The sequence below is a fragment of the Malus domestica genome, chromosome 16 (assembly GCF_042453785.1).
Source record: "Malus domestica chromosome 16, GDT2T_hap1".
NCBI lineage: Eukaryota > Viridiplantae > Streptophyta > Magnoliopsida > Rosales > Rosaceae > Malus > Malus domestica.
The window spans coordinates 32,687,959-32,832,137 of NC_091676.1; the positions used below are offsets into that span (position 1 = coordinate 32,687,959).

At 36.8% G+C, this 144,179-nt stretch overlaps 6 protein-coding genes, 2 long non-coding RNA genes and 1 pseudogene across 10 annotated transcripts; 5 read left to right on the plus strand and 4 right to left on the minus strand.

Moving 5' to 3' along the window:
- Positions 1–29,083: 29,083 nt before the first annotated feature.
- Positions 29,084–36,239, plus strand: LOC114821936 (calmodulin-binding protein 60 B-like). Of its 2 annotated transcripts, XM_029095441.2 has the most exons (10): positions 29,084–29,285; positions 29,436–29,565; positions 30,194–30,269; positions 31,211–31,269; positions 32,200–32,693; positions 32,783–32,943; positions 33,027–33,230; positions 33,753–33,987; positions 35,181–35,760; positions 35,932–36,239. In XM_029095441.2, exons 2-9 carry the CDS (start codon positions 29,462–29,464, stop codon positions 35,744–35,746), a joined length of 1,899 nt encoding a protein of 632 aa, XP_028951274.1. In that variant the 5' UTR covers positions 29,084–29,285; positions 29,436–29,461; the 3' UTR covers positions 35,747–35,760; positions 35,932–36,239. The 2 variants fall into 2 exon arrangements, with proteins under 2 accessions (XP_028951274.1, XP_028951273.1); XM_029095440.2 differs by having other exon boundaries at positions 35,181–36,239.
- A 2,322-nt stretch (positions 36,240–38,561) lies between these two features.
- Positions 38,562–40,631, minus strand: LOC139193193 (uncharacterized). 2 transcript variants are annotated; one of them, XR_011577603.1, is made up of 5 exons: positions 40,452–40,631; positions 39,817–39,893; positions 39,661–39,733; positions 39,444–39,558; positions 38,562–38,707 (listed from the first exon to the last, which is right to left on the minus strand). It is a non-coding gene; the product is annotated as an uncharacterized lncRNA (long non-coding RNA). The 2 variants fall into 2 exon arrangements; XR_011577602.1 differs by having other exon boundaries at positions 39,661–39,722; positions 39,807–39,893.
- A 20,281-nt stretch (positions 40,632–60,912) lies between these two features.
- LOC139192693 (uncharacterized) lies at positions 60,913–63,389 on the plus strand. Its single transcript, XR_011576973.1, has 2 exons — positions 60,913–61,421; positions 63,005–63,389. It is a non-coding gene; the product is annotated as an uncharacterized lncRNA (long non-coding RNA).
- A 4,590-nt stretch (positions 63,390–67,979) lies between these two features.
- On the minus strand, positions 67,980–69,407 carry LOC114822104 (probable xyloglucan endotransglucosylase/hydrolase protein 23). The gene is made up of 2 exons (XM_029096186.2): positions 68,871–69,407; positions 67,980–68,696 (listed from the first exon to the last, which is right to left on the minus strand). Exons 1-2 carry the CDS (start codon positions 69,144–69,146, stop codon positions 68,103–68,105), a joined length of 870 nt encoding a protein of 289 aa, XP_028952019.1. The 5' UTR covers positions 69,147–69,407; the 3' UTR covers positions 67,980–68,102.
- A 6,978-nt stretch (positions 69,408–76,385) lies between these two features.
- On the plus strand, positions 76,386–78,439 carry LOC114822103 (xyloglucan endotransglucosylase/hydrolase protein 22-like; annotated as a pseudogene).
- Positions 78,440–81,468: 3,029 nt separating this feature from the next.
- Positions 81,469–82,593, plus strand: LOC114822311 (uncharacterized). Its single transcript, XM_029096647.1, has 2 exons — positions 81,469–82,225; positions 82,535–82,593. Exons 1-2 carry the CDS (start codon positions 81,469–81,471, stop codon positions 82,591–82,593), a joined length of 816 nt encoding a protein of 271 aa, XP_028952480.1.
- An 8,359-nt stretch (positions 82,594–90,952) lies between these two features.
- Positions 90,953–91,762, plus strand: LOC103429933 (uncharacterized). The gene has a single exon (XM_008368064.2). It carries the CDS (start codon positions 90,953–90,955, stop codon positions 91,760–91,762), a length of 810 nt encoding a protein of 269 aa, XP_008366286.2.
- Positions 91,763–99,245: 7,483 nt separating this feature from the next.
- LOC139193121 (uncharacterized) lies at positions 99,246–100,718 on the minus strand. Its single transcript, XM_070816090.1, has 3 exons — positions 100,164–100,718; positions 99,945–100,076; positions 99,246–99,602 (listed from the first exon to the last, which is right to left on the minus strand). Exons 1-3 carry the CDS (start codon positions 100,716–100,718, stop codon positions 99,363–99,365), a joined length of 927 nt encoding a protein of 308 aa, XP_070672191.1. The 3' UTR covers positions 99,246–99,362.
- A 29,486-nt stretch (positions 100,719–130,204) lies between these two features.
- On the minus strand, positions 130,205–130,825 carry LOC114822312 (uncharacterized). The gene has a single exon (XM_029096648.1). It carries the CDS (start codon positions 130,823–130,825, stop codon positions 130,205–130,207), a length of 621 nt encoding a protein of 206 aa, XP_028952481.1.
- Between the last annotated feature and the right edge of the window lie 13,354 nt (positions 130,826–144,179).

The following is a 144,179-nucleotide window of genomic DNA, read 5'->3' on the forward strand; positions in this document are numbered from 1 at the left end:
TTTTGATGAAAAGAAAATTCCTACCAAGGCTCGACCCATGTAGTTACTAAATTTGAAAGTGATCTTCTAAACAATCGGTTCCTGATAAGGGTAGACTGTAAGGCTCCTAATGATATATTGTTGAAAGATGTTAAAAATTTAGCGTCAAAACAAATATTTTCTAGATGGCAAAGGACACTGTCAGCATTTGATTTTGATATTGACCATGTTAATGGTGAATTTAATTCGTTGCCTGATTTCTTAACTCGTGAATTTTTGCAGGGCACCTCAAAGGAAGGAGCAGGATCTAGCCCTTACTAGAAGGGGCTCTACCTCGATCCAAAATGGTTCTCCTTCGTCCTCCCAAAAATCCAAACCCAATCTCATATGCTCTCCCTTATAACAAATGCATGAAGAAGGCTATAGCTGACAACCCATTTAGATGCACCATGGCAATTCCTCTAATGAACATAGAGGATTTTGATTTGCTATTATCTCCAAGACAGGTTGGTTAAAATACCACCGAGATCACATACGTCCATTTCTCAAGCCAAGATATTGGTACGAAAGATTTCTGATAGAAACAGAATCAGTCGATGTTGTGCACAGATACAAAAGCAAAACGAACAACATGATTGCATTTTAAAAATTACAATACTGAAAGTCATTTCTCTAGAAGAATGGGGAAATAGCCCTTATCATCTATGTTTTCACTCTAGCCCTGATATGAGTCCTTGAAGGTATAATTTCTAGGATTACTAGAAAGCTTGGGATGTAGTGTTATGTTTCTAGAACATCCGCTATTCCCACACCTGGTTTATTCAGTTTCATTTGAGATCTCTGATAGAGGTTCCTAACTGGTTTAGAACATGGTTCATTGTTTAGGGTCCAAATTTGAACTATCTGCCCCAAGTGATTGTTGATTCTTTTCTGGATAATTTTAGAAAAAAAAATTCTAATTATCCTGATAAAAGGAAGTTGTTTCTCTGGTTCATGATGATTTATGAACTCCCTTAGATCCTGAAATGGGACTATGATTTTATTGATGATGATGGTGCATGGGATTTTGTTCCCCAACTTGAAAGATAGCTCTTTATCTATTGGTGGGACAAGTTTCACTTGGATCATCTTAAGCCAGATATTTTCAAGGCCAGAAGAATCCTACCTAATAGGCAGTGCACATTTGAATCTTCCCGTTCCAACCCTGAATCATCAACATCATCAAAGACTGAAAAACTTAAATCTTTAATCGAGTCTAACCCATCTTGTTCGAAGAAAGATCTAAAAGAAAAAGTTCTCAAAATCCTTGAGCTGGAAGGCCTAGATGATGAAGAGATGAGATCTGAAGACATGTCATCTCAGCAAAACATGAATGAAGACAAAGGTGATGATAATGAGGACGACTACTTTGGAGTATGTCCTCCTATCCTACAAAAGAAATAAAGCATGAAATGCTTTTCTCTGAATAAAGAGAAGATAAGATGCTTACAATTTGAAATCAAGACGTTAGGCTTTATTCTTTTTCTGAATAATTACCCTTTGGTTCCTGTAGCTACTTGTTGGTTTATGCTTTGTTCAAGATTCCTTCTGATGCTCCGCGTGAAGCCATGTTAGTGTCATTGCAAAAAGTGAAGATGTCGCTCATTATTATAGGCTATTTTTTGATGCTCCGCTAGATGTGCTACACCTGGCATTTGAGTTTGCTTTTAGTTTTCTATTTATAGAGCCTCCGAGCTCAATTGGTAGTACGTAAAAAAACTTTCACTTTGTAAAAATATATTAAATGTTTTGAGTGTCTGAGTGTTTAAGTGTTGTCTCTCTTATCAACTTTGGTACTATTCTGTAACATTGAAGTTGAAGATTAATAAATTAATGTGAGTTTACTTCCCTGTTTTATGCCTATATTATCATTTTTTATTGACGTCTTTAATTACCCTTTATGTTATCTTTGTTTATTTCAGTTTATAATTATTGTCTTGTTCTCTCTATATATTTATTCACTTCTTGTTTATAAACCTAATAATAAATTAAAACAAGATTAAACATTTTTAATTACTTTGATGTCTCTGGGCCATTTTGGTATCATATATATATATATATATATATATATATATATATATATATATATATATTGGTACGACGGTATATTTTACACTAAAAGGAAGGTGAGTTCGGCTAAGCCCCAAATAGCAATCGAATTTGCTATCTATGAGATTCGTGATAAGAGCATATTTATGCGACTTAGTTAACATGTTTTCTTGCATTTACTTAGTTAGTTATTGCTTATAAGAGTGTTTTAAGCTATTTTCGTGTGTTTGTAGGTCCTAATAACAAAGTTAGAAAGAAAGTGCATTTTAGTGCAATTTGGAGCAATTTTGGGCCAAAATGGATTGCATGCATATGGAGCAAGTGGGATGGACGTTTTTGGTGTTTTAAAAAGGGTTTCAACACATGCAAAAATCTGAATAATGAAGTTGAAGTGTGGAAGTGTGCAGATACATACACTTAAGGAATAATTTGAAAGGAAAAGAAGTGAAAGATGCCATTTGTTGGATTGCTTTACAAGATGTATTCACATTTTCAGCAACTACAAACATAATTGCAAGCTGAAATGATGCATAGCATGTGTGTAGAGGTGTAAAGTGGCCGAAAGTTGATGTTTGCAAGATGAAATGATGCAAAACATGTGTGTGAAAGTTGTCTAACAGCTAGTACATGTGGAAAAGGGATGGAATACAAGGCAAATGCATCAGAAATTGAAGAATGAAGGCACATGGACAGCTACAAAGGAGTTGAATTAGCAAAAGAGGAATGATTGCCTTTTGTTAAAGGCAAGACACAATGATAAAAGAGCATGTAAACTAGCTGTTTTTGCATCATTTTGGTCTTTGTTTGTATTGTTTATTGAAGCCACTTAAGTGACTCTTTGCTTTGGAGCTTCTATAAATAGGGAGTGAAGGGAAGAACACTACACATTACACTACATTAAAAACACATCAACCACCCCTCCATATTCAGAATTTTCGCCAGAAATCATTCCTTCTCTTTGCCGCAGCCTTCCACCACCATTCTCCCAAATTTCTGCCAAAATTCACCCCTTGCCGCACCCCCCATCAATCCTAAACCCTTCCATACCATTCCCTACCCATTCTCCCATACAAATACCACCCAAAAACCTGTCCAAAGTCTCTGTGCCGTAGCAAGGAGGAAGGAGAATTCGTGGATGCACCTGCTGTCCAAATTGGAGTATCTAGGTGTTTTCTTTCTTTGGATTTTAATGTCTAAATTTATGTATCTTTGCTTTGCGAGTATGAGGAACTAAACCCCCCCTTGGCTAGGGGGGAATTTGAAACCATGTTTATGCTTGCTATATGATTTGATTACTTCTAATTGCGTTTCATAAGTTGTGAATTCAATTTACTTATCTACATGAATTAAAACTGATTTGTGTATGTTGGTTGAGAGTGCACGCTTAATTTTCATGCATAAGTTTGATGCTAGGATATAAGGGAGTTTCACCTAATCGTTATGAACTTATATTCACAAGTAGTAAAGGTTGTTGATCACAATCGTGTTAAGTAAATTCTTGGCATAAGTTTCATGCAATTCATAGTAATGAGTGCTTTGCCAATGCTTATGATTTTCATAGAACTTAATGATTCTTGCTTGTATCTCTATTATGCAATTCATGTAGGGAACTTGTGGGGAATGCTTTGGGTTGTCGTATGCAATTCATCCAATTCAATAACTTAAGGAAAATCTGAGGGTTAATTAGTGCAATTCACGGTTAATATGGGGTGTTGGGAATTCATGGTTTATTGAGAAGCAATTGGAAATCGTTTTGTATGCAAGTGTGACATGTGTGGAGAATAACCCCTTAGCTAGCTTTCCTTCCATTCACTTTTATCAAATTCATTTTAGAATCTGTTCAATTTACAAAGTTTGTTCTTGTTTTCAATTTTCGTCAAAACTCAATCCCCATTTATTTTGAAGTGTTAGATTAGTTAGAAATCAATTTAGTTTGTGTTTTTAAGTGTCTTGAGTCAAGTTGTAACCCAATTTCGTCCAATTTAGTGTTAGGTGTTCAAAACTGCCCAGAAAGTGTTTTTAAGGCAGTTTTGAGTGTTTATTTGCTGTTTTGAGTCTTTTGGTTTGTTTTGGTGTTTTATAGTTTAGTTTTGCATTCTTTGAGTCTAGTTTAGTGTTTTAAACTTTGTTTTTACGTTTTGAGTTAGTTTCAAGTGATTTGGCAATCCCTCCTAATCCCCAGCCTAGAACAATCCCTACTTACATACTTTGCTACAATTGATAAAAAGAGGGTTTAATTTGTGTGCTTATATATTTCGCATCAATTCGAACTCAAGACCTTTCACTTACAAGTGAAGAGGAATACCACCATACCGTAATACTGAGTGGCGAGTCATGAAAATACTTTAATTGTCGTAATTAATATTTTTTTAATAAGCGATATTATTTAAGGGTGAGAAAGTGGGCTAAGCTTCACAACGGGCTAGCAATAATGTGGCTCAAATTCACCTTTGGTGAGAATTAAATCTAAGACCTCTCACTTACAAGTGAAGATGAATACCACTAGACCATATTACTAAATGGCGTAATTAATATTTCACATACTATTATTGCCTAAAATTAAGTAGATGTAAGATAGGAATCTTTCAGAATTTAGAAGATATTTTCTATTAGACTTTGTATTACTTGGAGAGTAAGTTATTCTCTCTCTTATTACTATAAATAAAAGCACTAGGCATAAGGAATCACGGCACAGATGTGACAACCCGTCCCTAATTTTCCTATGTAATTTCTCCCCGAGTATGTGTATTAACGGTTATGCCCTTATTGGCAAGTGACGTGGACGTATTCTTATCGCTTTCATTTTATTTCTCGCTATCACATTTAAATTGTACACATTGTTACAAGTGTACGTAAATTTTATCAGTGTGAAAGCACTATTCCGGATAGATATTCGCTACTCTTTTCTGTGCAAAATCTAAACCCTATCCCTAGCTTTTATTTAGCCATCTCGTGCACCCTCCTCCATTATTTCACTTTCCCACCAATCCTATCCATTCCCTCATTTCTGTCACCCAATCAGAAAAAGGAACTCTCTCTTTCGCTTCCTTCTCTCTCTCCAGTATGCTTTCTTTATTATAATGCTGTTGATTTATTGTTTACGTACCTATATAGTATGTTTTAAGGAAACTATACTTGTTATACGGCGAGTGGTTAGTACTCTTTGTGACAACCCGTCCCTAATTTCTGGATGAATTGAATGAGATTGCTGCATGGTATTTATAGGGAGAGGATGGACTTGTTTAAGCACAAATTTCTGGTGGAATGGGTAGGTAAACTCACGGCAATGGTGGAGAATTGTTGTTGGGGTAGGTTTTGAGTCATCCACTCACATGTCATGGTGAGCTAAGCATTGCATCATCCACTCACATGTCATGGTGAGTTAAGCATTGCATCATCCACTCAAATTTCTGGTTGCTTTGAAGTAAAAGCCACGGCATTGAGGTTTTTGAGTGAAGTTTTGGCCAATCCTTCTAGAAACCTATCCCTTCTTGCACTTTGTATTTGTTTCACCACATTTTTAGCATGTTCCTAGCCTCATTTGACTTCAAATTCGTCCATCCTCATGTCTCCATGTTTGCACCATCCAATCTTGGCCCAAAAATGCTCCAAAATGCTCCAAAATGCATCTTCTTGCATCCTTGGCCCATAGAACCTACAAACACCCAAAAATGGCTTAAACTACTAACATAACTAAGAACTAAGAACATAAATGCACGAAAACAAACATACTAAGTCGCATAAATATGCTCCTATCAGTAATCCTAAATTGAATAGGTTCTCCACCTCTTCTGATTAGCTTGGGTAACCATGACATACTGCTAGGTGTCACTCATGGTTTGTGGACCCCTAAACGTGTATAATCACTAAAGGGAGAATTGAAAGTAAATTTCAATTCACAATCGATTTGAAAGAGTTCTAATCGCCCACTGCCTTGCTAAAAGGAGCCTAATGGATCGTACACCGTGTAAGGTAGAGATTGAAGAAACAACGGAGATGAGTAAGGACAATTAAATGGTTTAATTGTTTATGGCAAGAATTAATTAATATGTTAATTAATCAAACAAATAAGTTCATTTTAAACCTTGAGTTAGTTTTGGGCCTTAAAGCCCAAATTGGGCTTCGAATCGTCAAGCCCATTAGCTTAAGTTGTATGACAACTTAACAAACAAAATTCAAGAAGCCCAAAACAGCCCAAAGGCTTTGGAAAACTGGCCATATAGAGAGGGGTAGTGAACTTGGCTTAATTGCAAGTTTGCCACTCCATTGTGAGGTGGTATAAAGGCAACTTTATAGCCATTTCATCCTTAGGGTTTCTTTTAGAGAAAAGATGAGAACACAAGCTCCATTTTTCTCTCTTAGAGGCCAGTCACCCTAGAGGATTTTAGCTAGCAATCTTACTTCCTCTAGGTCACTCATCTCTTCTTCAAGTCTTACCTTGGTGTAGAGACTTAGAGGTTCTCAACTTTGGGAACTTGGAGAATCCTTTTAACCATCCTCATCCAAGAAATCCATAGAGCTAAGAAGCAAGAATGAAAGCCCTCTCCTTGGGTGATTAGCCTTTGCTTATGCAAAGAGGAATCAACAAAGGTATAAAGTTTCTCAACTCACTTTGTTTTGAGTTGAGTCTTGGTTCACCATTCTACTAGGTTTTGAATTTCATGGGTAATGTTTTGTTTTTGAGTGCATACAAGAATGATTCCGTCTTTAATTGTTAATTGCATGCCATAGATGTTGCTCAATGAACATGTTTTTCACAAAATTTCCTTTAAGTGGTATCAGAGCCTAAGTCTAGTAGTTGGTGAATCCTTTTGGGTTTCGTATTTTCATAGTTTATGATTTGAATGTTGTAATTGTTACAAGCTTTATTCTTGCTTCTTTGAATGTAAATTTTATTAGAAAATTTGCCATCTCAAATGTTGTAGATGTAGTTCATATGAGCATGAATTTTGGAGCTAAAATTTGGTGCCATCTTTTTGGGGAAATTCGGCCAAATCCAAGGGGTGGATTTTTGGGTTCATGTTTGTCTTGTTAAAAGTGTTTTAAAGTGACATTAGGAACCCCTAAGTACCCTAGTATGGTAATATGTTTTTTCCCTTAAGTTTGAGAGTTTTTTTAGTGTCTTTGGGTGAAAAATGTTCATGGAGCTCTTATGGGTTTTCATGGATGTTCTTCATTGTTCTTGTTATGTTCTATCCAAGAACAAAAAGGTTTGGTGTTTTGATTCAAAGTGTTTGATGTTTTTCATAAAGTTTTGTTTATGGTGGTTAGTGTGACTTTATTGTAATAAATGGTATGACATGATTTGTCCTTTTTCAATCAACACCATGCCAATCACTTACACATTTTCCTTGTTTCAAGGAACCATGTTTTATGGAAATCACTTTTTCAAACCTACCCATCACCTTTCACTTTTGTTGAAAATTCAAAAGTTTTATGACACCATCTCTCATCCAAAATAGGCCACCCTATTAAATAGGGTACTTTTGGGGCTTTTATGCAATTACATAAAATTTTGATACTTTTGTGTATTTGTACTTTGACCCGAAAGTTTATGTTTTTACGTAAAGGCCCAAAATCACTAAAGGACAAATTGTTTTGCTCCTTTAATGAAGTTTTTGCATGTGTTGAAATTTTTGGGTTCTAGTTGTAGTTACATGAAGTAGTGGACTTTTGTGTTTTTACAAACGGACCTCAAAAGTTTGTGTTTTGCAAAATAGCCCAATGGTTGAGGTTATTGCTTTTCAGCCCAAATTAGTTGAGAACAAAATAGTTTTGTATCTTTAAATGAGAATTGGATTTTCATTTCATTTAGCTCCGTTTAAATCAATTATATGGAAACAAAAACCAAATGAAAATGTTGCACTCAAGTTTAATTAGTTAAAGCGTTAATTAATTAAAGAAAGGGTGATTATGAACCTAAGCCTACGATAATTGAGCTATGTGAAAGGCCCGTCTCAAATTTGTTTGAACCATGGGAATGTGTAGATTAGATTTTGGTTGTAATTTGATATGATCAAATGTTGTAAAAGAGCATAAGCTCTTCTTTACTTTGAAGTACTCCATTCTTGTTTTATTTGATATGCATGAAATTAGAGTAGTTGGGTCCAACGCCCAATAGGAAAAACACGTCTTAATGTGATTAAACGCGTAACTAAAATCAATCACCATCCCTAGACCGAGATTCAACACTAGGCTCCTGTTGGATCGAATCAAAGGTTCATAGTCATCCTAAGGCCCTACGGCAACTATATAGTCCATCAATGAATGCAAACCTTATGTTAGTAGTACTATATACTCTTGCTTTAAAAACCATTTTACAAGCATAGTGGGAGTATCATGTACAACTAAATCAATCACATGGACCAATAGTTGTAATAGGACCAAATTGTTTTAATAAGATTAAAATGATGCTTATATGAGATGAGACCTAAAACCCTCCACCAAACCATTATTAAGTTGATAAGTGTGAGAGTGCTTTGAACACTCTTTCGTGGTCTTCCACCGTGGTAGGCTCTGATTGTTTGTGACTCGTACACCAATTTCACCCTATAATGGGGGAGTACAAAGTGCGTGCTTACACTCAGGAGGAGTTCTATATGCATACATGATGTTGTGAAGGTAGGCAACGAGAATGATCAACATCATATCATTGTAAGGTTGTTCTTGAACCCCTACTCGAACTTGCATGGTGGGAATGACTTAACTAAGTGCAATGGAGCCAACATCATATCATTGTGAGGCTTCATTCTCTAGAGGCCAAATAAGATGGGTACTTGCAAGAGATTCAAATGAGTAAGTGTACTCTCTCATTATTATTGATGCTAGCCAACATCATATCATTATGAGGTGGGCTTGGTAATGATGAGTCTCCCATACCCTACTAAGAGTTTCCTCCAAAACTCTTGAATTCCGATGAGGGATATGGAATTTGTCAAAAATAGTGGGTGGTGCTATTTGATTTAAAGACTCGGATCAAATGGCTTAAAATCAATCAATTTATATCCGTTATGTATTTATTTACCAATATATTTGCAAACGCTATCCAAAACTTGACAAAGAAAAAGCCGAAAGCTTTAGTTTCCGGACTTGGTACCATAATCTCATAGATTGTCTTAAATGGATTGTAGAAGTACCTAAGTAGTCTCATCCTCACAATCTTCCTATTGATAATGTATCATTGGAAGAACATGTTAGATAAAGTCTATCATAAAGAGGACAACACTTTTAATGTCATAATTCTTCAATTACAAATTGTTGTATGAAGAAGTAAGAGTTGCTTTGAACAACTCTTAGTTAACTCAAACATTAGTACTTGTTTCTTTGTTACATGAACAAGGAACTTGAGAAGTAAGCACAAGGGCATGTACACTTTATGTGCCATGATTCTTCACTTACAAATTGTTGTATGAAGAAATGAGAGTTGCCTTGAACAACTCTTGAAAGTTTGTAATTATGTTTAGAACATAATGGTTGGTTGACAAAAATAGTCCATCAACATGGACTTATGATGATTTTGAATCATTGAGTGTTGAAGTGTTAAAACCACTTCACGAGACGAAAACTAGGCAAGGACTTCACTTTTGTGTCCCTATCCAAATGGTTCACTAAGTTTATTGTAAACTATATAGTGAACAATAACCACACGATATCCAAATTGTTTGATGTGTATAACGCAATTGAAATAAGTTTCAAGAGAGATAGTGGGAGTTTAGGGACCATGACTATTGTAGTCAAAGGAGAAGTCAAATGAAGAAGGCGAAATAACTCCAAGGGAACAAACTTTCTTTATGAAATGATGGACATTGGAAGGGGTATTTGCAAGAAATGTCTTGCAAGTGTCAAGAACACACCTTTCGAAGGTGTTGTAAATTGTTCTTGAATAGTTCAAAACAGTTGGTTCTTCTACTTGAATGCTTGATTCCGTATTAGTAACTATGTTTTACAATCGTTGTAAAAGTGTGGCTAATAAGAAGTAGAAGATTAATGACAGAAGAGAAAGTACTTCACATTCGGAATGTGAATCAAATGTAGATCTCTGCGAAAGCAGGTAGTACTTGCTTCCTCATATGAACTACCAAAGAAAATGAAAAACAAAGATTGTCTTTACATTCCAATTGAATAAAGGAACTTAATTCCGTATGAGAAATGGATAAATGTTTTGTTTGACAAAACATTGTTCTTTATTAATGAATGATTAGATTATTGTAATCTAATTGATTATCTCTATAGTAGAGATGATATTGTAGTGTTAACTGTTTAGAATATAACGATGCTTAAAACCCAAAAGGTTGCAAGGTAGTGACTAATCCCAACTGAGTTGTGATACCTCTAAAACATAAATTACGAGTTGGTCATAGATGGATGCTTTGGATCGTTAAATCCGAATCCAATACCTTCTTGTTAAAATTGTATAGAGGCAAAATTGTTGAGGTTAATTCACTTAGATGTTAGTGGCACTTGTCCATAACATAATACTACTCACGTTGTATGACATTCACCGAAGATCACTCTCGGTTGGACTATCATTTATTTTGAATAAACACAAGTTCGAATACTTTGCAAAAGGTTTCAAAGAATTCAAGAAATGTAAGTTGATGAATAAGATGTTTAAAGTATTTACCTCCGTAGATTTAATCCAAGGAAAGGTAACACTTTAGAACAGTTTCCTTGAAAGATATCAAGGAAAGAAGCATCATAAGATAATGGATTTCTCCATTAAGAGAAGAACGAACTCGAATAAGATTTAGTTCGTTGGATGTTATCAATTACCCATATATAGGATATATACTTCTAATACAATATGATTGTCAATTAGAAGATCTTCCAAAATTTTCATGACTCCATAGGATGTAGTTAGAAAGAAAGACAAATCTTAATCATGTTAAGATTTGGGGTTGTGTGCTAATAAGCAATATTTGTTTAAAGAATTATCTTGTGGGTATCCTTAAATTAACATTTGGATATCATTTCTATAAACCAACTAACAAATGTTGTTTGTTGGGTAGTTCATTGTAATCCTACACTAGGATTTGCCTAAGATAGAGCAAATGAACGAGGGATAGAACTCAAAGAATGGGTTCTTTGAGAGACAAGATAGTGATCAACAAATAAAACAACCTAGTTCCTATACCACAAGCTCCAAGGTAGTCGAGAAGGATTTATAAGCTATCTCAGTTGAATGGTTTGAACTTTATGATTATGTCATAGAGTTACACCTCTTAATTCGAAAGAAATAAGAATGAAAATCCTTATGACTACATTGAGTGTATATACGACATATACTCAAGGAAATGGTAGAGTACCATTTGACCTGAAATAATGAAACCTTTATAGCTAACTGGTAGCTTAAGGTGACTACAATCAAAGAGAATGGTTGACTTGGAAGAAACCATCTTTGACATAGTCTTGGTTTCAATTAATTCAAAGATTGCTAGCTACAACTAAATGGTGATTCAATGTTTGGACATAATATGGGTTTCCGAAACCATTATTAAGATAGTCTTGATAATATATGTCTGAAACTATGATTCACAAGACATGTAAGTTGTAGAGATCCATCCATCATGAATCTTAGCAAGCTAGTGGGAGCTATAAGCGTCTTATGAGAGAAAGATCAAATCGTTTGATTTCTCATAAAGATGTAAATGAATCTTTTGTTTACTAGGTTTACAAAAGATTAGTGGGAGTTAATCATGTTCCTAAATTTGAATATATATATATATATATATATGTACATATATGATATATTAATTTTGGAAATGAAAAGAATACTTCTTCGTTAAAGTTATGACTTTAAACATTCTATAACGATAGAATGTATATGGGAGACATAGTCTATAAACATGGGATGGAAATCTATAATGATAGATTTCAAGATATAATTGGATTATATCAAGCCCTAATGATAGACAAAAGATGCTAGGAAGCTTCTCATATGATGATAAACTTCAATCAGAATGACAACTCTAGTAAGACTAGGAAGTTGCTCTTCTCAAAGGGAACGTACCCTTTTGACTCCTAAAGAAACATAATGAATACGCAGAAAGGTGATTTACGTATTTCATATTGTATGAAAAACATTGATATGAGTTGTACCAAGATCGGTACAAGACGATATCAATGCAAGCCCAGGATCAGAACCATGGCAACTGACCATGGCAACTGTCAAGTGAGTCCTTAAGTATTTAAGAAATACTAAAGGATATATTCCTCAAAGAATGAGGAAGAATCAGAGTAACGTAATGGAAGCATAAATGTATTAGATTAAGAATCTAATCCATCATTGGATATTTCTTCATTATGAATGAAGAGATAATCAGATATCTTTTTATTATGACTAAAGAGATATTTGGATGGAAACATTAAAAGTATTGACTTTAGTGTGTTCCATTGTGAATGCAAAATATATTGCCATATAGAAGCTTACAACAATGTTGTTTGGATGGGAAAGTTCATTTATGAACTCTCTATTCGGTTCCAACCAGAAAGTGTCTCCAGTGTACCGACACTATGAGACTAATGGGGCAATAGCTCAAGCCAGGGAATTAAGGTCTCATCAAGATCCGAACTCAAATGAGAGACTAAACCACATGATTAAGAATCATGTATAATGGTGACGTCGTTATTCTCAAGGTTGCTTCTATGGATAACATATAGATATCCATTGTCTAGGCCTACTACTTAGCCATTTTTGAAATGACTACAGAAGAGGTATCATCATTGATGACCAAGCTGATTGGCTCTAGTGCAAATGGGAGATTGTTGGAAATGTGCCCTAAAACCAATCATATGATGATACTTTACAGACATTTCACATGTTAAACTAATATAGTTTAATTTAAAGGGCAAAGATTATTGTTTGAAGCCATCTCATATAAATGTTATATGCTTAAACGATAAGTCCAAGAATATGTAATTGGGAGAATGTGATCTAAAGAAGTTAGATTCATGAGACCATTCTCTTCCGTATACATATCCTAAACGTTCCTGATCATAGGATTGCCAATTGGGCATTGACAGTCCGTTAAGATCAGTACGTGTTATGTCTTCTCTTAGGGAGAGTGACTGATCTCGAGTTATTGGTGTGACTGACACCAAGACAAGCATGTAGGTGCTCAATAGAGAATGAGTCCACTGAACACGATCAACAAGGAGTTCTCATACTCAAGTCACATGAGAACTCATGGTTGGGATAATGCAAAGTAGTCCTTTGACCTGAGGCATCATAGTTGTCTTGTGGTTAGGTCATTGATCTTTGACTATGTCAAAGTCACTCCGTCAGAGGGTGTCCACGGCATAGTTGAGGTTAAGCCACTTAGCCATGGAGGCAAGTGAATGCGTAACAAGGGATCTCTAACTTTCAAACTGTTTGAGGGAGAATACTCTATGATATGATTAAGAATCTCTGGCCAGAGTATGAATAAGATTTAGGAAGTCGTTCCAAATCACATTCAAGGTAATCATATAAGTAAGAGAATCACATTGGATAGTAAACATGAATAAACTATCAAACCAAACAATGTGATCAAGAGTATTGTATTAGAGAAAGACCGTATTGCATTGTAATCCTAAATTGAATAGGTTCTCCACCTCTTCTGATTAGCTTGGGTAACCATGACATACTGCTAGGTGTCACTCATGGTTTGTGGAGCCCTAAACGTGTATAATCACTAAAGGGAGAATTGAAAGTAAGTTTCAATTCACAATCGACTTGAAAGAATTCTAATCGCCCATTGCCTCGCAAAAAGGACCTAATGGATCGTACACCGTGTAAGGTAGAGATTGAAGAAACAATGGAGATGAGTAAGGACAATTAAATGGTTTAATTGTTTATGGCAAGAATTAATTAATATGTTAATTAATCAAACGAATAAGTTCGTTTTAAACCTTGAGTTAGTTTTGGGCCTTAAAGCCCAAATTGGGCTTTGAATCGTCAAGCCCATTAGCTTAAGTTGTATGACAACTTAACAAACAAAATTCAAGAAGCCCAAAATAGCCCAAAGGCTTTGGAAAACCGGCCATATCGAGAGGGGTAGTGAACTTGGCTTAATTGCAAGTTTGCCACTCCATTGTGTGGTGGTATAAATGCAACTTTATAGCCATTTCATCCTTATGGTTTTTTTTAGAGAAAAGATGAGAACACAAGCTCCATTTTTCTCTCTAAGAGGCCGGTCACCCTAGAGGATTTTAGCTAGCAATCTTACTTCCTCTAGGTCACTCATCTCTTCTTCAAGTCCTACCTTGGTGTGGAGACTTAGAGGTTCTCAACTTTGGGAACTTGGAGAATCCTTTCAAATCCAAGAAATCCATGGAGCTAAGAAGCAAGAATGACGGCCCTCTCCTTGGGTGATTAGCCTTTGCTTATGCAAAAAGGAATCAACAAAGGTATAAAGTTTATTAACTCACTTTGTTTTGAGTTGAGTCTTGGTTCACCCTTCTACTAGGCTTTTAATTTCATGGGTAATGTTTTGTTTTTGAGTGCATACAAGCATGATTCCGCCTTTAATTGTTAATTGCATTCCATAGATGTTGCTTAAATGAACATGTTTTTCACAAAATTTCCTTCAGTTGGTGGACTCAATGGACCTGATGCTACTTTACGGGTCATCTTTGGAAATATATTTTTGTTAAATGTTTTCACTGGGACTCAATTTCAATCTAGATGATTGGTGGCCAAACTTTGACATAACTCACAATCGTCATGCAAATTTATAATTTCCAAATCATTGGTTGTGTCATTCTTGGAATGGATGCCTATTATATTATGTATCTTACATGTTTATTGATGTTGCCCATTTGCATCGTTGTTGATTCATTCACTCTCTTTATGCTTAGACTATTCATAATATTGTCCATTCGCACTTTTTGATCTTTTCAACTGCTATGGTACCCTCTCATTGAGAGCAAAGACATTATGTTATTAGTTTTTGCCTTCCATATGGTAGGTGACAAAGAATGTTCACCCAGTGTTCACGTTATTCAATCTTTCTTGGGTTCTTTGTTTCTTTGTTTTTTAGTTTTTGAAGGTATATCTCATCAACACTGATTGTGCCTTCCAGTTTTTTCAACAAATGCTTTTATAAATAAAAAGTATTAAAGAATATATGGAACGCCTGAAGTTTTATAAAGTAGTTTTTGTTTAGGTGGTTTCAAACTGAGCTTGCAAGGGATATGGGTTATGCAGCTGCAAGATTTGGGCATGTGATGTTTCCTTAGAATGTATATGAGCCAGCCTTAGAATGTGCTGAACTTTTGCTTGAATGTGTTGGAAAAGGTCGTTAGGGTTTAACTTTTATTCCTTTAATTTTTTTTTTTTAGAGAGATTTATTGCTTTTCTTGTATGCTATTTTTTGTAGTATTAAAACATACTTATACTTGTCATATCTTTTCAGTGCTTTATCAATCAATAATGAATCTTTTATTTGAGCATTATCTAGGGTACATGTGGAATCGAAGTTTGTTTTAAAACTTAAATTTGTCACCTATATCCTAACTCTTGTCCTTGTTTTTTCTATATTCACTTATATACAGCTGATGTTCATTTATGCAGGTTAGGCTTCTCAAACATATTTTTCGGATGACATATCGACAACAATTGAGATTGCATTGAAGATGGCGTTCTGTAAATTCTCTTATGATCATGGAATTCTTTTGGATCATCTAGAGGACAACTTAGCTGAGAGACATCCATAGCTTGTGGTGGGTCACATTAAGTCTTCTCTTCATCGCCATTCATTTGGTATCATAACAAGAATTCTTTTGTACGTAACCACTTAGACAAGTATTTTTAATGTGTGAATTCTAAGTCTCTGACTTTATAAAAGCTTTGCTTCCTGAAACCGGTAAAAGAAACAATTGTGTTAGTTAAAAAAATCCTAAGCTTCTCCACCTGGCACCCAATGTTCTCCAACCTTTGTATATGTACTGAAAAATTAATAGTCTGTTAACCAGTTGTAAATTACATACTCCAATTCCAGCTTGACATACTACTTGGATAGTGAAGTATACTCAATAAGTACCAGGTCTTTTTTAATAGATAACATTGGATATCTCTATCCACAAAATATTTTACATAAACTAATGAACTAAGAAATTGTGCACATTCAGAAATTTTCTGATTGAGGTTTGATGTGAACCTCTAAGCTAGCATTAACTAAGCAGTTTTCTAGGTATGGGATGTTCTGTTACAAGCAACATATATTAGAAATATTCCACATCCGTCTTAAGTTTTGGAGTTAGTCAGTGTACAAAGAGAATATCATAACTCATACCTAATTATAATTTTTCATATACATATACATACATACATAGAAGATGCTAGATCATTTGCTTCAAAGTGAGCTGTAGTTGTTCCCTTCCCCCCTGGCTATCAAGTATCAATAACTTTTCACTTGTGAAAGCTCCTTCTTAATCAAATTTTTGTGATAATGTTGTTTTTTTTTCTTTCAAATACTTGCACAGTAAACATATAATTTTCAATACGTATGATTCTTTTTTACTTATCAAATATACGCATGCACGTGCACACACACAAACACACTAAATCAATAAATTTGGTGTTCTTGACTCTCTCATTCATTCTCTTGCAAGACGTGTAAATATGAGGTGTATATTCATATGTAAGAATCAGACATTTATGCCATAAGGAGTGCATGCCATTTTGTTACCTTGATCATTTACTTCTTGATTCTAGAGTCTTGTATAGGAATATAGCCAGATATTAGCATTATAGAAGAACCTGTTTTATCAAAAAAACCTTCTCAAGATTTATATATTTTACTTGCAGGTATAATGGAAGAGGTTTTTTTCTTGATCCTCATACAATCTTTCTGTACAACAATATGTGGAGCCTTTCGCTATTTGAAGGGTTGGATTCTCATATTTGAATCTTAAAATTTTGAGTAAGAAACCTTTCTTGTGACAGTTAACCTATTATTTTTAGAATTGTTAATTAGGTTCCATTTTCTTACATTTGTTGGCACTTCTACAACATTTTGTTCTCGTGATAATGTTTTTGACAAGAGCAAGGACAAGTCAGATATTGCTACTTTTTATTCAACAACATATCAAAACAGTTATCATAGTTTACTGAATCAAAAGGTTTCATTGAAGCATTGATTATTGAACAAGGCAAGATCACTCATCTTAGTAACTTTATTCATACATCTGATTGGAATTTTTTTTTCTTTCTTTGGCAATCAGGTAATATATTTAATGATGTTTCTATAGTTGGATGCACATGAAATTTTACTTGACTTGTAAGATGGAACATAGTCAGTTATGAATTTCCATGCTTGAGCTTCATTTACTAAATCTGCACTTGTTTTGTGAGGTATGAAGCATTGTGAGCTTCTTACCCTTTTGAGCTACCACTTGTTTTTCATCTTTGAGATGTCTTGCATTTGAGTTGTTGGGCTTTCTTATAATCTATCATGTGCGCACTGGTGTGTTTGGCATATATGTTCTATGAGGCTGAGATGTATGACATGAGTTAACTTTTAATAAGATTAATGACCTCAGTTGCTTTATGTCTTTCCCTCTTATATGTATTTAGCAAATTTTTCATTATTCATTTGGAATTGTTCTATAGTTATACAAGCTACTGGAGGAATGCACATGGTTGATCCACCTTTTTAGTGGGTTCTTGTTAATGAGGTCCTCACTTGTTTTTGGCGTCTAGGAACAGAGGTTCGACACCCTTTGTTACATTTAATGCTCTCCTCAAAAAGTCTCTATATGTTTTATTTAATTGATTTGGAAAGTTACTTTTGTTTGACAGTCTGCGCACATAATTACCATGTTGTTTTCTAGATATTGCCTGCTTCGGGAAGCTAATGACTGGTGGGACTATGCCCTTAGTTGCCACATTGGCTACAAATGCCGTATTTGACTCATTTATTGGAGACTCAAAGTTAATTTCTTGCTGTGCGTTGACTTGTATGGCATTCACTTGATTTTACCTTGCAACTTGGTTCAATTCCATATCTTATTACGCATTTATGGACATTTATTTAGCATTATCACTCTAAAGTCAATGAAGAAGAGAGTTGAGGTAATATGAGGAGTAGCCCAAATCATGAATAAATAGATTAATATTGGCCGGTATAACTGTTGTAAGCATAATTTACTGAACAATTATGGAGGCCAGAAAGAGAGAGGGGTGTGGCATAGATAGAGAGAAAGAGAGAGATGTGTAATTGTGGGTGTGTTCTATTTCACCCCATTATGTGTTTATTTATAGTAGTAGGAAGGGTAAAACCTTTCCCTTTAAGGTTACAACATTTAATAGGTAATCTACTCCTAATAGGAATATAACATACATTCCCATATCTACTATGATTTACACAATCACATTCCTATTCCAATAGGACTGCAACACTCCCCCTTAAGTGTGTAAATACTCAAGTAAATGGCGCATCAAGTCTTCAGTGATGAAGCAAGTATAGTTGATGAAGTCGTCGGCATAATGAGTGAATGCGAGTCTCAGATCAACGGAAGAATGCATAAAAAGTAAAACTCACAAAACCTCGCTATGGTTAAACCCAAGGTAGGGAAAACCCATAGTCTAAGGAGAAACATGAGAAGTTGCATTAAGTCAAAACTATACATCTTTTGGACGCAAGAAGAATAGCTCACAAGGGTATGATCAGCCCCGGATGGGTGTCTCATTAAAACCTAGTTAGGTAGCAAAAACCCAGTGGGAAAAATGCTCCTAATCGTAGGGAAAAAGAGTACATTAAGATCAAGTGAGTATACTTCTGGATACTCCCCCTAAGTTTGACATAACTTCCAAATGAGAACTACAAGCATTGCATATGAATAGTTAGGCATACCAATTCCTCGGACAAGCTTCTAGAAGGTTGACTTCGGCAGTGGCGTAGTGTAGAGGTCGGCAAGGTTGTTTGGGATCGGCTTGCATGACTTCAACCTCATGATGCTTTGCTGATGTAGATGTAGATGCAATATGTCTTGGTGTTGACTTCGTTAATGTATCATGGCTTGGTCGGGTGGATACATACGGCATAATCTTCATGGATCGTTGTTGGGACTTAACGATGGATGAAAACACAGCAAGTACTTCGAATATGCTCAACAAGAACTCCTAACCATGTCTCACCTGTGGCGTAGTGAAGTGAGGTGAGTCTTGGAACGATTCGAAGATTTCACAACTAAGGTCATATCGTGGACCTCCAAGATATTGCGACATCCATAATGGTAAAGACATAACCATTTGGGGATTTTGCCTTGTGCGGGTTTGATAAGTAACCTGCGCCAGCATAACAAACAAGGCAAGCATCATCGAGGATCAGGGGGGTTGGATCCGCTTGGATGCGTTGGGATTTGCCCATGTAGTACCTTCAAGGTACGTCTTTAAGACCAATTCAGTGGTTGCGTATAGGTGTGGTGCTACATCTTTACCAAGATCAACAGCGAATGAGATGTCCTGTCTAAATACAATGAGCTAAGTACAATGAAGCGCAAAGTTGAACTTTAGATATGGAATTTCAGATTCCATAACCTCTTCAAGGGTCTTATTTGCATATAACGTATGGACGATCAAGGGTATACTCAAAGATGACACATTCAGGGTGTAGTTCAACTGGTAGACCAAAATACTGTCAAAACAATGTTTCAACTTCGGGTTAAGGCATAAATGAGTTTTCCCAAGATCCTTCATCTCAAATTCCATCTTCAGGTGCGAGGCAGTTTTGCTCAAGCTTTTCCGGAGTCTTAGTGAGATTCGTGTTAACGACATAAACTGTAACTCTAGCAATTTGGAATAAGACTTCATAGTTTAACACACAAGGGTATAATTCATATCCCTGACTGATCAAATAATCAAGTAAATAGGTATACCACATTCGTAGGATTTTTCAATCAATAAGTGAACGCCTCAAAACAAGTTAAGAAGGTGTTCCGTGGTTTTGGAACTATTTGAACCAGTCCATGTAATTCTTCGGGAACTTACATGTAAATCTTCATATCTATATCCCCATGAAGAAAACACTAACCACATTTCATAATACTACTATCAATCACAGGACGTTTGAGAGAAACCTTGCGCCGTAAAGCGTGCATCATATTGCACTATTTCATTCATCTCATAGCGCTTCCTTTCTCACTTGTAACACAACAGAGTTATCTTGGGTAGTGTAGGAACGACAGGTCCAATACACACTTTGGTAAGGAATTTGACCTGGATTGTAATTTCGGTTGTCCAATCAGTTCTACGTTGTCACTTAGTCAACGGAACACGGTTTGATATCATCGCTTTTCATTTATGTCGGTAGCTACCATATAAGTGAAAACATTATCGATGATAATCTCATTTCAATTCCATTTAGCTCATCCAAACAAGTATACTGGACCAAGAACTTTAAGTCATGGGAGAAATCTGGATTAATCTCATGAGATGTAAATGATTTGAGACAGCGATCGAGGTTAGATTCATTGTTGTGTCGTATCTTCCTCTTCTAGGGAAGTGAATCCTACGAACCGAATGATCTGTCATGCTCCAGGCTAAGACAGATTGATTAGCTATCTGTTGGTGTACCAGACCGTCCAACGAGGGCTTCCAAACCATCCAACAGGGGCGGCACACCCTTCAGGGATGTTGACTCGACATCCGTTAAGTATGTCTATCCTTGCAGGCATGTGTACAACTAGTATATGATCTTGTCACTTTAGCTAGATCAGAAGAATGCGTCTGGGGCAACATTCTGAAAGCTAGAATTCAGTGCACTTGCTTATCACACTTGTGCGGTATAAGGATCGAGATGAGACATAGTGGGCAACGTCCACGCAAATTCAGGCTGTTTTACAGGAACATTGACGTTCTTATCTCCCCCTAACGGCGGGAAGACTGTCTCATTAAAATGACAACCAGTAAATAAGTGGTAAAGAGATCGCATGCAAGGGCTCAAAGAGAGCTAGTGTGAAGGAGAATCATGATCTTCCCTTGGTGGTTCGTTGCGGCTGCGCAACTTGGCACATGGAATGCACACCCAAATGCGTAAATATGAAAATCGTCAGGTTCGTACCCAGTAACCCACTGTAACGTCATATAGGCTGGGTGACAATGGGCCTCAAGGCAGACCAACATAACTACGTACAAGGATTGCATAGCCTTAGGCAAAAATCGAAAACTTGGTACGTTTACCAAAATTTGGGTGATCATGTAAATTGCGTTTTATGATCACTAGGCTAGGCTATTTTGGGTGAACATGGGAATTCGATGTTCAATTATAAACCCAAAACGACATGCAATACTTTATCGAAAACCATCGATATAAACTCTCCGACATTATCCAGTCTCCCGAACCTTAAGGGATAAGTAGGGTGGTGAACCATTAATCGGCCATGAGGTTTAGCAGTAATGTTTGTGGACAAACATGTGACCAGTTTGTTGATTCATCAACCAAAATTTATATGGTCCACATTTTGGTTGGATAGTCCACATATATTTCCTTGAATCCACTGTGAAAAGAGAGTCGTGTCGTATCTTTGCGAGGAATGATGTAGAAAATCAATTTCCCTAATGAGCATGCTTGGCAAAGTGTGCTTTGATAGGAGCATATTTATGCGACTTAGTTAGCGTGTTTTCTTGCATTTTCATAGTTAGTTTCTACGTATTATAGTGTTTTAAGCTATTTTCGTGTGTTTATAGGTCCAAATGACAAAGTTGGCAAGAAAGTGCAATTTGGAGCATTTTGAAGCAGTTTTGGGCACCAAATGGATAGCTTATGAGTGGAGCAAGATGGATGGATGAATTTAAAGTTCAAGAGGCTAGGAATGTGTTGAAAAGATGAAGAAAATAAATCCAAGACAAAAAAGATAAGGAATCAGCTCAAAAGGAGGAATATTATCCAACCTTATCTTATCCAAACTAACCTTATCTTATTTTATCCTATCCTAATCTTATCTTACCTTAAATCCATCTGTAAGGGGACCTAAATATCTGATTTCTAGAAGGCCTGTCCTTTCCCCTACATTTATGCCGCACCCTTGTCCTTCTAGAATGCCTAAATTGGTGCTGAAACATCCTTTCTAGAAGTCCCTACAAATATGGCGCCTCCCCCTCTTCTAGAAGCTCTAGAACCTGCAACCCTAATCCTTTTCCCTCTTGAATTATGCCAAATTTATCCCTTTCCTTGCAGGAATTTGTGCCGCACCTTTCTAACCAAATTCCCATTGGTTTCTAATTGTTTTAAACCCATTCCACTTGGGTTTTGGTTACACAATCCTTTTCCTTTCAGAAATTGTGACAAATCCTTCTCCTATGCTACCTTGTGCCATGGGTTTTTGCACTATAAATACATCATTTCTGCCACAATTCAAACCACCACCCTCTACCATATTTTCCTACACCACACACCCACATATTCAAATACAATTGAGAGAATTCTTTGGAGCCCTTTGTCGTGCCTTGCCATTCAACATTGGATTGCTAGAGCGCTCTTAGGTGTTTTCTATCTTTTATTTTCAATCTCTAATTTAAGTTATCTTTGTTTAAATGCGAACATGAGGAACTAATTTCCTTTTTAGTTAGAGGTGAATTCGAAGCCATGATTATATGCTTTATATGATTTGATTACATCCAGTTATTGTTTCTTGAGTCTTGAATGTGATTTGCTTATCTGAGTTATTAAAACTTGTTTATGTATTTTGATTGAGGATGCATACTTAGTTTGCGTGCATAAACTTGATGCTAGAGTATAAGGGAGTTTCACCTAATCGTTATGAACTTATATTCACAAGTAGTGGAAGTCACTAGTCATGATTATGGTAAGTAAATCCTTGGCAGGAGTATCATGTTTTTCATAGTTACGAATGCCTCGTCAATGCTTATGGTTTTCAAAGAACTTAATGGCCTTTGATATGTTTTTCTATCATGCCTTTCATAGTTAGGGAACTTGAGAAGGATAATTTGGTTGTGATGCGTATCCCATCCAATTCAATGAGTTAAGGAAAATCTGATGGTTAATTTGTGCTGTCACGGTTAACTTGGGGTGTTGTCATTCATAGTCTAAGGGAACAATACTGGAAATTGGTTTGTATGCATATGTCATGTGTGGAGAATGACCCTCTAACTAGCCTTTCACCTTTATCAATTCATCAAATTCGTTTTCTTAAAGTGTTTTATGCAAAGTTTCTGTTTTAAGTTTTAAATTCGTCAAAAACAATCCCCCATTCATTAAGTCTTGTTAGTTGAGTCATATTTTGTTTTCTTTTAGTCTTTTGAGTCAAGTTAAGTCTTATTTTCATTAAAATCACATGTTAGGTCTAGAATTGAGTCTTTTTTATTGTTTGTTGCTATTTTGAGTGTTTTGAGTCAGTTTTGAGTCATAAGAGTCTAGTATTCTGTTTTAGAGTCTAGTTTAGTGTTTTTGAGTCTTATTTGTGTTTATTAGCATCCTTAGTTAATCCCCAGTCTAGAACGATCCCTACTTACATCTTTGCTACAATTTTCATCAATAGGGTTTAATTTGTGTGTCAAGTTAATTTTCACATCATGCTTATAGGCACAAGATCCTTACTTCGCGTAAGGAGATGCATCGTAGCATCATTGTTCGACCTAAGTGTCCCAAATGGTCATGCCAAAACAAGTAAACTACTCAATCACCCAGCTCCAGGCCGGCCACATGTTGCATGTTTCCAGTTGGGAGACAACCCATTGGCCCCAAATCAAAGCTTCAGGCTCATTTTTGAAGATGGTGCAAAGATATTCCACTTTATTTTCTTTAGTGGTTTCATTTATGATCATTGTCATCTTGAATATCCTTAAAAACTCAACATCAGGGAGAATTTAAGGTCCCTTAAATGGTGATTCAGTACCATTCATACAACGAGGAGCGTGCCAATGCTCTTAATCAGGTGGGATAGACCTGAAGTCGTTGTTAGATATGTGATTTAGGTGTAAAGTTAGTGTGCGTAGTATGCATTCATCCAGACAACTAACTTTCCCACATTCCAACCTAATCACGTGTTTAATTGAATCGGTCACATGTATTAAGAAACATGATTCAATTAACTCATATTTGAGGACAATATCAATAAGATTATCCATAAGTAAAACATATACCAAACTTGAATCCAAGAACATAGAAAAATGTTCACAAAGTAAATGGTTTACTAAGGGGATTCAGCCAACAAGGCCATCCATGTCAAAATTATGCTCTTCCAACGATGTTCGATTGAGCAAAATTAGTCTCACATATTAACTACTAGAATGGTACACCTCAACAATATTGGTAGGGGCACGAACGGGTGCATAACCAATGATCTATTCCATCAAGACAAAAGTAGATTTTGTAGGGTTAAGGTTTGGGAATATTATCCCTTTATTCTTGAAGTTTTAGGTCTTAGATACCAAGGATCATGCTTCGGGCATGATGCCACACCTTGGCAGGCCCTGATTCTACCATATGTTGTAAAAACAAAATTGAAATTGGATTGTGAGAGGATATGTCATTCGGTGCATCCCTACCAAAGCAGTGCATCACCATTCAGTAGGCTTTAACCGAACTGGGTCAAGCTATTCAATAGACTCCAACCGAACTGGGTCTATATCTTTCTTTCACGTTTGTGGTAGTAATCAGATCCGAGAATTTGGTAAAATTCCGCTTTCTACGCTTGTTGCTTCATGAGCGAGTTAGAAACAAGGAAGAACGAGAAAAGTATTCTCAAGCCAAAATTCGATCGGATTTATAAACTTCAGAATTGTACTCATTCATGGACGTAATCATGGTGTGCTTCAAGCAATGTCTTTCATGATTAGACAGTCCGTAGGAGCGAGCCAAAGAGCCATGGAATCCTCGATCGGGAGGTATTTCCATTTGTAATGCTTTAAGCATAAGTCTTCAAATGAAGATCATGGCAGAAGCTTATTCAACTCTTCCATACCATTGTTGGCTTCAATGGTTTCTCAGCTTCTTGATAGTCAAGTGGAGATTCACGTCTTATACCCCACATAAAGTGGTTTTTATTAGAAAACGTCCAAATCAGGAAAATCAAACTTGTGACGGTTTGACAATCTACTGAATTTGAGGGAACAAGATTGTGATTGGTGCTATGGGAATGAATCATCTATAAGCATCAAAGTTAGAACATTTGAGTTCTAAGAAATGGTTTGCATGAAAAACGTTGGGTTTTCATGGGTGTATTGTTTCATGAAATCTTCGGGTTTCAAAGGCACTAAATTTGAAACTACAGGTTCAATTTAGTTTATGAACGATTAGTTCATAAAAGAGAGGTTCCTGCAAGAAACATAGAATGCAATATACTAACTTAGTGTAGTGGATTTGAGTTTCTTCGGGAACTCAAGTGTGAGAGCTTCGTTACTACGAAAGTATGTGACGCTTCAAAGAAGAGAAATAAATTATTGAATCGTTAATGTCCAAAAGTGATCTTCAGGTCAATAATTTTGGATTCATTATCAGATTAATGGACTGCATATCACTTTTAATTAATTCAATAGATTGAGACCAAACGGGATCAATTGTAGAAGCAAAAATAATAATAACATTCGGGTTAAAATTATTTAGAATGCTAAAATAATAGCACTTGGGTTGAAAAAAAAAATGCCCCAAAAAAATATTTGGGCTTGGGTTAGGTGACTAGAGTAAGAGGCACGGCCCAAAAGGGCCTTGGGTGTAAGCTTCAGGCCACGAGGGGGGTGAGAGAAACCCCAGCCGCAACTGGGTTTCATATCTGGGCAGATGGGGGGTCACGGGTCAGGTCCAGTAAAGCTGGCATGTTGGTTTCTGCTTTGGAAAGGAAAAGCCCAGTCAACTGGGCTGGATTGGACGCAGACCGAGGTTAAGGCTACATGCCCTGTGGTATTGGACCCAAGCTAAAGCTTGGTTCAATCCTAGAAATAGCAGCAGGCCACAGGTTTAGGGTACAAACGGGTTTAAGGCTTCAGGCCCCCCAAATTGATCCCATGTCGAGGCCTAATGATGGCATGCACAGTGGTGGTGCTATGGAATGCCGCACCACATCCCATTCCCCTATTTTTTTTTTTTTTTTTCAAAATCCCTTAGAGTTTAGGAAAAACCCTAAATATGCTTCTAATTTATTTTAATTCTTTGACTTACAAATTCCACATAGCATAATTGCGTAATGCATGAAACAAATATATGAACATATACAATATATTTATCGGAAGGTAAATATAAATGTAGGGGTTCATGCATCATGGGGAATGTTTTCATGCTTCACGGTTGTTTCAAATATCTTACTTTATTTTAAGCATACCTGATTGGCAGAAAACAACAAAAGCCTTTGAATTTGTAGAAGTTCCTTTTTGAAAAGTCGGAATTGCATCTCTAATGTGTTATATCACGTTCAACACAAAAAAAATTAAATTGAATCAATAGCATGTAGATCAATTTAATAAAATAAATTAATCATAAAAAGAATGATTAAAACGTAATACTCCCCTGATTGAAGAATAAATTCTCTTTAACGCAGCGTCAAGAGCGTGCTGATAACGTGTTGTAGGCATAATTTACTGAACAATTATTGAGGCCAGAGAGAGAGAGGGGTGCGGCAAAGATAGAGAGAAAGAGAGAGATGTGTAATTGTGGGTGTGTTCCATTCCACCCCATTGTGCCTTTATTTATAGTAGTAGGAAGGGTAAAACATTTCCCTTATTACAACATTTAATAGGTAATAAGAATATAAGATACATTCTCATATCTACTAGGATTTACACAGTCACATTCTTATTCCAATAGGACTGCAACGATAACAACCTTTTAAAGAGAATTATTTTTTTATTGGGTACATTGGAGGGAATCAAACCCTTGACCTATAACCCATTACCCCACTTTCTCCCTCACAACTTGGGTTAACCCCAAGTTTTTGCTGGAATTTGTTTGCCTCTATTTTAATATTTCAGACATACATTTGGTATTATGCATAGGCTAAGAAGCAATTGCTGTTGATTTTATATCTAAAGACCCTTCTGCATGGACACTCATATTTTGCACATGCCGTTGGGTGCACAGCACCTGCTAAATCCATAAGATGGTTTAACAATTCGCACAGAAATTCTAATATAACGTCCAAAGGAAGGCTGCTTGGCGACGTATGTGTTATATCATATACTTGTGTTTCTCATTTGTATGATACAAAATACAAAAAGGGCAACTTAATGTGTTTTCATTCCTAGGATTTAGTTAATTACGAGACTAAAAAAAGGGCTTTACATGAATACAGTCATTAACTGACTCCATATTTTAACATGGTGGTACTGGATCCTAAATAGTTAACTTCTGAAACCTTTTATATTAAATTTTACCAAAATATCAAAGACTCGAGCTGACGAAACCATTCGACCAGCCCGCTCTTTGCTGTCTTATTGTGCAGTCTCTTTTTAGATTTGCTTCATTTTATTTTCTTTGACCACATGGCATCATGTTCAAATGCTTGCTATTGTGGGATGAAAAACTAGTGTACCAGATCTCTTCAGATCTCGCAATTCCAAGAGTGGTTGTGTTGGGGGGGACACTGTGTGCCTTAGAGCTTCGAGCAAAAGGCTCCAATGCTGGTATGATCTTATTACTCCATCTGACTTTATTTCCCTCCACATGCATCTTGGTTTCATTAGGTTTGATTGTGCATGTTGTACCGAGTTGAAATATCATGTGCGTGTATCGAATCTTTTTGTTTATACTCCGTTATCATCACCGGTACTTTTTTGACTAAACATTGTGATAGCTGACAATTAGCACAACGGGTGTAATGCTTTTTTTAACGCTTGTTTGAAATGTTTTGTTCGATGGATTTTGAATAGGAAGACAAAATAGAGTACTTTTTTTAGATGCTTTTTTTAACTTGCGGGATTTCATGTTAAAAATTATTTTGTAAAGATCATCTCTAAAAAAATAATTAACTATGAGATCATTTAGTCATCGAATTTTATGAAAACAAATAGACGAATTCGGTAAATGAATTATGAACATTCTATTTATTTGCTACAATTGATTTACCACGCAATCTTAGTTTTAATTGATTACAAACCATTTTTACAAAAAGATTTATATTATAAATTTTTCGATTTGCTATACAAAGTTTTGTGAATTAGGCACTAAGTAAATTTAGGAAGAACTAGGAGCCAAGTATTTCTGAAATAAAATTATATAATTCTTTGGGAGACTTTGGATGCAGTCCCTAGCTATTAATATTCTTTGACTGAAACTTTGTTAGTTTTCAATTTTTTATCTAAGTCTTGACATTAATGTTTATTATACTATCCAATATATTTTTATGTAAGTTATTATATTTTTTTATATTAATTAATGAAATTATAAATAAAACTCATAATTTGTAGAATTAAAAATATAAAGAATAAATTATACTATCGAATATATTGTATTTATATATAAACTTGGTACAATTTTTGTGAATTAGATCCTCTCGGGATCCCCTCACTGGGGATCCCGAGTATCAATTAATAACAACCGTTCATCAAAGATCGTGCGGTCATAATTTTTTCTTTTTTATATTTTTCACGTAAAACGAAATTGTTTTATTTTTGAAAATATAAAAAGTATTCAATTATGGCTAAACAATCTTCGATGAGCGGTTAATATTAATTGATCCAATAAAGAGATCCGAAGAGGACCTAATTCCTAATTTTTGGGCAATAAAAGAAAAACTATATCGAAATAAGGAGACAAAAAAAGCACGTAAGCCAAACTACATCCAGTGACGTCATTTTAATGGATATCTTTTTCGGCCGGTAATTTAACTAATTCTATATTCCTTTTTCGTCTTCCATCGTACGGTCACGATTCAGTATGTATTTGCCTTCCGACAATCCTAGGGCATAAAACCGAGACCGAAAAGTGTAACACAATTTCCGGACCTTCTTCTAACCAATAGGGAATAGCCACGTGTCAGAAACCTCTGAACATAGCGTCCCCATTGGCGAAACGACACGACTCGAAAAAGCAGTTACCGTGGTCCAAAAGACACTGGATAACTGACACTCTCGTGCCACAGAGTCGCCAGAGTAGACTTAATAGAGACTGCCCCTGCCATTATTTCGGGTTCCTGATTTTCTCGCTCTCTCTCCAAACAGAAACCTACTTTCTCTCACTTTCTTGCGCGTTTTCTCGGACAATTTTGAGAATCCCAATTGAAATTCTACAGCCTCTCGAGAGTAGCTCAGCTCTCTCTGTCACTTCAAATTTCAGCTGAAAACCGAGGTATTAGGGTTTGCATTTGGTGATTTTTGGGATTTGAATTCAGAGTTTGTGAGTTTTGTGGATTATTATGTGTTTGTAGCTGTTATGGATTTGTGATTGTGATTATTTGTTGTGAATTTTGAGTTTTTTTTTTTTTTTTGTGTGCTGCAGATCCAAAAATTAGGGTTTGGGATAAAATGCACACTAGACTTATGGAAAGGACCAACTCTATGAGAGGGAAGAGGCCAATGGAAGCGGGAGAGGAGGAGCAGGCTGAGCGAAAGCGTCCTGCTCTCGCTAGGTAATGGATTTCATCTGCTTTAATTTCAATTGATTATGTTAATTACTTTGGTTGATTTTTTGTTTGCTAGTTTGAATAATTAGACGTGTAATTTGAGAATTGCGAAAAATCCCTTTTGTTTGAGCTGATGTGGCTATACTTGTACTGATGCTCAATTTGAGCAGAGCAATGTGTTTCTTTGACTAGTAAGTCTGGAAAGGCATTTGAAATGACTGAAAGTGCTTTTTGTGAAACTCTTTTTGTGTTCCAAAAGAACTTTCATCAAAAGCGCTTTGAGTAATTTTAAATCACTTTCTAACACTAGTTGCTGATTAGAAGTGGTTTAAATGCTAAGTTTACCTCACCGGCTTCAAAGCAGATAAAGAGTAACATTTGCTTATGACTTAAGCTTACTTAATGACTATAACACAGCACCACCACCAACCATGTTGTTCTTATCTGATGAGATATTTGAATTCTGGTGCATTGTTTGTATGTCTTTGAGTATGTTGTTACCCTTTTGTGATTGGGGAATAAAAACTTCTGAGTTTCTGTATGGATCGACTCTACACTTGAATGAGCTGTTGTGTCCAAAGCTTCAATATGTTTTCTATTTGTGCTTAATGTTCCATTGAATATGTTTTTGCAGTGTAATTATAGAAGCTCTCAAGGTGGACAGTTTGCAGAAGCTATGCTCGTCATTGGAACCCATTCTTCGCAGAGTTGTAAGTTGTTCGAATAACTTTCATATGTGACGTGTTTACCCCTCCTTTTTTATAGAATTAGTAGTTACCGTTACTGGTAATCCAATGTCTATATTTGGGCTAATAAAGTTGAACAAATCAAAAGATAGTTTAAACTGTACTCTTGTTCCACACAGGTGAGCTTGAAACAGTGATTAACATACTCAATGAAGAGTTTATTATATCTTGATGCTTGTTGAAGAGTTGATACTTTTTTGTGCTTTTGTGTTTTGATGTCTGGACTATTTTATCCATTAACTGAGTTGGATAAACATCTAGTTTCTTGTTTGTTGAAGGAAATGATAGCCTGGATATTGTTATTTGTTTATGTGGATACTACTGATTATTGGTGCTGAAGTTCTTCCCTGAATTCACTTTCTGTGGGTAACTCCGCTAATACCACCCAAATTTTAAAACTAGATTTAAATGCAAGCGAGAATTTTTCAGGGTATGTAACTTAATTTTTTTATATTGATATATAGTGGTGGAAGTTAAATTTGTTTAGTGGTTGGTTAAGTGTTCTTGACACTTGATGTAGTGATTAATCATCTGAGCTGAAATTATTTTTAGGCAGACGTTGTATGTCATTAAAGTCATTTCATTAAAAAACCTTTAGTTCAAATGACAGCACCTAATTCAAATCAAATATTAAGCTTTATGTTGTGTACTTCAAGTTTGTCTTCGTTTAATGTTGGCACCATGTATAAAACGAAGAAAATTTTGGAATATTTGAACTCCTATAGTTTGGGATGATTCTTGTGCTATCTATATGAAGGATAGATTCTTTCTTATGACTGAACTATTTGTCTACCACATGACACGATATACTGAAGTTATGGTAAAAAAACATATCTATTGTGATTTTCTGTCTATGATCTTTATCTGTAGCCCTTATTCTTGTTTTTCTCTTTACTCATTAATAGGTAAGCGAAGAAGTGGAGCGTGCTTTGGCTAAGTTAGGCCCTGCGAGAGTTAATGGAAGGTGGAAAGAATTATTTATGATATTTTTTAATGAACGGAATAATTTTTTTTATTGTATATGTTGTGGGTGTATGTCCAGTGATTCTATCTCTCTCTCTCTCTCTCCCTCCCTCTTCCAATTAGAAACCAAATCTTTTAAACAGTCCGAAATAATGGGAAGACCTGTAGTCCATCTGATGCCAACACCACCATATTTAAGAAGCAATGTAACACATCAAGAAAAGAAAAGAGCAGTCATAAACAGAACTTTTCTTCTAATCACTAAGAAAAATAGGTTTACAGGATTGATTATCCCTAATTCTTTAAGCATTTATCTATATTTCTAGAGTAGTTCAGTTGTCTACTTAATTGATTGGTTCTTATTTGTATGAATCATGTGTGGAGATTTGAATGACAATCTAATGCCTTCCTTTCGTAGACCCGTAAGAGGTATTCTCTGAAGTGTGACCTTGTTCTGTCGAGTTTTGCTTACAGTGGTTGACCAATGTGTATAAGTCTTAAAATTAGTTTACTTGCTACATATTTGTGGTCATATTTTACGTTTGGGAATTGTTCTGGATAAGATATTTGTTGGGTAGGAATTTGTGTGCTTCTATATGATACACAAAACTGTCACAGAGGCTGAAAGCTATTAGATTTACCAAAGATTTCTCATTTTCCATTCCATAAGTATGATGTTCAGAGAACGAGGTTGCTTTTGTTATATGGACTTTTCTAAATTTGTAATCATATATAATTCCTGAACAAATATTTATTGGGGAAAAAAATAACAGAAATGACAGGTGTTTTTTGTGTAAGATCTTTCATTTTGATGTTCTCTGATATTAGAAATATAACCACCATGAACTTTCTTAGCAAAATAAAAATGTTCAAACCATGACCGATAGTCAACACGTAGTGGTAAAATGGTTTCTGCTATTTGACATTTCAGGTCTTCCCCAAAACGAATTGAAGGTCCAAATGGCCAAAACTTGCAACTAGAGTTTAAGTCCAATTTGGCTCTTCCGATATTCACAGGAGGGAAAGTTGAAGGCGAGCAGGGTGCTGCAATTCATGTTGTTTTGGTTGATACAAACACTGGCCGAGTTGTAACATCTGGACCTGAATCCTCTGTAAAACTAGATATTGTTGTGCTTGAAGGTGATTTCAACAATGAAGATGATGAAGGCTGGACTCAAGAAGAATTTGATACCCATGTGGTGAAAGAGCGTGAAGGAAAGAGACCTCTATTGACTGGGGACCTGCAAGTGACCCTCAAAGAAGGGGTGGGAACTCTAGGGGATCTAACCTTCACAGATAACTCAAGTTGGATACGAAGCAGGAAGTTCAGACTTGGATTGAAAGTAGCTTCGGGATTTTGTGAGGGCATGCGCATACGCGAAGCTAAAACAGAAGCTTTTACTGTTAAAGATCACAGAGGGGAATGTAGGTTCACGCTCCAGACTATATTAGTTTTTTGTCCTAACTGTGCTAGTGCACTGTTGGTGATTTGCTTTTTCCTTTGATCTTGCCAGTGTACAAGAAACACTACCCACCGGCATTAAATGATGAAGTATGGAGATTGGAGAAGATTGGCAAGGATGGGGCATTCCATAAGAGGTTAAACAAAGCAGGAATATTCACAGTTGAAGAGTTTCTTCAGCTTGTCGTCCAAGATTCTCAAAAACTACGGAATGTAAGTGCAGGACTTGGTTTGAGTTGTAAAAACACAAATATTTTTGTACCTTATAGATGTTTATGTTTTGCTCTTGTTTATAGATCCTTGGAAGTGGAATGTCAAACAAGATGTGGGAGGCTCTTTTAGAACATGCAAAGACGTGTGTCTTGAGTGGGAAGCTTTATGTTTATTATACTGAAGATACAAGAAATGTTGGTGTTGTTTTTAACAACATCTATGAGCTGAGTGGCCTCATCGCTGGGGAGCAGTTTCACTCTGCTGATGCTCTTTCTGACAGCCAGAAGGTGAATATTACCTTATTTTTCCTTGGAAATATGGTCTCACTATATTATTACTAGGTGGTCAATCGTTTTGTTCTTTTGGATTACATATTTCAAAATCAAGTTTCCCTGTCTGACAAGGATTTTATATTTGACACGTATTTAATACATTTTTTTTTTTCTCAAAGAGTTGAAAATGATATCATCACCAAGGAGCATTAGCATGAGGGAGATGAATTTTTCTGATAATTCAAGTTTAAAGGATGTGCTTTTTTAAGTGCTATGGTTCTTTGTTCTTCTTGTGATCTTTTGTTATAGTCGTAAAAGTATGGAAGTTATGAAGAGGTCCCTGTAACTACAATGTTTTCGAACTAGTTATGTACTTTCTGTTGCTGACTGAAAAATGGTGTTACTTCTAAAGTCATGGGCAGTTGAAAGTCCTAGAGTTCTAGATGCTATATTCATTTTTAATCTTTTATGGTCAATAATTGACAATGGAAAGGTCAAATACAAAAAAAAATTTGTATAATGCTTATGTTTGTGCAGGTCTACGTAGATGCGCTGGTGAAGAAAGCATATGACAACTGGGATCAAGTTATTCAGTATGATGGCAAGTCACTTCTAAACTTCAAGCAGAGTAAGAGGCCAGCTGCACCCCGAACTGAATTTCAAATGGGCCCAATCAATTACCCTGAAGCTTCTGATCAACTGCAACTACATCGAACGTCAAATTCAGTTCACTCAGAGCAGCCTCCATTGGATCCAGCCCTACCAATTGGAGGTAAGCATTGCGCCTGCATGAGCATTGAACCTTTGTTTTTTGGTGGGGAGAGGGAGTAATCCCATCCACTCATGGTTGGCCTCATAAAATTTATTTGTGGAAGTAATTATTCAGTCAGAAAAAGAATAAGTAATCAATAAAGATAAGATAAGCTAAAACAGTATAGGTGTCAAGTGTCCTTTGCTTGTGTGGAATATAACTTCAGGCGAAATATGGAAGTGTAGGATTTATAAATAGTGCTACAGAACAGAACCTGGAAAATCCTGAAGATATGGGATGTCAAATCCTCCAATAATGAGGACAAAATTCATTACACTTGCCTGACTACTCATCAGCAACTTGAATAGTTCACTTTGGTCACTAAAATATGATTGAGTGATTTATAGGACAACCTTTATTATTTCTCAACTATGACATAGGATCTACAGCTACTTTTAAAATTTGTTAACTTTATACATAGTATTCTTACAAACACCTTAGCGGTCAAAGCCGTAGAGTTTTAGAAGTGCCAGTCTATATAACTATGTAAAACTTGTATGTCTAAGACCCATATCAGTGGAGTTATAATTTACATTACAAAACTGAGCCTAAGCTCGTAATAAAAAATGCCATTGGAATGTAAGTGAACTTTTTGGTCGCACACTTACACCATATATTCTTTACACTAGTCGAGTTTTTATGGAAATGCCTTGCACTTAATTTTTCCCTAAAGTAGAGCATCTGTTGTTTTCTGTCTGAAACCTTTCTTTCCCTCCTTTGCTATTCAAATTGTCCATACATATTACACCCACCCACACACCCACACACCCACACACCCACACCCACACCCATACCCCCCCATATGCGCTATTCAAATTGACCATAAGTAATAGATGCTAAGGCTGACACACACGCTTTCCTTCTGTTGCTATTCAAATTGTCCATACGTAATAGCTGCTAAGGCTGACACACCCGCCTGCGCACACGTGCCCACAACACACACCACACCACCCTACCCCCCACACAACGCACGTGTATGCACACAATGCATGTATTGGCATATCCCACCATCACATGAAGACGATAGCCAGAGTCACGTGTATGCCCACAATGCATGTATTGACATATGCCGCCGTCGCATGAAGACGATAGCTGGACTGGATCCTTATTATGATTATATTTTGGCTTATTTTTTTTATTATGGTCCTCCTCAGGGTATAATGACAGTCTATCAACAAGATACTTGACCCAGCCACTTGTAAATTCCAATTCTCATACCCAGTTTGATGGCGCCGGATTTGCACTGGATGACCAATTGGTCAGCAATTCTCATCAGGTACAAAGCACAAGAAATGACCACAATGCTGTTGGTTTGGCTCGTGGTCCTCCACAATCATCTACATCAGGATTTCAGACTATCAATCCTGCTCAGACATCCACTCTTAATCCTATAGATGACTGGACAACCAACCGAGATTTCTTTTCAGAGGACGAGATTCGCATTAGGAGTCATGAGATGCTTGAAAATGAGGATATGCAGCACTTGCTTAGAATCTTAAGTATGGGAGGAGGCCATGGCTCCATTGATGTGCCCGATGATGGGTTTTCGATCCCCTCATATATGCCCTCACCGATGCCCAACTTTGAGGAAGATCGCACCCGTCCTGGAAAAGCTGTTGTGGGGTGGCTGAAAATTAAGGCAGCAATGAGATGGGGTTTCTTTGTGAGGAAGAAAGCTGCTGAGAGACGGGCACAGATTGTGGAGATAGAGGATGAATAGAAGCCCATTCAAAGGTAATACAAGGTTCTTGCTGTGATGTTGTTCCAAGGATTTTGGGCATTATTCCGCAAGTTAAACTTTTAATCAGTGCCAGCAACAACTTGAGGTTTTAGGACTGATTGAAGATGTCGGTTTTAGAAGTCTTGATAAATGACTGACATTTGTGGATATCTATTCTTGTACAGTTGCTGTACAGTAAGTCCTCTGTTTATTCGTCTTACTCGTGAAGATTTCTCCCATCACCCTGCGAATGACAGAGGGCCCTGGTTTCTAATGGGTAAATTTCGTATTAGCTCTTGTTGTTGACATACTAGGCGGAGCCGGCCACATATTTTTAGGATGACTATAATCAGTTGTTTTGGTTAAACATTGCAGGCGGGTGCCGGTGGCTAGTGTTTTATATTATTGTGTTAGTTGCTTTTGTAATTTGAATTGACTGGAATTCTTGTACTTTAGACCGTCATTACTTGTTTTCACCTAGCCTTGAATTTGAGTTTACGTGTTTTTAGTACCCAAATCAGCATAACATAGCGAGATCGGGTAACACCATGTTGAGTTTCGATTGTGTAAATTGGATGAGGTGGTTTCTACCAGAATCTAAAGGTTGACATATGGAGGCCAAATGGGATTTGTGAGGACGATTGGATGCAGTTTCTATCAGGGGATCGTACCGCAGTTAGGCCTCATATATGTCCCACAATTTAAGAACGTATTTGGAAGGCTGAAATGCTAGTTGCCTGCCTGCCACTTGGGAGTAGGAAGTAGGAAGGATCATCTTTTGACTGCATGGGGCTTAAATCCCGATTGTTACGAACCGACCGATTTTGCGTTTAGGAGTACTTGTGACAATCGTTCACGCGCACAGACGACTCAGTAATTGATGCAATGACAAATCAATTATCGTATACGTATTACGATACACATATGGTAAAGTCAGCATACACGTTACACACCAAATGGGAAGGATTAGATCAAATTGATTACCTATCCTAATTTTAACAGTCGTATGTTTTGTCTCATCCTCACTGCATCAGCGTAAAGTGCGAGACCAAATCAATTATCTATCTTAATTGCAACTGTTTCTCCAATATTGGCTACTTAAACATGCGTGATGAAATCAAATTCGTCACGTATCGACACTCTAATCCTTTTATTCACTCCTCATCATTTGAGCTTATCAAATTCCTGATTGCAAGTTAACTAGTAGTAGCATTCAAAGAAGCATTGGATAATCAAATTCATACGAGACTCCGAGTATAATGGGACGATGTCCAAGCTAAAGATCAACATCACCTTTTCTATTATTATTTGTGGCCCAATGCATAGTTAAGCGCAACCTGCACAAAATAGCCATTATTTCGGCATGTTTTGGGGAAGTGGCAGTGCGAAGGAAAAGGACCATTCCCACCCACCATAACTTCCCCTTTGTCATTTACACTTCTATTAAAATTAGAAAGATTTGAGATGTAGAGTGTTTTTGTTTCAATATATTTTATTTATAAATTGCATTAAGCATGAAGGAATTAATTATCAACCAAACTTTCTTTTATCTTGTTACTTTGATCACATTACCTGCATCAGCAGTGTAAATAACTATATTGTTATACACTATCAATCAACGCGTTCTAAAACGTATCACCAAATACATACATCAACTTCGTTTACATCTCATGTCTCGTGATTATATAGTTGGTGCGACTGAGGTTGAAGAGATCTGACGATACCCTGAAGCTTGAATTGTGATTACATCTCACGTCTAGTGATTATAATTCGATTTAATTTGCGGTGCCAATTTAAAAGATTCACCGAACAAAAATTCTATAATGCTTCATAGTATATTCTTGGGTTAAAATCTCTTCACCGAGTCCACCAATTAATATTGATAGGCCTGACATGTCAAACAGGCCGCAGGGATCCAGCCCAATTTTTGCCTCAAGTTTTCCATTTTGCCAAACACTAATGAAATGAACAGAAATGGGGAATCTTGGTTTGCAAAAGTTTATTGTCCGAGAAGCATGAAGCATAGTGCAACACTGCATAAAATGTGCTGACACATCCCGACCCGAAACGCCTATCTGAACTCCGAATCGAGCTGTACTGACCGACATCAAGAGGGTGACGAAGTCATAAAGTATAGTGATATGTGAATAAATTTAAATCTAAAAGTGCCTAAATATAAGAGTGTGCTAGTAAGCAGGAATGAACCAATTTCACACGTGATGTCAGAGCATAAGTAAAGTACAGTAGAGTAGATTGAGAATTATACCATCAAAGGTAATCTTCAACGCCTAGATTGCCAAGAATCCTCGTCGATACGAAAGCTCAGCTACTAAAACCTAGAGGGGGAAAAAAATAAGGGTGAGTGAGCCTAAAAATAAAGTTTTATAAAAAAATTTTTTGAAAACATTATAACACCTTGCCATAAAACAAGTATAGTTTCCAAAATATACATACACTAATACAAATTTTGACTTTACCTACAAAACTAGTTTGTCGGCAAAAGCCAAAATTTGTCGGAAAAGAGTCTTTTCCAAAGAAAAAATTTGTTGGCCATTTTGTCTCGCAAAGCATGTCGTCTAAAAGGCATTTCCATGTGTCCCGACAAATATTTTTGTTGGTAAAAGGCATTTTAGCCGACAAATAGTACTTTTTAGCCAACAAAATATGTTTGTCACCATGGATATTTCGTCGGCATAGTCTTCTCTATATCGACAAAACTAGTTTCGTCGGGAAGGACATTTAATTTATAAAAAAATAATAATAATTACTTTAATGCTCAACAACTACATAAACATATCAAAGTACAATACACAAATTTGTTAAGAAATAATAATTTATTGATTGATAAAATTTTAATGTACATCTAGAGTGTTTATACAAAAGCATATGTTACACAAAAAAATTATCCTACTGTCATTCCTCAAAATTGGCTGCCATGTAGCATCACAAAACATCCTGCACCTGCAAAACAAATGTTACAAAATAGAAACATAACCAAATAGGTACAAATTGACAATACAATTAGCCATAGACTCGCAATCAATTTTAACAATGAATCTAAATCCTTTCTATGTCGTCCTACATTAGTCTTAATACCAAAATATATGAAAATTATTACACTACGTGCCAAATTGAGCAGTTTAAATAAGTTGTTGGACCAAAAGGGAGGTGGCTTATAATCAAACCATTTGGTACACCACGATGTTTCAATAATTTCATAAATAACCTACAGGATTTGAAAAAAAATAGAAATCAGTAGATGTTCAACTATGGAAAAGGACCAAAGCATCAGAACATTCATGGTAGGCACATTCTTAAATGTCATCATGTTCTCAAGTGAAGAGGTCAATCTAGACATAATTGTAAACAAAAAATGATGACCAATATAAAAACATAAAAATTCACTCAAAATACTAAATAAATTAAACACACAAACTAAACATAAAAATTAAACACACAAATTAAACATAAAAATTCACTCAAAAATCATGTACCAGATGACTGGTGGTTGTCAAAACAACGAGAAAAATATACCCGAGAACAATAAAGGATTGCAACAGAAGAATTGGACCACATATCAAATTTTTCATCAAATATACAGCCCAGTTGTAGAGATATCTACTAATAGAATATTAATTTGATTAAATATTGGAACTTTAAAAGCAATAAAAACCAGGGAGAATAATGGGAAAATGACCGATTTCTCATAGCGGTCACCCTCAGAGGCGGTGTAGATCTCAGAGGTGCAGGGCGATATGTGCTCACTGTTCCAGTATGCTTCTTGCTCATGTGTAGCATTATACATAATCAAACTGCTCCGACATGCAAGAAAATGCAAAGGATGTCACCAATGTATTTAGGATAAACACAAGGCAGAGGAAAACAAAATATATTATTATCACAATCAAACCTACCTGCAGAAAGCTCCTTGCTCATAGTGTTCTGCACAATAGAAGGACAATTCAGATTTTTTTACCTGGCAAGTGCCTTCGCCCATGAGCGGTAGGTCTCGGGTTCGAGACTTAGAAGCAGCCTCTCCGTAAATGGAGATAAGGCTAGCCGACATTCACCTATCCCAGACCCTGCGTAAAGCGGGAGCCTTGTGCACTGGGTACGATCTTTTTTTTTTATTTGAGCTCCTAGCCTCCTACATGGTTGATTTGATCAATAATCTAAATAACACGCATAAATCAGAAGCAAACTATATAAAATGAAGATTGAAGATAACTTAATGCCGCAGAAGCATTCCCAAATTGGTGTTCTCGTTTAGGAATTAATAACAGATAGAAAATGAAAAAGATTAGAAAACAAAAACACAAATCCTATAAGCAAATATCATATAACCTTAACCTGACAATTTCATTAGTAACATGACCCTAATTTCAATTGATTAAACATAGGAATTGATTGATGTGGTGCAAAGACTCACAATCGATTATGACTATAAAACCATAACTGCATTTTCATTGCAGTTTTTTAGAAATAAAAGTTAAAAGTAATTAAAATTCAAAAAGTGAATTAATCATCCTCAAACCGGGGCAGCCCAGAAAGAAATTACAAACCTAACTTAGATTCTCAACCAAATTCATTACCTAAAATCCCTCAAAATTACAGTGGTAGAACAAATCTAAGAAAAGCACCATAAAATTGAAACTAAACAAAAAGCTACGGGAAAAGAATAGGTAGATAGAGAATGAGAACTTACCTAAAGTTTTAGAGAACGAAATGCAGAGAAGCAGACGAATCGACGGCGATGTCGAGCACACGGAGCGACGGCGATGTCGAGCATACGGAGTGACGACGAGCAGGTGGAGAGAGATCGGAGAGCAGAGAGTTACGATTTCAAAGAGAAGCGGAGGGGTGGGCTATCTACAGTTAAGATTAGGGTTCAATGAAAATACAATGATTTTTAAAGGGGGAATTTTTTGATAAAAAAAGAAGCGGGTGAATCAAAAAGACCAAAAAACAAAAGGCGTGAGAATAAATTAGTCCGCGCCCATCTTCTGATTGGCAGAGACGACAGACTTGCATGCTTTCTCGAGTGTCATTTTATTTGTCAGTATAAATATTTTTCACCAACGAAAATATTGTCGGCATAACTTCAACAGCTATGAGCCTACAAATTAAAATTTTCGTCGGGATAGGTGTTTTGTGGCGACACAATTTTATTTTGTCAGCTTAGAATTTGTCGGCAAAATGATACTTTCTAGTAGTGATACTACGTATAGTATGAAAATACTTACCGTAGCTTGCAATATCTCAAGACTTCAATACGTCACAAATTCGTAAATAAGAATATTACTTCTAGTAATCACAATGTCTCGCAGAAATAAATAAATCACATCAAATGCTCATCGACATATGCTGACACATGAGTTCATGCAGAGGTATTATGACATAAACATGACTAGGTGTAATAATGATTTACGCTCTAGTACTACAATCACGTGAAGATTGGCGCTATGTGCAGCACATACGAGTCTTAATTGCCTATAGCAATCTAGGACCGAACTGCACCTACCATGGATCTAAAGTGAGCGTACGGTGCAATGTGCACATGCACGTGAAAGACTGGCCCTGGCCCAAGTGAGTACTAACACTGGTGCAACAACGATGAGCAGATAACGTAAATAAAATTATACAGTGGTAAATTGATAATTCATGTCACCATAATACTAGTCACGACCATAAATATAATTAAGGCATCAATAATAATACGCATACTTGTGTATCCCGTAGGACGTAGCATAACCTCATAATTTCTATCAATGTGCTAAATCTTATAAATGTCACACTAATCTAGGCGTATTGTAGAAAACTCTTTATGAAATGTATAAATAGAAACTAACAGTTATATATATACTATATAAAAGAAATACACACTCACAGTTACTTGCGATGTCACATCTATTTGAGCCCGTTAGTAAAACTCAAATAAAAAGACTAGATTTGGGAAAACAGAGTTCGAATTTGGAATATGTGCGTCGAATTATGCCAAAGGGGGTTCCAGGCAAATTTTGTAAAAAGTCAACGAAAAAGTCAACAGTCAACCCTAAAAAGTCAACCGAGACGCCCCGGTAGTCAACTATGTTAAAACTTCGGAATTTCACTAAATGGATGTCAAAAACATACTCGAGGCATCGAAATTAGTCTAGGAGGGTTTTTGAAAAATTTCCAAAAAAGTCAACATAAGGAATATTCTAGAGAATATTCTAAGAATATATTCCTGATCCACATTGGAATTGGCCAGGGTCGGATCCCGGGTTCAAATCTGGATTCGAGTAGCAGATCTGGGCTTTGGATTTTTCTTTCTTTTTTTTTCCTCGAGTTAGGTTGACCCGCTGGGCTCGTGGGTTGAACCTGCCAGACCAAGTGAAAAAGAAGGCCGGAATTCCCCGACTCCGATCAACCACAAACTTTACTAAACCTAGTCATGTAATATACCAAAACAAAGATCAAGAAACAAGGATTCGAATGGTACCATTGGTTTCCTCGGCAGTGGCCTGACTTTGCCAGAAAACGGCTCAAAAACCCTCAGGTTCTCACTGGAAAAACTAGGTTAATTTCCAGGGGTGTTTTATGCGTCCAAAACATCACCAAAACATGTATACAACTAAAAAATTGAATCAAAACGTCAAAGAGGAAGATATCGAAGGTATTTCGAATTTTACCTCATGGGAAGAATTTGAGAACTCGCCGGAATTCTCCAACCTTAGTTTCTTCAGTTTGAGTGCGAACTCGAGGGTTAGTTCAAATTCTAGGCTCGGGGAGAGAGATAGAACGAGGTGATAGTTGGGGTTATGGTGGCAGTGCTTGCCGGAGTGGTAGTGTGTTGGTGATCGGATGTATCTGCACTTACAGAGAGAAAGACAAGCAAGAGAGCTGAGGGAGAAACAGGGAGAGCTAGAGAAAGAGTGTGATAAGATGGTGACAAATGAGAAGAGGTATAGGAGAGTGGAAAGGAGATGACACAGGAACAAAGAGGAGAGGAGACCCACATGGGTGGGTCCCATGGACATAGATATCCTATAAGAAAATAATAAAATTATCACGCCCTGATCCCGACATACGTTCAGGATCGACAAGAGACGTTACCAATTACCCGTTTAACTAACATACCCCGTCTTTGGGATATGGACAAAGCACAACTTAAGATTTGGATTGCATAGAGATTTTTGTATACTTTATGGTTGCATCTAATCTCCTTGTTAGACTGCCTACGTACCCTAAATAAGGATCAAGTCATTAGTAGTTCACCATTCACTACACTCTGACGTTTATCGCAGTACGTTCAAGCAGAAAAGCATAGCATTCCTTAATCATTTATTAGAACTTGACAAGGATGAAATTACTAGGTCCAGAGCTACATAACAAACCCACATGACATTCAAGATTTCCATTCCATCCATCATATAAATCACTATGTTTTCATCATGATACCTCAATCCACAACATGTAAAATATCAAAGAACCAACGAAGCATAGTATTATTCTCAAGCCACATTGATCTACTAATCTAACCATAATAATAACAATCATATCCAATGACACTCCACAATCTCGTCAATTAATCAATCCATGAATCAAAGATGCACGATATTAACGTCTAACTACATTAATCAATCAATGAAATAACATATCATTTCATGAATTTAATTAAAGAACTCTACATAAATCCCCACTTGGATTATAAGTAATAACATGGTGAATTTCATTTATATTCACAAGGTTTACTGTGGTTACTCCCCATTCACTCAAATCTAGGGTCAGACTAACCTTATGAAAATGACCAAGAGCAAGGATTCTGAACCACTCAACGGAATCCAACTAAAATATGGCACCTACTGAAATGTTCCAAGTACAACAAATCCTCATCACCCCTAGTATGTGTATGATCCCCCATCACGGATATACCAAGCAGAACCATATGCATAATCTAAGCGTGCAGGCAGTGATCACCCATCGTGGATATACCAAGCATGATCCCCTCTGAAATACGTATGGTCCCCCATCGCGGATATACCAAGCAGGATCACATCCTAACTCTAGGTAGTGATCACCCATCGCGGATATACCAAGCATGATCACTCCTAGAATGTGTATTGTCCCCCATCGCGGATATACCAAGCAGAACCATATGCATAGTCTAATAATGTAGGCAGTGATCACCTATCGAGGATATACCAAGCATGATCACCCCTAGCAGTCCCCCATCGCAGATATACCAAGCAGGACTGTATCCTATAGCTCTAGGTAGTGATCACCCATCGCGGATATACCAAGAATGATCACTCCTAGAATGTGTATGGTCCCCCATCGTGGATATACTAAGCATGATCACTCATGTAATACTTATGGTCCCCCATCACGGATATACCAAGCAGGACCATCCATGTTTTACAACGTAAGCACAAGCACTATCAATTTATGCATTTCCCATAAGTAGGTACCAAAGCATTGTTTCGAGTTATTAAAACAAGAAATCACCACCTCGATCAACTTCTATTCACAAGTGTACGCAATTACTAAATGCATCACTTTTGACCCTAGTCTTAATTAGATTACTTGGGATTACTAATTGACACCATCAGATCCAAGTATTATTTTGATTGAGTTGAAATAGCATGATCAAAATAAATGAAACATTTGAATGAAAACACTTCTAGACAATAAATGAAGATGTTGTTTACAAATATAGATGTACCTGTATATACAAGCTATGGTGGTACGTACGTATTTCTAGAGATATAAGTAAGTTCATTGGAATATACATACATAGATATATGTACACGGTTACTAAACAAGAAGACAATTCCATTCCTTCCAAATTTTATATGTATATATAAGTATTCGTTCAACTTTAAACATATGCAAAAGTTCTGATAATGTTAAACCAATGAGACCTTAATTAGATATTCAATACATATAACAATTACCATATCTGTTTACAACATTTATATCAATAAGCAACAAGGCCATTGCCAACAAAAATGTCTAAATCCAACAGCAACAAAAAAAAACCATACATGCATACAAAAACCGTACATACATGTCACACCATCATAGAAAATGCACACCAGATCAAGGAAGGCAACAGACTCTTAGCACATGGTATGATTTTGTAAAAATACAACCATAATATTATGAGAGAGACAGTTAAAAGAAAGTCATGCATCCCATATAAATGTTGAGTGCAACCGAATATATCTCTGTCTCTATTTCTCTCATTGCATGCCTAATTACACAGTATAGTCTCTTTAGCAGGAACATTCGCAAAATCAATACTATTAGAGGCTATATTACCAGGTACAACAAAAGAATACACAAAAGGAGAGAAAATACATACCATTACATATTGGAATTCTATTGGTATATGATGGCTTTGTGGTATTTTTCTCAAACCCTCTATAACATCAGAAATTATAAATTTTTGGAAGGTGCTTTTAGCTTATCAAATAAGCCTATTAGAATCATAATTCAGCTCCACTTTTCATCATAATTACCAAATTTATGATTAAGAAAAACTCATTAAAAGCATAATCATATATTTCATATTTGTACTAAAACTTGAACTTGGGGTATAAATGGCACGGTCAGGCCACCCATTGGCCCATTCTAGCAGCTTGAGGTTGAAGAATCACATTTAGAGACCCCATACAACTCCCTGGATTCCCATTGCTCTGATCATGCTTTGAGATTTTTCGATTCCCTTCCCTCCCTGAGATCTGGAGTTAATGAGATAATGTTGAAGTAGAAACAGAGAGAGTTCCAAAAAGTTTGTGCAGAAGAGAGTGAGGGTTTTTCTTTCCCATTTCCCCCCAAGCAAAGAGAGAACCCGGAACCAAAAGAGGGGCATGGACCCCAATGAACCCAAATAACCAATAGATTCATCTAGAAATGGAGGGATTTTACCAAAAATGCCCTTGACTTTAAAGTCCCGTAAAAACTTTGTTCTAAAACCAAATCTCGTTCCGTTTGTGCCTACGTGTTCCTAGTGATGAGTACTAAACTATTATACTTAGTGTGACTTCTTAAGGTCTATAAATTTTTTTAACGATCAATGACCAAAATTCAAACTTCGAATTAGTTTAAGTAAAATCTAAAATTAATAAAATTAGAATATATTCTAGAAAATAATATATATTCCTGCTAATACATAATACGTCAATTACAATAGTGAAATTTAGGAACGGGGTTTCACAAAAATAGTAAGGGTGAATATCTGAAATAATGAATTTACTAAAATGCCCTTCTACTTTGTAGTTTCATAAAATCTTCATCGTAGCTCCAAATTCAGTTCCGCTTGCACCAATACGTTTGTACCATCAAGTACTTCGAGAATACGGTAAAATAATAGCTCTTATGCGTCATGAAGAGACGGTCAAAGAAAGTCAACAATCTCTATTCTAAAGGCATTTTGGTAACTCACACTTTTAAATTTTATAAAATCGTAAAATTAGGGACGGGTGGTTACAATCTACCCACCTTAAAAAATTTCATCCTTGAAATTTGAAATAACTTGCTTTACATAAAATACTCAGAATAGAAAGAAAATATATAAAGAAGAAATCAAGTTAGAGCGGTTGCATAAAATAGAATGTCATTCCGTCGCGATCGGATTGCAATGATTCCTCTTTCATGCCTCCAAACTCATACTTTCCTTCTCCTTCAGTACAATACTATAATATAATACTTTTTATAAAAACATAAAGTCGAAAATATTTATGTATGTATAATAACATCACGTCAAAGTACATATATATAATAACGTACAGTTAAAATAATTGTACTGAAATTAAAATTGAACATAGAATATTTTTCACCTATGCAGTCATTGTGTCACGTACTCCGAAGATAAGCATGTAGTATCTTTGGGTCAAGCCCAAACAATAAATAACTAATTAAATAAACAAATACAAATGCTAACATAGACCACCTATTTGTCCACTTGCTTAAAGAATCCAACAAATAAGTTATCAATATTACAGTCTGCCACCCTTAATACTAAAAATGCATTGTTGTCTCGATAAACAAGTAATGAATTCCCGAGGGTGCAATATTACCATCATGCCCCCTATTGGGAAATATACATACATCATCTAATCAAAGCCTTGATCGTGTTCACACACTACCCTCTCGGGCAACATCGTTAATAGCACACAGTTTCCTAAATTGTAATCTCGATTATTCAAATACCTATTCCTAATACTCCTCTATCAATCATGTGCTGTGCATAAAATCTCCATACACATCTCAAATGGTGTCATACTCAAAATCAAAACTGTAACCGCAGTTACACATAACTTATTACACCCACCCCCACATTTTAAATTTTATTTCTTTTTCCTCCCTGAAACATATTTAAATCTATCAATTTGATCCCTTATCTCATTTAATCCAAGCCATTGATCTAGATTCCCTATTTCTCCTAAACTGCCAAGTGGCAAGTTCTCAGCCTTCTTCTCTTCCCTCTCTTCCCTAGTATTCCCTCTCAGACCTCTCTCTCTCTTTCTCATTGGAACTTTCCTCTCTCTCTTTCTCTCCTTGCACCGTGACCAACCAAACAACCTGCATGCAACTCTAGTGAAGATCATCATCATCTTCCTTTCACCATCTCTCTCTCTCTCTCTCTCTCTTTCTCCATCGCAGCGAGGTCAAGGAACCCAAAGAAAGGACCTTAGACGGATTTTTCCATTTCTTCCATCTAGGTAAGTTTGAATACCTTTTTAAATTACCATTGTTGTTGTGGGACGTTGTGTGTTGAAAGTTACGTTGTTCTTCCAAGGTTTTGAGGACGGGAACGGTGTGGGGGAAACTCACCCACACTTTCTGGCGAACCCGTGACCTTCAAGGGTTTTTTAGAGCACTCATGACCATTCAAAGTGAAGCTAGGATATGAAAATACTTTACTCTCTTCCCTATTCATTTTTGTACTTGGTTTGGGTGTTGGATTACTAGTTCACCGTTGACCGGAGCTGTAGCAGCTTTTTCCTGGACACCCCACAAGCCACCAGGCCATCTCAAAACACTCAAGGGCCTTAGCCCGTACTTGGACCAGCCCAGTTTCCCTTTTGGTTATTTGGCCTGCGGGCCGTGTCATGCATAGGCTCAGTGAGTATGTGTGTGTGTGTTGGGCTGTGTGTGTGTGTGTGGTGTGTGTGTTAGGCCTTGCGTGTGTGTGTTGTGTGTGTCTATCCGTGCGTGTGTGTGTGTGTTTTGTGTGTGTGTGTGTCCGTGCACATGTGTATGTGTGTGTATGTGTGTGTGGTGCGGTGCATATGTGTTATGCATGCATGTGTGTGTGCTAGAGTGTGTTGTGTGTGTTGTATGGGTTTGGGCTCAAGCCCAAACCACCCTTTCTTGTTCCTAAACCTATCCAAACCCAAAACCCAATAGGTCCTAACCTTATTTAACCTACACCTAAACCCTGCTCCGAATCCAAACCCAAGACCCATTTCCATTTCTTGAAATTCTATAGTTGGGTAGTTTGATAAATTGTACATTTTTGTGCTTAGGTGAAGTTGCTAGTGGGGATTTCCTTAGTCCTTTTCCGCACGATTCTGCTGCTACGGAGTATATGTGAGTGGACCCCTTCTAAAATTTTGCATAATTTTATAGTTTATTTGCATAAATGAAATGCATGCCTTACGAGTTTATGAACTAATTTTATGTTAAGCATGTTTATGGAGTATATTGTTTATCGTCTCATTTTTTGTGAGGAATTAATTGTTAGCCTATATTGAGCTATATTTTAAAATATCGTATTTTCTATCAAAGCCATGAACTGGTAGACTATATGATGGATGACGATAGAATGCTAGAACATGTTTTAGAAACCCCTTTTTATAGTATAGACGATAGATGACTTTATACTATGAAGTGGTTATTTATGAAAAGCGTAACTATTTGTGCGTACCTAGTGGACACTATGTCACCTGGGGCGAGGATCTGATGTTGGCAGATAGGCCAGGAGAAATAATCCCTAGCTACGGGCTGAGGGACACGGAGGAGGCATTGAGCCGGGAGTTGGTAATCTCTGGCTACAAGCGCAGAGACCACGGTGCTGGCATAGGGCCGGGAGTTATATTTATTCAGTGATCTTACTAGCAGTACATCGCGCTACGAGATGATCTATGAGGCGTTTGATATTTTGTGTTCCACGATATGTCTTTTGAGATATTTTTGGCATGCTAGGGTTTTCAGTAAATCTATCACTTATTATGCTAGTAGTTTTCTTTATATAAAATTTGGGGGTTAGTATCTTGATAACTGTTTTATTATTATTGTATATATATGAACTTGGTCCACTCACCTTTGTTTTGCGCCCCCATTCAGGTCTTAGTAATAAGGACTATGACACGACGTACGAGGCATTCCCTTACCAGTAGCAATCTATCACTCATTTGTGTGATATTTTGTAATGATCTTCCTTCTGTGATCTTGATTTAGAACGAATTCTGTGCACTCTAAAGAGTTCCTTAAACTTTGTTTATTAGCTTTTGATTCTAATGATTATTCATGCTTATTTCCTCCTAATCATTACTCTTGTATTCAATAAATGGCTTTTGTCACCCTCAGGTGTCGGCCAGCATGTGCCTATCCGGGTATTCAGGGAATATCGGGGTCGGGACGTGTCAGATTGGTATCAGAGCATGGTTAGGCTTTCTTTCCACCAATTTAGTAAATTTCAGCCTTTCTAAATCTTGTTGTCTTTGTCAGAATCATGGCTAATCCTGGCGGGAATGTGCCTCGACGACCTCGTTATTCTATAATGGGGGGAATCCAACAATTTACCTCTGCATTAATGAATTCTCTTCCGGGTCATAGGCCGAATCAGACGTATTTAGAAATCGCTAGAAGTCATGGAGTTACTGAGTTGAAATCTGTGGGAAATTGTGAGGAGGCTAAGCAGTGGTTAGAGAAAATGTAGGATACTTTAGAGGTTATGAAGTGTCCACTAAATAAGTGAGCAAACACTGCAGGTTTCTTCATTCAGGGTGATGCTAGGAGTTGGTGGAAATCAACGAAGGAATCTCATCCACCTGGTTCTTAGATGACATGGGCTGCCATCAGGAAACATTTTATTTCTTACTTTCTAAGCCCCAGTTACAGATTAAGGAAGAGGCATGAGTATTTAGAGTTCCAACAAGGTGACCTCAGCATCACAAAATTTGACAGTACCTTCAGGCGCTTAACTAGGCATCATGATGGGACTTATGATAATCCAAAAGCACAAATGGATTAGGCAATGCTTGCACTGAACCAAGAGTACCATACACTGGTAGCTACTCAGAGACTCAGAACTTATGAAGAAGTAATCAAGATAAGTTTGAGTATAAAACAGTCTAAGTAGGATACAGAGATACAGGATCAACCTCAAACTTGGATCTAGCCTAAAGACAGAATAGACAGCGAAATCAGAATCAGAGGAGTCAGAATTTCCGGTCATAGAGTACCAGAGAATCAGTGGGCCTCTCCAGTTCTGTAGGTCCTAACCATTCTTTTTCCTTTAAACGACCAAGTCGGGGTTTAGGGTCGTCTAGTGAAAGCTCAGGCAACGAGTCGGCGAGACAATCTTTCGGTCATTTCACTCCGAGTTATCCGGTCTGTAATCAATGTAGGTTACGTCATCGAGGGAGTTGTGGGATAACTGTTGTAGGTGCGGTGGCCCCGGGCATTATATTCGTGATTGTCCTTCAACACCACCTGGTGATTTTACCTCTGGCTCAAGCTATAGTGGATATCAACCAGTTCAGAATTTTGGCACCCGACAGAGCTATGATGGCAGTGGCAGTAGTAGTCGGAGTTATGGTAGCAGTACTAATCAGAACTACGGAGGTAACAGAGGTAGCCAAAGTTTTCGAGGAAATGACAGTCGGAGTGCTCAGTTTTCAACCTAGCAGCAGGTTGGAACATCTTCTGGTAACAGTAATCAGGGGAACAGATCAGGACGTGGTTCCAAAGGTCGTGGCAGTCAGAACAATAATGGGGGGTATCAGGTTCATGGACGTATGAATACCATGACTCAACAGGAGGCTGATCAGGATCCTCGAGTTATCACCGGTACGTTACCTATCTGTAATACTTGGGCTAGAGTTTTAATTGATCCGGGTGCTACACAATCTTTTGTTTCTTCATATTTTGCTCTGGTTATACCTTTTTAACCTCAGCCACTAGGTTTTGATATGCTGATTCAAATGTCAAGTGGTGAATTGTTTTGTGCTCAATGGCAATATCAGAATTGTCCAGTTATTGTTGAAAGGGAAAACTTAGAGATTGATTTAATTCCTTTCAAACTGGCAGAGTTTGATGTCATTATGGGAATGGATTGGCTATCTAAGCATCAAGCAAACGTAAGCACCGAGCGAACGTCGCATGTTGGGAGAAAATTGTGATGTTCAATCGGCCAAGACTTCCATCAGTTACATTTATGGGTAAGCGACGTGTCCTCCCCAATAGTATTATTTTTGCCATTCGAGCAACTAAGTTGTTGAATAAGGGTTGTGTGGGGTTTTTAGCCCACGTAGTTGTGAAGGATGAACCTTCTTTACGTCCAGAAGAGGTACCAGTTGTAAGGAACTTCATCGATGTGTTTCCTGATGATTTACCGAGGTTGCCACCTATGAGGGAAATTGAATTTACTATCGATTTACTCCCAGGTACAAATCCTATTTCCTTGGCACCTTATCGAATGGCACCAGCGGAGTTAAGAGAATTGAAGATCCAACTCCAAGAATTGGTAGACAAAGGTTACATCCAGCCGAGTACATCCCCGTGGGGAGCTCCTGCTCTTTTTGTTAGAAAGAATGATGGATCAATGAGACTCTATATCGATTATAGGCAATTGAATCAGGTGACGGTAAAGAATCGTTACCCTCTGCCTCAGATCGATGATTTGTTTGATCAATTGAAAGGTGCTCAGGTATTTTCCAAAATTAATCTTCGAATGGGTTACCATCAATTGAGGATTCGCGAGGATGATGTCCCGAAAGCTACTTTCCGTACGAGGTATGGGCATTATGAATTTTGTGTCGTGCCTTTCGGATTGACAAATGCACCTGCAACATTCATGGATTTGATGAACAGAGTTTTTAGACCGTATCTGGATCTGTTTGTGATTGTGTTCATTGATGACATTCTAGTTTATTCTAGAAGTGTGAATGAGCACAATAAGCATTTGAGACTAGTGCTAGAACGACTGAGGGACAACCAGTTTTATGCCAAGTTCAGTAAGTGCTAGTTTTGATTAACTCAGGTTGGTTTTCTTGGGCACATAGTTTCTACTGAAGGAATTAGCGTGGATACCCAAAAGGTGTCAGCAGTATCTAACTCGGAACAACCGAAGAATGTCACCGAAGTAAGAAGTTTTCTGGGTTTGGCAGGGTATTATCGAAGATTTATTCAGAATTTTTCTGCAATTGCTCTACCTCTTACTAAATTGACTCGTAAAGGTGTCCAGTTTGTGTGGGATGAAAATTGTGAACAAAGTTTTCAGAAGCTTAAGTGACGTCTCACTTAAGCCCTTGTTCTCACTCTTCCAAATCATAGGAGTCTTAAGTATGTGTTCACCAAGAAATAGCTGAATTTGAGACAGATAAGGTGGATGAAGCTTATCAGTGATTATGATTGTTCGATCGAGTATCATCCTCGGCATGCTAATGCCGTGGCTGACGCTCTTAGTCAGAAACATCACGAGTAGCTTGCATCACTTCAAGTTGTACACGTTCCATTACTATTTTCTCTTCGGGAAACTGGTATTAATTTGGAACCAGGTGAGCACGGAGCTTAGCTAACACCTTTTCAGGTTAGACCTATCCTTGTAGACATGGTCATAGAAGCTCAAGAACTTGATCCGAAATGCATCGAATTAAAGGAACAAGTGTTGAAGGGGGATAATGAGAAATTCGTCATCCGTAGGGACGAAGCTTTATTGAAAGGTAACCGTTTGTTTGTGCCTAAAGATAACGAAGCGGTTAAAAAGGAAATTCTGGATGAGGCTCATACTTCAGCTTATGCTATGCATCCGGGAAGTACTAAATTGTATCACACCATTTATCCTTTCTATTACTGGGAAGGGATGAAACAGGATGTAGCAGAGTATGTGAATAAAAGTTTAATCTGCCAACAGGTTAAATCAGACAGACAAAGACCTGGGGGACTGATGCAAAATCTTTCGATACCAGTTTGGAAGTGGGAGGATATCACTATGGACTTTGTGTACGGACTGCCTAGAATATCGTTAAGGTATGATGGTATCTGGGTAATTGTCGATCGGCTTACCAAGACCGCTCATTTCTTACCAGTTCGATAGACCTATTCATTGGAGAAATTGGCGAAATTATTCGTCGATAATATTGTTCGTCTTCATGGTGTACCCATCTCCATTGTGTCAGTCAGAGATCCCAGATTTACTTCCAGGTTTTGGAAAGCCTTTAATGCCGCTATGGGTACTCAGTTACTGTTTAGCACTGTTTATCATCCACAAATTGATGGTCAGTCTAAGCAGACGATTCAGCCTTTAGAGGACATGTTGAGAGTGTCAGTGTTATAGTGGAAAGGTAGCTAGGATAACTATTTGTCGTTGGTGGAGTTTGCTTTCAATAATAGTTATCACTCGAGTATTGGTATGACACATTTTGAAGCACTTTACAAGAAGGCGTGTAGGACGCCATTATGTTGGACAGAGGTAGAAGAAAGGTCGTTGGTAGGACTAGAGATTGTGGATACCACCAGCGCTAATATCCAACTAATTAAGGTGAATTTAAAAGCAGCACAAGACCGACAAAAAAAACATTGCAGACAAACACTCCAAGGATCGTGAGTTTACAGTGGGCGACTTTGTATTCTTGAAGTTGTCTCCCTGGAAGGATGTTGTTCGTTTTGGTAAGCAAGGAAAGCTAAGTCCTCGATATGTCGGTCCCTATCAGATTATTGAGAGAATTAGTGTAGTTGTTTATAGGTTGCAGCTACCACCGGAGTTGTCAATTTGATCCCTTATCTCATTTAATCCTAGCCATTGATCTAGATTCCCTATTTCTCCTAAACTGCCAAGTGGCAGGTTCTCAGCCATTTTCTCTTCCCTCTCTTCCCGAGTATTCCCTCTCTCACGGGAACTTTCCTTTATCCCTTTCTCTCCCTCCACCGTGACCAACCAAACAACCTGCATGCAACTCCAGTGTAGACCATCATCATCATCTTCCTTGCGCCATCTCTCTTTCTCTCTTTCTCTCTCTCTCTCCCTCTCCGTCGCAGCGAGGTCGGGGAACCCAGAGAAAGGACCTCCGACAGATTTCTCTATTTCTTCATCTAGGTAAGTTTGAATACCTTTTTAAATTACCATTGTTGTTGTGGGAAGTTGTGTGTTGAAAGTTACGTTGTTCTTCCAAGGTTTTGAGGACATGAACGGTGCGGGGGAAACTCACCAACACTTTCCGGCGAACCCGTGACCTTCAAGGGTTTTTAAGAGCACTCATGGCCGTTCACGGCGAAGCTAGGGTATGAAAATACTCCACTCTCTTCCCTCTTCATTTTTGTACTTGGTTTGGGTGTTGGATTACGAGTTCGCCATCGACCAGAGCTGTAGCAGCTTCAGTGTTCATCCTTGACACCCCAAAGGCCACATGGCCTTCTCAAAACACTTAAGGGCCTTAGCCCGTACTTGGACCAGCCCAGTTTCCCTTTTGGTTATTTGGCCTGCGGGCCGTGTCATGCATGGGCTCAGTGAGTATGTGTGTGTGTGTTGGGTCGTGCATGTGTGTGGTGTGTGTTAGGCCTTACGTGTGTGTGTTGTGTGTGTCTATCTGTGCGTGTGTGTGTGTTGTGTGTGTGTGTCCGTGCACGTGTGTGTGTGTATGTGTGTGTGGTGCGGTGCATGTGTGCATGTGTGTTATGCTGCATGTGTGTGTGCTAGAGTGTGTTGTGTGTGTTGTGTGGGTTTGGGCTCAAGCCCAAACCACCCTTTTTTGTTCCTAAACCTATCCAAACCCAAAACCCAATAGGTCCTAACCTTATTTAAGCTAAACCTAAACCCTACTACGGATCCAAACCCAAGACCCATTTCCATTTCTTGAAATTCTATAGTTGGGTAGTTTGATAAATTGTACATTTTGGTGCTTAGGTGAAGTTGCTAGTGGGCATTTCCTTAATCATTTTCCACACAATTCTGCTGTTACGGAGTATCTGTGAGTGGACCCCTTCTAAAATTTTGCATAATTTTATAGTTTATTTGACTAAATTAAATGCATGCCTTACGAGGATTTTATGTTAAGCATGTTTATGGAATATGTTGTTTATCGTCTCATTTTTTGTGAGGAGTTAATTGTTGGCCTATATTAAGCTATATTTTAAAATATTGTATTTTCTATAAAAACCATGAACTGGTAGACTACTTGATGGATGACGATAGAATGCTAGAACATGTTTTAGAAACCCCTTTTATAGTATAGACGATGGATGACTTTGTACTATGAAGTGGTTATTTATGAGAGGCGTAACTATTTATGCATACCTAGTGGACACTATGCCGCCTGGGGCGAGAATCTGGTGTTGGCAGATAGGCCGAGAGAAATAATCCCTAGCTACGGGCTGAGGGACACGGAGCAGGCATTGGGCCAGGAGTTGGTAATCTTTTGCTACGGGCGCAGAGACCACGATGCTGGCATATGGCCGGGAGTTATATTTATTCAATGATCTTACTAGCAGTACATCGTGCTATGAGATGATCTATGAGATGTTTGATATTTTGTGTTCCATGATATGTCTTTTGAGATACTTTTGGCATGCTAGGGTTTTCAATAAATCTATCACTTATTATGCTAGTAGTTTTCTTTATACAAACTGTGGGGGTTAGTATCTTGATAACTGTTTTATTATTATTGTATATATATGAACTTAGTCCACTCACCTTTGTTTTGCGCCCCCATTCAGGTCTTAGTAACAAGGACTACGACATGATGTATGAGGCATTCCCCTACCAGTAGTAATCTATCACTCATTTGTGTGATATCTTGTAATGATCTTCCTTTTGTGATCTTGATTTAGAACGTATTCCGTGCACTCTTGACATTTCCTTAAACTTTGTTTATTAGCTTTAGATTCTAATGATTATTCATGCTTATTTCCTCCTAATCATTACTCTTGTATTCAATAAATGGCTTTCGTCACCCCTCAGGTGTCGGCCAGCACGTGCCTATCTGGGTATTCGGGGAATATTGGGGTCAGGACGTGTCACAACTCTAACAAAGATAAGTGTAAATCATAACCATGCTAAAACTACGGAATGAACAAACGCAACATGTACATTAAGGTCTGGATACTTTGTTCAAACTAGCTGTTAGTTTGAGGGTGAAATGTGGTACTGGACAAAAACTTAGTATTCATAGCCCTCAAGAAGACTTCCCAAAACTTGGAAGTGAAATGCGCATCACATTGAGAGATGGTAGTGACATGCACACCATGTATTCGAATAATGTAGTTCACAACGCCTATGCGAGTAGATTCATAGTTAATTTCTCTCGAATTTAGTGGAAAATTACGCCGAAAAAATTAAATGAACACTTAAGAATTTGAGGATCAAAACAAGTTCATAAAATCTTGGGTACAAAATAGCTAGAATGAATGTATGACATCTCGCTACCACGGTAGCTTCCCGGAATATTCAATCACCAACGGTAAAGATTCGTTCAACAAAGTATATGTTGGGTTATTGAGGAATTAATCATGACACTAAAATTTCAATGTCTGAGCAATTCTTCTAAACAGTCTACCTGCCTCATAAATACTACAAAGTGTAGTAGGGTTGACACGTACTCAAGGTTGACTGGATGTCCTCCGGTACCAAGAGGTGAATAAGGGATCACGGTCAAAGGTAGATGTTGATCGAAATGGCAGAAAATCTGATAAATGGAAGGATGAAATTTTTTACTAAGTGGTCTGAAATGTAGTCCCTCTGGACCAACAGAAAGTGAGTTAACTTGTCAAGTTAGTCGATAAATCATCGAACATCATCATAATCTCCATATGTACAAGATACCTCATACCAGGAGCTTATGGTGATATTTCCTCATCTCCATTCGGATACAAGAAGTGATTATAGCCACTCCAAACGATTTCTTAATGATTTGTAAATAACGTCATATTAATACTCATGAATTCTAGTTGAAATGGGATAGGACTTAACTTGTCAAGTTAGTCGATAAATCATCGAACATCATCATAATCTCCATATGTACAAGATACCTCATACCAGGAGCTTATGGTGATATTTCCTCATCTCCATTCGGATACAAGAAGTGATTATAGCCACTCCAAACGATTTCTTAATGATTTGTAAATAACGTCATATTAATACTCATGAATTCTAATTGAAATGGGATAGGACAGGCTAAAGGTGTTCAAGGGTATATATGTCTTTTGCTGCGGTAACCGTAATTACGTTTGCACAACTGGGGTGACACACGATAGTGCAATCGTAGATGTTGATTTGGTTCTTCCATTGCCATTGTCAGAAATGTAATTCTTTTCAAATGAAGATGTATTTGAGAGGTCTTAAGGTTGGTAAAGATTTTGGACACATTTCTCCATAGAGAAATGTCATCCAGTTTTCAAGTAAAGATGGTAACCGTTGACTCTAAGTCATGAGTAAGGTGGTTCATTTCATATGGTTCCAACTGTTAGGAAACATAAGAGATACTCCGTCATGCTGCATCTACACAGCCAAAACATCCAAATTAAATGTCATTGTGGGTTTCCAAATTATCGACGTTGTCGAAAAATGTAAGAATAATGCTCGGGAAGAGACAACACTTAAGTTGTCAGAAATTTTATTCATATCCAACATCCCAAACTAGACTAACTTTCCTCGATCGATAAGTGAGGAAAAAAAACTATAGTAAAAAAATCGCTAACAAATTGTCGATGAATTCGACAAGACTAAAGATATCTCGCATTTCACAACACTTTGTGAGAATTTCAATTTTCTTCCGCTACAACGTTTTGGGAAAAAGAAAAGAAAATTGTTTACTGAGATCATGTCTCCCAAGAAGAGTACCAATCTAAACAAAACTAACATTTGAGTAGTTTGGTATAAAGCTGGCTGTCAGTGTTTAGGAAATTTGACCATGTTGCTGAAGTAGGTGGGAAAGTCGTCTGTAAGACTACAACAAATTCGTTAGGCTATAAAAGAAAAATTGGGTTCCAAAAGTTGGCCAGAGAGACCATCAACTTGAAGTAAGGGTTAATGGTTTTTAATTGTCACTCAATTATGTTGCTAATATCTAGGTATGATCCTAAGGTATATGCCTTTCGCCTTCGCGGATAGGTTTGAGGTTCCCTAGATAAGGTGTTTTGTTGGATAAAATCCTAATCGGTACGCTTTCACAACTAAGTTCCCTTAATGTCAAATGAGTCATTTTTAAAAGGCGCAAGGAAAGTAATAGAAAGTAGATCAATGGTGTATTCAACTTCCCGCTTCAGTGGTATCTCAGTAAAATTTTGAGAAATGACGCCAGAGATATAAGTCCTCGAAATGTGCCATATTACTTCCTTTCATTACGCCAAGTGCTAATAGGTCTTCACAGCTTTCTTGCTACTCATTTCGCTCTTACAGCAGGAAAATAACTCGTGCCTTAATTCTAATATTTGTCTGTGAAAGTGATCAGAAAAGTGATTGGTCGAAGAAGTTTTGGTTACCTATGTGGAAAATATGGTTGAAAGAACTACAAGTTTATTGTTCTCCGACAAGACTTGCTCCCAAGTTTCCATCATTTAGTTTCTTTAGCTCAAGTAGCCACTGTTAATCAGTCTATTATTCGCGTCGCTAATTAATGCATTTATGATACTTTTGATGTTGTTCGTTACCTTGAAACTGTGAATCGGCGTTCTGGCATAAAGGTATCATTCCCAGACACTAGTACTTGTGTCTGGTATCAGAAATCATACCGCTTGAATACTGGTTGACAGTTCGTGGATTTTGGACAGTATTGTCAATTAATAGCACCACCGTAGGCTGATTAGAGGTTAGAGCCTGCTCAGGTGGTTAGTTTCAGATGACTGGTAAGGAACTAGTCCTATGAGTTGGTTTGTTGATTCTACATAAAATTGATTACAGTTTTTTGGGATTTCTACTACCCGAAGGTATAACAACTCATACTCTCATGCCTATACTCATTGAAATGATGGGTACAGCATCGAAAGAAATTTTGGGATCTAGTGTTGGTTGACATGTCCTAAGGCCAAAAAAGGAATTTACTAATAATCTACTTTAGAATGGACTTAAACGAAAGTCGATCTTCCTTCTGAAGATCCGGAATGATCACTAGTGTGTTTGGAAAGATTAGTGTTATTGAGGACCAAAAGTGATTGTCCCCCGAACGTCATTCCGTCTAGTGCTACCACTTTAGCACCACATTGTCACACATGACATTTCTGGAAAATTCGACGAAAAGAAAACTTCATAGGAATTCCAATAAGTGATATACTAATAGGTACTGCCAAAGAATCGAAACTAATTGGGGTTTCCTATTTCAAAAGGTTTGGTAATGATGGCTGGATAATAGTGATGGATTAATTGGTAATTCTCTGGTGATACACAAATATCGATATATTAGCCCTACGTCACCATCAACTCAATCCAAATCGGGATTTTCCTTGGCAGGGATGTTCTTTGTTTAAAGTTTAGAGGGGTCGCCAAAGTGTTCTTCTTACATGTCAATAAGTCGTCTAACTAACCCATAACTTGGGAAAAACTAACACGTTTTTTTGTATTCGACGAAGAGGCAAGATTCGACAATTAGGTTCAAAAACAAAGAATGCTTACATCACACGTGTGATGAACGCAATACTGCCCAAACTTATGCTCTAATACCAAACTGACACACCTCCAACCTAAAACGTCTACTTGGACTCCAAATCGAGCTGTGGTGGCCGACATTAGGAGGGTGACGAAGCCATAAAGTGTAGTGATGTGAAAAATGTGAATAATTTTAAACCTAAAAGTGCCTAAATATAAGAGTGCGCTAGTGAGCGGGAATGAACCCATTTCACACGTGATGTCAGAGCATAAGTAAAGTACAGTATAGTAGATTGAGAATTATACCATCAAAGGTAATCTTCAATGCCTAGATTGCCAAGAATCCTTGTCGATACGAAAGCTCAGCTACTCAAGCCTGGAGGGGCAAAAAACAAGGGTGAGTGGGCCTAAAAATAAAGTTTTATAAAAACATTTTTGAAAACATTATAACTCCTCGCCGTAAAACAAGTATAGTTTCCAAAATATACATACTACGTATAGTACGAAAATACTTACCGTAGCCTGCAATATCTCAAGACTTCAATACGTCACAAATTCGTAAATAAGAATGTAACTTCTAGTAATCACAATATCTCATAGAAATAAATAAATCACATCGAGTGCTCATCGACATATGTTGACACATGAGTTCATGCAGAGGTATTTGGATATGAACATAACTGGGTGTAATAATGATTTACGCTCTAGTACTACAATCACATGAAGATTGGCTCTATGCTCAGCACATACGAGTCCTAATTACCTATAGCAATCTAGGACAGGACTGACACCTACAATGGATCCAAAGTGAGCGTACGGTGCAATGTGCACATACACGTGAAAGACTGACCTTGGTCCGGGCAAGTACTAACACCGGTGCAGCAACAATGAGTAGATAACGTAGATAAAATTATACAGTGGTAAATTGATAATTCACATCACCATAATACTAGTCACGACCATAAATATAATTAAGGCATCAATAATAATACGCATACTTGTGCATCCCGTACGACATAGCATAACCTCATAATTTATGTGACATCCCGTCTCAAATTTTACATTTTCATAAATTTTAAAAGCGTGATTTTACGAAAAATGGCCTTAGAGGCGAGGGTATTGACCTTCGTGGACCAACGTTTAGTGAGATGTACGAAATATTTCTATAACGACTCAAGGTGGGTATGTTACTATTTTATATCTTTCTTTATATTTTTGCATTCAAACTATATAATTATATAAGGTTATAAAAAATAAAAAAAATAAAAAAATAAAAGAAAAAAAGAAAAATAAGGGATGGAAGCTGCTTGAGGGCAGCGAATGAAAGGGAGGAATAGGAGAGTTTCTGGAGAGAAAGGGGACAAGGAGAGAGAAATGGGGTGACGAATGAGGAACCAGAGAAATGAGGGAAATGAGGGAGAAGAAAAAAGAGGGGAACGGGCCGGGTTCCTTTGACCCGCGCGATGACCTGGTTCCCTTAGTGTTTTCCGCCCAAATTTCTAGCTTTCTTCAACCTCCCATCACCACCAAGCCTTATCACAACATCCTAGCAGCTAATTGTAACCAAAATCGACGAGTTTTAGTCCCAATATTGGAGAAAACCCACCAACGGGTCCGGGTGATTCTTGGCTTCGAATCACCATTTGTGAAACAATTTCCTTAGATCGCCACCACCGATAGACCCTCCATGAACCCAGAAACAAATCCCAATCAACCTTGGAGACGTCGGAGCTTGTATGGAGTCAAATCAAGAACCACCCACTTCTAGGGTGCCGACGGGTTTTAACGAAATTGAACCTCTTCCCGGCCTAATTAGCCTTGGTCACAGGCGACGATGGTTCGTGATGTCTCGATATGCATGCTAGGGAGTCGTAGTGCGGACCTCAGGTAAGTGGGTATTTTCCTTTTTATCGTATATATTATATATAAATATATATATATATATATATATATATTTGTGATTGACAATTCCACAACGTTTATAAATTGCTTATTGCGTATAATTACTATGAATGCTTTGAAGTACTAATGTGAACTACGAATGACTTGATCCCTATTTAGTGTACGTAGGCACTCTAACGAGACGTTAGATGCAGCCATACAATAATTGAAACAAAAACCTTGTTTGGGAATTGAGCAATGTGAAGGAAATTGGTGAAAATATGAGATTTAACCTTATGTTTTTAGTGATTGGATGTTGGTCATAAATCAATATGGAAGGAATCAAGAAATTGAAATAAGGAAACGTAAGTAATTATAGTTAATTAAACTAGTGTTTAGTTGGACTTATCCTCAATAATTATTCCCGAAAATAAATAATTCGAGAGGAGTAGGGCGTTATAGTTATGCATTTTTATGCCACATTATATATATATAATTGGAAATGCTATAACGCAGTTGAGTATCAGATTTCATCGCGGTTTATCTATATGATATTACCTGCACACAATTATTATGAACACTTTGAAGTGTAAAGGTGAACGCAGGACACCCAGGTAAGTTCAGGTGAGTTTATAGTATTAGTTGAAATGATGGGGTTATGGTATGACTACATGTATGTTTAGGCAACTCAGACCTTGTCGTGTAGGTTACAATGATAGGCAACTCTGACACTGTCGTACAGGTTGCCCATGAATCGTATATGTGACAATAGATATAGTTAGAGCTCATAAAACTGCACCCCGGTGTTAGTGCTCCCACCTGTGGCCAGGGCACAGTCCTTCACGTGATGTTCACCTCCCGCACCTTACGCTCACCTTGGATCCAAGGTAGGTGCACAGTGCTATCGTAAATACCACTATAGGTGGTTCCGATTCATAGGTGACCCGCGATTATTCGTACAGTCTTCACATGATCGTAGCACTTGAGCGTATTTATTTACACCCAGTCCTGTCGTACATACCACTTTAGGTGCTTCCGACTCGTGTGCAGGTTTACTTATTGAGCTATGGATAAGTCGTATAGTTCATTAGAGGTGACTCCGACTTATAAGCTAGCATATATGATGAGATATGTGATGAGCTAGCACATAGGATGAGATATGCGGTGAGCTAGCATATAGGATGAGATATGTGGTGAGCTAGCATATATGATGAAATATGCGATAAGCTAGCATATATGATGAGATATGTGATGAGATATGGATAAGTCGTACAGGTCACGTGAGGTGACTCTGGCTAGCATGTTGATGAGCTATTAATTTAGCCGCACAGGCCACTATAGGTGGATCCAGCTAATATGCCATTTCATATTGATTTATTTCACATGCGCACTTGTTCTTATTGAGATATTTGACACGGTATAACTGTGAGACTATTATTTTGGTTATGGTATTGATTTATAGTTACACCTGTTATTTTCCAAGAATTTATACAGGTATTACAGTGAGGGGCTACTGCTTTTGGTAGTTGGAATTGGTTTGAAAAGTTTTGTTTCACTCACTCACCTTTTCTATTTTTGTACCCCTTTAGGTTCTAGCAGCAGAGTTCCATATCGACGAGGATTCGAGGCACTTTTCGGTACAAATGTTTTCTTGTGATGGTATGATCTTTGTCTCACCTTACTGCATTATACCTATGCTATGTATCACGCATGAAATGAGTCCAAATCCGCTCACCGATCACTCGTGTACTTAGGGACTTTTAGGTTTTAATTTATTCACATTTTATACATATCACACTTTATGACTTCGTCACCTTTCAGGTGTCGGCCAGCACAGCTCGATTCGAAGTCCTAGTGGACATCCCGGGTCGGGGTGTGTCGATTTTAATCAATGCGCTAAATCTTATAAACGTCACGCTAATCGCGTATTGTAGAAAACTCTTTATGAAATGTATAAATGGAAACTAACAAGTATATATATATATACACACACACACACACATAGACTATATAAAAGAAAAGACCCACTCACGGTTACTTGCGATGTCACATCCATTCGAGCTAGAAATATCGGAGTCTCCGATATTAATTGCACCTAATATTGGGGCCTGTTAGTAAAACTCAACTAAAATGACTAAATTTGGGAAAACGGAGTGCGCATTTGAAATCAGTGCGTTGAATTATGCCAAAATGGGTTTCGGGCAAATTTTGTAAAAAGTCAACGAAAAAGTCAACGGTTAACCCTAAAAAGTCAACCGAAATGCCTGGTGGTCAACCATGTTAAAACTTCAGAATTTCACTAAATGGATGTCAAAAATGGACTTGGGGGCGTTGAAATTAGTTTAGGAGGGTTTTCGGAAAATTCAACATAAGGAATATTCCAAAGAATATTCTAGAGAATATTCTAGGAATATTCCTAATCGACATTGGAATTGGGTCGGGCTGGATCCCGGTTGCAGATCTGGGCTTTGGATTTTTCTTTCTTTGTTTTTTTTCCTCGAGTCGGGTTGAACCTGCCGGACCAAGTGAAGAAGAAGGCTGGAATTTCCGGCTCCGATCAACCACAAACTTTACTAAACTTAATCATGTAATATACCAAAACGAAGATCAAGGAACAAGGAATCAAATAGTACCATTGGTTTCCTCGGCCGTGGCCGAATTTCGTCGGAAAACGGCTCGAAAGCAACTAGGTTCTCACCGGAAAAACCAGGTAAGTTTCCAGGGGTGTTTTACGCGTTCAAAATATCACCAAAACAGGTATACAACTCAAAAATCAAATCAAAACATCAAAGAGAAAAAGATTGAAGGTATTTCGAGTCTTACCTCACCGGAGAATTTGAGAACTTGTCGGAGTTCTCCATCCTCTATTTCTCCGGTTTGAGTGCGGACCTAAGGGTTAGTTCAAATTCTAGGCTCGAGGAGAGAGATGGAACTAGGTGATAGTTGGGGTTGTGGTGGCAATGCTCACCGGAGTGGGAGTGTGCCGGTGTTTAGATGTCTCTGCACTTGCAAAGAGAGACAAGCAAGAGAGTTGAGGGAGAAACAAGGAGAGCTAGAGAGAGAGTGTGATGAGGTGGCGACAAATGAGAGTAGGTCCAGGAGAGTGGAAAGGAGAGGACACGGGGACAAAGAGGAGAGGAGACCCACGTGGGTGGGTCCTAGTGACACAAATATTGATGTAAATTTAATCTAACCTAAATAATAGATTAATTTAAACCAAATTAAACTCGCAAGCGCACGATTCAATTGTAGTAATAAATGCAAATACGAGGTCGATCCCACATGGATTGCTTTAATACCAATTTAACTGATGAATCATGCTAGACTTAATTAAACAGACAAAGGATATATTGAATTGAATAATTGAGTAATTGATTAAGACTAAAATTAACAAGAAAAAGAAAAGACAATTAATTAAAATCACACACAAGAAGAAAACCTAAGGTTATGAATTCACCAATAACAATCCTATTTACTTTTCTTAGAGCCAACTACTATCCAATTACCATGCCAATGTTAAAGGTTGTTATTTCTAACGTATGAATTAATCTTTGGTTAGGCATCAACTCTTGTATCTCTACATGATAGTTATATCCTCTTGGTTAGGCATACAATTAAACACATAAAAACCCATTAAGCGTAGAAGAATCATGTCAACCAAGTAGGATTAGCTTGGTATTGATCATCCTCACTAGTTTGTCTACTCTTCTTGATCTTAGTTCCAATAAACTTAATTGATTGGTCATCCTCATAGATTTATTTAAATATCTAGATGCAAAATTCCTAAAGGTGATCAGTCATTAGAAATTCGAATTCAGAATAAAATACCCACAAAGATTAAGAATATAACATGGCATATAATCGGATAATAATTAACAAATTACTTCGTAAATATTCATGTCATGGCTTCATCATAAACCTTAGAAAAGTAGTTTAGTTACACATAGAAATAAAAATAAAAGAAAGATAGAACCTGGAGTCCATGGCAAAGCACGTCCCTAGGCTCTTCTTCACAAATTGCGGAGATGGTGAATGATATAGTGGTGTGGGTGATATGAGGGATGCGGGAGTATGGACGTATGCAAAGAGAGCTTAGGGCACCTTATTTATAATAGAAAACCCCTAAGAGGTCTGGTAGAAACTATCCTAAAAGAAAACAAATTCCTAAATAATCAATGAGAGAAACTAGGAAAGAATCCTTCTTGGTTTGGGAAACACGCTATCTGATTTTCAAGCCAAGTTTGAGGTCGATTTATCTTTTGGAAAATTCTATAAAAATATGGGAAACGTAGCTTTGTCTCTTATCTTTCCAAGCATATATCGCATGCCACTAGAAAAATTTGGCAAAGCCTTCAAATCATCATTCTCCTACAGCTGCGCAGTTCTGATGGGAAAACAACTTTTGCGGGATTGATTTGTAAAACTGGAATGAATGGCTCCATGGAAAATTCATAACGTTCTTCAGCCTCTTAGCTTCTTTCTCCAATTGTCCTTGCATAACAAATCCTCCGGAAAGTCGAATAATCACCAAAAACGTCCTAAGTGCGCACAATGGCTGAAACTGAGAAAAGGAAAGTAATAAGGCTCTTTTATAATCAATTCCTTAACAAAACTTAGGGATAAATGATATGAAATAATAACAAATAATGCACTTATAAGATATCCCATAAGAAAATAACAAAATAGTAAGGGTGCATATCTAAAATAATGAATTTACTAAAATGCCCTTCTACTTCGTAGTTTCATAAAATCTTCATCGTACCTCCAAATTCAGTTCTTCTTGCGCCAATGCATTTGTACCGTCGAGTACTTCGAGAATACGGTAAAATAATAGCTCTTACGCGTCACGAAGAGACGGTCAAAGAAAGTCAAAAATCTCTATTCTAAAGGCATTTTGGTAACTCGCTTTTAAAATTTATAAAATCATCAAAATTAGGGACGGATTGTTACATGTGTTGTCTTTGATTAAAATAGTAACAATTGGTGGGTGAAATTAGCTAAAAGCAAATACGTTTGTAACGAAGAATTTCTAGATAATAAAGTAAGACAAAATCATTCTTTTGCTTGGAAGTATATTTTGAAGAGTAGGGATGTGATCAACAAGGGGTTGAGGTGGAGGGTGGGTAATGGTCAGAATATTTTATTTTGGACCCATAATTGGGTTTTTCCGTACCCCCTCCACCCCCAACCGAAATTGGATGCCCAGAGCATTAATTGGGACTCAAAAGTGAGTGAACTCATTGTCAATAATTGCTCGGACAGAGAGAAGTTAGCTGCTATTGTCACTTGTGAAGTGGTTAGAAAAATATGTAACATTCCCATTCTGATACAAAATAAGGAAGACAAACTCATTTGGGGTCCCACAACTGATAGTAAGTTCTCTATTAAATCGGCTACTTGTATCCAGAAAGGTATGTTGGTGCAAACGATTAATCATAAAGTTATTACTAAGATGTGGAAGCTTAACATCCCTCCCAAAATTAAGATGTTTGCATGGTTGTTTTTTAGGGAGAGATTGCAAACTAGGAAAAGGTTGGTATGCATTTTGGCTAATACGGATAGAAAGTGTCCTTTCTGTAATTTGGAGGAGAAGGATCAAATACATTTATTTGTTAATTGCAATGTTACTAGACTAGTTTGAACCTTGTATGGGTGAATTCTATCATCTCTTACCCCCAGAGTTTTGCTTCTGTTGTTGATTGGATGGATACCTAAAGATGTGTGGATTGGGACGGTCTCAGTGAGTTAAGTTTATTTCTTCTTTTATGTTGGCAAATTTGGAATGACAGGAATGATTGTGTCTTTAGAATCAGTTCTCCATCTCCGCTGAGGACCAAGTTACTTGCCTTTTCTATGGGTGAAGGGTATTTCAAGGCCAACATGAAGTCTACTAAAAAAACCTACCACTGATGATTCCACGATTATTAAGTGGCCCCCTCCGGATATGAATTGTGTTAAATTAAATTTTGATGGCTCAGTTATGGGTGTTAAGGCGTCGGAGGGGTTTGGTATCATAAACGGTAACGGTGTGCTTAATTTTTTAGGAAAATTAATAAAAAGTCAATAAAAACTTCTCTTTTAACGAAAATCTCTTTTTAAATGTATAGTGAATAGTATAAGTTAAAGGTTAAAATGTGATTTTTTGTTAAAAGTAAACAGTACCGGAAGTGTTTTGTTAAAATTCTTTTTTCTTGGGAGGGGGAGGTCTTCGAGAAGGGCTTCTTTTTGCTCTGAGGAAGGGTGTCAAGAAAATTATGGTGAAAGGGGATTCTTTCAGGTTCTGATGGGGAGATATTCGACGTCTTGGAATCTAGTGCATATTATTGAATATATCAAATGGGTAGCAACTCAATTTATTTGGATCAACTGGAAGCACATCTTCATGGAGGTCAACTTTGTTGCTGATGCCTTTGCTCGTCAGGACTTTTTTTTTTTAAAAATTGTCATATTGGGACCATTGTATTCCTCCATTTGCTCTAGCTGCTCTTCAATTTGATTATGTGGGGAACGGTTGTAAGCGTGGTTTTTCTCTTTAATGTTATGCTTCTTTTGCTTCAGGAAAAAAAAGAGTAACAATATCTCAATTAATCGAAGAATTGGTACTAATCCTACAACTTAATGATTAAAATATGAATGATTACACAAAATAATGAAAGAATAGATTATCCTAATTAATTATATTAAATTCTATGAAGCGGTGCATTCCACCGGGAGGCCTTGGGGAAATCTCTTGGTGTCAGCACAGTAATTGTAAATCATGTAGTTGGTCTGCACCCATTTCAGCCTGTCTTGGCTCGTAGAGTCCAAGTCTTGAGAAAGCCAAGCTCCATTGTTAGCATTACTTGAAGTTGCAGAACTGCAAGAGGAGGCTCCAGAAGTCCAGACGCAAGCTTCAGCACTGAAATTTCTGTAAGAGGCGGTGAAAGGAGCCTGGCTCCAATCGGTCTTCACAAGTCCTCCCCTCGTTGCCCAATCATCGGCATTCCACAGGCTCGAGTATATCCTCATCGGCTGGCTTTTCGGAAACGGAACGCCGTTCGACTCTTGGTTCTTGAACTCTCTGATGGGAGTTCCATCTACTGAGAATATAATGCGCTGGGAGTTCCAGAGGATGGAATATGTGTGGAAGTCGGCAGTTGGGTCAAACCAGAGATAGAATTGCTGCTCTCTGTTGCCTTTGCCTTGGCTGAAGACATTGGTGTGGAGAATGTAAGGGTCTCCACTTAAGTTCCCCAAGAACTCAAAGTCTATCTCATCCCATGTTGATCCTTTTGATGATAACTGCATGAATTAACAACAAAATTGATGTCACAATCAGTCAGAACGGGATTCAAACTCCGGCCGTTCCAAGAGAAAAGGACCACATTGTTCTGGCTAACTGACCTAAACTCGAGTTTATCATATATATTAGAAAACTTGAAGGAAATGAATATTCCAAAATGAATGAAAACATACGTAGTAGGCTGTGACAGTGCCAGCGGAGTTTCCAGGGACAAGCTTGAGCTGCATGTCGATCTTGCCGAACAAATACTCGTGTTTGGATTGAAACCCAGAGCCGGAGGCTTTGTCGAGAGAAAGGGTAAGAAGCTCGCCGTTGTTGAGAATCTTAGCACGTCCGTCTCCCCATGTAATATCAAAGTCTTGGTTTAAGTCGGCAGCAGAGGCAGGAGCCACCACAAAGCTGAGAAGAAATATTGGTAACAGAATAAGCGTTGTAGTGTAGGAAGCCATTGTATATGTTTGTATATATGCTGATGAGTAGAGAAAGAACGTGTTTGTGTTCGTTATGGCTGACAAATTGTGTAAGTTGGCATTTATAGGGAGCAAAAGAGAAGGGGAGAGGAAAGAGTTGGGAAGGTCAGGTCGGGGGGAGTCCACTTTAATATTCAGTCAGCTCAGCCTCAGCTGTTGACAGTTGTTGCATGGCTTTGAAGATCTATTTCTTATTAAATATAATATTTAATACAGAGCACACGGTGTTTTGCGAGTGTCATATTCATTGGATGGGATTGGATTGGATGTTAGAGAATTTTATAGATGGAAATGATTTACCGCGTTGAGGATGAGGACAGTGAGCAGCGGGAGGGAGGCAGCAGGAGCAGCTTCCATTGCAAGCTCATCACCGCCAAAGAATATGATAAAGAATGAAAGGGGCCCTTGAAAAGTGAAATATATTTTCACGCGTTTCTTTTGCAAAATGCCCTTTTGTTGAAATTTGATGCGATCCCCCCGGGGACTCTGAGAAGCAGCTAAGGCCATCTCCAACCGAAGGGTCCAGAGGGTCAGATGGCCGAAAATAGCCCTAAAATTGTCTCCAACCGAGGGCTAGGCCAGAGGGCTCTGGAATCTGGGAGGGCCCCACGGGATCGGAGAGGGCTGGAGGGCTGGCTATTTTTTTTTTAATGATTTCCTATTGCTGTCGGTTATAGCCGACAACATTAAAGATATTCTTTTTTTTTTAATAGTTCTACTATTAGTGTCGGTTATAACCGACACTAATAGTTTGAAATGTTTTTTAATATAACGGCTAGTAGCCGTTGTATTATTAGGCCTCTTTTTTTTTCTTTTTTTTTTAATGAATTTAAACTTCTTTTTTTTTTTTTTTTTAATGAATGTAAACTTCTTTTTTTTCCCCTTTTTTTTTCCTTTTCATATGAATCAAATTTTGTTTCATATTTTTTTTCCTATAACTTTTATTTCACAAAATTTGTTTCATATTTTTTTTCAATTCTATTTTTTTCATATAACTTCCTAGGCCATTTATACAACATTAAATTGTAGTTTTTAAATAATAAATTATGTTTGGCCCTATGGCCCTATGGCCCTTTGGCCCTCGGTTGGAGACGGTTTTTTGTGACAGGGCTAAAACGAGCCCTTTAGCCCTCTGGCCCTCGGTTGGAGACGGAGGCAAATATGGTCCTGTACTGTTCATTAAAATATTAATATCTTGGGGAATCTTGGAGGGCTAGAGGGCTCAATACTTTAAATATTTAGGTTTGTATTTTTTGTTTTGACATGCGTAATACTTTAAATATTTAGGTTTGTATTTTTTGTTTATTACTAATATTACTAATAACTATAATTCTTTTTTTCTGAAAATATGATTTTAGCCCTTTCAACTCAATTTTCTTCATATAAAACCCTACATAACTTTTTTACTCAAAGAAAACCCAATGACTAGGATTCACATAAGCAAATTCATTAATTTCATATTACTTCACACATTTTACATTTTTCACATGCCTAAAATACCCTATTACATATTTGATGTAGACAATTAATTGTAAGGAGAGAGTAAATGATTTTGCAACAAGAGAAAAAAAAGACATTAATGTGAAAAATTTATTGCATATTAATTTTTTAGAAAGGCTTTGAATTTTCATAAAACTATTCGATTCAGGTTTTTGCACCCTACTCTTGAATACTTTTGAATTTATCGTTTTTTTATTAATATATTAGAACATTGTATTTCATTATCTACATGCACATTAATTTACCTAGCTACAACAATTATACCATGGGTGTAATATAATATCTCTTTTTTACAATGATGCAAAATAATGTTTATACCAACAACAAAACGTGCCTAACTAATGTACTAATACATGGAAAATAATTTACCTATATTAAGAAGAAATGTAGTTTGATGCATAGTATTAACAACAATAAAACATGCCTAACATATCTAACAACACGTGGAAAATGATTTACCTACAAGTTAGATAAATGTTATTTGGTTGGGTGTAGTATAAATTTTTTTAATAATTGGAAATATTAAATATAACTAGGTGTAGTGTAATTTTTTTTATATAATTAAAACAAATTAATTTACCTACCTACTATTTGAAATGTTCATTTCTAATGATGCAAAATGTTCATTACCTAACTACAAATTAATTTCCAATAATTTACCTACAACAATTATACCATGGGTGTAATGTAATATCTTTATTTACAATGATACAAAATATTGTATGTACCAACAACAAAACGTGCCTAACATAAGTACTTGTACATGGAAAATAATTTACCTATAACACAAGAAATGCAGTTTGATGTATAAAATCAACAATATTATGTTCCACTCATGTTTGTACAACAACAAAACGTGTCTAACATATATAACACTACATAGAAAATAATTTACCTACAAGTTAGAGGAATGTTATTTGATTCAAAATATATAATATAGGTGTAGTATTTTTTTTTAAATAATTGGAACAAACTAATATATATACCAATTAATATGGTAAAATTGCTACAAAATATATCACAAAAAAAAAACTACTTTTCTAGTTTGACATGGATATGGTTAATGCAAACACTTTTTACATTTTATTTCACTTTTTCTACTACTTTTAATTTGGCATAAATTTAGGAATTGGAAAATGTATCATAAAGTATGAGTGGCATGAGAGTAAATAAATTGTATTAATAGGTCAATAGTGTTCCCATATATTTGCAAATTTTAAATTTGAGCTTAAACTGGATCTTTAAAGATAGATGGGTTTTTATCTAGAAATAATGAGCTGTAAGGGCCAAAATCTAAAGCACCCATTTTTTTTTAGCAATCGAAGAGGTGCGTTTCTAACTTTATATTTTTTAATGCATTCAATATTATTTATACTAAAAAATAGAAGAATGGGCTTATTAACAGAGGGTTTTTTCCGATCCCAAAATACTAACAAGGGCCCATAGGAAGAAAGAAAGGAAGGCTTAAAGGAAGAAAGGGAGACCAAGGCCCATCAGAAGTGAAGGGACGATTTCGAGCGTTACATACAACGGCTTGTCGGCAATGAAGCCGAGCACTTCCTCATATAATACTTTTCGACCACCGGCAATAAATTGGTGCACAACAACTTTATAGTGCGGAATCACAGGGACACATGGACATCACTACTCAAACATTAACTCCAAGTCATGTGACGGCTATCAGAGAAGACAAAATCTCATAAAGGGATGTAAAGGCTGATAGATTAGGTGCTCAAGTGTGGATTCTCACCAACTCCAGGGTCGAGCAAGGTGCTCAATACGCATTGTCGCAAGAAAACATGCAAGTTGGCTAGAGCGAATATCACTTCGTCGCTACGTGTCGATTAAAGGATGGAGAGGCAGCTAGTAGGTCAAGTCTACATATTAGACGCATTAAATGCAAAGACGGTGGAAGACTCGAGCCCAAGACTTGGGGTTGATCGAGGGCTTATATAAGGAGGACAATTACTCCTTAGAACGGGTCGGACAAAAAGAGAGAAAAAAGGGATGACAAGCACTATCAGTAACATTTCATTCAATATGTACGAGTGACTCAGTGGATGTAACCTAGTTTTGATGGGTGAACGACTTTGTTGGTAAGTTCTTATCCTTGTAATCCTGAGCCCACCAAGGTTCGACCACACGACAACACTAATCTTTGTTAACCTCCCAATTTGGAGTGTCAACAATTTGACTCCATCTATGGAAAATGCATACAATTTGGTTGCATTTTCTACCAGGAATGTCTAAAAATGCTCGGTTACAAGCAGTCATACACACTCTCCTAAGTATCATGAAAGACAGAAGAACAAGAAAAATAGTGCTATCATGCGACCCCGAGGGACCCACAAGAAGGGGGGAGGGAACCATAAAAAGAAGACCAGGATGATGGTTGAACATACGTTTGACTCATCTGCCTCACCCGAGGAATCGCCAACACCAGACTTGAGGGACGAAGAAAGTCTGCAGCATCCCAAGCCTATGGAGGAATTGGAAACTATTATTCTATCGGAGGAATGTTCGACCAGAGTAGTGAAAATTAGTACTAAATTAACAGCGAAAGTCTGAGAAGAATTGATAATCTTCCTAAAAGCCCACACATTGTATTGGTGTGTGATGAGTAATATTAAGGAGACCATATTTTTAAACCACATTAATGTGTCATTCGATGTGAAAGTGATGCATACAATCAAAATCAAATGAGATTAACTCATTAATTGACGGTCGCAAGTTTGGTGTCTCTAAGGGCTGGTTTGGTATTGCTGTGCTTTGAAAAAAAACTGCTGTGAGAATAAACGGCTGTGAAATAAATCAGCAGAGTGTTTGGTAAACTTTTTTGTAAAAGTGCTTTTGGTAAAAAAAAAGCAGTCTGATGTCTTTTCATTAAAGGAGCACTGTAGCTCTGTGTGCTTTGAAAAAAAACCAGTTTTCCAAAGCTGCAAATAACAACTTCAGCTTTTTCCTTTAATTTCAGCTTATTCTCACAGCAGCTTCCAAAATAAGCCTTTTTTTTTTTCAGTTTATCAAACACCTAAAACCCTCATAGCTTTTTTCATGGGTGCTTTTTTTTAAGCACCTTACTCCCAAACCACCCCTAAATTTGATGTCTCTTTAGTGTCTCTTCTTTAATTACTTGACACGTGTCTTCCAACTTATAACACTGTTAACTTCATTATTTTGATTATTTTGTATCGGAAATTAAAACAAAAAACCCAGAAATACCAAGGTAAAAAGTAAACGCCAAATTCTTCAGTTCTACCGATAGCCATCGAATCACCCAAACCCACGACCAGCCCACCTCGCCGACGACAACTCCGTATACTCATAGACATCGACCAAGTCTCCTCTATCTCTTTCTCTCCTAGGATTTCATATGGATTCAACCATCAAAGGAAGAGGATGTTTTGGCTGGGATTTTGCATTATAATGATAGTGAGAGAGACCGGAGGAGGAGGATGTTGGATTCTAATGAGGGACTTGGTGGCGGCCTAGCTAGCCGCTGTTGTGGGGTGGATAGTCTGGTTTCTAATCAGGCCAGATGCTCATGGTCGGAGGATTCGAGTGGATGTTTCCCCGACGGATCTGCAGACGATGGTTGAAATCGAGTCAATTCGTGTGCCCAGAGAGACTGGAGGGGGAGGATGTTTTCCCAGCCGTGAAACCGGAGGGGTTGCGGTGGGTGTGCCTAGAGGATTTTTGGAAATTCTCCTTTTTATGGAAGAAATAATAAAGTTAACAGTGTTAAGTTGAAAGATATGTGTTAAGCAATTAGAAAAGAGATATTGAAAGACACGTGTTAAACAATTAGGAAAGAGACATTAAGATGATACAAAATTTAAAGACATCAGACATGCGGCCTTAATTGACACGGTATGTACATATAACTTACTACATTAAATTGTACACTAATATAATACAAAAATGTGATTTTTAGCATTTTTTTTGTGCACGACACAAATTTTCTTTTGGCTGAAATTGAAATCACCAACAAGTATTTTATGATGCAAAATAGTATTATTGGCCCTATCCTCTTTTGTACGAATTCTCCATTACTAATTTAATAGGATACATAACAAGGATTCTCGTCCTTTTTTTTTGTCTCTCTCTGTCCTTCACCTCCTTGAATGCTGAAATAAATTTTTTTTGAGAGTTTTAATAAAAAGGGTTTGGACCAACAAATATTTAACAAAAAATCATTTCAAAATGTTATTTAACCAAAATAGCGCAAAGTTTAATAAAAAAATATCCAAAACTATTGTTCATGAGTCAAACTTACAAGCCCAACCCGTTACAAATCTACACTTCTGTAAATATCCCTAAATGATTCGATAGTGTCCTGACTCTTCACTAACTTCAACCCAGCACGAAACCGCCATAATAACTTACTGTCTTCCCATCAAATCGAATTCCCCCATTGCAAAAACAACCAAATCAAAGTTGAAATCAAAGTTGAAATCAAAGTTGAACAAGGAAGCAATCATCGGAACAAAGCTGCCGAAACAAGTTCAAAAAAGTTTAATGGCAGAAACCGGCAAAAAGTGTCTGAAAAAAAAAAGAACCAAAACATAAAACTGTTTTTGGAAAAAAAAATCAGATACAGTGTTTGTTTTGTCTATGCACAAACAAACACTGTATCTGGAAAGAAAAGAACCAAAATCCATAAACAATGACTTAAATTCTAGAAACAGTGACTTAGATTCCAGAAACAGTCTACGTTTTAACCTTTGACTGCTTCTTTTCTTTCATGCATCAGTTGATTATATTTAAGAAACAGAGTGCTTATTTTGCTTTGAATCCAAATATAGTGAATTTCACTATTTCTTTTCTAACTTACTTTAAGAAACAGTGTGTCTATTTCATTTAGATCCAGAAACAATGACTTAGGTTCCAGAAATAGTAACTTAGATTCCATAAATAGTTTATTTTTATAGTCCAGTAACAGTGACCTGTCGTTATTATTGAATAGCATGCAGATCTCAAATTTATTTTCTGGAGAAACAAACAATGAACTCCACTGACGAAGAAAATTTGAAAAACAGTACCTCGAACACACTATGAATAATAATGACGATCACATTTCAACGAAATAATACAAAATATAAATTAAATAGCATAAAGATCTATATTTTTGTTTCAAAGAAAAAGAAGAAGGTCTGCAAAACAACGATGAACTTCATTAACGACGAAAATCTGGAACTCAACCTAAAAATATTAGAGGTAAAATTGACAAATCATAATTTATTATAGTTGAGCCATTTTTAGTTGGACTACTTTAATATGGACCTTGTACTAATTATTAAACAAAAATTATAACATGATTTTTGATTAAAACTAAAACTTTTCAAACCATTTTCATTTGTTTTTTATTTTTTTTATTTTTAATCTTTATAGAGAAAGAAAGAAGAAAAAAACTGTAAGAGGTGGGGAGGGAGTAAAAAGTGGAGGGATCGCATTCCCACCCGACATAAAAATGCAGCTAAAGAAGAAAAAGAAAAAGAAAAGAAGAATCCAAGCAGAATACAAAAGTGCGTTTTATAATATTAAGAAATTTGTTTGGTTGTGTTTTGCTAGTACGATCTCGACAGCTACCTGTTTTTAGGCCAACCGTGCACAGCTGAGTTGACTGAACCTTCCTTCCAAACTTCAAAATTCCAATCACTTTCCTCACCTTCCTTCCAAACTCATGGGCACATCCCCTTCCTATAAATACCAATAAAACTTCTTGTTCATACCAATCCGCTTAACTCACTCATATCAAACATATCTTTGTGGTGGCTCCTTTCTCTCTTCAAAACTTTTGTCAATGGCTTCTTCCACCTTAAGTGTTTCCTTAATGTTACTTATTCCGATGTCTCTACTAAGCTTTGTGGTGGCTGCTGGCTCTGCTGCCTGTTGGATGTATGTCAACAATCTGTGATAATTTATATATGCTAATAAATAATGAATGCAATAGGAATTAACAGAATATAAACTAGAATACGAATTAAAAAAACAAACAACTTGAAGATCGAGGCTTGCGTACCGCAATGTCCTTGAAACAGAAATTTCGTCCCTACTCTGTGCTTGCTTGTAGTTCTACGGACGTCTGTTTCACCAAGATTCAACGATCAAGTTAAAATTCCAGCACCGGAAAATTTAACTTCTGGCGAATTTAGTATGGTTCTCTCAGTAAGAAGGTTTAGGAATGTAGAAGATGAAGTTGATTATTTTCTGTCTACTAAATGCCATGCATATGGATGTATATATAGCAGATGGATGCCTGTTTGCAACAGGTATGAGAATGGGGTGTGACTGTTGGAAGACTTCTCTTCAAGGGGTGCTTTGCTCTGTGTTCAGAAAGAACTCTCAGACTTCAAATTCGAATTTTAAAAAATAATTAATTAAATCTGAAAAATAATTAATTAAATAATTTAATTAAATCCCAAGGCCCATCTTTTGATAATTAATTATATATTATTTATTATTAATTATATATTAATTACCAATTAATTAATGCACCCCAAAGCCCAGCCCCAAGGGTGAGCCCAATTTTAGTCTCCAGGCCTATTACTCCAATAACTTTCTATAAAGGACAAAGCCTTATAAAGTGATAAAACCTTTTGGGAATGGCCAATGTGGGACAATGAAATGTCTACTCAAACTATTTAAATTTCTAACACTGCCGACTTAAACCAAGACTTTGAGATTACATGGGGGGACGGACGTGTTAAGATTCTCAACAACGGCGAGCTTCTTACCCCTTCTCTCGACAAAGCCTCCGATTCTTGATTTCAATCTTAACACGAGTATTTGTTCGGCAAGATCGACATGCAGCTCAAGCTTGTCCCTGGAAACTCCGCTGGCACCGTCACAGCCTACTACGTATGTTTTCATTCATTTCGAATATTCATTTCCTTCAAGTTTTTTAGTACAAGTATGATAAACTCAAGTTTAGGTCAGTTAGCTAGAACAATGTGGACCTTTTCTCTAGGAACGGCCGGATTTTGAATCTCATTCTGACTGATTTTGATATCAATTTTGTTGTTAATTCATGCAGTTATCCTCAAAATGATCAACATGGGATGAGATAGACTTTGAGTTCTTGGGGAACTTGAGTGGAGACCCTTACATTCTTCACACCAATGTCTTCAGCCAAGGCAAAGGCAACAGAGAGCTGCAATTCTACCTCTGGTTTGACCCAATTGCCGACTTCCACACATATACCATCCTCTGGAACTCCCAGCGCATTATATTCTCAGTAGATGGAACTCCCATCAGAGAGTTCAAGAACCAAGAGTCGAACGACGTTCCGTTTCCAAAAAGCCAGCCGATGAGGATATACTCGAGCCTGTGGAATGCCGATGATTGGGCAACGAGGGGAGGACTTGTGAAGACCGATTGGAGCCAAGCTCCTTTCGCCGCCTCACAGGAATTTCAGTGTTGAAGCGTGCGTCTGGACTTCTGGAGCCTCTTCTTGCAGTTCTGCAACTTCAAGTAATGCTAACAATGGAGCTTGGCTTTCTCAAGACTTGGACTCTATAAGCCAAGACAGGCTGAAATGGGTGCAGACCAACTACATGATTTACAATTACTGTGCTGACACCAAGAGATTTCCCCAAGGCCTCCCGGTGGAATGCACCGCTTCATAGAATTGAATATAATTAATTAGGATAATCTATTGTTTCATTGTTTTGTGTAATTCATATTTTAATCATTAAGTTGTAAGATTAGTACTAATTCTTCGATTAATTGAGATATTGTTACTCTTTTAATCAAATACAGCACATTTTATGTAGTGTTGCACTATGCTTCTGTTGTAAACTAAACCACACAACCAAGCAATAAACAAAACACAAACACAAATTTAGAGTTCCTCCAATATAGGGGTGCCTCTCTAACAACGGAAGTTTTTATAGATAACCAATGAATACAAGAGAACTCACAAATACAAAATGTTCTCTCGTATACAAACTGATGCCTCTCATATACAAACTGATGCCTCTCAAACTCACATCATACAAACCCTATCCCGCAACCATCTATTTATACTAATAGATACCGTGGTTTTACACAAAGTCCCTAGAATACAAGAAATCAAATCCTATACTAAAACCGAATCCAAAACAAACTAGGGAACGTACTAATAAGATTCTCATTTTCGAATATTCATTTCCATTAAGTTTCTAACACGAGTAATTGTTCGGCAAGATCGACATGCACCAATCGGCATACGCAATGACCAAAGAGTTTATAGTATTATAATGGGAACACATAAGATAACATGAAATTTGTCGCTGTCTACATACAACATAAGCATGTGAGCATGGTAGCTGGTCAAGATCATATTGTCGGCATGTGCAACTCTTTTCCTTTAAACTCACAACTTCAATACAAAATTCACTGTATATATGAAATGAGTAATCTGCGAAGGACAATACATGCATATTCACATGCATATATATATCTATATATATATATATATATTACACAAACAAAAGAACAATTGAACAACAAAAAAGAAATCCACATAAACACAATAAAAGCAATTTGCAAATAAATGATCTGTAAGTGAAGTGGATAAATTCCCTGGTTCAGTTAAAACTGCTGTGTGGCACTGACCACACCCTACTAAGTTCTTATACTTATATGGAAGGTGTCAGGTATACAAGCCTCTTAAACCATCTTATGTTAAAGTTACATTAGATATAGTTTTTAACTTTAGTTTTATATATATTACACAAACAAAAGAACAATTGAACAACAAAAAAGAAATCCGCATAAATACTATAAAAGCAATTTGCAAATAAATGATATGTAAGTGAAGTGGATAAATTCCCTGGTTCAGTTAGAACTGCCGTGTGGCACTGACCACACCCTACTAAGTTCTTGTACTTATATGGAAGGTGTCAGGTATACAAGCCTCTTAAACCATCTTATGTTAAAGTTACATTAGATATAGTTTTTAACTTTAGTCTCTTACATTTCAAACATATACATTTCTTTAGAAGAATAAAATTTAATTTATTCTTTACTAAACTTGGTAGTGACGGGTAAATTTATAGGAAAACTAACCAAAAGGGCTTGAAAAAGTTTAACTTTTAACCAAAAACCACATTGAAAGTTTATTTAATGGTTAGTACAAAGCCCATTTTTATATCAGACCAAATACAATAGTCCAGACTAAATAACATTGTGGTTTGTCAATTTTACCCCTAACGGATGTGGTTAACCTAATTTAACTATTATGTTAGATTAGTCGGTTTGGGGTTAGCCGAACATATAAACTAATTGAATTTTAATTTTTGTCGACCAGTTTCAGAGGGATTTTCAATTTTTTATGAATCTGGTTGAGTGGTTTGAGTAATGCTTGCCGACGAATGTTGAGAGCGCATTTTGAAATCGTGATCGCCGTTGTTCTTCGTCCCTGTTAGGGGGATTTTTCCGGAATAAATCTTTGTTTCAGAACAGATTCGCAGTGGTTGCATATTTTGAGATTCTATTGAATCGTTGTCATCGGTGTTGTTCGTTGTGCTTGAATATTTTAACTGGAGTGATCGTCTTTCATATTTGGTTAGATTTTCGTTTGGAGGTAATCGACATTGTTTTTGCAGTTTTGTATTCGATTTTGAATTCGATTTTTTGTTTAATTCGAATTCAATTTTGAATTCGTTTTTGTATGTAATATCCTTCGCTTTTTATTTGACTTTATATATTGTTGTTGATTTGTTTTCAGATTAGCAGATTGATTCGGTTTGTGAACTTTTCAGTTAGGAGTTTCGAAGAATCTCAGGTAAGTTTTGATTTGTTTGTTTGTTTGTTTTTTATTGTTTTTTTAAATTGGAATTCGATTTTGAATTTTTTTTTGCATGAATTATGCTTAGCTTTTTATTTGACTTATATATTGTTCTTGATTTGTTTTCAGATTAGCAGATTGATTCCGGTTTGTGAAATTTTCAGTTAGGAGTTTCTTATTTCGAAGATCTCAGGTAAGTTTTGATTTTTTGTTTTGTTTTGTTTTGTTTTGTTTATATTGTATGTTGGTCATCTTGATTTTGTTTTTCTTTTTCAAAAATTTATTTTGAATTAATTCATGTTATACACATTTGATGTTGTTAACATTTTTTTAGAAATAGTGTTCTTTTTTATGAAATAGTGTATATTTCAGTTTATTTTTTGTTTTTGTGATTCTTGTGTTTTATAACTAGTGTAATTTTGTTCACTTTATATGTATATTGTTTAACTAATAGGTGTTCATCACATTTTATGTTTTTAACATTTTTGCAGAAATAGTGTTCTTTTTTTACGAAATTGTGGATATTTCAGTTTACTTTTTATTTTTTTTTTGTTTTTGTGATTGTTGTGTTTTATAAATAGTGTTATTTTTGTTCACTTTATATGCATATTGTTTAATTATTAGGTACTGATTTGTTTTACAAAGATTGAAATTTAGATTTGCAACCGATTAATAAACAGTTGTTGTTTATTAAAAAACAGTTATGGAGAATTGTAAACTAGCTCAGTTTACATATGGTGGTTTATGCGTCGTTAGTTCTATTTCATCATCTTCTACCTTCAATCAGATTTGCATTGATCTTTGTTCTAGGTTTAAGGGTTTGAGAGTTGGTTGTTTTGAGTTGCGATATGGTTTGAATGAAAATCCTAATTGCGTGTTAGATTGTGCTGCTGATGTTCTGACATGCTGATGGTTCTTGATGTTGTTGGGAAATCGATTGTAGAAATATTGGTTATAGATAAATGTGATGGTTCCATAGTTCAGTTACCTACGGAAAACACATCTTCTTCTTGATGTACACTAGACTCTATGATTGTTTCCAGTGAAAATGACCATTTAGGAAAGTATGATTCTTACGGTGTGCACAATTATATATCATGTGAATGGGACAATTACATAGAATCTGAGGGGCAAGTCTTTAGGGGAGGTTGTGTTGATTTCCGAGATAAGTTGAAGAAGTTTTATGTTGAATGTGGTTTTGATTTGAAGTATTTGAAGAATGATAAGAATCGCATTAGTGCGGAGTGTTTTAGGAAGGAATCTGATGGCTGTCTTTGGTGTGTGTATGCATCCAAGTGTGATATTAATAACTTTTTTATTATTCGTAAGTTGCATAATTTGCATACATGCAAGGGTATGATTCGAAAGAAGAAAAACAAAGTTGTTGGCCGACAGTTTGTTGCTTCTCTCATCAAGGATAAGGTTCAGTCAAATCCTTTTATTAAACCGAAGGAGATCATTTCAAATTTAAAACAGTTTTATGGATTACATATCGATTATTCTATTGCCTATTTTGGCAAACAGAGGGTAGTTTTTGAGTTAAATGGTGATGATGTTGATGCTTACAAGTTCTTGCCTTGGTATGTTGAATCTGCTCGTTCAAGCAATTCTGGATCTGTTTTTGAGCTTGAAGTTGTACCGGAGAGCAATAGATTTCTTCGTTTGTTTATTGCTTATGATGCATGGATAAAAGGTTTCATGTTTTGTCGCCCGATGTTATTCATTGATGGTACTTTTATCAAGACCAAATACAAGGGGTCTTGCTGTGCAAAAAATGGTAACGATGGTGAGTTAATAATTTCAGACTTTTATATTGGATATTATTTGTTTCTATATTTCTTACTATGCAAAAGAAACATATCCAAAACTAGTTGAAGAACAGTTTAAGAAATAGTTCAATCAGTCTCATAAATAGGTGATACTTTGACTGTATCTGTTTTTTTTTTTTTTTTTTTTTGTGCATTGGTCTTTGATTTTATGTTCAAATAAAGAAAAAAGGTTGCAGAAGTAGTTCAAATAGAGTATACTAAATAGTTCAATTACAGTTTTAGAAGTAGTTGACATTTGACAGTGCATTTTCACTTATGCTATGCAGAGATTTTTGAGGTTGCTTATGCTATTGTTGATTCAGAAACGATAACAAATTGGAGATGATTCTTGGCAATATTATCTGGTATATTGAGGCCTCAAGGAAGGGTGTGTTGGAAATGTGCCCTAAATCCAATCATATGATGATACTTTACGGACATTTCACATGTTAAACTAATCTAGTTTAACTATAAAAGGCAAAGATTATTGTTTGAGCCGTCTCATATAAATGTTATATGCTTAAACGATAAAGTCCAAGGAATATGTGATTGGGAGAATGTAATCTAATGAAGTTAGATTCATGAGACCATAGTTTGTTATATCCAAAATGTTATATCCTTTTGGGTTTTGTAGTTCATAGTTTGTGATTTAAAAGTTGTAATATGTTACAAGCTTTATTCTTGTTTCTTTGAATGTAAATTTTGTTAGAAAATTTGCCATCTCAAATGTTGTAGATGTAGTTCATATGAGCATGAATATTGGAGCTAAAATTTGGTGCCATGACTTTGGGGATTTTCGGCCAAATCCAAAGGGTGGATTTTTGGGTTCTTGTTTGACTTGTTAACAGTGTTTTCAAGTGACTTTTGGAACCCCTATGTACCCTAGTTTGGTTAGATGTTATTTCCCTAAAGTTTGAATGGTTTTGGAATGTTTTTGGGTGGAAAAAGTTCATGGAAAAATTTTGGGTTTTTCATGAATGTTCTTCATTGTTCTTGACATTTTTGCCAAGAACAAAAAGGTTTGTGTTTTGATTCAAAGTTTTGATTTATTTCATAAAGTTTATGTTTTATGTTTTTTCAAATGTTTTAATGCATTAGACATTTATTTGAAAGGTGATGGAAATGGTGATGGGTGTGTAAGGATTAATTCCCTTTCACACACACCACTTGCACCACTTGTTGCTTTATGTCTAAAACTCACAAATCAACACACACATCACTCATATCCTCTTCCAAAACCGGCCACCCCCTAGTGGGGGTACTTTTGGGGCCTTTTATGCAATTACATAAAGTTTTGATACTTTTGTGTATTTGCACTTTGGCCCAAAAATTTACGTTTTTACGTTTAGGTCCAAAAACGCTAAAGGACAAATTGTTTTGCTCCTTTAATGAAGTTTTTGCATTGATTAAATTTTGGGTTCTAGTGTAATTACATGAAGTAGTGGACTTTTGTGTTCTTACAAAGTGACCCCAAAAGTTTTGCAATATAGCCCAAAAGTTGAGGTTAATTGCTTTATGGCCCAAAAGTTGTGGTTATTGCATATTGGCCCAAATTAGGTAGAGAACAAAATTGTTTTGTCTCTTTAAATGAGAATTGGATTTTCATTTTGTTTAGCTCCATTTAAATCAATTTTATGGATACAAAAACCAAATGAAAATGTTGCATTCAATTTAATTAGTTAAAGTGTTAATTAATTAAAGGGTGATTATGAACCTAAGCCTAATATAATTGAGCTATGTGAAAGGCCGTTTCACATTTGTTTGAACCATGGGAATGTGTAGATTAGACTTTGGTTGTAATTTGATTTGATCAAATGTTGTAAAAGGGCATAAGCTCTTCTTTACTTTAAAGTAATTTGTTTTATGCAAATGTTGTAATAAGCATAAGCTCACCTTTACTTTGAAGTACTTCTTTCTTGCTTTATTTGATATGCATGAAAATGAAGTAGTTGGGTCCAACGCCCCTAAGACAACACGCCTTAATGTGATTAAACGCGTAACTAAAATCAATCACCATTCCTAGACCGAGATTCAACACAAGGCTCGTGTTGAATCTAAACAAAGGTTCATAATCATCCTAAGGCCCTAAGGCAACTATATAGTCCATCAAATGAATGCAAAGGTTATGTTAGTAGTATCATATACTCTTGCTTTAAAAACCATTTTATAAGCATAGTGGGAGTATTATATACAACTAAAAACAATCATATGGACCAATAGTTGTAATAGGACCAAAATAGTTTTAATAGAGATTAAAATGTATGTTTATGTGTGATGAGACCTAAAACCCTCAACCAAACCCTTATTAAGTTGATAAGCGTGAGAGTGCTTTGAACACTCTTTCGTGGCCTTCCACCGTGGTAGGCTTCAATCGTTTGTGACTCATACACCGTATTCGTCCAGTTCTGGGGTTGCAAAGTATGTGCTTACATTCAGGAGAAGCCTATACACATATGATGAAGTGAAAGGTAGGCAACGAGTGTGGTCAATATGATATTCTTCTGAGGCCATTCTTGAACCCCTACTTGAACTAGCATGGTGGGAATGACTTAACTAAGTGCAATGGTGCCAATATGATATTCTTCTGAGGCATCATTCTCTAGAGGCCAAACTAGATGGGTATTTGCAAGAGGTTGTTGCAAATGAGTAAGCGTACTCTCTCATTATTATTAACGCTAGCCAATATGATTTTCTTCTGAGGTGGGCTTGGTAATAGTGAGCCTCCCATACCCTACTAGGAGTTTCATCCAAAACTCTCGAATTCCAATGAGGGATATGGAATTTGCCAAAAATAGTGGGTGGTGCTATTTGATTTAAAGACCCGAATCAAATGGCTTAAAATCAATCAATTTATATTCGTTATGTATTTGTTTACCAATATATTTGCAAACGCTATCCAAAACTTGACAAAGAAAAGCCGAATGCTTTAGTTTCCGGACTTGGTAACACAATCCCAAAGATTGTCCTAAAATGGATTGTATATGTACCTAAGTAGTCTCATCCTCAAAATCGTTCTATTGGTAATGTATCATTGAAAGAACATGTTAGATAAGTCTATCATGAAGAGGACAACACAAACCACCAATGCTTAATCCTTTGTTAAATGAACAAAGGAACTTACGAAGATTAGCATAATGACAAGGACACCTTTTAGTGTTATTAGTTCTTCACTTACAAATCGTTGTATGTAGAAATAATAAGTTGCTTTGAACAACCCTTAGTCAATGCAAACACTAGTGCTTGTTTCTTTGTTAAATGAACAAAGAACTTGAGAAGAAAGCACAAAGGCATGGACACTTTATGTGCCATGATTCTTCACTTACAAATTGTTGTATGAAGAAATGAGAGTTGCCTTGTACAACTCTTGAAGGTTTGTAATTATGTTTAGAACATAATAGTTGGTTGACAAAAATAGTCCATTAACATGGACTTATAATGATTTTGAATCATTGAGTGTTGAAGTGATAAACCACTTAACGAGACGGAAACTAGGCAAGGACTTCACCTTTGTGTCCCTATCCTTATGGTTCACTAAGTTTATTGTAAACTATGTAGTGAACAATAACCACATGCTCTCCAAAATGTTTGATGTGTATAACACAATTGAAATAAGTTTCAAGAGAGATAGTGGGAGTTTAGGGACCATGACTATTGTAGTCAAAGGAGAAGTCAAATGAAGAAGATAAGATTAACTCCAAGGGAACAAACTTTCTTTATGAAAGGATGGACATTGGAAGGGGTATTTGCAAGAAATGTCTTGCAAGTGTCAAGAACACACCTTTCGAAGGTGTTGTAAATTGTTCTTGAATAGTTCAAAACAGTTGGTTCTTCTACTTGAATGCTTGATTCCGTATTAGTAACTATGTTTTACAATCGTTGTAAAAGTGTAGCTAATAAGAAGTAGAAAATTAATGAGAGAAGAGAAAGTACTTCACATTCAAAACGTGAATCAAATATAGATCTCTGCGAAAGCAGATGGTACTTACTTCCTCATATGAACTACCAAAGAAATTGGAAAAACGTAGATTGTCTTTATATTCCAATTTTAAGGAACTAAATTCCGTCACTATGTGAAATGGATAAATGTTTTGTTTGACAAAACATTGTTCTTTATTAATGAATGATTAGATTATTGTAATCTAATTAATTATCTCTATAGTAGAGATAATATGGTAGTGTTAACTGTTTAGAAAATAATTATGCTTAAAACCCAAAAGGTTGCAAGGTAGTGACTAATCCCAACTAAAGTTGTGATACCTCTAAAACATAAATTACGAGTTGGTCATAGATGGACGCTTTGGATCGTTAGATCCGGATCCAATACCTTCTTGTTAAAATTGTATAGAGGCGAAATGTTCGAATCTTTATTCTTTTGGAAAGAAGAAAGAATCACAAAGTTGTTGAGGTTAATTCACTTAGATGTTAGTGGCACTTGTCCACAAACATAATACTACTCATGTTATATGACATTCACCGAAGATCACTCTCGGTTGGACTATAGTTTATTTTGAATAAACACAAGTTCGAATACTTTGTAAAAGGTTTCAAAGAATTCAAGAAATGTAAGTTGATGAGTAAGACGTCTAAAGTATTTACCTCCTTAGATTTGATCCAAGATAAGGTAACACTTTAGAACAGTTTCCTTGAAAGATATCAAGGAAATAAGCATCATAAGATAATGTAATTCTCCATTAGGAGAAGAACGAACTCGAATAAGATTTAGTTCGTTAGATGTTATCTATTACCCATATATAGGATATATACTTCTAAAACAATATGATTGTCAATGAGAAGATCTTCCAATATTTTCATGACTCCATAAGATGTAGTTGGAAAGAAAGACAAATCTTAAAACATGTTAAGATTTGGGGTTGTGAGCTAATAAACAATATTTGTTTGATAACAATCTTGTGGGATATCCTTAAATTAACTTTTGGATATCGCTTCTATAAACCAACTAACAAATGTTGTTTTGTTGGGTAGTTCATTGTAATCCTACAATGTGATTTGCCTAAGAGCAAATGAACAAGGGATAGAACTCAAAGAATGGTTCTTTGAGAGACAAGATAATAATCAACAAATATAACAACCTAGTTCCTATACCAAAAGCTCCAAGGTAGTCGAGAAGGATTTATAAACCGTCTCAGTTGAATGGTTTGAACTTTATGACTATGTCATAGAGTTGCACCTCTTAATTCGAAAGAACTAAGAATGAAAAACCTTATGACTACAATGAGTGTATATATATGATATATACTCAAGGAAATGGTAAAGTACCATTTGACCCGAAATAATGAAACCTTCATAAGCTAATTGGTAGCTTAAGGTGACTACAATCAAAGAGAATGGTTGACTTTGAAGGAACCATTTTTGACGTAGTCTTAGTTTCAATTAATTCGAAGATTGCTAGCTACAATTAAATGGTGATTCAATGTTTGGACATAATATAGGTTTCCGAAACCATTATTAAGATAGTCTTGATAATATATGTCTAAAACTATGAATCACAAGACATGTAAGTTGTAGAGATCCATCCATCACGGATCTTAGCAAGCTAGTGGGAGCTATAAGCGTCTTATGAGAGAAAGGTCAAATCGTTTGCTTTCTCATAAAGATGTAAATGAATCTTTTGTTTACTAGGTTTACAAAAGATTAGTGGGAGTTAATCATATTCCTAAATTTGTATATATATATATATATATATATGTGATATATATGAATGTATATATGATATATTAATTTTGGAAATGAAAAGAATACTTCTTCGTTAAAGTTATGACTTTAAACATTCTATAAACGATAGAATGTATATGGGAGACATAGTCTATAAACATGGGAAGTAAATCTATAATGATAGATTTCAAGATATAATTTTGATTATATCAATCCCTAATAATAGACAAAAGATGCTAGGAAGTTTCTCATATGATGATAAACTTCAATTAGAAGGACGAGTCTAGTGAGACTAGCAAGTTGCTCTTCTCAAAGGGAACGTACCCTTTGACTCCCAAAGAAATCATGCGTAAATACAATCCTTTATGCATACGCACAAAGGTGATTTATGTATTTCATATTGTATGAAAAACATTGATATGAGTTGTACCTAGAACGGTACAAGACGATATCAGTGCAAGCCCAGGATCAGAACCATGGCAACTGTCAAGTGAGTCCTTAAGTATTTAAGAAATACTAAAGGATAAATTCCTCAAAGATCGAGGAAGAATTAGAGTAACGTAATGGAAGCGTAAATGTATTAGATTATGAATCTAATCCATCATTGGATGTTTCTTCATTATGAATGAAGAGATAATCAAATATCTCTTTATTATGACTAAAGAGATATTTGGATGGAAACATTAAAGTAATGACTTTAGTGTGTTCCATTATGAATGCAAAATATATTGCCATATAGAAGTTTACAACAATGTTGTTTGGATGGGAAAGTTCATTTATGAACTCTCTATTCGGTTCCAACCAGAAAGTGTATGACACTAATGGGGCGATAGCTCAAGCCAGGGAATCAAGGTCTCATCAAGGTCCGAACTCAAATGAGAGACTGAACCACATGATTGAGAATCATGTATAATGGTGACGTCGTTATTCTCAAGGTTGCTTCTATGGATAACATATAGATATCCATTGCCTAGGCCTACTACTCAGCCATTTATGAAATGACTACAGAAGAGGTATCATCACTGATGACCAAGCTGATTGGCTCTAGTGCAAGTGGGAGATTGTTGGAAATGTGCCCTAAATCCAATCATATGATGATACTTTACGGACATTTCACATGTTAAACTAATCTAGTTTAACTATAAAAGGCAAAGATTATTGTTTGAGTCGTCTCATATAAATGTTATATGCTTAAACGATAAAGTCCAAGGAATATGTGATTGGGAGAATGTAATCTAATGAAGTTAGATTCATGAGACCATTCTTTTGTAGACACATCCTAAATGTTCCTGATCATAGGATTGCCAATTGGGCATTGACGGTCGGTCAAGATCGGTACGTGCTATGTCTTCTCTCAGGGAGAGTGACTAGTCTCGAGTCATTGGTGTGTGTGACATCAAGACAAGTACGTAGGTGCTCAGTAGAGAATGAGTTCACTGAACGCGATCAACGAAGAGTTCTCATACTCATGTCACATGAGAACTCATGGTTGGGATAATGCAAAGTAGTCATTTGACCTGAGGCATCACAGTTGTCTTGTGGTTAAGTCCTTGATCTTTGATTATGTCAAACGTCATTCCATTGGAGTGTCCACGGCATCGTTGGGATTAAGCCACTTAGTCATGGAGGCAAGTGAATGCGCAACAAGGGATCTCTAACCTTCAAACTGTTTGAGGGAGAATACTCTATGATATGATTAAGAATCTTTGGCCAAAGTATGAATGAGATTTAGGAAAAACGTTCCAAATCACATTCAAGGTAATCATATAAGCACACGAATCACATTGGATAGTAGACATGAATAAATAAACTATCAAACCAAACAATGTGGTCAAGAGTATTGTATTAGAGAAAGACCGTATCGCATTTGTAATCCCAAACTGAATAGGTTTTCTCTACCTCTTCTGATTAGCTTGGGTAACCATGATATGCTGCAAGGTGTCACTCATGGTTTGTGGAAGCCCTAAACGTGTGTAATCACTAAAGGGAGAATTGAAAGTAAGTTTCAATTCACAATCGATGTAAAATGGTTTTAATCGCCCACTGCCTCGCTAAAAGGAACCTAATGGATCGCACACCGTGTAAGGAGGAGATTGAAGAAACAATGGAGATGAGTAAGAATGATTAAATGGTTTAATCATTTATTTATGGCAAAGATTAATTAATATGTTAATTAATCAAACGAATAAGTTCGTTAAAGACCTCGGGATAGTTTTGGACCTTAAGGCCCAATGGGCTTCGAACGTCAAGCCCATTAACTTAAGTTGTATGACAACTTAATGAATAATGATTCACAAAGGCCCAAACAATCCAAAAATACCCCAAGGCCGGCCATGATGTTTAGGGTAGTGAACTTGAACTTATTTACAAGTTTGCCACTCAAATGAATAAAGGTATAAATATGATTTTATAGCCAAAATTCATAAGGGTTTGTTTTGGAGAAAATTGGTGAGAACTTGTCTCTCCATTTCTCTCTAAAGAGGCCGGCCACCTTGGGGGTGCATCTTGCAATCCCACTACTCCAAGGTCACTCATTTCTTCTCCAATCTCTCATTGGTGAAGAGACTTAGAGGTTCTCAATTTTGGGAACTTGGAAAAACCTATTCTTCCATCCAAATCCATAGATTTAAGATGTAAGGAATGAAGGCCCTCTCTTTGGGTGATTAGCCTTTGCTTATGCAAAGAGGAATCTACAAAGGTACAATTTCAACTCACTTTGTTTTGAGTTGAGTTTTGGTTCACCAATCTACTAGGCTTTGAATTTCTTGGTTAATGTTTTGTTTTTAAGTGCATGCTAGCATGATTCCGCCTTTAATTGTTAATTGCATGCTATATGATGTTGTTTAAATGAACATGTTTTCACAAAATAATCCTTCAGGGTGATCACATTTATGTAGGATAGACATGATGGTATTTTGAAGAGCATTCGAGAATTCTTTCCCGAGTGTCCACATTCATTTTGTATTGTTCATTTGAAACAGAATGTGAGTACTTTATTTCCAAAGGCTGTTGGTGAAGGACTAAAGAAGAAAATGATGAATCTGTTGGCAAATTGTGCGTACGCATGTACCCCATCTGATTTTGATGATTGCATGGTTGAATTCAAGGATAATGGGCAAGGGCATGTGAAGAATTTTTTGTGTGATTTGCCAAAAGAGAACTATGCTATTGCCCATTTTCCTGGTAAGAGATGGGGATCGATGAGCAATGCACTTTCAGAATCTTTTAACGCCATGGTGTCGAATAGTCAGTGTATGCCACTTATGGATATTCTTGAAGACATTAGAGTTCGGTTGATGGGTAGTATGGCTGAGAAAAGAATATTTGGTCAGAATATTCATACGATTTTGTGTCCAAAGAAAGAAAATGAGATGAAGTTGATGTTGAAGGAGGGCATGCATTGGAGGATTAGTCGTTCTGATGCAGATGTTTTTGAAGTTAGGACGGAGTGGAATCGGTTTGTTGTTTGTCTGGATGGTAGGACATGTTCTTGTGTGCAATGGCAGCATAATTGTTTCCCATGTTCTCATGCTTTGCAGGTGTTGCAACATGATAATCGTGATGTTTTTGATTATGTTGATGATTACTGGAAAACAAGCTTTTATCGGAACACATATCAATTTGTCATGCATCAATTTTCAGATTTGGAAAAGCCGAATGTTGATACTATCATAAATGGTGTGAGGCCTCCAATTACAAAGATTCCATCTGGAAGACCAAAGAAAACTAGGATCAAATCTGCTGGGGAAATTAATGCGAGTAAGAAGACTGTCACTTGTAGTAGGTGTGGTCGTTCGGGACATAACAAGGTTTCATGTAAAGTTATTATACAAGAGAGTTGATTTTTTTTCTTTTTTGTTTTGAGAGATGGGAGTTTTTAGTGATATGTAACAGATTTTCATTTTGGATAATTTTTTTTTTATTTTGTTTCAATTGGTGTTTGGGAGTATGTAATTATTGATTTGGAATTATGTTCAAGTAATAAATATGAATTCAATGTTTTAGTATTTCCAGTTTTACGAAACAGTATGTTGAGTTTGATAAATAGTTCAGTTTGATAAATAGTTGAGTTTGATAAACAGTGAATACATATCTACGTTTATGGCTTTGTGGTTTCAATATTAGTTTTGTAGGTTGTATGTAAGTTTGTGTGTTGCATTTTGTAGGAGGCAAGTATGTTGGTTTTCATTATTGATCTAGTTAATATTCCATTTTAGGTAAGAGAAAATGAAAAAAAACCACACTACTTATGAAAGTGAAGTAGAAAACCACACTTTGTTACCAAAGCAAACTGAACTATATATCAAAATGAATTATTTATGATAGTGAACTAGAAAACCATTTTTTTATCAAAGGAAACTGAACTATTTAGCAAACTGAACTATTTATCAAACTGAACTAGAAACCCACACTTTTTAACAAAGCAAACTGAACTATTTATCAAAATAGATTAAAATTTAGATTAAGTCATGAAACATATATATATATATATATATTTATTTATATATATAGAGTTGTGTCAAACATGTTTGACAATGCCATTTGTAAATCATAGCAAAAGTAAGCTTGAACATGTAAGTATTGCTTCAGTTAGACCAATACTTTTCACCATCTCTCAGATTTTTATCTTGAACCTTAAAAAGTACATCCACATCAAAATTACATATAATGCGTATTTTTTATTTTTTATTCTAATGTCCAATGCTTGTGAGTTGTTGTGAGATTTTGATATATGCTTCTTGTTCCTTTGTCCAGCTGAAATCATGGTTCATCAAATCCATGATGATATCTTTCCTTGCTTTCATTACTTGATAATCTTGATACGTCCTTGAACCTTCCGGTTAGTTGATAGTTGGTCAATGAAGCCCATCATGTATAAGCCGCAATCTAATCTGATTTACAAAGAAATTCATGGAATGATTATGAGTATTAAAATGAAATGAAGTGTGTGGTACAAACTATTTCTATAACTATATCAAATTATTCATATTGTTTCTGAAACTGCAGTAAGCACAAACTATACATATATATAACTAAAATGCTTTTAATTTTATAACGTACAATGTTGGTTTTTGTTGTGCACAGGTTCTGTCTTCTTTGACTTAGAATTCAAAGTCACTTTTGATGGAATTGATTTTCTTCATTGTGGCTTGAGTTGAATCCATAACATTTGAATTGCTTGTTGATTTTCTTGCTTTATCGAGCCAATATTGAACAAAGTGGCCTTGCAAAAATTTATAATGTAATAATAAGATGCTTGTTTTCTATAAATATGACAGAGTTTTTGGTTGTGCATTTTTGCTTACCACTATTTCTGCATTTTCTCAGTAGCAATCAAAGTCCAGATCTTCATCTGTTGTGCTTTGTCGAAGAGAATTGTAGTGAATCATTTCTGCATTTTTTGTGTCCAAAACTACCAAGGAGAAATGGTTGTGATGAAACAATGGGAAGAAAATCTTTGATATTTTTCCATATTGGTCCATCAATTGGTTGTAGAGCATTTCCTTGTTTTGCAGAGTTGTTTCAATGCTTTGTTCATTGATGTTGTGCTATTGAAAATGAAAATCATCAAACATCATAATTACAGATTAATTGTTCTAATTTTTATATGTATATGTAAATAATTTTTTGCAGAATATTAGTTGTTTTGTTTACTCACAAAGATTGTTGTGGAGACATAGAAGTTCTTTTGTTTCGTGATATTCTCTTTTTCTCTTTTCAGGTAGCAGAAAGAATCAACAATCTGAGTTGATGTAGGTCCATTTGCCATCAAACTGTGCAGGTCTTCTTTCAACACCATTATTCTGTAATAGTTGAAATCTATAGTTTCAGCCGTCCAGTATTCATCGCTGCAGGACAGTGCAAAAATATTAGTTATACAATAATTCGTTTGTGCTTATAAAGTTATGGGAGTGTGTAAAAAAACTTCAGTTAAGAGTTTTGTTTTGTATTACTTACCTGTTGTCTATTGACCAGAATTAAGTTATTTTTCTTCTATCATCTGGTTTCAGCATCTTGTACACTTGAAGTTGTGTCCAATTCACACTGTTGTCTATGTGATTTGTTGCTGGAAGGTCATCCAGTTGTGAAGAAGGCTCATCTTTTAAATCCAGGTTGAATGATGGAATTTCACCCAAGACTTTCTTTCTGTTTTTTGTCGTTGGCTTTGTTGCTTTTTGGCTTAATGTTTGCTTTTTGACTTGTAGATCATTCTTGTTGAGAGCATTGTTGCTTTTTAGAGCTTCAATATCTGTTTCTTGTTCTCTTTCTTTTGCCATTGGTGAAATATTTTTGTCCGGTAATGTGTCAATTCTGCCACTACGTTTATTTGTTTGTTGTATTGCCTCTTTTTGCACTATTGCTTCTTCAACTTGTTGCTTGTTTGATTCTGAAACTGGTTTGGCATTTTCTTTTTTCTTTTTCTTTGGAACTGGTTTGTCATTTTTCTTTTTCTTTCTCTTGATTGCTGTTGGTGGTTGGAGTGTTTGACATCTTTTCTTCTGCATCCTTGATTCACAATTGTTTTGTTCTTTAGGTTGTGTCTCCCTCTTCCTCTGCCTTTGTAGTGGTTGTTTTTTTTTGCACCTTTTTCTTTGCAATTTGCATTGGTTCTCCAACTTCTTCTTCAGTAGTGGTGTCAATCTGTAGATGAATTGTCTCCTTCTTCGTACGTGATTTGTTTTCTATTTTTCCAAGCATTTTCCTTTGTTCTGTCCTCTTTGTTGTTTTGGATATCATTTTGATATTGGCTTTGGTTGAGTTTGACATTTGTACAGTTATTCTAACTGAAACCATCTGTCAATATAGTTTTTATTAGAATGCAACTTGATCGTAAACAAATAAAAATCAGTATGAGTACACAATTATATTTGAAACATACCAAGGTGAATTATTATTTATGGAAATAAAAAACATTTTTATAACTGCATAAATCTTTATAAGATTCATATAACTAAATAAATTAGAAATAAAAATGTACAATAGGAGGTGTATTATGTGTAAGATTTGGAAAAATTGCAATTCTATTTATAAATGAAGCAATTGTAAACTGTTTTGTAAACACTGTTTATTAAACTTTAAAAAACACAAACTATTTACTGAATGTACAAATTATTAACAAGCAATCACACTAGTTCATGCAATAGCGTAATATATGTTTATACTACTTGTTCGTGAATGCATCCCAGTTTTTACTATTTCTGTATTTTTCACTTCTATTTACAAATGAAGCAAATTGTAAACTATTTCGTAAATAATGTTTATTAAACTTAAAAATCGTGAACTATTTTACTCAAATGTAAAAATTACAAACAAAGAATCACACTAGTTCGTGTAATAGCATAAGGTATGTTTATATATTGAACGATTAGCTAGTAAATAGTATTTTTTTGGGTGGATCTGTGATGGATTCGTACTGATAGTAAATAACAAAATAAATTTAAGCAAATAGTATAATCTGGGTTTTGTTTAAGTTGATGCATGTTATTCTATATGTTTGATTCCAGTAGATGTTTGTTATATAAATAATGAACCGTATGATTTTGTGAAACATGTTGAGAAAAATTGTAAGATTGTTACATTTTGTTTATTTTCTGGGTATTTTTGCGACCAAGTTGCTCATCGAAGTTGAAATTTGCGTGAATTCGTCCGTAAAAGAACTGGAATGATGTACGAAATCGGGAAATGAGGATTAATGATTTGAGCTGGGGGCTGGGGGTTGGGTTTCTAGTTTTTTTTATAGTGCATGTAGTTTCTTCATCGTGAATGGCTTATCTGTGCGTGAAAATGGGAGTTGGTGTTAGGGAGAGAAAGTGAAGTTAGCGTGAGAGTGAAATGATGATTTTTGCTGGACGTTAATTATGCGTGAAGGATGGGAAATTTGGGTGTTGATTTGGAATTGAAAAAAAAAAAAAAGCTGTTATTTTTCATTTTTTAGATATAGTGTGTACATGTATTTCAGAAACAGTTTAAGTTATCTAGTTTTTTATTTTGCATAAATTTATCTAATTTGGTAACTATATTCTTTGGATAATAAAAGGGAACTTTAACAAAAAAGGAAGTGTCAAAATGTAAGCATGTGAAATTTTTTAGTATAGTTCTCATTCTTATAAGTTATAACTCAAAGAATTAGGTATGTGAAGTTGATTGGCTTCATACTAAACTTCTTTTTCATTTTTATATGGTTTCTTTAGATGAGTAATGGTTTTAGGCCCCCTAGGGAAAAAAAATTATAAAACGTACGCAAGTATGGGATGGGCACCATCATACAAGCCCACCTGAGCTCGGGGTTTTGTATGTAGATGTACATTGATATAAAACGTAATTTGTAAAACTCAAGCTAATGTAATAAAATCCTCATCAGGAATGTCATCATATTGACCATGTTTATTTTGTTGTCTTCTGTCTTCAAGTATCTTCTTTAGTCCATTTGCATAACTATTCTCGTGATTCACAAGTGTAGTTGTAATTTAAACTCTTTTGGCAAATACTTCTTGGGTTGCAAATTGAATGACAAATATGCCACAATCCAATCTACATTTTTTTTTGGAAAAACAAATAAGTATGACAGATAATGAGATCATATTATAACATTCGATGACATATTAAAAGTGAAAATGAAACTATTTCTTGTTCGTAACACTGTTATACAAACTGGAACTATATCTGAAACTATATTATGACACTATTTTGCAAAGTCTAAATTCATAGTATATTTTCCTAGAATAATTTTGTTTTCTATCTCATTTCCATATATTTGTAGTTAGATGACATATAATTACTGAAAAAATGGACTATTTGTTGATTTGTAATACTGTTTTGTAAAGTGTAAAGAGTGAAAAATCAACTATTTCTGAAACTTCTTATGACATTATTTTGCAAACTGCATACTATTTTTCAAGTATGAGTCTTGTGTTTGTATATATGATTTTCATGGTCCTTCTTACGTGTTTGAATGTATAAATTTGATTGAAAAATACACATTTGTTAATCTTACTTGGTTTGCAAATTGAATGACAAATATGCCACAATCTAATATGCATTTGTTTTTTTGGAAAAACAAATAAGTATGACAGATAATGAGATCATATTATAGCATTCGATGACATATTAAAAGTGAAAATGAAACTATTTCTTGTTCGTAACACTGTTATGCAAACTGGAACTATATCTGAAACTATATTATGACACTATTTTGCAAAGTCTAAATTTATAGTATATTTTCCTAGAATGATTTTGTTTTCTATCTCATTTCCATATATTTGTAGTTAGATGACATATAATTACTGACAAAATGAACTATTTGTTGATTTGTAATACTGTTTCGTAAAGTGTAAAGAGTGAAAAATCAACTATTTCTGAAACTTTTTATGACATTATTTTGCAAACTGCAAACTATTTTTTCAAGTATAAGTCTTGTGTTTGTATATATGATTTTCATGGTCCTTCTTATGTGTTTGAATGTACAAATTTGATTGAAAAATACACATTTATTAATTTTACTTAGTTTGCAAATTGAATGACAAATATGCCACAATCCAATATGCATTTTTTTTTTGGAAAAACAAATAAGTATGACAGATAATGAGATCATATTATAACATTCGATGACATATTAAAAGTAAAAAATAAAACTATTTCTTGTTCGTAACACTGTTATGCAAACTGGAATTATATTTGAAACTATATTATGACACTATTTTGCAAAGTCTAAATTTATAGTATATTTTCCTAGAATGATTTTGTTTTCTGTCTCATTTCCATATATTTGTAGTTAGATGACATATAATTACTGAAAAAATGAACTATTTGTGTGATTTTAATACTGTTTCGTAAAGTGTAAAGAGTGAAAAATCAACTATTTTTGAAACTTCTTATGACATTATTTTGCAAACTGCAAACTATTTTTTCAAGTATGAGTCTTGTGTGTTTGTATATATTATTTTCATGGTCCTTCTTATGTGTTTGAATGTACAAATTTGATTGAAAAATACACATTTATTAATTTTACTTAGTTTGCAAATTGAATGACAAATATGCCACAATCCAATATGTATTTTTTTTTGGAAAAACAAAAAAGTATGACAGATAATGAGATCATATTATAACATTCGATGACATATTAAAAGTAAAAAATGAAACTATTTCTTGTTCGTAACACTGTTATGCAAACTGGAACTATATCTGAAACTATATTACGACACTAAGTCTAAATTTATAGTATATTTTCTTAGAATGATTTTGTTTTCTGTCTCATTTCCATATATTTGTAGTTAGATGACATATAATTACTGAAAAAATGAACTATTTGTTGATTTGTAGTACTGTTTTGTAAAGTGTAAAGAGTGAAAAATCAACTATTTCTTAAACTTCTTATGACATTATTTTGCAAACTGCAAACTATTTTTTCAAGTATGAGTCTTGTGTTTGTATATATGATTTTCATGGTCCTTCTTACGTGTTTGAATGTATAAATTTGATTGAAAAATATAGAGATCAACTTGTTGTTTGTACTTACGAGTCCTCCTTTTGTTGTGCGCAAGTTAAGCATCTTTGAATATCTATTGTGAGTTTGCTGTCTCCTTTGAAATCTTTGTAAAATGCTTTTATTTTTTCTCTCTGCCAAAACAAAAAAAAAAAAAAACATAAAAAACAAAAAAAACAACAAAAAAAGAAATTGAACATCTTGTTGGCAGTCTTTTTTCCTTGCTTTTCAGGATCCTTGATAGTTGGAGTCTGTATTTGAACATCTTGTTGAACTCCGAAGGTTCCTTTTGCAGTGGCAGTATCTTTTCCTTCATGTTCTTGATCCTCCTCAGCTTGATCCTCCTTATTTTCATCTGGATCATGATCAGTTGCATGCCTTTGTTTTGGATCCTCCATAGCCACATCATTTTCAGTTGCATTCTCTTGAACTGGATCCTCAGTAGCAGTATCCTTATCATGTGTATGCTCTTCAACTTGATTATCATTATCTGGATCTTCTTTAGGTGGTTCATCCTCCTCTGGATCTTCATTGGTTGAAGCATTTAGATCTGGTACTATTGCTTGATTTTCCAGTAGCTTCTTCTTCAAACTTCCAATTTCATCCAGAAGTTTATTTACTTTCATAGAAGCTGCTGTGTTCTTTAATTGCAACTGTATCATTTCAAAATTCATTGAACTAATCTTCTGCTTGTCCTCATGTCGTTCTTGCAGAAGCTTTTTAATGTTTCTGTTGAGGGCTCTAGTTGTTTGATTCATTACAATTGAATCTGTGTGTAGGTTGTCGAGTGCATATATCATCATGTGACTGAGGACTAGATACCTCTTTTGATCCATGCTCGCACATTTTTAAACTTTTCAAAATCTTCCACACCTAATGTGTTATCAATCCCGATGGTCCTTTTGATAAATTGCATCAAATTTCATCAATTCTTCTTGGTATAGTTGATCAAACTGTAACTAAGCTTCAGTGATGGTGATGCTTTGATCTTCTTCAACTCTAACTTCAGTTCTCTTCCTTTTCCTTCCCGTTGTCTTATTTTCCTTTTTCTTGGAAGACTCATTATTTTGTTCAGGATAAGGAATGTCATTACATTCTTCTTGGTTTATGTTGGAATGCTCCTCTGTTGGTTCTTCAGAACAAGGAATACCACGACCAATCGACTCATTTGGTTCAACACAAGGAATACGACCACTAATCTGCACAGTGACACATTAAATAGTTGTTAAATTACATAATAATGTCATTGTTTTGTAAACATTGTTTATTAAACTTTAAAAAACGCAAACTATTTACTGAATGTACAAATTATTAAAAGAGAATCACACTAGTTTGCGTAATAGAGTAATATATGTTACTATTTATTGAAATACACTTTTCTTTTTGACACTATTTCTGTTTTATATAAATGACACTATTGCTGGATCTGTTTTATATAAATGACACTTCTGAAACTTTAAACTGTAAGGATCACTATGTTATGAAACTGTAAAGTGCAAAAATATATTGTTTATTGAAATACTTTTATTATTTGTCCTTACCTCAATTTCTTCAACTCGAATGTCTCTGATTGCTTTGTGGATTTTCGTTATGTCCCATCTTCCAATGGCAGGAATCATGTTTTCTCGCCCACTTATTGTCTCCAAAAGATTGGTGTGAAGACAAATCCAATACTGCATGAAATAAGAACTTTGAATTACTTTCTTGTGTAATTTATAAGACATAATTCATGTTTTTTAAATATAGTTCTTATTTCTTACCAAAATAAGGGCAGTGCATCCGTTTATTGTTGCTGATTCTTCTCCATTTTTCCTCTTTTTCTTCGATTTGTTAATCCTCTTGAACAAGTAGTCTGTCACTCCTTTTGCCCAGTTGTATTTGCTGATTTGGTCCAAAGCTCCACAAATTGTTATGAAGCTCCATGCTATGTAAGTTCCAAATGTTGCAAATAACAGTGATTGTAGCAGATGCACACATATAATTGAAGCAGTAGCTTTTGCCCCTTCAGGAGTTTTGTCTTGGACTAATTTTTGGTATGCTTCAACAATGTCATTTTTTTTCCCTATTTTTTGCTTTGCAAAGTATGCTTTGACAAAGCTGTCCTTCATGTTCTTTGTGGATTTGTCTGTGTTTGGTAGTTCAACCCCTTGGTTGTTCAATCCAAATATTTCAACGACATCTTCACTTGTTATTGCTTTTGGCTCATGATCTCCGAATTTGAACTTTTGTTGCTTGGAGTCATAGCATTGTATGATCTTGATCAGATCCATACCAGACTTCTTTTTTCTGTCCGTTGCAACAATTTCATCATCCATGTAGAACTTGATCAGACTCCAAAATGGTGTCTCGGCCAAATGATTGATGACATCTTGGCGTTGTTGAAGCATTAGTTTGTACAATTACATTGCATTTGCAAACCCGAAAACGTTGCATCTGTATTGAACATAAGAAGTTGCAGGTCTTTTACTCTCTTTCTTACGTGGACTCTTTACAGCGAAAGTCTTTATTCTTGGTTTCTTTGTTCCGTCCATCTGTAAGAATAAACATAGTTTAATTATTACAACTATTTTTTACCAAAGCAAACTGCACTATTTATCAAAGTGAACTAGAAAACCACACTTTTAACCAAAACAAACTGAATTATTTATCAAAGTGAACTAGAAAACCACACTTTTAACCAAAACAAACTGAATTATTTATCAAAGTGAACTAGAAAACCACACTTTTTTACCAAAGCAAACTGAACTATTTAGCAAACTGAACTATTTATCAAACTGAACTATTTAGCAAACTGAACTATTTATCAAACTGAACAACTTAGCAAACTAAACTATTTATTAAAGTAAACTAGAAAACCATATTTTTTTACCAAAACAAACTGAACTATTTATCAAACAGAACTATTTTGCAAACTGAACTATTTATCAAACTAAACCATTTAGCTAACTGAACTATTTATCAAACTGAAGTAGAAAACCACACTTTTTAATCAAAACAAACTGAACTATTTATCAAACTAAAGTAAAAAACCACACTTTTTTTACCAAAATAAACTGAACTATTTATCAAAGTGACTAGAAAACCACACTTTTTTACCAAAGTAAACTGAACTATTTATCAAACTGAAGTTGAAAACCACACTTTTTTACCAAAATAAACTGAACTATTTATCAAAGTGAACTAGAAAACCACACTTTTTTACCAAAGCAAACTGAACTATTTAGCAAACTGAACTATTTATCAAACTGAACTATTTATCAGACTGAACCATTTAGCAAACTGAACTATTTATCAAAACTGAAGTAGAAAACCACATTTTTTTACCAAAACAAACTGAACTATTTATCCAAGTGAATTAGAAAACCACATTTTTTTATGAAAGCAAACTGAACTATTTATCAAAGTGAACTAGAAAACCACACTTTTTTACCAAAGCAAACTAGACTATTTATCAAACTGAACTATTTAGCAAACTAAACTATTTATCAAACTAAACCATTTAGCAAACTGAACTATTTAGCAAACTGAAGTAGAAAACCACACTTTTTTTACCAAAATAAATTGAACTATTTATCAAAGTGAACTAGAAAACCACACTTTTTTACCAAAGAAAATTGAACTATTTATCATACTGAACTATTTATCAAACTGAACCATTTAGCAAACAGAACTATTTATCAAACTGAAATAGAAAACCACACCTTTTTACTAAAACAAACTGAACTATTTATCAAAGTGAACCAGAAAACCACACTTTTTTATGAAAGGAAACTGAACTATTTATCAAAGTGAACTAGAAAACCATACTTTTCTACCAAAGCAAACTGAACTATTTATGACTCTGAAGTAGAAAACCACAATTTTTTACCAAAACAAACTGAACTATTTATCAAAGTTGACTAGAAAACCACACTTTTTTACCAAAGCAAACTGAACTATTTAGCAAACTGAACTATTTATCAAATTGAACCATTTAGCAAACTGAACTATTTATCAAACTGAACTATTTAGCAAACTGAAGTATTTATCAAACTGAACTACTTAGCAAACTGAACTATTTATTAAACTGAAGTAGAAAACCACACTTTTTTACCAAAACAAATTGAACTATTTATCAAAATGAACTAGAACACCACACTTTTTTACCAAAGCAAATTGAATTATTTATCAAACTGAACCATTTAGCAAACTGAACTATTTATCAAACTAAACTATTTAGCAAACTGAACTATTTATCAAACTGAACCATTTCGCAAACTGAACTATTTATTAAACTGAAGTAGAAAACCACACTTTTTTTACCAAAATAAACTGAACTATTTATCAAAGTGAACTAGAAAACCACACTTTTTTACCAAAGCAAACTGAACTATTTATCAAACTGAACTATTTAGCAAACAGAACTATTTATCAAACTGAACCATTTAGCAAACTGAACTATTTATCAAAACTGAAGTAGAAAACCACACTTTTTTTTTATGAAAGCAAACTGAACTATTTATCAAAGTGAACTAGAAAACCACACTTTTTTACCAAAGCAAACTGGACTATTTATCAAACTGAACTATTTAACAAACTGAACTATTTATCAAACTAAACCATTTAGCAAACCGAACTATTTAGCAAACTGAAGTACAAAACCACACTTTTTTACCAAAATAAACTGACCTATTTATCAAAGTGAACTAGAAAACCACACTTTTTTACCAAAACAAATTGAACTATTTATCAAACTGAACTATTTATCAAACTGAAGTAGAAAACCACACATTTTTACCAAAACAAACTGAACTATTTATCAAAGTTAACTAGAAAACCACACTTTTGTATGATAGCAAACTGAACTATTTATCAAAGTAAACTAGAAAACCACACTTTTTTACAAATCAAACTGAACTATTTATCAAACTGAACTATTTAGCAAACTGAACTATTTATCAAACTGAAGTAGAAAACCACACTTTTTAACCAAAACAAACTGAGCTATTTATCAAACTGAATTAGAAAACCACACTCGTTCGTGAATGCATCCCAGATTTTACTATTTCCTTACATTTCAATTCTATTTACAAATGAAGCAAATTGTAAACTATTTCGTAAAAACTGTTTATTAAACTTAAAAATCGTGAACTATTTTGTAAACACTGTCTATTAAACTAAAACACCACCGGAATAGAATGTTGATTATATTTAAGTTATTTAAGCACAGAAAACAACATACGAGGGCAAGAAAATACTATTTAAAGGTTATAAGAAAACAAGCAGTTATCAAAGTGAAGTAAAAATATACCATTTTGCAAAAACATTGCTATTCGAAGCATGCAAACTTACATATTACTATAAAATCACTGAAAATATCAGAAATTTTGTGGTACGTACCTCTGTTTCTTCTCTGTTGCTTTTATTTCCCAATTTTTTTGTGTGTTTTCGTCTGGATGCAAATCAGAACTCTGAACTGGAAACATAATTCATTTTTTAGAATGTCAAACATGCAAATGCACATATTTAGTAAATTAAAGTAAGAAATCATCAAGAATATCAGAAATTATAGGTTCGTACCTGTGTTTGTTCGATTTCGACTCTGCAAACATACAGTTCGAATGTTTTCAGTTTTTCGTCTTCAAATGGAGTTTTTGGGTTGAGAAATTCCGGATTTGATGTGTAGATTATTGTTTGAAAACTTGAATCGAACTTGAAAACGCTTTGAGATCTTGACGTTTGGAGTAATGGAGGTTTCGATTTTTTGGTACGGTGTGAAGGGGTTGGTAAACATTAATGGCGTTGGGAGGGATGATGAATTTTAGTAACTTCGGCTAACGGGCCTGGGTTAGGCTCCGTTAGGGGCAATTTTGGAATATTAATTGTTATGCGGTGATGCGAAAATTAACTTAACACACAAATTAAACCCTCTTGTTATCAATTGTAGTAAAGAATGTAAGTAGGGATCGTTCTAGGCCGGAGATTAGGAGGGATTGCTAAAACACCTGAAACTGACTTAAAAATGTAGAATTAAGTTACCAAACTAGACTCAAAAGATGCAATACAAACTAAAAAGACTCAAAACAGCTTAAAACAATGAATTAGACTCTAAACTGACTCAAGGGATGAGTTTGGACGAAATTAGGTTCTAACTTGACTCAAGACACTTAAAAACACAAATCAAAATATATTTTGACTAATAAAACACTTTAAAGTAAAGGGGATTGGATTTTGACGAATTTGAAAAAAAAAACAAACAGATTGTAAGCTAAAACAGATTTTGGACGAATTTGGGTAAACTATGGATGATGGGCTAGCTAGATGGTTCCTCTCCACACATGACACAGTTGCACATAAACCAATTTTCAGTTGTTCTTTCGATGAATAATGAAACTCAACACCCCATGTTAATTAAGTCCGCTTAAATTAACCTTCAAGTTCTTTTTAAGTTATTGAATTGGATGGGAAAGTGCATACAACAATTCAAGCATTCTTCAAAAGTCCTTTACGTGAACAACACAATAAAAAAACAATCAAAGATCATTAAGCATTATGAAAACTATAAGTATTGACGAGGCATTCGTTACTATGATGAGCATGAAACTCCTGTCAAGAATTCATTTAACGGGATCATTTATAAGCGACCTCCACTACTTGTGAATATAAGTTTGTAACTATTAGGTGAAACTCCCTTATATTCTAGCATCATATTCATGCATGCAACTAAGTGTGCACTCTTAATAAACATACACGAATAAGTTAACAATCAAGCAGCTAAACAAATTGAATTCACAACTTGTGAAATCACAACTGAAGGTAATCAATTCATATTGCAAGTATGTTCATGGCTTTGAATTTCCTCCTAGCTAAGGGGGGTTTAGTTACTCATAATTGCAATAAAATAAGAAAATAACAAAGTAGATATTGAAAGCAAGAACGAAGTACACCTAAAACGCTCCAAAGTTTCAAGCTTGCAACTCCAAGGACCTTCGTTTTCACCACCTTGTTGCAGCACAAGTATCTAATGATGTGTATGGATTTATGGAAAGGTTATGAATGTATTTAGGTTGGATGGATGCCACGGCAAGGTTGAAGGGAATGTATGGATTTTTGTTTGATTTTTGGTTGGATGAGTGTCACGGCAAGGGAATGGATTTGTATGTGTTTGTGGGATGTGGGAATATATGGTTGAATGTAAGGTGCTCACGGCTAGGGAATTGGAATTCTAGTTATGGTGAAGGGTGGATGTATTTATAGGCTAGGGAGAGGATGTAGTGGGTGGTGGTAATGAGTGGATGTAGTGGTAGGTGAATGTGTTGGGTGGTTGAAATGAGTGGATGTAGTGGTAGGTGAATGTGTTGGGTGGTTGTAATGAGTGGATGTGTTGGGTGAAATGAGTGGATGTAGTGTTAGGTGAATGGATGTGTTGGGTGAAATGAGTGGATGTAGTGGTAGGTGAATGTGTTGGGTGGTTGTAATGAGTGGATGTAGTTGTACGTGAATGTGTTGGGTGGTTGTAATGAGTGGATGTGTTGGGTGGTTGTAATGAGTGGATGTGTTGGGTGAAATGAGTGGATGTAGTGGTAGGTGAATGTGTTGGGTGGTTGTAATGAGTGGATGTGTTGGGTGAAATGAGTGGATGTAGTGGTAGGTGAATGTGTTGGGTGAAATGAGTGTGCTAAAATGGTTATTTATAGGGAGTGGATGATGCACAAACTTCAAATTTCATCCATTCCTTTTGCTCCAAGCATATGCTATCCATTCCATGCCAAAAAATGCTCGAAAATGCTCCAAAATGCACTTCTTTAACACATTAACCCTTTGGACCTTCAAACACACGAAAATAGCTTAAAATACTAAAATAACTACGAAATAACAACATAAATGCCAAGAAACAAGCTAACTAAGTCGCATAAATATGCTGCTATCAAATTCCCCCACACTTAGCTTTTGCTAGTCCTCGAGCAAAACAAAACAAACAAAACAAAACCAAACAAAACACAACCTAAACCTTCCAACAATTGCCTCAGGGATTTTTAATGAAACATGACATGCCAAAGATCATCACTTACATAGATTTAAGCAATCCATACCCTCGAGCATACTTAATCATAATCACACTGGTTCACATTTAATCAATTAAAACAACATTTTGAATGTAGTAACATGCCTTAGAGAATTCCCTCAATTCCTTACTAGATACTCTCTATTTTCACACACATTTTCTGATTACACACCCTACACCAGTTATATGTGAGAAGATTGATGTAAACATGAAAGACTAGTACTCACATATGTTACAACAAAGAAAGCAATTTCTGGAGTTAATAAGCATGTTTAAATATGATCTTATGAATGGAATGCTACTACTTAGATGCGAGAACTAGTGACACCATATGCTCATACCAAATTCAAACTCCACAAATTGAAACACATAACACTCAAGATAGAAGTCAAGGGTTGTAACGGGGCTTGGGAGTAATGGCTAAGGAAGGATAGGGGTAATAAACGTTCTTAAAGCGATAGCAAGCAAAGCAATGAAATCGACACTTGGAATTCACTTTAGAATGCAGAATCAACTTTTAAATACAAAGGGAAGATTCATTCAACACTTAGGGCCGAATTCAATGTTTTTGGACCCTTTCTTCAACAAACAACACTTTAAAGCTCTTTTTCACAGCTTTTATTCTTTTCATTCTATTTTCCACGAATTTCTCTTTTTCTTTTTCATTCTATTTTCCACGAATTTCTCTTTGTGAAAAACATGTTCATTTGAGCAACATCTATAGCATGCAATTAACAAATTAAAGGCATAATCATGCTTGCATGCACTCAAAACAAAACATTGCCCATTAAATTCAAAGCCTAGTAGTTTGGTGAACCAAGACTCAACTCAAAACAAAGTGAGTTGAGAAATTATACCTTTGTTGATTCCTCTTTGCATAAGCAAAGGATAATCACCCAAGAGATAGGGCCTTCATTCCGTGCTTCTTAGATCCATGGATTTGGATGGAAGAATAGGTTTCTCCAAGTTCCCAAAATTGAGAACCTCTAAGTCTCCATACCAAGGTAAGATGTGAAGAAGAGATGAGTGACCTTGGAGGAGAAAGATTACTAGCTAATCCCTCCAAGGGTGGCCGGCCTCTTTAGAGAGAAAGTAGAGCTTTGTGTTCTCTCCAATTTCCTAAAAAAAAAAAACCCTAAATGAATTTTGGCTATAAAGTCATATTTATACCTTTATTCATTGGAGTGGCAAACTTGTAATTAAAGCAAGTTCACTACCCTTCCTCTAAATGGCCGGCCATAGGTTTTCATTGGGCTTTTTAGGCCTTTGTGAATTATTTGTCATTAAGTTGTCATACAACTTAAGTCAATGGGCTTGACGTTCGAAGCCCATTGGGCCTTGAGGCCCAAAACTAACCCGTGGTCTTTTAACGAACTTTATTCGTTTGATTAATTAACATATTAATTAATCCTTGCCATAAATAAATAATTAAACCATTTAATTATCCTTACTCATCTCCGTTGTTTCTTCAATCTCTACCTTACACGGTGTACGATCCATTAGGTTCCTTTTAGCGAGGCAGTGGGCGATTATAACTCTTTCAAATCGATTGTGAATTGAAACTTACTTTCAATTCTCCCTTTAGTGATTATACGTTTAGGGCTTCCACAAACCATGAGTGACACCTAGCAGTATGTCATGGTTACCCAAGCTAATCAGAAGAGGTGGAGAACCTATTCAGTTTAGGATTACAATGCAATACGGTCTTTCTCTAATACAATACTCTTGACCACATTGTTTGGTTTGATAGTTTATTCATGTCTACTATCCAATGTGATTCATTTACTTATATGATTACCTTGAATGTGATTTGGAATGACTTCCTAAATCTCATTCATACTCTGGCTAGAGATTCTTAATCATATCATTGAGTATTCTCCCTCAAATGGTTTGAAGGTTAGAGATCCCTTGTTGCACATTCACTTGCCTCCATGGCTAAGTGGCTTAACCCCAACTATGCCGTGGACACCCTCGAATGGAGTGACTTTGACATAGTCAAAGATCAAGGACTTAACCACAAGACAACTATGATGCCTCAGGTCAAAGGACTACTTTGCATTATCCCAACCATGAGTTTTCATGTGACATGAGTATGAGAACTCCTCGTTGATCGTGTTCAGTGGACTCATTCGTTATTGAGCACCTACATGCTTATCTTGGTGTCAATCACACCAATGACTCGAGACCAGTCACTCTCACTAAGAGAAGACATAGCACATACTGATCTTAACGGACTGTCAATGCCCAATTGGCAATCCTATGATCAGGAACCTTTAGGATATGTATACGAAAGAGAATGGTCTCATAAATCTAACTTGTTTAAATTACATTCTCCTAATTACATATTCCTTGGACTTATCGTTTAAGCATATAACATTTATATGAGACGGCTTAAAACAATAATCTATGCCCTTGATATTAAACTAGATTAGTTTAACATGTGAAATGTCCGTAAAGTATCATCATATGATTGGTTTTAGGGCACATTTCCAACACTTTCTACATCACCAGAAATCTTCGACAGATTGCCCGTAATTTTCGCAAGGCTGAGTGTGTATGTGATAGATGCTGACATGTCTGGATAAAGCTGATGTCTCTTCGATATCTGGAATCGGCACTTCGACAAACTGCCCGTGATTTCCGCAAAGCTGAGTGTGTATGTGACAGGTGCTGACACGTCTGGAAAAGCAAATGCCTTTCTGATTTCTGAGCTTGCCTCTTCGAGTTCTGAGCTCGCCTCTTCGAGTTCTGAGCTTCGTCGAGTGCAGAGGTTGTATGTGACAAGTGCAGAAAAATCTGGAAAAGAAGATTGGCCCGTGGTTTCTGAGCAAGCCCAGCTTTGGAGAAAGCTAGTGCCTCTTCGATTTTTGAATTGGTCTCTTCGATTTCTGAGCTTGCCTCTTCGATCTCTGAAATCCCGTCGAGTGCTGCTTTTTATAGAGGTATGCAGTACGTTTCAAAGCACACTTGAATTTCTGCTTGTAGAAACTCCCTTCTTGCACTTCTACGATCTTGACTTGTCTGACCTCTTCTTTCTTCAACACCTTTGAAAATGTCTGGCCCTTCCGACCGTCATTTTGACTTGAACCTCGGTGAAAAGGCATCCATGCATTCTCCAGACAACATATGGTGCTCATCCTTCATATTCCCTACCGGTCCTCTTACCGTTTGGGATTTGGTGATGAAGAATGATATGACCGCTGCGGTGGTGGCCTGGAACCTTGTCACTCCCAAAGATAACATACTACTTTCTAAACGATCTGATGAGTTGGCTGTTAAGGATTCTCTGGCTCTTAGTGTGCAGTGTGCAGGTTCTGTGTCCAATATGGTCCAACGCCTATTTGCTCGAACCCGTCAAGTTGAATCGTTGGCGGCTGAAGTGATAAGTCTCAAACAGGAGATTAGAGGGCTCAAGCATGAGAATAAATAGTTGCACAAGCTCGCACATAACTATGCTACAAACATGAAGAGGAAGATTGACCAGATGCAGGAATCTGATGGTCAAATTTTACTTGATCATCAGAGGTTTGTGGGTTTGTTCCAACAACATTTGCCTTCATCTTCTGGGGCTATACTGCGTAATGAAGCTCTAAATGATCAACCTCTGATGCCTCCTCCTTCTGGGGCTCCGTCGATTGCTGAGGCTCCACCGACTACTGAGACTTCTCCTAAGCAGCCTTTGTGAAGGCTTCCTCTTGTATTTTCTGCTTAATGTTCCTTTTTTCTTTTCATGAAAATGAATGTAAAAATACTTCACATATCTATCAATGTTTCAAAAATAAACCCACACCCAAAAATAATTAAACAACAAAAATAAAAATGACAATAAAAAATAAAAATGCAGAAAAGGGAAGGTTTTTAGAAACGCAAAACTGATTGTGGAGCGATTAAAAAATCTTCCTTATTTGAATACATGGGTTGCCTCCCAAGAAGCGCTTGCTTTCATGTCTTCCAGCCGGACGATACCTCCATTTAAGCTTGAACAGGGCCCACGACATGGAGGGGTACATTCTCCACGACATGCTTCTCAAAGGCTTCATAATAGGGCTTCAAACGATGCCCATTCACCTTGAATTCTTGTTGCGTCTTCAAACTTTGTATTTGGACTGCACCATGAGGAAAAACATTAGTAATAATAAAAGGACCAATCCATTTGGAATGCAACTTACCCGGAAACAAACGAAGACTGGAATTGAAGAGTAACACTTTTTGCCCTATAGAGAACGCCTTGCTACGAATCATCTTGTCATGGAATGCCTTCATCTTCTCCTTGTAAATATGAGCATTCTCATAAGCTTCATTCCTAATTTCCTCAAGCTCATTCAATTGAAGCTTTCTATAAAGACCGGCGGCATCAATGTCCATATTGAAAGTTTTAATGGCCCAATGTGCACGATGCTCTAACTCAACGAGAAGATGACGTGGTTTCCCATAGATAAGCTGAAATGGTGACATCCCAATTGGTGTTTTGTAGGCAGTACGATATGCCCACAATGCATCATCTAAGCGTAAGCTCCAATAATTCCTTGTTGGCCCAACAGTCTTCTCTAGAATCTGTTTGATCTCTCGATTCGAAACTTCAGCTTGGCCATTTGTTTGAGGATGGTAAGGTGTAGAAACCTTATGGTTGACATTGTACTTCCTCAATAACGCCTCAATGGTCCGATTGCAAAAGTGAGACCCTCCATCACTGATGATTACTCATGGCATGCCAAACCTTGCAAATATGTTAGTTCTAATGAAATCTGCAACCACTCTAGAATCATTAGTCCAGGTGGATTTTGCTTCCACCCACTTTGACACATAATCAACTGCAAGCAAAATATACATGAAACCATTCGAGGAAGGAAAGGGACCCATAAAATCATTACTCCAAACGTAAAAAATTTCAACATTGAGGATGGAAATTTGTGGCATTTGATCCCTTCCACTTATATTTCCTGTTCTTTGGCATTTATCACATGTTAAGCAAAAAGTTCTAGCATCCTTAAAGATACTAGGCCAATAGAACCCACATTGTAACACCTTAAGTGCTGTTCTTTGTGTGCCAAAGTGACCACCACATGCATATGTATGACAAAAGCTTAAAATGGAATGAAACTCAGAATCATGCACACATCGACAGACAATCTGATCAGGGCAATATTTCCACAAATATGGATTATCCCATACATAAAACCGTGCGTCATTTCTAAGGTTATCACGTTGGTGTCTAGAGAGAGTGCTTGGAATTCGTTTAGACACCAAAAAGTTAACCAAATCAACATACCAAGGTTCACTTACCTTAATGGACATCAATTGTTTATCAGGAAACGTTTCAGCAATGGGTAGGGACTCCTCATTATGCATCATACGGCTTAGGTGGTCAGCCATCACGTTTTCACTTCCTTTTTTATCTCGAATCTTAATGTCGAACTCTTGGAGAAGCAATATCCATCGAATTAGCCTTGGCTTGGCCTCCTTCTTGCTCAGCAAATATTTTAAAGCTGCATGATCAGTGAAAACAATTACTTTAGTACCAATTAAATATGATCGAAATTTATCTAAAACAAAGACAACGGCAAGAAGTTCTTTTTCCGTTGTGGAATAGTTTAATTGGGCATCATTCAACGTCTGTGAAGCATAGTAGATGACATACGGCCTCTTATCCTTCCTTTGTCCTAAAACAGCCCCTAAAGCATAATCGGATGCGTCACATATGAGCTCAAAAGGAAGGCTCCAATCCTGTGGAACAATAATGAGAGCTGTGGTTAGCAACTCCTTGAGTTGTTTGAAGGATGATGTGCACTCCTTATTGAAGTCAAACGCCACATCGTTTTGAAGGAGACGGCAAAGAGGTTGGGAAACCTTTGAGAAATCTTTGATAAATCTTCGATAGAAACCTGCATGTTCAAGAAAAGAATGAACCTCTCAAACCGAAGTAGGAGAGGGTAAGTGACGTACAAGATCGATCTTTGATTTATCAACCTCCATTCCTTTTTCAGAGATGATATGTCCTAAAACTATGCCTTGTTTAACCATGAAATGACATTTTTCCCAATTGAGAACAAGGTTTGTTTCAACACATCGTTTTAAGATCAAGCTGAGATTATGCAAACAACCATCAAATGAATCACAAAAAACGCTGAAATCATCCATAAAAACTTCAATAATTTTCTCAACATAATCAGAAAATATGCTCATCATGCATGTTTGAAATGTGGCAGGTGCATTACATAAACCAAATGCCATGCGGCGATAAGCAAATGTACCAAAGGGGCATGTGAAAGTGGTTTTTTCTTGGTCCTCGGGTGTTATGACAATTTGATTATAACCAGAATAACCATCAAGAAAACAATAGAAAGCATAATCCGCTAACCTCTCAAGCATTTGATCAATGAATGGCAAAGGGAAGTGGTCCTTCCTAGTGGTGGCGTTTAGCTTCCTGTAATCGAAACACACCCTCCAACCTGTTTGGATTCGAGTAGGCACAAGCTCATTTTCGGCATTTTTCACCACAATTACTCTGGATTTCTTTGGGACACATTGAACAGGCCAAACCCAACGACTATCAGAAATAGGATAGATCACTCCACAATCTAAAAGCTTGATTATTTCCTTTTTCACAACTTCCATCATCGGAGGGTTAAGTCGGCATTGAGCTTCTCGAGATGTTTTAGACCCCTCCTCCAAAAGTATACGATGCATGCAAGTGGTGGGACTGATTCCTTTATGTCTGCCAATGTCCACCCAATTGCTGTTTTGTACTCCCTTAGCACCCTTACCAACTTATCCTCCTCTTGTGTCGTGAGTGTGCTTGAGATGATGATGGGCAACGTCTCATCATCGCCCAAGAAAACGTACTTTAAATGGCTTAAGTTCAAGTGTAGGTGGCTGCACAACTGAAGGAAGTAACTTATTAGCCAAAACTAAAATGGAAATTGGGTCCAAAAACATACCAGATTGTAGTGGCAATGATTCAAGGGCAGCCACCATCTCAATCACGTCTTCATTAGGGGGCACGGCAAGGGAAAAATCATTCATGCCGTGGGATGCATGGTTACTGCTTCATTGTTTTGAATGTCCATTCCTTGTGCAATGACCAATTCAAGTGCATCGTCATTCAATTGTTCAAAATGGTCCTGCGCCAAAGAAGCAAATACATCAATAGAAAAACATGAGTGATCCTCACTAGGATACTTGATAGAATCAGAAAGATTGAAATTGATAACTTCCCCATCAAATTCCATTGTCAAAGTTCCATTAAACACATCAATCTTAGTATGGGCAGTTTTCATGACTGGTAGTCCAAGGAGGATGGGTAATGTAGGGGGGTGGTCCGACTCGTCCATTTCAAGCACGTAGAAATTCGCCGGAAAGATTAAGTGATTGACTTGCACTAAAACATCTTCCAAAACTCCTTTTGGATAGGCATTAGATCTATCGGCCAATTGTATAATCACACCATCCTTTTTCAATTCGCCTAAGTGCATAGATGCATAGATTGAATAAGGCGTGACATTTATAGATACACCTAAGTCTAACATGGTAGATTCAAAACGAGTATTCCCAATTACACAAGGAATGGTAAAACTACCCGGATCCTTGCATTTAGCGGGCAGTTTACGCTGTAAAACAGCTGAGACATTTTCACTTACCTTGACAACCTCCTTGCTCAAAATTCTCTTCCTAGTTGTGCAAAGTTCTTTCAAAAACTTAGCATACCTTGGAACTTGCTTAATTGCATCCAAAAGTGGTATATTGACTTGAACTTTTCTAAACGTTTCCAAAATATCCTTTTCAGCCTCCTCCTTCTTTGATTGCATAAACCTATGAGGAAATGGTACATTTGGAGGAACAACATTAGAATTAATCAAAATTGGAACTTCCTTACCTTTGTTGGCCGAATTGGATGGTTTATGAGCTTTTGGGGCCTGCGGTAAAGATGTTTCCACCCTTGCCGTGGGGGTTCTTTGCTCATTCTCTTCAATTATCAACTCTTCAACCTCGTTGGAACGTGAATTGGATGGTTGGGGATCAGATCCAACTTGTTTTCCATTTCGCAAACTCATGGCTTTTGCAGATTCGAATCCTCCATTCGGGTTGACAACAGTCGAACTAGGCAACTTACCTTGCTATCTGAATTGTCCTACAAACTCCGCAATCTGCCCGATTTGCTTCTCCATTTGGTCCACCCTTTTGTCTTGGTTTTGCATTGCTTTGGCTTGATTTTCTTGCCCCTGAGACAAATTGGTGAGTAACTTAAGAAGTGTGTCATGGTCTAAAGATGTACCTGAGGTGTTTTGGGCAGGTTGTTATGGGGCTTGTATTGGTGCGTATTGCTTGGTATAGAAGCCCGGAGGTTGCTGCCTAAAGCCTCATTGTTGTTGGGGCTCCCTCCACTTGAAATTTGGATGGTTTCTCTAACCTGGATTGTACGTATTAGAATATGGATCGTTCTTTGGCTGGTTGTGGCCTTGAAATTCAATTGCATTGGCGCTTTCCCATCCACCATTTTCAATCAATTGAGGGCACTTTTCAGAGACATGTCCTTAGATAGAACACACACCACATACACTTGGTTCTTTCATCCTCATTCCTTCGGCCATCTGAGAAACAATGGAAGTAAGATTAGCTAACTGCGATTAAATGTCGGATATGGAACTTACCTCATTCACTTGCTGCCATGGGGTGTCCCTTTGACCAACGGCTTCATATTGTTGAGCATTCAATGCTCTATTAGCAATTAAGGTCTTGGCAGCCATGGGTGTTTTGTCCACCAAAGCTCCTCCCGCTGAGGCATCTAGCATTTGGCGTTCAATTGGTAGAAGCCTTTCGTAGAAATATTGAAGAAGAAGCTTCTCCTTCATCTGGTGCTGTGGACATGAAGCAACAAGGGTTTTAAAACACTCATAGTAAGTGGGAAAAGATTCACCTTGGTTTTGCTGAATGCCACTAATCCTTTTGCGTAGTAGAATGACTCGAGAAGTTGGGAAAAACTTCTCCAAAAATGCCCGTTTCATACTCTCCCATGATGTGACAGTTCCGGGGGCTAGCTTATACAACCAATCTTTAGCCTTTTCTAAGAGAGAAAAGGGAAAAGCCTTTATTTTCAGAATGCTCCCATCAACATTCATAGGGGTCATGCTCGAACAAACAACCTCGAACTCCTTCAAGTGTTTATTAGGATCTTTCATGGACATCTTGTGGAACTTAGGAATGTGATGCAACAAACTTGATTTCAATTCGAACTCGTCCATCTTCCCTAGGGCAGCCATGGGGTATTGGATGCATAGGGGAGCGGCATTGTCCAATCCCAAAGCGGAAAGCTCCTTGATTGTTCGATTGTCCTTTGCCATGTTGAGATCTTCCTCTTCTTCTTCAAGTGGATGTTCTTCAAGCTCAGGTGCAGGAATAGGTGGGTTACGATCTTGCTAATTCCTATTCCTTCTTAAAGTCCTCTCAAAATCATCGTCAAAGTCCAAGATATGCTCACGAATCGGATAAGAACTCCGAGTCATAAACTAGTACCTTAAAACAAGAAAACAAACAAGGTTAGTGACTAACATAAAAACACACAAAAATAAACAAAAAAGAAATAACAAGGGATTAGCAATGTTGCTAATCCCCGGCAACGGCACCAAAAATTTGATGCGAAAATTAACTTAACACATATATTAAACTCTCTTGTTGTCAATTGTAGTAAAAAATGTAAGTAGGGATCGTTCTAGGCCAGGGATTAGGAGGGATTGCTAAAACACCTGAAACTGACTTTAAAATGTAGAATTAAGTTACCAAACTAGACTCAAAAGATGCAATACAAACTAAAAAGACTCAAAACAGCTTAAAACAATGAATTAGACTCTAAACTGACTCTAGGGATGGGTTTGGACGAAATTAGGTTCTAACTTGACTCAAGACACTTCAAAACACAAATCAAAACAGATTTTGACTAATAAAACACTTTAAAGTAAAGGGGGATTGGATTTTGACAAATTTGAAAACAAAACAAACAGATTGTAAGCTAAAACAGATTTTGGACGAATTTGGGTAAACTATGGATGATGGGCTAGCTAGAGGGTTCTTCTCCACACATGACACACTTGCACAGAAACCAATTTTCAGTTGTTCTTTCGATGAATCATGAAACTCAACATCCCAGGTTAATTAAGTCCGCTTAAATTAACCTTCAAGTTCTCCTTAAGTTATTGAATTGGATGGGAAAGCGCATACAACAATTCAAGCATTCTTCAAAAGTCCTTTACGTGAACAGCACAATAAAGAAACAATCAAAGATCATTAAGCATGATGAAAACTATAAGTATTGACGAGGCATTCGTTACTATGATGAGCATGAAACTCCTGTCAAGAATTCATTTAACGGGATCGTTTATAAGCGAACTCCACTACTTGTGAATATAAGTTTGTAACTATTAGGTGAAACTCCCTTATATTCTAGCATCATATTCATGCATGCAACTAAGTGTGCACTCTTAATAAACATACACGAATAAGTTAACAATCAAGTAGCTAAACAAATTGAATTCACAACTTATGAAATCACAACTGAAGGTAATCAATTCATATTGCAAGTATTTTCATGGCTTTGAATTTCCCCCTAGCTAAGGGGGGTTTAGTTACTCATAATTGCAACAAAATTAGAAAATAACAAAGTAGATATTGAAAGCAAGAACGAAGTACACCTAAAACGCTCCAAAGTTTCAAGCTTGCAACGCCAAAGACCTTCGTTTTCACCACCTTGTTGCAGCACAAGTATCTAAGGATGTGTATGGATTTATGGAAAGGTTATGAATGTATTTAGGTTGGATGGATGCCACGGCAAGGTTGAAGGGAATGTATGGATTTGTGTTTGATTTTTGGTTGGATGAGTGCCACGACAAGGGAATGGATTTGTATGTGTTTGTGGGATGTGGGAATATATGGATGAATGTAAGGTGCTCACGGCTAGGGAATTGGAATTCTAGTTATGGTGAAGGGTGGATGTATTTATAGGCTAGGGAGAGGATGTAGTGGGTGGTGGTAATGAGTGGATGTAGTGGTAGGTGAATGTGTTGGGTGGTTGTAATGAGTGGATGTGTTGGGTGAAATGAGTGGATGTAGTGGTAGGTGAATGGATGTGTTGGGTGAAATGAGTGGATGCAGTTGTACGTGAATGTGTTGGGTGGTTGTAATGAGTGGATGTGTTGGGTGAAATGAGTGGATGTAGTGGTAGGTGAATGTGTTGGGTAAAATGAGTGCTAAAATGGTTATTTATAGGGAGAGGATGATGTACAAACTTCAAATTTTGTCCATTCCTTTTGCTCCAACCGTATGTTATCCATTTCATGCCCAAAAATGCTCCAAAATGCACTTCTTTAACACATTAACCCTTTGGACCTTCAAACACACGAAAATAGCTTAAAATACTAAAATAACTACGAACTAACAACATAAATGCCAAGAAACAAGCTAACTAAGTCGCATAAATATGCTCCTATCATGCGGTTTGGGCTTTTTGGTGAGCCCATGTGTTTTAGTTTTGTAGGGCCTTGGATAAAAGTTTTGTGTGCTTATGATTAAAATTTAAGCCCTTTTCATTAAATAATAGTTTAGGGTCGTTTTTCATTAAATAAAAGTTAATTCAAGCTCTTTTCATTAAAGCTCCCTAAATTTATTGATTATGGGATATACACTAGTATAAAAACATGCTTGCGCAACGGAGCAAATTGTGTCGCGCAAAGTATGTTTGCGCAACAGTGACAACAAAACATCACACAAAGGCATTTTGGGCAACGGAACTTTGCACGATGAAGACCGCCGTTGTGCAAAACAGCTTCTTCGTCGAGCAATGTTGGGAAAAAAAGGGTAAAAGTCTTGGTATGGCGCCAAAATCTTGCACGACGCACAGGCCTCGTCGGGCAGACGTCATTTGCGCGACAAAGGTGTGCATTTGTTGCGCAAAATAGCTTTTCACGACGAAGGTGCACCCATGGTTCTAAAAGACGCTAGGTGCTAGTTTGATGGTAGGCTAGGGCCCAACGCCTAGGCGAACTAGGCGGATTTAAGTAAATCTATTATATTTCGTGTAAATAAGTGTCTGTTTATACTTAAAATATATACAATTTCATCATAAACTACAAAATAGAATGACATATATATTATGAAGTATTGGAACATAATGAAAATATGGGGAACAAGCATATAATGTGTGTTCATTTAAGTATTCAACAAGTCTCTTACAATTTTTTGAAAAAATAAAATGCAAAATGAAAATTATCTATTTTCTGTTTTAGTGAGTTGCAACTTAAGCGGATGCCTCAGCAGGTCTGGGCGGGTTAGGCGGGCGCCTCAACAGGTCTAGGCGCCCTTTCTTAATTTTCAAACGCCTAGGCATTAATCGAGGTGGTGGCCAACAACCTAGCGCCTAGGCAGCGCTAGGTGGGGATTTTTAGAACAGTGGGTGCACCTATGTCGTGCAAAGCTATTTTGCACAACGAATGCACACCTTTGTCACGCAAAGTCAATGACTTTGTGGTATAACATAAGATTTTGTGGTATCCACTTGTGTAAATATTTTAAATTGACAATCGAATTAGTTCACTATATTCATATAAGATCAAGGAGTGTAGCTGTAAAAAATCATCAAAATCAGAGTTAAAATAACCGTTAAATCCGTGATTTTTTGTTTATAACTGTTGAAACGTTTTGTCCCATTACTTGATCTCTGAATGTTTGTTTTTTGCAATTTTGGGCGTATGCGATCTCAAAGCTAACAAGTTTGATGAAATTAGTTTCGTAGAATGCGTATCCCATCAAAACAATAGATTCACTAACACTTAAGAGTTTATTTATACTTTCATTAAGTATAACATAAGATTTTGTGGTATCCACTAGTGTAAATATTTTAAATTGAAGATTGAGTTCATTCATTGTATTCATATAGGGTCAAAGAGTGTAGTTGTAAAAAATCATCAAAATCACAGTTAAAATAACCGTTAAATTGTGATTTTTCATTTATAACCGTCGAAAAGTTTTGTCTTATTACTTGATCTCTGAATGTTTGTTTTTGTGATTTTTGGCGTATGCGATCTTGAAGAATATAAAAACAAGTTTGACGGTTGGATCATTGAAATTAGTTTCGTAGAATGTGTTTCCCATCAAAACAATAGTTTCACTAACACTTGAGAGTTTATTTATACTTTCATTAAGTATAACATAAGATTTTGTGGTATCCACTAGTGTGAATATTTTAAATTGAAGATCGAGTTCATTCATTGTATTCATATAGGGTCAAGGAGTGTAGCTGTAAAAAATCATCAAAATCAGAGTTAAAATAATCGTTAAATTGTGATTATTCATTTATAACGGTTGAAATTTTTTGTTCTGTTACTTAATCTTTGAATGTTTGTTTTTTGCGATTTTTAGCGTATGCGATCTTGAAGTATATACAAACAAGTTTGACTGTTGGATCGTTGAAACTAAATCGTGATTTTTCGTTTATAACTGTCGAAAGGTTTTGTCCCATTTCTTGATATTTGAATGTTTGTTTTATGCGATTTTTGGTGTATGCGATCTTGAAGTATATACAAACATGTTTAACGGTTGGATCGTTGAAACTAGTTTCGTAGAATGCATATCCCATGAAAACAGTAGATTCACGAACACTTGGAGTTTATTTATACCTTTATTAAGTATAACATAAGATTTTGTGGTTTCCACTAGTATAAATAGTTTTAAATTGAAGATCAAATTCGTTCATTGTATTCATATAGGGTCAAAGAGTGTAGCTGTAAAAAATCATCAAAATCAGAGTTAAAATAATCGTTAAATTGTGATTATTCATTTATAACGGTTGAAATTTTTTGTTCTGTTACTTAATCTTTGATTGTTTGTTTTTTGCGATTTTTAGCGTATGCGATCTTGAAGTATATACAAACAAGTTTGACTGTTGGATCGTTGAAACTAATTTCGTAGAATGCATATCCCATCAAGTTCAATAGTATATATATTTATTAAGTAGCTTTAAATTTATTTATTTTGTACGAATAATGCTTTAGAAATTGAATGGTATGTATATTTATTAAGTAGCTTTAAATTTATTATTGTAGTTCGGATCGGGTTTTTGTTAGAAAATTATATTATTGTGGGTTTATGTAAAAAAAATGAATTTGAAGAGAGTAAAATCACATTTTCAATAAATTTTATAATAACTATTTTTTTTTAAATATAACTTGCGTGACGCCACAATAGATTCGTTGCGCAAAAACACTTTGCACGACGTCATAATGTATACTTGCATCGCGCAAGTTGTTAAAATTGTAGCGGTCTAGTTGTAAAAAATAGGCGCTTATTTTGAATTTTCCCAAATTACTCTGGACAAAATGGAAAAGAGTCCTTCCTCCTCATCTGACCACCTGATCTCGCCCTCTCTCTCACTCCGTCTCGTGTAGCCTTCTCCCGACTGCACCCAGCCAGCCTCCTCCTCATCCTCTCTTCCATCCTCTCCCATAGCGTTCCTCCTCGACTTCCGATCAGCCTCCAAGCCCCAACAGCTCTCCCACGACGATGAGGACTCTGATTCCGAATGCTTCGAGATTAAACACGAACTGGAGGACGACGACTCCGATTGCATCGTTATTAATAAAGCATTAGAGGACGACGACTCCGATTGCAGAGGTTTAATGGAAAAGAAATGGTATTTGCACATTGCAATCTGAGCAAGGTAAGACTAGAAACAACTAAGAATTGAAATCAATTAATAATTTCATATGTTACTTGATTAAGTTCCTTGGATTACTATTGATTTTGTAGTGGAACTCATGCTTTTATTAATTTTTTTAGATTTTAGTTTTGTTGACTTGAAAAAGCTGTTAACTGGTGAAGATAGAGATTTGATTGGCGGCATGAAATCCATATTGGGACCCTTTATTTTGAGACGCTTAAAATCTGAGGTTATGCAACAACTTCACGAGCTCGTATTGCAAAAACTTCAGAGGTTAACTCGAACAGTATTCTTAAGGTTCTTCCTCGGCGGCAGATCTCCAACTATTTTGTTCAGTTTCGTAAGGTGCGTCTGTCTCGACTTTAATGTTTTTGATATCCCAGTTTTGTGTTCAGATTGTATATATGTTTGCTTATTGTTCTTTCTTTTCTCATTCTCTAGATTGCAAATCATCCTTTACTAGTAAGGCGTATTTACAATGATGAGGATGTTGTTCGTTTTGCCAGAAAGTTACATCCAATGGGTGCATTTGGCTTTGAATGTACCTTAGACAAAGTAATTGGGGAACTTAAGAATTATAGTGACTTCTCTATCCATCGGGTATTTTCTCAACTTCTTGAAAATGAATTTGTCTTTCAAATTTTGATTCATTACTATCAATGTTTTTGTTCTTCACAGCATCAATACCTTTTTTTTTTTTTTTTAAATCCTCCTTAGTCTCGTACAATTGGCGTACAACTATATCTCATCTGAATTGCACAAGTTCGCCATGTCTGATTCATGTAGAATATTTTTACACTTATGAACATCTGATTGTTTAGAACTGGGTTCATCATATTGCAAATTAATAGGCACATCATCACATACTCATTGAATTCAACATTATCTTGGAACACATTATCTGACTCCATATGTGGCATATTCTCAAATTCTTCATGATACGATGATTCCTCAAATTCTTGATTTCCCAAACCATTATCTGAATCATGTAGACATTATCTTCCAAATCACCTTGAGTAACAAAGTTGAGATTTGTCGATGCAAATTTTCGCTGTCTTCAGTCTTGACGAAAATGCACCGTAAAACAATCAACACCTTTCATCAAAGACCTAAGCCTCACGTGCCCACGAGGTGGGGGGCGGGGGGTTAGGCCAATGGATCTTCGATGCCTAAGTTAATTTCTTTGAGAGAGTAAAGTGTTTAGGACTTTTTAGGGGTAGGAAAAGCTCTGAAAATTTGGTAGAATATGATGTATTTATAGGGATAGGGCCGACAACAATGTTAGGGTTTTACCCGACACATGGTGGCATCCTATTGGCCAAGGTGTTTATGGAGAAATATTCTCAAAATATTCTCAAGATATTAAATAGGAAATAATACCTTGAGATAATAGTGTAATTATCACTAATTTATTTAAATTGGGATTACTTACTTGATTGGAGTCAATATTCAATTGGGAATGTATTAAAGATAGGATTTAGGTAATTAATCCTTATCTTTAATGCTTTGACTTTTCATTGCCAAGGGCAAGTGAGTTGTGGTCAGTCGTACTCAGCTGCTTGGACCTTTAGGGATGTGAGCTGCGCATGAGAGTATTTGAGAAGCCTGCCCATTTATTGAGGGCAATCTTGTATTTCTTGAATAAAAATCCACGTGTCGCCTCTAGAATTTTTGGGATTATTTTAGGCTCCACAAATGCCACCACACCTACTAGGCTGCACACATGAAATGATAGTAAGTGTAGAAATCCCAAGTTGCTTGGGCTTGTAGAGTTATTTCCCAATTTGAACTTGATCTCCTTTCTTGTTTTGGAGATAGACTTCCTCTAGGAAAAGGAAACCAATTGCCCCCAATACCTATTTAATTATGCCTTAAGCAGGGGATTGAATAAATTTGGAGAACAATCATTATTCCAACGAGGAAAAGCCAGAGGAAATTTTTCTTCCCCTTTCCCTAGCTTTCTTCTTCTCTTGCCCCCTTACAAAGAGTCGTCTCTCGTTGTTCTTCTTCTCCGTGCCGCACCAAGGTGAGAAAAATTTAAATTTTCTTCTTCTTGAATTTTTGGGATTCTTAGTACTTGAAAAATTGGCTCGACGGTGGCTGTGGATATGGGTGACACACGGCAAGGGGGCCACGGGGCTGCTTGGTGATGTGGCACAGGTCGGCTCGGCTTAGGCCGAGGTGCTAGTGACCCGAGCTGGGCTCGGCGCGTGGCTAGCGTGGGCCAGGTGATGGCTAGTCACTAGCCGAGGGTGTGGGGGCGCAGTGCTTGGCTCGAGCTCGCTGGAAGTTGGAGAAGAGGGGGAGAGATCGGCGTGGGCCAGCTTTCTGACTTTTGCAACCTGGGCCTACTTTGAGGCGTACTGGGCGCATAAGAAAGAAAGAGGAAGGAGGCATGGGGCTCCCCTCTTGCTGGGTGATGCGAAAATTATCTTAACACACAAATTTAACCCTCTTTTGACAAATGTAGTATGAGTATAAGTAGGGATCGTTCTGGACCGGGGATTAGGAGGGCTTGCTAATAACCTCTAAACTAACTCAAAAACATAAAACTAAATTTAAAAACACTTAACAAGACTCACAAGACTCAAAGCAAACTTAAAATACTCAAAACTACTTAAAACAACCAAATAAACTTAAACTAGACACTAGGAATGATTTTGGACGAAAATTGATTTTTACTTGAATCAAAACATTTAAAAACACAAATTAAAATAGATTTGAAACACTTTGAAACAAGAAACTAAAAGGGGGGGTTTTGATTTGGAGGAAGTTGTAACAAACAAACAAGTATGAAAAACTAGATAGATTGTAAAATAAAATTGAGAAATAAGATGATGGATGGGATAGCTAGAGGCTTTTTCTCCAGACATGACATGTATGCAAATAACTTAATTTCCAGTTACTACTTCATTGAATTATGAATGACAATGCTCCAAATTAACCGTGACATCACTAATTAACTCTTAGATTTTCCTTGTTTTATTGGATTGGATGACATCATTCGACAACCCAAAACATTCTTCAAAAGTTCCCTACATGACATCATAATAGAGATACAATCAAAGATCATTACGTTTAATGAAAATCATAAGCATTGACAAAGCACTTGCAACTATGACATCATGTCACTCATGCTAGGAATTGAACTTAACGCGATCGTTTATAAGCGACCTTCACTACATGTGAATATAAGTTTGTAACGATTATGTGAAACTTCCTTATATTCTAGCAACGGATTTATGCATGCCAATTAAGTGTCAACCCTTAATTAACAAATACAAATAAGTTATCAATCAAATAGTTAAGCCAATTGCATTCACGATTCAAGAGTTCATAACTGGAATTTATCAAGTTATATGGCACACATAATCATGGCTTTGAAATCACCCCTAGCTAAGAGGGGTTTAGCCACTCATATTTACAACAAAACGAAAGGAAATGAATTTAAACATTAGAAACAAAAGAAAGAAAACACCTAAACGCTGCAACGATCCAAGTTGGACAGCAAGCACGTCCAAGCACTTTCCTTCCCTTCCTTTGCTACGGCACAATGTGTTGGTGAGTGTTTGAAGGTTTGTTTGTATGGAGGAATGGATGTGTTTGGATGAAGGTTGTGTTGAAATGGGAGTGAATGATCTAACAAAGTAGGAACTAAATTTATGTTACACACACTTCCTTTTATAGAGGAAGTGCATGGCAATGGAGGGGAACATGGAGTGGTGTAGCAATTGAGTGCAATGATGCATGAAATATGAAATGATGGAGGGAACAAGGAATGGTGTAGCAATTGAGTGCAATGATTCAATGTAATGATGCATAAAATCTAAAATGATGGAGGGAACAAGGAATGGTGTAGCAATTGAGTGCAATGATTCATTGTAAGGAATGTTGTAGCAATTGAGTGCAATGATTTAATGTAATGATGCATGAAATCTGAAATGATGGAGGGAACAATGAATAGTGTAGCAATTGAGTGCAATGAGTGGTGTTTGAAATGATTCAAAGGTGAAAGTGAAGTGATGATGCAAAGCATGAGGGTAAAATGGAGTGGTGTTGCAGCTAGGGAACATGAATAATTGTGCACATGGTAGAGAAAGGAAAGGGAGGTGGAATGATGCAACAAATGAGTCAATGGAGGGAACATGGATGATGATGCACGACATAGGAATCCAAAGGGAGTGCAATGGTGGTGCACGGCAATGATGGAAAGGTGAATGGTGGAGTGACACCCTTTTGTGGCTGAGCTCTTTGTCCTTTTTACATTAATTCTTCTTTCTCTTTAACACATTCCTAGCCTCTTTAGTCTTCAATTTCGTCCATCCACCTTGCTCCATGCATGTGTTATTCATTCCAAGCCCAAAACTGCTCCAAAATGCACCAAAATGCATCTTATTGCTTCATAAGGCCTATGGACCTACAAACACACGAAAATAGCTTAAAATACATAATTAACTAAGAAATAACAACATAAATGCATGAGAACAAGCTAACTCAGTCGCATAAATATGCTCCTATCACTGGGCTGAGCGGCATAGGCCGCGTGCATAGGGGCTTGAGGCCTCCAGGCCGTGTTGTGGAAGAGAAAGCTGGGCCTTTGTGGCCTGGCGTTGGGCTTTGTCGTAATTTTTTTTCTTTTTTTTTTACAGAGACTTTGAAATGTCTTCCTCCGATCGCAAATGTGACAAATATCCTTCACCCTTATACCGTCAAGGTAGGCTACTTCAAGGCTGCACATGTCAATATCAATTCCAACGAGCTATTTTGGGATTTTCTTGAGACGTACAAGCATGTGATTCCATCGGGGGTTCGTGTCAAGCGGGTGAAAGATGATAGCGGTCATGAACCATGCGGCATTGGTGCCATTTCTAGGAAGATGGCTATCAAGTTCCATCTGTTTTACTTTGTGTTGGGATTTACTTTTCCTATGCTGCGTCTTTTCGAGGAGGTGATCTGCTTCATGAAATGTGCGCCTGCTCAGTGCTCCCTAAATGCAGTTCGTGCGATGGTGGGTTTCTCGAACTTGAACAGGTTCTTTGATCTTGGCTTGACCATAAATGAGTTTTGGTACTTCTTCGAGATTGGCCACAAGGAAGGTGTGGAGCAGCCGAGGTCTTACCATAGGCTGCTTGATGTTTCTTGCAAAGGTGATCATGAGTGGGTGAGAGACACCTTATAGGTGAGCGAGGAGTGGGAGTCTGACTCTTCTCTTGAGTTGTGTGTCCCGACTTCCTTTATCAATGGTAAGTGAACAGCTTCATTCTTGTCCTGCTTGAATTTTTGTTGAGCTGTTCCATGACTTCAATTTAATGATCATCATTCTCACTTTGTGTAGATTCGGAGTTTGGCTCAACTCCAAGGACTTCGGCAGATATGAAGAAAGTGCACATTGCCTTGGGCATTCCTGATGAGTATCATGAGTGGCCCTGGTTGCTCAACCTTCTTCGTCGGGAGAAAAGTGGCTTGCCTCCGAAGGAAGAGATAAAGTGGATAAAGGACAAGGCGTTGGCTCGTCCAATCCCTGGTGTAGAGCCTGCTGCCAATAAGGGTGGAAAGAAGAGATCTTCCTCACCTCCTTGTTAGCCTTCGATCTAGAAGAAGCCAAAGACTTCTTCTGTTGCTCGTGGGAGCTCGTCTGCTGTCGAGAAGCTTATCATTGATCTAACTTCCCCCAAGAGGGTGAAGAAGGCCGTTGAGCCTAAGCCTGTAAAACCTGTTGCTCCAAAGGTGACCGTATTCATTGCTGAGAGGTTTGCATGCCTCCAGTGTCCGGGTTTATATCAAACCATCCGTCGAGAGCTAAGTCTGGTTCGGCTTCTAAAAAGCCCACCGCTATGAAGAGTGGGAATGTAGATTCTACTGCTAAAGTGGCGACTGGGCCTGTTCCTCATTCTGCCGTGACTAACTCGTCTGTTGAGATGGGGAAATCTGCTTGCATGGGCAGTTGTGAGAGATCCATCGAGTTTGGGGCTGGTGCATTTCCTGAGGTTTGTGCGCTGCTGAAAGCCGACCTGCTTTAGGACGTTATTGCATGCGCCACGTTCATTGATAGTGTTAAGAAAGTTGTCATTCGCTCAGACTCTTTTGCTAAGCGTCCTACCTATTCGAGGAGGTCATCCCTGATTGCTATAATGAATAAGACCTTGATCCTGGCAGCTGAGTCTATGCGTGTTGATCAAGATGCTGTCAAGTGTACTAAGGAGGCCGAAGTGGCGTTGATGGCTTAACTTCACTCGGCTGCTGAAAATATTGAGAAACTCGAATCTGAACTCGTTGTTGAAGGGGTCTGATGTCTTTTCCCCCATTTATATGCAGCTGGAGAAGGCTTATCAAAAGGTTATCGACTTGAAGACTAGGCTTAGTAAGACTCAATCAATGTTGGAAGCTGCAGAGAAGGAAGTCAGTCGTGTTTCCCCGGTGGTCAAGGACCTTGAGCGTGTCAATTTATAGCTACGACCTGCTTATTTTTCCAAGGATGAGAAGCTTATCTTCATGCATGCTAAAATGTCTCATCTCAAGGAGTTTGCTAGTAAGCTTGAATCCAAGGAAGTGGATCAGCAAGGTGTGCTGCCTGCTAACGAGAACCTGAAAAAGGATTTGGATGAGCTGCATGGTGCTCATACTGGGCTTGTGCAGCTAAAGAATGAGAAAGCTGGTTATGAAGTGGCGCTTGCTTATTGTCAGTTCGATTTCTACAAGATTGGCTATGTAGACCATCTTCAGGACAGGTTGTCAAATTATGAGTTTTCTAAGAATGACTTCGAGACTTTATCTATTTCCCAGTTGATCTGCTTGATTTCTCATTTGAGGCTGCCTTTGGTGGAGCAGCTGAGGGTCAGGCAGTTCAGGCAGGGGTGGCTGAGGATGAGCTGATGGAAGCTTTGGCTGCTAAGAGCAGTATGGCTGCTGAAGGCGTAGCAGTCGACGAACCAGTGGTTGCGCAGGCTGCCCAGTAGTAGTCTTTTTGCTTAGACTTAGGAATTTTCTTCTTTTCCTTTTTATTCTGCTTTATTTGAACTTTGTTGGCCTTCGAGCCGGTTTACCAATTTGCTAGAAATTTAATAAACAACTTTCCTTGTTTTGCCTCATCCTTCTGTTTCGCCAGGTTTTTTTGCAAAACTTTATCCAAGGATTGTTGGCTAGGTGAGTTACCTCAATGAAGCAACCGATCTCACGTCGTCACTTAGCTTTTAGCTTTGTCTTCGAGACTTCTAGACCTTTACCTACAAGAGGAAAAAATGCGAGATTTCTAACTCATAGAGCTGGCGGCCAAACTCGTTGCCTCCGTATGAAGTAGGCGAGTTTATGTAGCTACTATAGTTATGAATCTTGACATTGGATGGCTTTACGAGCCTAGCTTTCCTAGGGCTTATTGCGAAATTTATAACTTATAAGGTTGGCGGGCGGACACGTGTTTTTCGTAGAAAGCAGAGGAGTCCGTGTAGCCATTATGGTTGTATTTCGGCTTTAAGTGACTTCTTGAGGCTTCTTGAGCTATGATGGCTTCTTGAGCTATGGTGGTTTCTTGAGATATGGTGGCTTCTTGAGCTATGGCCCTTTCGGGGCGTGTTGCAAGCTTTTGAACTTATAGAGTCATCGGCTGGACTTATGCTTCTATTAGAAAGTAGAGGAGGTCGTCGTAGCTGCCATAGTCATACCTCGTCTTTGTCCCAACAAAACTTAAACCGTAGACTGTCAGCTAAAAATGCTCATTTTAAGTAAGCAGACGAGTCCACGTAGTTATAATAGGTGTAAGTCTCAGCTTACGGATTACCTTGGGTTACCAACTGTTGGGTCGTCGGCCGAGCATCTTACTTATAGAAACAGATAACCCGCGTGACCACTTCAGGCATCGTCCCTGGCTCTCAGAGGCATTTTAGGCGTGAGGTGTAGGCGGAATTGCACTTCAGAGGTCATATCATTATGAGTCGTAACTTGATTTTGCAGGTCGTTTAACTAGTGTTGCAACACTTTAAAACCAAGCTACTTTCATGTAGACTTGCAAGTCGAGGGCGGACCATCTAGACAAGTGAATTCTTTCATGGGTAGTTGTCCTGCACTTAGTCTCTCTTTCGGTTAGAGACCCGGGATCCTGCGAAATTAAATCCTTCAGTTGGCTAAGTCCATTCTAGGGGAAGGACTATCTTAGCTAATTCTAGGAGTCATCCGGCTCAGGTAGTCCCTGCATTCAGGAGAAACTGAGCAGTCATACCACCCATCCACATCTGGATTTTTGGATTAGTTTACCCTCTCCTTATTGGAGAGCACACGTCTGCAGGGCAGAGGGCGTCTTTTGCTTGTCATAGGGGTGGTCAAGGAATTAGTTTACCCTTTCGCGCTGAAGAGCTTACCTATATGGGTGTCAGGGGATTAGTTTACCTTCTCGCGTTGGAGAGCTTACGCAGATGGGTGTGGGGGATTCGTTTACCCTCTCGCTCTAGAAAGCTTACCCAGATGGGTGTTGACGGATTAGTTTATCCTCTCGCGCTGGATATGAAGAGCTTACCCAGATGGGTGTTAGGGGATTAGTTTACACTCTCGCTCTGAAGAGCTTACCCAGATGGGTGTCGGGGGATTAGTTTATCCTCTTGTGCTGGAGAGCTTACCCAAATGGGGCTTTGAGTAGTTATAGGCAACAGTTAAGCCAAGTTTGTGAATAACTTCTTGGATTTTCATTGAGAATAAAGAAACACGTTAACTATGCTGGAAGGTAGAAACTGCATAACAACTAGGATAATCCTCGGCCTACGAGGTGTTATTTGCCGAATTTCTTGAGACTTTGAACTTATTTGGATAAGCCTAAACAGAGTCCAAAAGGTGATGAGAGATTTCCCTAAGCATTCCTTCACATTGCTAAATATGGACCGAGACTGCTCTGACCTGGCAAAGATGCCATTAATCCGCATCATCTTCAAAGGGGGTTCAGTGTCAACTTCTGCTGCTTGCATGGGCTGTGCAACTGGCTTGTTGAGGTACTCGTTGCACCATCCTTCCTTCGTCAGCTCCTCAAGGTACTGCTTCCATTTCAGGCAGCCGTTGGTAATGTGACCCGTCCTTTAGTGGAATGCGTAATACTTTGTTTGATCTAGCTTGGTAAGATCACCCTTCATGGGTGGTGGCAGTTTGAACCATGGTTCATTCTTGAGCTTACGGAGAATCTGGCCAATCAGAACTGTGGACTTGGTGAACACCTTAGGTATTGCGTCACCTCTGTTTAGGGAACGGTCCTTGCGCTTATTTTTTTGCTCGTTCCCCTCAGACTGCTTGGCCTCATCCCATAGTGCGTGTTTCTTTGCCAAAGCGTATAAAGCTGCCAAGGTCAGCTCCCCGCCCATGATCAATTTTTTGAAAAGTGGGTGATCTGTTAGGTGCCCTTTTCGAAAAGCTGAGCATACGATGCTATCATCGCATTTAACGATCTTCGCCTTCTTTACCTTGAACCTCTTGATATATGTGCAGAATGACTCATTCGGGTCTTTTTTCATGTTGAATAAGTGGTCAAACTTCTTCCTAATCGAGCGGTAGGATGAATATTCCTTGGTGAAAACTAAGGAAAGTTCATTGAAGTTTCGGATTGAGCGCGGTGGTAGGGTGTGGAACCAGTCTTGTGTCTTGCCTTGGAGTGTCGTGGCAAAGATTTTGCACATGAGAGCATCGTTGTTAGCGTAGAGGGTCATGGCGTTTAGGTAATGCATCAGGTGCCTGTCTAGGTCTTCATCTCCTTAAACAAGGTGAAATGTGGGGGGCTGAATTTCCGTGGTGAATCCGTCTGCTCAATCTCGTCTATAAAAGGTGACCTACTCAGGTTGGCCACATCTCTACGAAGTGCATCGTCGGTAATGTAATGTGCTAGAATCCGCGTAGCTGCTTTGTTATAAACCTTTGTACTTCATCCTGGATTTATGCCTGGTGGGGCAGCGGAGCCTCTGGTTGCCCTAGTATCGACCTACTAGTCCACTTGCTCTACGGCATGTTCTGCTCGTTTGTGCCATAGCTGCAACGCACGTGGTTCGCTCAGTGCTGCTTGCTGTCGCGCTTGGCGGGGGTTACTAGTGGAACTTGAGTTGGATTGCTCTCGTGCTTTTCTCTGTTCGTCATGCGGTTGCCTACGCCGGTGCCTCATAGAAGGATCTCCTTGTAGGCCTAGCCTTGTGTAGACGCTTCTCTTAGAATGTCTTGAGTGCTCGTCGGAGTGTGGACTCAACATTCAATGAGCACTAACTTGTGAGCCGAGTCAGGAATGAACGCTTATCTGCGCATCTAGGCGGGAAAATATGTTTCCTTGAGGGCCCAAAAGAGAGTGCGCACTACCTGAACTCATGGTTTGTGATGGCTGAGCAGCGCGAGACGTCGCTAGAATAAGTCACATTCTACCGCCTTTGTCTTGCTTCAGGACACCTCATCAGGGGCGTGCTGCATCTCGATGCGCTCGAGGAGTTAGCTCACCAAAGTGGTCTGCTGCGCGAAGGCACTTGTCAAATTGACGACTCGTTTATGCAGGTAATGCTCACAATTTGGATTGGAAGAGTATGGGAAATGGGCATCTTCATGTGTGGTGGAAGTATAGTGGACTACAAGTACAAAACTTAGGCCTAAAGCAGGCATTCCTGCATAAAAGTAAGGTGAAAATAACCCTGAGTCGATCGCGGGACCGATGGTCAGAATCTGGATCGCCGGAGGTGGCCTTAGATTGGATTGGGCCGCAGGTTGAATTGCCGAAGCAGGTCGCGGGGTGCACTGGACCGGTGCCTGTTTTCCTTGGGCTCGTATAGCCTAGGCCTTCTTAGCCGTTGGGCTGCTTGGGTAGGTGGCTTGGACTCGTTGAGCTACCTGGCTAGCAGCAATTGCCACGTTTTAGGATCGGGTTAGGCCTGCTTCTACGGTGGGTTAGGCCTACTGTGGTAGCTGCTAGGATTTGGGCCTCCTGCCTATGGGCTTGGAAGTGGACCTGGGCCTTCTGCCCAGGGTTTGGTTGGGTGCAGCACTGCGAGGGAAACAATGGTGAAAATGGTGTCGTGGCCTGGTGGCCTTGCCGCGGCTGTTGGGTCACGACAGTGATGGTGCAGCTCCATAGCGGTGGGGCTCTTCTTGCCGTCGCGTTGAGCCTTGAGGCTTGCTGTCGTGGGGCTATGTCCTCATCTCCACTCTTCGGTCCAAATCCTTGTATGTACGGGGTTCCGTTCATCGTAGTTTCTGAATTTCCTACCATTGTATCCTTTATCCAGGGATTGATCAAGAAACTTTTCTAAGAAAAATTAATTGATAAGACATGTGAGAAATTCAAAGTAACAGAAAATTCAAGAAACAAATGCAAGAGACTTCTTTGAGTATTTGAATCAGCTTTTAATGAAAGAACCAATTTGTTGATGCAAATTTCCGCCGTCTTCATTCTTGAAAAAAATGCACTTGCAAAACAATCAACACCTTTGATCAAAGACCTAAGCCTCACACGCCCACAAGGTGTGGGGGGGGGGGGGAAGGGGAAGGGGTTAGGCCAATGGATCTCCAATGCCTAAGTTAGTTTCTTTGAGAAAGTAAAGTGTTTAGGGCGTTTTAGGGGTAGCAAAAGCTCTGAAAATTTGGTAGAATATGAGATATTTATAGGGATAGGACCAGCCACAATGTTAGGGGTTTACCTTACACGTGGCGGCATTCTATTGGCCAAGGTGTTTATGGAGAAATATTCTCAAGATATTAAATAGGAAATAATACCTTGAGATAATGGTGTAATTATCCCTAATTTATTTAAATTGGGTTACCTACTTGATTGGAATCAATCTTCAAATGGGAATGTATTAAAGATAGGATTTGGGTAATTAATCCTTAACTTTAATGCTTTGATTTTTCCTTACCAGGGGCAGGTGAGCTGTCGCCAGTCGTATTCAGCTGCTTGGACCTTCTGGGATGTGAGCTGCACGTGTGAATATATGAGAAACCTGCCCATTTATTAACGACAATCTTGTCTTTCTTGAATAAAAATCCATGTGTCGCCTCTAGAATTTTTGGGATTATTTTAGGCTCCACAAGATCTACTTGCAATGGGTCGTCATTATCTTCTGAAGAAAATACTTTATGCTTTAATGTAACACGCAATGGAATCTTCCAAGACCTCGAAAGGTTTAAAAAAATAAAAGCATTCACATCATCATCATCAACTACATTTTCATGCCATGTAGTTTTCATTGCGTTACATATGACTTTCATATTTATCTCATACTCATTTGGGTCCACATTCACAATACCATGGGCTTTCCTCTGAAGCTTGGCAAATGTAATTTTATCTAAAATAAGTAATCCTTTTGTTTTGCAATTTTTGTACATTGAGTCAGTCCACCTTCCATTATAGTTCACCAAAATTGACAAACTAGACATTTTCCTAACATATAAGCAAAGCAATAAGAAAAGAAAAAAGTGACAGATACATTGAAAAAATAAGATTTAATATTGCCTAGATTATTAATACAATTAGTTGACAATTCCCAAGCAAGATAAGAAGAATGAAAAAGAAAGAAAGAAAAATTGGCATTTCAAACGGTAGCAATTACTGATGTTGTAGTTGAACCTGGGACCATTTAAAATATTGCTCCAATAATATTGTAAGCACGAAAACTCTTGGGACAAGTTTCACCAAAATTTTGATGTCTACAAATATATAAGTCAAATTGTGATTATGTTGGAACTAAATATGAAGCACAAATAATGCAAAGGTGGAAAACTAAATATAAATCACTAATAATCCAATCTGAACACGGACAACACCCTTAGGGTTAGTTTGGTATTGTTGAGCTTTGAAAAAAAAAACTATTTTTGCTATATGCTGTAAGAATAAACAACTGTGAAATAAAGCAGTAGAGTGTTTGTTAAACTTTTTTGTAAAAGTGCCAAAAAAAAACGGTGTTATGGTGTTTTGGTAAATTTTTATGTAAAACAGTTGTAATTGTGTAAAATGACCAAAAAGAGTATAATACTGGATGTGCTATTAATTTTATTTTTTAACAAATAAAGGTCAATTACTAAATAATTCTTTTTTAAATATTTATAAACTTATCTCAAATATTAATTAGTAAGACAAGTTACTTCAAAATATAGAAATATTAGACTGAAGAGTTAGGATTCATTAGTACAATATTGTTGATGTATTTGAAAGTAGCCTAGTTAGATGCATTCATCAAACTTGCCGCTATTCTATTTCTTAATGCTTCTATTCATATGATCCTTCATCTTGATAGTTATGGTGTTCATCATCATCATCATCATCACTATTGCTCTCTTCACAAAAGTCACAAGGGTCATCAAAATGACAATCACATTTAGAATACCTTTGATGTAGTTATGAAGAGCCATGGTTGTAGCAATGACAATCTTCACTTGCTTATTGGATGGGTAATTAGGCATATCCTTTAAAATTGCCCATCTTTTCTTCCATACCCCAAATGTTTGTTCAATGATGCTCCTAATAGAAGAATGCATGTGGTAGAATACCTCTTTTGTGACATTCCGTCCTGAAATTTAATGTATTTTATTCCCAGTAGCAATGAAATTTCTAAAATGCCATTGAGATGCCACGTAAGTTTTCCACGTGGACCTCAATTTTCCTTTCACTTTCCCATTCTTCTTTTACTATTTTTTAATAGTACTTATTTTTACGAACATGTGGCCGCAGACAAAATTCAATTTGGAGCTATAACGAACAAGTTACGTTCGAAATTGTGTAAAAATACCCAAGACAAATTCAAAACTTGGATTTTTTTTTTTTTTTTTTTTTTGGAATGTGGGATCCTAAAGGATCGCTACTGAGGAACTTTTATTAAAACCAACACACACTTACAAACAAAAACAAAGGCCCAATTTATTCCAAAAAACAAACAAAGAATGGGCCTAAAAACAAAGAAAGCACAGAAAATGAGCCCAACAACAGTGAAGTCCAAACAAAAATGAACATCCAAGAAACATCCATTGTGCTCTCCACCGCCAATCCGAGAAGCAGCCAGCCATCCAATCCTCCGTCCATTGCCGATCATCACCTTCACAGGCGCCACCTGCACACAACCATCAACAAGAGATAATCAGCGAGAAAGAAGCCAACCATCGGAAAGAAGCTCTGGGAAAATCTTGAGCAACACCACTGCAAACGGCAAACAACAAGGAGAACGTGGTGGTGTGGGAAACACCTGAGCTGGATACAACATCGGAACTCTACACACGAACTCAGCAGAAATCATGACTGAAAAACAAAGCACTGAAGGGCCATGAAAAGGGATACCCATGAGGTTGAGGGATGGGAAAAGCTAGAGAGGAAAAGGAGAAGAACCATCAGCAGATGGAAGGGGAGAAGAAAGAAAAACAAAAGCAAAAAAATCATAGGAAAAGGAGAAGTACCATCAGCAAATAGAAGGGGAGAAGAAAGAAAAAGCAAAAACAAAAAATCACCCACCGATAGGGAAATCACTCACACAATATGGTGAGAAGCACCCTCAAACAGAGGGAAAAACTCTCACAGGGAGAGCACCACTTCATGGGTCCTTTTTGGGACACTAAAATTTGCCTTCGTGCAGAGACATTGCTGCATGTATTGAGCACTTAGGTTAGTGCGTGCAAGTGGACTTTAAAATAATGGTTTTAATAGGTTTTAAAACCTATTTCCTCTCACCCAATCCATCATACATCATCTCCCCATCACTTTTTCCTTTTCCCCTCACCTAGTCGATCCCCCCTCTCTCTTTTCTTTCTCTCTCTTGTCTCTCTCTCTCTCTCTCTCTCTCCCTCTTCCCAGCTCTCCCGTCATTTTCTCTCTAGAGATCCATGAGCAATATTATTTTTGGAATCCCTGGAGCTTAAGGAACCCAACCATGGCCTTGCATGCGGCATCGGTGCATGGAGCAAGTTCTACCATTGAAGCCGAGAGCTTAAGCTCTCAATCTCGAACCCAGGTGATGTTTCTGTCACTATCTTTGCGTTCTTGAGTTTTTCTGTGTAGTTTACTAGCATGCATGCAAGTTTCCACGTATTTCGAAGTATGGTTCCTAACCCACCATGTTTTCCAACAAGTTGTAGGTTCTTCCAAGAAAAACCCAATGAAACCTTGTTGTTGTGATTGAATTTGAAGGTGAATGATGACTTCCCACTACTCCTAGGCAATGGGTTTGAGCTTGCATGCCCAAATCCACTTCAAAATCGACGAAAACAGAGAGCTTGAACTTCGATAGTCACGTTCAGGCTATTTTCCGATGGCCTCCAACCAACTTTTGGCCTTGAAATAGGTATAATCTTATTCCCCTCATCCTAAGCTTCGTTTTGATATATTATGGGCAAAATTGGTTGTGAAATGGCTCTGGATGGAGGGTGTGAATCCTCCGCAGATTTTTAGATGAAACTCTGCAGCAAAGAGGGGGAAAAAAGCACAAAACCCATGACCCGTTAATCCTAACCCGAACTCGACCCAGATCCGTAAAATAGGCCTAAGCCCATCACTCGGATAAAAAAAGAGCTCAAACCCGAACCGGCCTAAATCCATAACTCGGATCCATTTCTGAAATTGGAGGAAATATTCCCTTAGAATATTCTGTTAATTTTAACAGAATATTCTGTCCAAGGATGAAATTTTCTTTTAAAGTTAACTGTTGACAGTTAGTTGACCAAAGTTGACTTTTTTGAAAATTTGCCCGGGATACTTTCTAGAGTTTTTCGACACACTGATTCCGTTTCCGCACTCTATTTTTCCAATTTCAATACCAATTGTCTCCAACTTCTATTTTTGAGCAAAATAAGGAGAAATTACGTGTTTTGCATCAATTATTATTAGTTTAATGATTAGTATAGTAATTTCCCATATACGAGAGGACCACCCAGAGGAGTAGTGTGGGCAGAATAGGTTGGATGGCTACGAACCTGGGACATATCAGTGAGTGGGTCTTTCGGTTTAAAAAAAATATATATATATATATGTGTGTGTGTGTGTGTGTGTGTGTGTGTGTGTGTGTGTGTGATTTTTCGCATAACGGTTTCTTTACATAATTGATGTGACATGCCATGGTTATCTTCTTATTTGGTTTTCTATACTTTATATTTTTATTAACTGCAAGTATAAAATGTGGCAGGATATCTATATTCATTATATCTGCTCATTGTTACATGTGTGCACGGTGTTTATTAGTTAGTTGTACTGTCATGGGCCAAGGACTAGCTTCATGTGTATGTTCACATGCACCGTTTACGTTCGCTTTGGATCCAGAGTTAGGTGTCAGCCTGTCCCTAGGTTTGTTGTTTGGACTTGTATGTGATACGCGTAGCGCCAACTTCACGTGATGTAGTACTAGAACGTAAAACCTACACCGAGCCTATTCATGCATCTACTTTTTGTATGACTTGTGTGCCTACATAGGTAACAAGCAGTGATTTTCATAGCAGTGAATTTTTAATGATTTCCATAACTATGATTTTATGACATCCATTTGAGTTTTGATGATGAGATATTTCGTAGTAGCACCCTATATCCTTTAATCATTTGTGCTGCAGGGTTCCCTACTACTTATTATTATATTATTACTTTGGTAAATCATGTACTTGTTTTACAGTGAGGGATTACACGTTTTCAAAAAGGTTTCAGAAAACTTTATTTTTCTAGGCCCACTCACCTTTACTTTTGGCCCTTCTAGGATGTAGTGATTGAGTTCGTGGGAGTACGAGATTTCAATGGAAGTAATTGACTGTCCTTCGGTCAAAGTTGGTTGCTTATGTACTAAATAATCATCTTTTATGGATGAGACAATTTTTATCTTTCTGCACTATGCTCTGAACTTCACGTTTTGTAATAAGGGTTACCACCCAATCACGTTGTGCACTCTGGTTTATTTATTTAAAGTTTAAATTTATTCTCACTTTTACACATCAACCTTACTTTATGGCTTTGTCACCCTCCGGACGTTAGCCATCACGTCACGATTCGAATGGACACGTGGACATTCCGAGTTGGTCACTTTGTGACCCGTTAGTTTAGCAGCCCTATGAAAGTCCGCGAGATGATATCTTTCACCTTTGTATGCTTCAAATAACCTCTCATTTGGGAATACCCCGCATCTACCAAATAATTCAAAGGTGTGAAATAATAAATATGAAGTACCAATAATCCAAACAAAAATTGAGATGAATAACGTTACAAAAATTGACATTCATTCTTCAATAAATATTCAATCGAAGGAAGAAACTACAAAAGCAAAAAGAAAACAAAGACAAGGAAAAAATACAAAAAAGATTAACCATCTACACTCAATATCATATAGGGCCGCACGTCTCCACCAGCAGTCAATGTCTTAACCATGTCTCCATTATTTCTTAGGCTTTGCCATGAGAAATTTTTCATCTAATAGGTTTTGGTTTTCTTGTTCAATTGGTTTTAAAGTGAGATTTTGGATATATTTGAAAGCTTTTATAAAAACTAAAATTTTTGAAATTAAGGGCTAATTTTTTACTATAGTTAAAAACATCACTTTTATTTTTTATCAAATAAACATAAGTATATTTGAAGTAATCATCAACAAAAGTGATAAAATATGTTTCCTCCATGAGTTAATTTCTTAAAATTCACAAATGTCACTATGATTAATTCCCCAAAAAAAAAAAACAGAACTTCTTTCAACATTTTATAAGGCCTTTTAGTGACTTTAACCTTACTACAACTTTCACATTTTTTAAATTTATTTTTTAACTATAGGAGTTGAGTCTTGGTTCACCGCAATTATTAGGCTTTGAATTTCATGGTTTAAATTTTGTTTTAATGTGCATACAAGCATGCTTCCGCCATTCAATAGTTAAATGCATGTATTATGTTACTCAATGCACTTAGTTTATCATAAAATTTCCTTCAGAGTTAACTTCAACTTACTTGAGAAGTTGTAGAATGAAGGGTATTTATAGGAGCTAAAGGCCAACCAAATACGTGGTGTATCCCACGCAACATGTCGACGTTCAATTGCCAAGATGTGTCATTTGATGGATGTAGTTGTACTTGTGCTATGACAGTACTGAGGATAATCCTTGTAGTTATTATTAAATTTAATTAATAATATCCTAAGGATTATCTTGGAGAATCTTTGGTTTGATGTGATTGGGCTACCTTGTTTAAAGGAATATGTCTTTCAATGAGGAAAGGTTAAAGGTAGGAATTAGTTATATATTATGCCTTTAATTCCATGTCTGGTCTCCTTGCCATGAGCAAAAGAGCTTAGAGAAGTTGTAGTCAACAACTCAAGTGTTCTTGGTAATTAATTGCGCGTGAAACAAACGTGGTCCTCACCAATTTAATGAAGGCGTTCTCTTCAATAAAAAATGAAAGTTCATGTTTTTAACACAAGTTCCTTTTTCGACACTCAAAATAGTACAGGCTGGGAAGAAAACCAAGAGAAGCCCAAGAAAGATCAAGGCCCAAAGGAAAAGAAGTCCAAGACCCAATGAATTTAGAAAAGGGGCGTTTCCAAGTGCTACAGCCGACCACTCACCAGTCTAGTTTGACTAAGTAACATAAGGCACTTTCCGACTGACATGGGCACGTGCAAAAATTGACAACTTTATCAAACAAAGCTCCAAAAATAGGCGTACTCATACGCCATCCCAGACCACGTGTCAGTCACCAGCGAAGGCATAAACTAACGACGGGACATAAAGGTTGCCAAACCATTACTTGGAACGAACATCATTGACTAGTCAAGGCCGAGCTTGGTGCTCGGTATGCCTTGGCCTAGAAAAACATGTAATACTGAGCCACCATCACCTCACCACAACATGTCGGTTGATGTACGAAAGAATTGCCAGCACGCCAATTTATGTAGGTAGCTCATTTAATACTAGAATAGTAATGTAGGTGAGCCCAAGACTTTGTTGGGCTCACTGAGGACCTATATAAGGGGGGAAGTGCCTCTTATGATGGTTCGGACGATTGAGAGGAAAAGGAATTTAGACTATAGCTGAGTGTTTTTTGTAATCATTAAATGAATAGATTCCAAGCACCATAGTGAATGTAGTCTAGTTTTGAGGGTGAACCACTTAAATCTTGAGTCTATTATTTCATAGCTTTATTGTTCTATTTTGTTAACCTGCAAATTTTGAGCGTTAACACACGTGTCCACTTCAAAATTTTCTGAATTCAATTTCTTGCTTTACACCAACCACTATGAAAATCCAACACTTGCAATATAATTTTCATTTAAATGGTGTTATGAAAGAGTATGTGAAAATTCATAATACAAATGAGAGGTCTTAGGTCGATTCTTGTCAAGGGAGAATTTGAACCACATTATTGCTAGCCCATTATGAGGCTTAGCTAACTCTCTCACCCCTTTCACGAACATAATATTGTTTATTCAGAAATAAAAAAATCACATTATGAATTTTCACATACTCTTTCATAACAGTCTTCATTTTCTTTCGTCTACGGTAAATAGATTGAAAGTGAGAATAGGTGTGGGAAGAGTAGTATAAGGTTAAAACATAATAAAACGAGGACTTAAACCTTCTTTAATAATGTAATGTAATGAAGATACCAACACACAAGACATACAACATGCACGCTAGAAGACACCTCTTACCTGCTTTCTTGATGCATCCAAAACCTAATTTCAAATTTGAAATCTTGTTTTTGTCCCCTTTTGTTCAGCCTCTGATTTGCAACGGAAACCCCAAACGGTGACTTTTGCTGCATGTCACATTATGGTATTGTGCATGATACCAAAAGTTTGTTAATTCTCTCTCTCTCTCTCTCTGAGGTAAAACTGTATACATGGGCACGCCTGAATTTCTTCCACACCTGAATTTCTCAAAGTCAGGCACAACGGGCATGCTTGAACCACTTGGTCACACTCTACACAGACTCAAATGCCGGCACGGTAACAAAACAACCGAGGCAACTCGTTTCCGACTAGGGATGGGCAAATACCCATCGGTTGTGGGTAACCGCGGTTACCCGCCCATTTAAATTTCACGGTTACGGTTATGGGTAACCGTTAACTGTGGTTATAAACGGGTAACCATTTACCCATTTATTTTATATATGTAAAATTAACACAAACCATGTTCCCTATCGAACAAAACTTAGATCAATGTTATTGATTATAGTGCATGATTTCTATAGCTAATATAATATAGTTTTCCTTAACCACTTTAAATTTCATGGTCCATTATATATATTATGTTAATATTTTACATTCCGAGTCAAATAACCTAAGAATATTGTCTTTTCACAGTTTTCGTAACCCAAGAATACTTAGCAAATTTTATATTACCTTCATTGCTAACAGTTAAAAATATCGTCTGTAAACTATTATTTCAATTATTGGAATGGTATACAGACTTAAAAAATTAAAATGCGGAAATGTATGATGAATGTACCTATAACGGTGTTTAATTGTTAGAAAAACAAAATTATGACAAATTTTTCTTTTTTAATTTTCAAGTTGTTAAAAAAACACGTAGACGGGTGAAAAAGGAGTAAATGGTAAAAAAGAAAGGATAAATAGGTTTAAAAATGATAAATGGGTAAACGGGTACTAAACGGTTACGGTTAAATGGGTACACGCCTATGGGTATGGTTAACCGTTTATAAACGGTTATGGGTATGGGTATAACCGTTTAAACAATTACCCAACGGGTAAACGGTTATGCGGGTATGAAAATAAACGGTTATGGATAAATAATCGCGGTTACCCGTCCGCCATAACCATTGCCCATCCCTATTTCCGACATACTTTACAACTTGAACTTGACACTGTTATTTGAAAAATAAGTAGTTAAGGAAGGTTTTACACAAGTTTTAATTAATTATCATGCCACACTAACAAGGAAATATATCACTCCATGTCGAACAAACTCGTTTAAACCCAATATCTACCAAGCTCACATGACCCAAGACACGTGGTTTCATAGAGCTTGCTTGAGGGGTTAAGGTGTGGAAGGTTATGGAGGTACACAATGCCCATGAAAACCTTATGATAATAGACTTTGGTCTACTTGGGAGCACCAAAGTCCTAGCCCAACTTAGAGTGATCCCATGTTGGGTAAGCAAATGAGATATTTTCCTACATGCTATTTTAGTCATGCATTTTCATTGACCATGTCACGCCCAAACATGACGTACATCTGGGATCGATACGTGATGCTCGAGTGCAGGTGTGCAAGAAAATACAAACAAAAAATTATGAACTGAAATAACAATATTTACAACAAAATCAACCAACCCTCACTATGACAACGCCATAGGCTCTAAAAAGGAAAGTCCAAAAGAAATACAAGGAAAGATATTGGGTTAACCTAATCACTCCAAGTTCTCTGACCTCTATCTGCTACCCCAAGAGCTCCTCATATCTACTAACAACTGTCACCTGCACAACGACCCCCTACTTATTGGAAATGGTGCACTAGGCAAAGCAATAACCTGGATAAGTTTCGAAGCTCGTGTGAGTGACATAATCTGATGTATGTGATAATCATAAAAGAAGTCCATTGACCATAGTTTATAAACATTAATCATAAAACCATACTTTATAAAATCATAAGGAATCTGCTGAACATCCTGAATGAGTCACCCAAACATCCAACAGCCTTTCTAGATCAAACCACAAAGGTTCTCGAATTTCTAGTTCATAAATACACTGAAAACTAGGGCTATAATGACACAATTCGGCCGAAGCCTACAACTCTTAAGCTTTCACATTTTAGACCAAATCCAATGAACCAACAAAAATAAGGGATGGGATTATGGACCAATCAACGGAGTAAGATCGGGTTTCGAACCACTCAACGTAACTAAATAAGAAGAGGGATTCTGACCACTAAACGAAACCCAACAAGGACAGGGTTCTGGACCACTCAATGAAACCAAAAGAAAACGGGATTCCAAACCACTCAACAGAATCTAAACGAAACACGACTCAACGAAACTGCAGAGGAAGAGGGATTTCAAACCACTCAACATAATCCAGACAAAACAGGGTACCAGACCACTCAACAAAACCCGGTTCTAAACCACTCAACGAAACCGAGCATAATTCAAGGAACTTAGATTAGAACAACTCAACGAAACATGACATGGCATAAGTTCGATGCAACAACTCCCTATGACAATGGGTTAACGGTCCTCTACTAGCCCTCACGTTTCAAAAACATTTCAAATACCATTTCACGGATAGATCAATGACACATTTTTATTTTAATAGAAATTACATTTATAAATCCATGCAGTATCCACAAAGCATACTAGCACGAGAAATTTTTAGTAATAAACAATATCACACATTAAAGTCACTTACTTAGAGTTTGCGCTACGGCTCCCTAGCACAAAGATTGATGTGTTCATGGACAATCGTCGCCTAGAACAAGGCACAAGTCCCATTTTCAAAATTTAAGATAAAACACATCATTCTAGCTTGCACGAATCCTCTACAACATTCTAAAATGATTCAGGACACATTGACCAAAAGACAACTCTCGATCCCTCGTCTTCCCCATTTTGCCTTCATCATTTAATTCATCCTTCTGATTCCTTTCCTTACCCACTGGTTTTTTCTCCCTTCCATCCAAACCATTTTTTTCGTCACTTTCTTTCTCACCACCCTTCTTCTTCTTGTACATTATTGCCACTTTGACCACCCTTGTCTTCTTCTTTTTCATTTTCTTTATCTTCTTCCTCTTCTTTTGCCTCTTCATCTTTTCCTCCCTCTGCAACTTGATCTCCCACATATTTTCTTCTTCTTCTTCTTCTTCTACTTCTTCCTCCTCCTCTTCCTCCTCCCTTTCCTCTTCCTTAGCATCCTCATCTACATGTTTTTCCTTCACTACCCTTCTTAATTCCTCCACCCCCTTCGACGAATCTTCCACTTTCTTCAACAAAATCATGTCTGATATCTCATTCTCGTGGGCCAGCTGTTGGAAGTATGCCCACAAAGCCACTCATTTGATGTAATAGCTTTTTGGAATACTTAATGTATTAAACTTTTATATGTTTAATGGAGGGCAAAGCTTATTGTTAATCACTATTTATTGTAT

Coding starts and splice junctions, on each gene's coding strand:
- LOC114822104 (XM_029096186.2), bottom strand. CDS start 69,146: ATGGCTTCCTACACTACAACGCTTATTCTGTTACCAATATTTCTTCTC. Junction 68,697..68,870: donor GCACTGTCACAGCCTACTAC/GTATGTTTTCAT, acceptor TAATTCATGCAG/TTATCATCAAAAGGATCAAC.
- LOC139193121 (XM_070816090.1), bottom strand. CDS start 100,718: ATGGATGATGAAATTGTTGCAACGGACAGAAAAAAGAAGTCTGGTATG. Junction 100,077..100,163: donor GATGCACTGCCCTTATTTTG/GTAAGAAATAAG, acceptor TATTTCATGCAG/TATTGGATTTGTCTTCACAC. Junction 99,603..99,944: donor TTCGAGTTGAAGAAATTGAG/GTAAGGACAAAT, acceptor GTCACTGTGCAG/ATTAGTGGTCGTATTCCTTG.
- LOC114821936 (XM_029095440.2), top strand. CDS start 29,462: ATGCACACTAGACTTATGGAAAGGACCAACTCTATGAGAGGGAAGAGG. Junction 30,270..31,210: donor AACCCATTCTTCGCAGAGTT/GTAAGTTGTTCG, acceptor ACTCATTAATAG/GTAAGCGAAGAAGTGGAGCG. Junction 32,944..33,026: donor ATTCTCAAAAACTACGGAAT/GTAAGTGCAGGA, acceptor TCTTGTTTATAG/ATCCTTGGAAGTGGAATGTC.
- LOC103429933 (XM_008368064.2), top strand. CDS start 90,953: ATGATGAATCTGTTGGCAAATTGTGCGTACGCATGTACCCCATCTGAT.
- LOC114822312 (XM_029096648.1), bottom strand. CDS start 130,825: ATGACCCTCTACGCTAACAACGATGCTCTCATGTGCAAAATCTTTGCC.
- LOC114822311 (XM_029096647.1), top strand. CDS start 81,469: ATGATTGTTTCCAGTGAAAATGACCATTTAGGAAAGTATGATTCTTAC. Junction 82,226..82,534: donor TGCAAAAAATGGTAACGATG/GTGAGTTAATAA, acceptor TATGCTATGCAG/AGATTTTTGAGGTTGCTTAT.